This window comes from Bombina bombina, chromosome 2 (genome assembly GCF_027579735.1).
Source record: "Bombina bombina isolate aBomBom1 chromosome 2, aBomBom1.pri, whole genome shotgun sequence".
Classification (NCBI taxonomy): domain Eukaryota; kingdom Metazoa; phylum Chordata; class Amphibia; order Anura; family Bombinatoridae; genus Bombina; species Bombina bombina.
The window spans coordinates 337072508-337216686 of record NC_069500.1 but is presented as its reverse complement, the minus strand read 5'-3'; positions in this window follow the sequence as shown (position 1 = coordinate 337216686).

Genomic DNA, 144179 nt, shown 5'->3' with positions numbered 1-144179 from the left:
GTTCAGAGGAGAATTGCCTGGCATTTCATGGCTGGACCGACCTTACTTGGCAGGATCAGACTGATATACTACAGAAACGTTTTCCTCTGTGAAAAGCACACTGGTCTAAAAGAGACTGCTCCTGTGTGGTAAATCACCATAGAACTAACTGATGAGCTGTTGTTCATTCCTGGTAGAGCGCTTCTCTCTTCGTATGCAAATTAATATGATCCTAGGGAGGTCTCCCTATGGGTAATGGGGGAAACCAGATGTGGACTTCTTGCCCAGTGTGCTTAGAGGATTGTGGCTGCACCTCACTGATGAGGCCCATAGGAGGCTGAAATGATCGTCTCGGGTTATCATGTTCCTTGTTCAGAGGAGAATTGCCTGGTATTTCGGGCGGATCAGACTGATATTTTACAGGAAAGTTTTCCTCTGTTAAAAAAGCACAATGGTCTAAAAGAGGCTGCTCCTGGGTGGTAAATTGCCATAGAACTAGCTGATGAGCTGTTGTTCATTCCTGGTAGAGCGCTTCTCTCTTCGTATGCAAACTAATAAGACCCTAGGGAGATCTCGCTATGGGTGATGGGGAAACCAGATGTGGACTCCTTGCCCAGTCTACTTAGAGGATTGTGGCTGCACCTCACTGTTGAGGCCCATAGGAGGCCAAAACAATCATCTGGGGTTGTCATGTTCCTTGTTCAGAGGAGAATTGCCTGGTATTTCGTGGCTGGACTGGCCTTACTTGGCAGGATCAGACTGATATTCTACAGGAAAGTTTTCCTCTGTGAAATGCACACTGGTCTAAAAGAGGCTGCTCCTGGGTGGTAAATCTCCATAGAACTAGCTGATGAGCTGTTGTTTGTTCCTGGTAGAGTGCTTGTCTCTTTGTATGCAAATTAATATGACCCTAGGGAGGTCTCCCTATAAGTAATGGGGGAAACCAGACGTGGACTCCTTGCCCAGTGTGATTAGAGGGTTGTGGCTGCACCTTACTGACGAGGCCAAAAGATGGCTGAAATGATCATCTGGGGTTGTCATGTTCCATGTTCAGGGGAGAATTGCCTGGTATTTTGGGGCTGGACAGACCTTACTTGGCGGGATCAGACTGATATACTACAGGAGAGTTTTTCTCTGTGAAAAGCACACTGGCCTAAAAGAGGCTGCTCCTGGGTGGTAAAACGCCATAGAACTAGCTGATGAACTGTTGTTTGTTCCTGGTAGAGCACTTCTCTCTTTGTATGTATATATATATATATATATATATATATATATATATATATATATATATATATATATATATATATATATATATATATATATATAATTACATTGCAGTTAAGTAGCTGAAAATATGTTAAAACATACTTATACGATATTCAATATTCATAAAAAGTGTTATAGTGTGTATTTACTGTAAATACTGGTAGAGCGCTTCTCTCTTCGTATGCAAATAAATATGACCCTATTACTTCTGTTCTGTTTTCACAAAAGATTGTGAAGATAAAATGTCTACATAAAGGGATGCTATGAAAAATAGAAACAAGCTTAACAGTAATCTTTTTTACAGAGGATGAGGTTTTGTTAGCATTATCAAAAATAAATGTTAAAAAGGCAGTGGGTCCTGATAATATGTATCCAAGGGTTTTAAAAGAACTTCGATCAGTGCGAACTGTCCCATTAACTGATCTGTTTAATCAGTCACTATTAACAGGAACTGTCCCAGATGATTGGAGAATAGCAAATGTAATACCTCTTCATAAAAAGTGCAGTAGAAAAGAATCTGGTAACTACAGACCAGTTTAACTTCAGTAGTAGGGAAATTAATGGAAAGCCTCTTAAAAGAAAGAATTATGACTTACATAAAGACAAACAATTTAGAGGACCAAAATCAGCATGGTTTTACTTCAGGGAGATCATGTCAGACTAATCTAATTGACTTCTTTGATTATGTAACAAAAGTATTAGACAAGGGTGGAACAGTTGATGTAGCATATCTAGATTTCAACAAAGCATTTGACCCCGTTCCACAGAATAAACTAATTCTCAAACTGTATCTCCTTGGTCTAGATTTAAAAATTGTGAACTGGGGGGAATGCTGGCTTAAGGACAAAAAACAAAGTGTCTTAGTAAATGGAGTACGTTTAGCAGAGGGGGCTGTTACTAGTGGTGTTCCTCATGGGTCAGTTCTGGGGCCGGTTTTGTTTAACATATTTATCTGTGATATCAGCAAAGGGCTACAGGGGAAAGTATATCTGTTTGCAGATGATACAAAAAATTGTAACAGAGTGGATGTTCCAGGGGGGTAGACAAAATGAGAAGTGATATACAACAAGGGGAGGATTGGACAAACGACTGGGATCTAAAGTTTAACACAGCAAAGTGTAAAATAATGCAATTAGGGAAGAAAAATCCAAATTTTAATTACAGACTCAATGACACTTTACTGACTGTTACAGATGAGGAACAGGACTTGGGAATTATTATTTCAGATGATTTAAAACTTAGTAAACAATGTAGTAATGCAGCAAGTAAGGCTAGCAGAATGCTTGGATGTATTGGTAGAGGTGTTTGCAGCAGAAATAGTAAGGTTCTTATGCCACTTTATAAATCATTAGTTAGGCCTCATCTTGAGTATTGGGTGCAGTTCTGGAGGCCATATCTTCAGAAGGATATTAACAAACTTGAATCTGTGCAAAGGAGGGCTACCAAAATGGTACATGGTCTAAAAAATAAAACTTACCAGGATAGGTTCAATGACCTAAATATGTATAGCTTAGAGGAGAGAAGGGAAAGAGGTGATATGATGGCAACTTTCAAGTACGTTAAAGGGCTTAGTGAAACTGAGGCTGTGGGTATTTTATATAAAGAACAAGGGGTCATGATCTCAGGCTAAAGGGTAGTAGATTCAGGAGTAATTTGAGGAAGCACTTCTTTACAGAAAGAGTGATTGATTTATGGAATAAACTTCCTCAAGAGGTAGTAGCGACAAACACTGTGGGGGACTTTAAAAATGCATGGGACAAACATAAGGCTATCCTACAAACTAGATAAGTTTATACTATTAGGTAATATCGCGCAGACTTGCTGGGCCTATGGCTCTTATCTGCCGTCAATATGTATGTTTCTATGTTTCTATGGAGGTCTCCCTATGGGTGATGGGGGAAACCAAACGTGGACTCCTTGCCCAGTGTGATTAGAGGATTATGGCAGCACCTCACTGACGAGGCCCATAGGAGGCCAAAACAATTGTCTGGGTTGTCATGTCCCTTGTTCAGAGGAGAATCGCCTAGTATTTCGGGGCTGGACTGACCTTACTTAGTGGGATCAGATTGATATACTACAGGAAAGTTTTCCTCTGTGAAAAGCACACTGGTCTAATAGAGGCTGCTCCTGGATGGTAAATCGCCATAGAACTAGCTCATGAACTGTTGTTTGTTCCTGGTAGAGTGCTTGTCTCTTCATATGCAAATTAATATGACCCTAGGGAGGTCTCCCTATGGATGATGGGGGAACCTAGATGTGGACTCCTTACCCAGTGTGATTAGAGGATTGTGACTGCACCTCACTGACTAGACCCATAGGAGGCTGAAATGATCATCTGGGGTTGTCATGTTCCATGTTTAGAGAATTGCCTGGTATTTCGGGACTGGACGGACCTTACTTGGCAGGATCAGACTGAAATACTACAGGAAAGTTTTTCTCTATGAAAAGCACACTGGTCTAAAAGAGGCTGCTCCTGTGTGGTAAATGGCCATAGAACTAGCTGATGAACTGTTGTTCATTCCTGGTAGAGCGCTTCTCTCTTCGTACGCAAATTAATATGACCCTAGGGAGGTCTCCCTATAGGTGATGGGGGAAACCAGACGTGGACTCCTTGAACAGTGTGATTAGAGGATTGTGGCTGCACCTCACTGACAAGGCCCATAGGAGGCTGAAGCAATCATCTGGGGTTGTCATGTTCCATGTTCAGAGGAGAATTACCTGTTATTTTGGGGCTGGACAGACATTATTTGGCGGGATCAGACTGATATACTACAGGAAAGTTTTTCTCTGTGAAAAGCACACTTGTCTGAAAGAGGCTGCTCCTGGGTGGTAAATCGCCATAAAACTAGCTGATGAACTGTTGTTCATTCCTGATAGAGTGCTTATCTCTTCATATGCAAATTAATATGACCCTAGGGAGGTCTCCCTATGGATGATGGGGGAAACCAGACGTGGACTCCTTGCCCAGTTTGCTTAGAGGATTGTGGCTGCACCTCACTGACGAGGCCGAAATGATCATCTGGGGTTGTCATGTTCCTTGTTCAGAGGAGAATTGCCTGGCATTTCATGGCTGGACCGACCTTACTTGGCAGGATCAGACTGATATACTACAGAAAAGTTTTCCTCTGTGAAAAGCACACTGGTCTAAAAGAGACTGCTCCTGTGTGGTAAATCACCATAGAACTAACTGATGAGCTGTTGTTCATTCCTGGTAGAGCGCTTCTCTCTTCGTATGCAAATTAATATGATCCTAGGGAGGTCTCCCTATGGGTAATGGGGGAAACCAGATGTGGACTTCTTGCCCAGTGTGCTTAGAGGATTGTGGCTGCACCTCACTGATGAGGCCCATAGGAGGCTGAAATGATCGTCTCGGGTTATCATGTTCCTTGTTCAGAGGAGAATTGCCTGGTATTTCGGGCGGATCAGACTGATATTTTACAGGAAAGTTTTCCTCTGTTAAAAAAGCACAATGGTCTAAAAGAGGCTGCTCCTGGGTGGTAAATTGCCATAGAACTAGCTGATGAGCTGTTGTTCATTCCTGGTAGAGCGCTTCTCTCTTCGTATGCAAACTAATAAGACCCTAGGGAGATCTTGCTATGGGTGATGGGGAAACCAGATGTGGACTCCTTGCCCAGTCTACTTAGAGGATTGTGGCTGCACCTCACTGTTGAGGCCCATAGGAGGCCAAAACAATCATCTGGGGTTGTCATGTTCCTTGTTCAGAGGAGAATTGCCTGGTATTTCGTGGCTGGACTGGCCTTACTTGGCAGGATCAGACTGATATTCTACAGGAAAGTTTTCCTCTGTGAAATGCACACTGGTCTAAAAGAGGCTGCTCCTGGGTGGTAAATCTCCATAGAACTAGCTGATGAGCTGTTGTTTGTTCCTGGTAGAGTGCTTGTCTCTTTGTATGCAAATTAATATGACCCTAGGGAGGTCTCCCTATAAGTAATGGGGGAAACCAGACGTGGACTCCTTGCCCAGTGTGATTAGAGGGTTGTGGCTGCACCTTACTGACGAGGCCAAAAGATGGCTGAAATGATCATCTGGGGTTGTCATGTTCCATGTTCAGGGGAGAATTGCCTGGTATTTTGGGGCTGGACAGACCTTACTTGGCGGGATCAGACTGATATACTACAGGAGAGTTTTTCTCTGTGAAAAGCACACTGGCCTAAAAGAGGCTGCTCCTGGGTGGTAAAACGCCATAGAACTAGCTGATGAACTGTTGTTTGTTCCTGGTAGAGCACTTCTCTCTTTGTATGTATATATATATATATATATATATATATATATATATAATTACATTGCAGTTAAGTAGCTGAAAATATGTTAAAACATACTTATACGATATTCAATATTCATAAAAAGTGTTATAGTGTGTATTTACTGTAAATACTGGTAGAGCGCTTCTCTCTTCGTATGCAAATAAATATGACCCTATTACTTCTGTTCTGTTTTCACAAAAGATTGTGAAGATAAAATGTCTACATAAAGGGATGCTATGAAAAATAGAAACAAGCTTAACAGTAATCTTTTTTACAGAGGATGAGGTTTTGTTAGCATTATCAAAAATAAATGTTAAAAAGGCAGTGGGTCCTGATAATATGTATCCAAGGGTTTTAAAAGAACTTCGATCAGTGCGAACTGTCCCATTAACTGATCTGTTTAATCAGTCACTATTAACAGGAACTGTCCCAGATGATTGGAGAATAGCAAATGTAATACCTCTTCATAAAAAGTGCAGTAGAAAAGAATCTGGTAACTACAGACCAGTTTAACTTCAGTAGTAGGGAAATTAATGGAAAGCCTCTTAAAAGAAAGAATTATGACTTACATAAAGACAAACAATTTAGAGGACCAAAATCAGCATGGTTTTACTTCAGGGAGATCATGTCAGACTAATCTAATTGACTTCTTTGATTATGTAACAAAAGTATTAGACAAGGGTGGAACAGTTGATGTAGCATATCTAGATTTCAACAAAGCATTTGACCCCGTTCCACAGAATAAACTAATTCTCAAACTGTATCTCCTTGGTCTAGATTTAAAAATTGTGAACTGGGGGGAATGCTGGCTTAAGGACAAAAAACAAAGTGTCTTAGTAAATGGAGTACGTTTAGCAGAGGGGGCTGTTACTAGTGGTGTTCCTCATGGGTCAGTTCTGGGGCCGGTTTTGTTTAACATATTTATCTGTGATATCAGCAAAGGGCTACAGGGGAAAGTATATCTGTTTGCAGATGATACAAAAAATTGTAACAGAGTGGATGTTCCAGGGGGGTAGACAAAATGAGAAGTGATATACAACAAGGGGAGGATTGGACAAACGACTGGGATCTAAAGTTTAACACAGCAACGTGTAAAATAATGCAATTAGGGAAGAAAAATCCAAATTTTAATTACAGACTCAATGACACTTTACTGACTGTTACAGATGAGGAACAGGACTTGGGAATTATTATTTCAGATGATTTAAAACTTAGTAAACAATGTAGTAATGCAGCAAGTAAGGCTAGCAGAATGCTTGGATGTATTGGTAGAGGTGTTTGCAGCAGAAATAGTAAGGTTCTTATGCCACTTTATAAATCATTAGTTAGGCCTCATCTTGAGTATTGGGTGCAGTTCTGGAGGCCATATCTTCAGAAGGATATTAACAAACTTGAATCTGTGCAAAGGAGGGCTACCAAAATGGTACATGGTCTAAAAAATAAAACTTACCAGGATAGGTTCAATGACCTAAATATGTATAGCTTAGAGGAGAGAAGGGAAAGAGGTGATATGATGGCAACTTTCAAGTACGTTAAAGGGCTTAGTGAAACTGAGGCTGTGGGTATTTTATATAAAGAACAAGGGGTCATGATCTCAGGCTAAAGGGTAGTAGATTCAGGAGTAATTTGAGGAAGCACTTCTTTACAGAAAGAGTGATTGATTTATGGAATAAACTTCCTCAAGAGGTAGTAGCGACAAACACTGTGGGGGACTTTAAAAATGCATGGGACAAACATAAGGCTATCCTACAAACTAGATAAGTTTATACTATTAGGTAATATCGCGCAGACTTGCTGGGCCTATGGCTCTTATCTGCCGTCAATATGTATGTTTCTATGTTTCTATGGAGGTCTCCCTATGGGTGATGGGGGAAACCAAACGTGGACTCCTTGCCCAGTGTGATTAGAGGATTATGGCAGCACCTCACTGACGAGGCCCATAGGAGGCCAAAACAATTGTCTGGGTTGTCATGTCCCTTGTTCAGAGGAGAATCGCCTAGTATTTCGGGGCTGGACTGACCTTACTTAGTGGGATCAGATTGATATACTACAGGAAAGTTTTCCTCTGTGAAAAGCACACTGGTCTAATAGAGGCTGCTCCTGGATGGTAAATCGCCATAGAACTAGCTCATGAACTGTTGTTTGTTCCTGGTAGAGTGCTTGTCTCTTCATATGCAAATTAATATGACCCTAGGGAGGTCTCCCTATGGATGATGGGGGAACCTAGATGTGGACTCCTTACCCAGTGTGATTAGAGGATTGTGACTGCACCTCACTGACTAGACCCATAGGAGGCTGAAATGATCATCTGGGGTTGTCATGTTCCATGTTTAGAGAATTGCCTGGTATTTCGGGACTGGACGGACCTTACTTGGCAGGATCAGACTGAAATACTACAGGAAAGTTTTTCTCTATGAAAAGCACACTGGTCTAAAAGAGGCTGCTCCTGTGTGGTAAATGGCCATAGAACTAGCTGATGAACTGTTGTTCATTCCTGGTAGAGCGCTTCTCTCTTCGTACGCAAATTAATATGACCCTAGGGAGGTCTCCCTATAGGTGATGGGGGAAACCAGACGTGGACTCCTTGAACAGTGTGATTAGAGGATTGTGGCTGCACCTCACTGACAAGGCCCATAGGAGGCTGAAGCAATCATCTGGGGTTGTCATGTTCCATGTTCAGAGGAGAATTACCTGTTATTTTGGGGCTGGACAGACATTATTTGGCGGGATCAGACTGATATACTACAGGAAAGTTTTTCTCTGTGAAAAGCACACTTGTCTGAAAGAGGCTGCTCCTGGGTGGTAAATCGCCATAAAACTAGCTGATGAACTGTTGTTCATTCCTGATAGAGTGCTTATCTCTTCATATGCAAATTAATATGACCCTAGGGAGGTCTCCCTATGGATGATGGGGGAAACCAGACGTGGACTCCTTGCCCAGTTTGCTTAGAGGATTGTGGCTGCACCTCACTGACGAGGCCGAAATGATCATCTGGGGTTGTCATGTTCCTTGTTCAGAGGAGAATTGCCTGGCATTTCATGGCTGGACCGACCTTACTTGGCAGGATCAGACTGATATACTACAGAAAAGTTTTCCTCTGTGAAAAGCACACTGGTCTAAAAGAGACTGCTCCTGTGTGGTAAATCACCATAGAACTAACTGATGAGCTGTTGTTCATTCCTGGTAGAGCGCTTCTCTCTTCGTATGCAAATTAATATGATCCTAGGGAGGTCTCCCTATGGGTAATGGGGGAAACCAGATGTGGACTTCTTGCCCAGTGTGCTTAGAGGATTGTGGCTGCACCTCACTGATGAGGCCCATAGGAGGCTGAAATGATCGTCTCGGGTTATCATGTTCCTTGTTCAGAGGAGAATTGCCTGGTATTTCGGGCGGATCAGACTGATATTTTACAGGAAAGTTTTCCTCTGTTAAAAAAGCACAATGGTCTAAAAGAGGCTGCTCCTGGGTGGTAAATTGCCATAGAACTAGCTGATGAGCTGTTGTTCATTCCTGGTAGAGCGCTTCTCTCTTCGTATGCAAACTAATAAGACCCTAGGGAGATCTCGCTATGGGTGATGGGGAAACCAGATGTGGACTCCTTGCCCAGTCTACTTAGAGGATTGTGGCTGCACCTCACTGTTGAGGCCCATAGGAGGCCAAAACAATCATCTGGGGTTGTCATGTTCCTTGTTCAGAGGAGAATTGCCTGGTATTTCGTGGCTGGACTGGCCTTACTTGGCAGGATCAGACTGATATTCTACAGGAAAGTTTTCCTCTGTGAAATGCACACTGGTCTAAAAGAGGCTGCTCCTGGGTGGTAAATCTCCATAGAACTAGCTGATGAGCTGTTGTTTGTTCCTGGTAGAGTGCTTGTCTCTTTGTATGCAAATTAATATGACCCTAGGGAGGTCTCCCTATAAGTAATGGGGGAAACCAGACGTGGACTCCTTTCCCAGTGTGATTAGAGGGTTGTGGCTGCACCTTACTGACAAGGCCAAAAGATGGCTGAAATGATCATCTGGGGTTGTCATGTTCCATGTTCAGGGGAGAATTGCCTGGTATTTTGGGGCTGGACAGACCTTACTTGGCGGGATCAGACTGATATACTACAGGAGAGTTTTTCTCTGTGAAAAGCACACTGGCCTAAAAGAGGCTGCTCCTGGGTGGTAAAACGCCATAGAACTAGCTGATGAACTGTTGTTTGTTCCTGGTAGAGCACTTCTCTCTTTGTATGTATATATATATATATATATATATATATATAATTACATTGCAGTTAAGTAGCTTAAAATATGTTAAAACATACTTATACGATATTCAATATTCATAAAAAGTGTTATAGTGTGTATTTACTGTAAATACTGGTAGAGCGCTTCTCTCTTCGTATGCAAATAAATATGACCCTATTACTTCTGTTCTGTTTTCACAAAAGATTGTGAAGATAAAATGTCTACATAAAGGGATGCTATGAAAAATAGAAACAAGCTTAACAGTAATCTTTTTTACAGAGGATGAGGTTTTGTTAGCATTATCAAAAATAAATGTTAAAAAGGCAGTGGGTTCTGATAATATGTATCCAAGGGTTTTAAAAGAACTTCGATCAGTGCGAACTGTCCCATTAACTGATCTGTTTAATCAGTCACTATTAACAGGAACTGTCCCAGATGATTGGAGAATAGCAAATGTAATACCTCTTCATAAAAAGTGCAGTAGAAAAGAATCTGGTAACTACAGACCAGTTTAACTTCAGTAGTAGGGAAATTAATGGAAAGCCTCTTAAAAGAAAGAATTATGACTTACATAAAGACAAACAATTTAGAGGACCAAAATCAGCATGGTTTTACTTCAGGGAGATCATGTCAGACTAATCTAATTGACTTCTTTGATTATGTAACAAAAGTATTAGACAAGGGTGGAACAGTTGATGTAGCATATCTAGATTTCAACAAAGCATTTGACCCCGTTCCACAGAATAAACTAATTCTCAAACTGTATCTCCTTGGTCTAGATTTAAAAATTGTGAACTGGGGGGAATGCTGGCTTAAGGACAAAAAACAAAGTGTCTTAGTAAATGGAGTACGTTTAGCAGAGGGGGCTGTTACTAGTGGTGTTCCTCATGGGTCAGTTCTGGGGCCAGTTTTGTTTAACATATTTATCTGTGATATCAGCAAAGGGCTACAGGGGAAAGTATATCTGTTTGCAGATGATACAAAAAATTGTAACAGAGTGGATGTTCCAGGGGGGTAGACAAAATGAGAAGTGATATACAACAAGGGGAGGATTGGACAAACGACTGGGATCTAAAGTTTAACACAGCAAAGTGTAAAATAATGCAATTAGGGAAGAAAAATCCAAATTTTAATTACAGACTCAATGACACTTTACTGACTGTTACAGATGAGGAACAGGACTTGGGAATTATTATTTCAGATGATTTAAAACTTAGTAAACAATGTAGTAATGCAGCAAGTAAGGCTAGCAGAATGCTTGGATGTATTGGTAGAGGTGTTTGCAGCAGAAATAGTAAGGTTCTTATGCCACTTTATAAATCATTAGTTAGGCCTCATCTTGAGTATTGGGTGCAGTTCTGGAGGCCATATCTTCAGAAGGATATTAACAAACTTGAATCTGTGCAAAGGAGGGCTACCAAAATGGTACATGGTCTAAAAAATAAAACTTACCAGGATAGGTTCAATGACCTAAATATGTATAGCTTAGAGGAGAGAAGGGAAAGAGGTGATATGATGGCAACTTTCAAGTACGTTAAAGGGCTTAGTGAAACTGAGGCTGTGGGTATTTTATATAAAGAACAAGGGGTCATGATCTCAGGCTAAAGGGTAGTAGATTCAGGAGTAATTTGAGGAAGCACTTCTTTACAGAAAGAGTGATTGATTTATGGAATAAACTTCCTCAAGAGGTAGTAGCGACAAACACTGTGGGGGACTTTAAAAATGCACGGGACAAACATAAGGCTATCCTACAAACTAGATAAGTTTATACTATTAGGTAATATCGCGCAGACTTGCTGGGCCTATGGCTCTTATCTGCCGTCAATATGTATGTTTCTATGTTTCTATGGAGGTCTCCCTATGGGTGATGGGGGAAACCAAACGTGGACTCCTTGCCCAGTGTGATTAGAGAATTATGGCAGCACCTCACTGACGAGGCCCATAGGAGGCCAAAACAATTGTCTGGGTTGTCATGTCCCTTGTTCAGAGGAGAATCGCCTAGTATTTCGGCGCTGGACTGACCTTACTTAGCGGGATCAGATTGATATACTACAGGAAAGTTTTCCTCTGTGAAAAGCACACTGGTCTAATAGAGGCTGCTCCTGGATGGTAAATCGCCATAGAACTAGCTCATGAACTGTTGTTTGTTCCTGGTAGAGTGCTTGTCTCTTCATATGCAAATTAATATGACCCTAGGGAGGTCTCCCTATGGATGATGGGGGAACCTAGATGTGGACTCCTTACCCAGTGTGATTAGAGGATTGTGACTGCACCTCACTGACTAGACCCATAGGAGGCTGAAATGATCATCTGGGGTTGTCATGTTCCATGTTTAGAGAATTGCCTGGTATTTCGGGACTGGACGGACCTTACTTGGCAGGATCAGACTGAAATACTACAGGAAAGTTTTTCTCTATGAAAAGCACACTGGTCTAAAAGAGGCTGCTCCTGTGTGGTAAATGGCCATAGAACTAGCTGATGAACTGTTGTTCATTCCTGGTAGAGCGCTTCTCTCTTCGTACGCAAATTAATATGACCCTAGGGAGGTCTCCCTATAGGTGATGGGGGAAACCAGACGTGGACTCATTGAACAGTGTGATTAGAGGATTGTGGCTGCACCTCACTGACAAGGCCCATAGGAGGCTGAAGCAATCATCTGGGGTTGTCATGTTCCATGTTCAGAGGAGAATTACCTGTTATTTTGGGGCTGGACAGACATTATTTGGCGGGATCAGACTGATATACTACAGGAAAGTTTTTCTCTGTGAAAAGCACACTTGTCTGAAAGAGGCTGCTCCTGGGTGGTAAATCGCCATAAAACTAGCTGATGAACTGTTGTTCATTCCTGATAGAGTGCTTATCTCTTCATATGCAAATTAATATGACCCTAGGGAGGTCTCCCTATGGGTGATGGGGAAAACCAGACGTGGACTCCTTGCCCAGTGTGATTAGAGGATTGTGGCTGCACCTCACTGACGAGGCCCATAGGAGGCTGAAATGATCATCTGGGGTTGTCATGTTCCATGTTCAGAGGAGAATTTCCTGGTATTTCGGGGCTTGATGGACCTTACTTGGCGGGATCAGACTGATATACTACAGGAAAGTTTTTCTCTGTGAAAAACACACTTGTCTAAAAGAGGCTACTCCTGGGTGGTAAATCGCCATAGAACTAGCTGATGAACTGTTGTTTGTTCCTGATAGAGCACTTCTCTCTTCGTATGCATATATATATATATATATATATAGATTTATATATATTTATATATATATATATATATATATATATATATATATATATATATATAATTACATTGCAGTTAAGTAGCTGAAAATATGTTAAAACATACTTATACGATATTCAATATTCATAAAAAGTGTTATAGTGTGTATTTACTGTAAATATTTCACATTCCAATGTTCTGTACATAGCAGAATATGTTTAATGTATTTATAGATATTTATATATACTTCTTTTATACCATGAACACGTGACATTTCGGGGTGTTCTGAAGAAGGGGTGAACACCCCAAAACATCACTGGTTCATGGAATAAAATACGTTTTAACTACTACTTGTAATGTAAGTCCAGAGAGTGTTTTTCTGCTTGTTGAATATATATATACACATATATACACATTTATATATATATATATATATATATATATATATATTCAACAAGCAGCAAAACACTCTCTGGACTTACAAGCAGTAGTGAAAACTATTTTCATTCTATGAACAAGTGACATTTTGGGGTGTTCACCCCTTCATCAGAACACCCTGTAACGTCACTTGTTTATGGTATAAAATAAGTTTTCACTATTACTTGTAAATCTAGAGAGTTGCTTGTTGGATATTGAATTCTCCATAGCACCCTGGCCAAATATTGCATTGGTTTGTGAGAGTGCACTTATTCTGTTATAAATATGTATTGTACCAAAATACTATCAGATATTTCTAGATATATTTATTTCTGAATAAATAGAACATATTCTTCTATGTGAAGAATATTGGAATGTGAAATATTCATATTTTCATGTTGGATTAGCACACATGAGAATATGCGATCGGGTTTGCATGAGGGTGGGGTGTTAGTTTAATTTTCCTCTTTTTTCTTCTTTGACTTCTATGGGGGAATAAGTAAACACACATGCAATATTCTAACCAGGTTTTTATGCTAGTTGGTATAGTGCACGAGCGAAAACAGTTTACTTTCAACTCATTATACAAGTGCAACCCCATGCGCGCAAAAAGCTTACTTGTAGCAAAATTAACGCTCGAGCGGGAGCGTTAATTAGTGATCCACTTGTAATCTAGTCCTGGGTGTTTTTCCTCATATAAATAAGTTATATAACTCTGATGTGCACACAGGGGATTTATTGTAATTTATTTTAAAGACGCGGGTATCTAGGTCTTTTTCACGGCTTATTATAAGTGCCTAGAGATCCCCTAATTAAAAAGAGGTTATCCTCATATAAATTAGGGCCCCTGGGTATATTTATAAAACTTAGATCATCTGAGGATTAAAAGTTATATTGGGGCTTTATTTGAAAGTGGGGCTTAAGGTCTTTATAACAAGGGTTCAAGGGGTCTCTATCTTTTTGATTGAATATTATAATGGTAAATGTATTTAAATGTGTATTCTGTGTAATTGTTTATCAACTTATCCTCCGGCACCATCATCCCCAGATTCCCCTGGCAATATTAAACCACTGGGACACCTTGCATGCTGTAATGTCCTTACATAGCAAACATTAACTCTTATTATGAATGATGCACTTGCACCTTCTAAATGTAAACTGGCACTTTATTTACTGGATTGCATAACAAGGTGGCTCCTGTAGATTTGCACACGGTAATATGGATAGATACACTTATATAGTCCTTTATAATGATTGGCTGCTGCACTCCTTATATTAGCAGTCCTGTACACTGTGTATGCAGCACTATAGTAATCTTAGTATCAGGTAGTATGCAAGATGACAAGGGAACTACCTGACCAGCTGTATAAGTCTGTTTTGTAGACAGTAATACAGGGTAACATAACTGTATAACTGTTAACTGTATTACTGCGATATAATATAACTGTAATGTGTAACTGACAGTACTTACTCTTCCTGATTGGCTGATGCTGTATCCTGCTGCAGTGATCGGTAGCTGACATTACACATATTAGTAGCAGCACTTGTCATATCCTGAGGTTCAGTCCTTGTTACTTGTACTTTATAACTGCATCACAAACTGTCACAAGATGGCTTCTCTGAACTGTTCTGATTCTAAGCACAGCCCACTTGATGACATAATCTTTGTATGGAAGCCTCAATGTGCCATCTAACCAAACCAGGGAGTAAGCACAACACTAAATCTCCTTTTCTACTTTTTTTTTTTTATAAACTTAACTACACAACAACAATGGTAAGATAAATCAGTCTTCTCCAGAATCCTCCTGTATCGTGGATGTGAAAGCTGCTTCTTGTTTCTTCCATTGACGAAAGTTTCTCTGATATGTTGCATGTTGTCGACTGCAAGTGTCTCTGAGATTCACTTCAGGAGACCAAAGAACAACAGGTGTTCATTGCCTGGGAGTACGAGCATGACTATTGTTGTCCTGGATAGAATTTCCTGACTCATCATTACAAGGTTCTTCTATTGAGACTGGTATTTCTCAGTCATTTTCTGTAGTTGAGTCAGAGCCTGTGTTTGGATCATGCCAAACACCACCCCAGATATCAAAGTCATTGTCTGATTGCATTTGTATGTGATGGTCCCCACAAGCCTGTTCTCTCCTCTCTAGCTGTGGTCATATTTGGTTCACATGGCGGCGACACACACCTGATTTAGTGGTTATCACATACATATTTGGGCCCTTAACCTGGGCAACAACACCTGGTGCCCATTTTTCCTCTGTATGGTACACCCTACCATATGGTACACCCTCTCATTTTATCTTGCATGATGCAGACTTTTTCTGCTACATCTGGTATGATTAAACACAGCTTTGTATGGATCTTCCTGCCAAACAATAGTTGAGCTGGGGCAACTCCCGTGGTGGGGTTTTGAGTAACCCTATATTGTTGCAAAAATTGTAAAATGTTTTTAGTATTAACCTGTTTCTCTGCTTTTAAAACTTTCAGTGCCCTTTTAAAGGTCTGGACAAATCTCTGCTTGCCCGTTGGTGGCTGGGTGATATGGTGCCGTCTGATGATGGTGAATTTCATTTGTATGTAAAAAATTCTGGAAGTCTTGAGACACAAACTGCGGCCATTGTCTGTGACCAGTTTTCTTGGCAATCCAAATACTGAAAACAGTCTTTCTAATGCTTATATGACAGTAGCTGTAGTCCTTGTCATTGGAATTACTTCTGGCCACTTAGAGTGTGCATCAATTAGGATTAAGTATGAGATGCCATCAATAGGACCGGCAAAGTCCAAATGTAGTCTCTTCCAAGGAGTAGTAGGCCAGTCCCATGGTTGTACAGCTTCTTGTGGAAGCTGTCCTTGAGCTTGAACACATCCTTTGCATGCCATAACATAGTTCTCAATGTCCTTATGAATGGCCGCCCCCCAAACATGACCCCTAGCCTTATGTTATGCCTGGGTGCCTTCATGAAGGAGTTTTAACGTAGCTTGCCGTAGCCCGTTAGGAACCAGAACTCTCTAACCCCATAAAATACATCCATTTCTGAGTTTGCGTTCTTTCGCTCATAGCATGTATGCTCGTTGCACATCACAGCCAGTTCTTGGCCAGCCATCTTTCAAATACTTTGCCAAAAGTTGTAATTTAGTATCACAAGCTATCTCCTTTGCAATTTGTTTGGCATGTACTATACCCGTAAAACACAAACTTGTAAGGCTTTCTTGAACAACTGGTGAGGAATTCATTAGTGGAAGCCTGGACATGGCATCAGCATTGCCATGGGAATCATGAGCCCGGTATTTAATAGAGTAATGATATGCTCCCAAAGTTAGAGCATACCTTTGCAATCTAGCCTCTGTAGTGGTTGAGATTCCTTTCCTTGGATTAAAGATGGTCAGCAGTGGCTTATGGTCAGTTAAAAGAGTAAATTTTCTACCATAAATATAGTTATGGAACTTCTTAACAGCCCATACAATGGCCAATGCTTCCTTGACTAATTGGGAATAGTTCTTCTCTGCCATCATTAGAGAATGGGAAGCAAAGGCTACCGGTCGGTATGTCCCATCTGGCATTGTGTGTGACAAGACAGCCCTTAACCATAAGGTGAAGCATCACATGCTATCATGAGTACATTCTGAAGATCATAGTGAATTAACATGCGGGAACACAGGAGTAGGTTCATGGATTCCTGGAAGACTTGATTGCATTCACTGCTCCACAACCAGGGTGATTTGTCTCAAGAAGCTGATGTAGTGCGTGTAACATATGGGCTAGCTGTGGAAGAAAATGGTGGTAATAGTTAAGGAGACCAAGGTATTATCATAGTTGTGATGCATTTTGTGGTATAGGAGCTTCTTGCAAGGCCTTGACTTTGTCATCAGCAGTGTGTAGACCATGACAATCTATAACATGGCCACAAAATTCTAATTTGTCATACATGAAATCACACTTCTCCAAGTTGACCTTCAACCCGTAGGTCATTAGCCGCTGCAGTACCCTCTCTACATTGTGTCAATGTTCTTCCTTCATCCTACCTGTGATTAACATGCCATCTAAAAGGCATTGGACATGGGGTATCCATTTAACAGTTCTTCCATGTTGCGTTGCCAGGTGGCTGGTGCAGGAGAAATGCCAAAGACCATACGATTATATTGAAATAAACCATGGTGAGTATTGATGGTGAGTAACTTGTGGGAATCTGGATGTACTTCAAGTTGAAGGTAAGCATGTTTTAAATCAATCTTTGTGAAATGTTCTCCCCCAGCTAAGTTAAGGGACATAATACTCATATGCTAAATCACTTGAAACTGATGCAGTATAACTGTAAAAAGCTGACAGGAAAATATCACCTGAACATCTCTATGTAAAAAAGGAAGATATTTTACCTCACAATCTCCTCAGCTCAGCAGAGTAAGTTCTGTGTAAAAATCTCAGCTGCAGGTAAAAAAAATAAAAAAATGAAGAAATGAACAGTAGCCACTCAGCATCAACAGTGCTGAGGTCATGAACTCTTTTACTGTGATCTCATGAGATTTGACTTAACATCTCATGAGATTTCATAGTAAGCTTCCTTTACCTGATTGGTGAAATAATATGAGAGTTCACGAGGCTCATCCTTTCAGCTGTCCCAGGACAGACACACTAAAATGCTGCTTAGAAATCCTTTACAATGGGATGTGGCTACTGAGGAACATTTGAGGTAAAATATCTTTCTTTTTTACATAGAGATGTTCAGGTGATATTTTCCTGTTAGCTTTTTACAGCTATACTCCATCACTTTCAAGTGTTTAAACATTTGGGTATTATGGCCCTTTAGCAAAAATCTCTTCTATCCTGGGAAATGGATACTTATCCACTGCTAACTGTTCATTCAACACCATCCTAAAGTCTCCACATATTCGGATCTGTCCATCCATCTTTCTTACCGGTACAATAGGAGAAGCCCACTCAGTACAATGCACTGGGGTTATAATCTTTAACTCTTCTAACCTCGTCAGTTCAGCATCAACTCCAGCCCTTAAAGCAAATGGCACAGTTTGTGCTTTGAAAAACTTTGGCCTAGCTCCAGGTTTTAACTGTAACCGTACTCTTTTGTTCTTAACTTTTTCCAGATCATTTTTAAACACTGGGGCATATTTGGTCTTCATGTTCTCAATCCACTGGGCATGATCAACTCCAATATGATGAACTTCACTGTTTTTGAGGCTTTCAGGCATGCCAAGGGCCCATATCCAGTCCCTTCCATAAAGAGGTGGGCCACCTGATTTTAGTATATATAGTGTAAGATTGGCAGTTTTACTGTTTGAACACACAGATACAGATGCACACCCCAGTGGCATCAAGACTTCGCTGGAGTATGTTTGTAGCTTCAAGGTAGTGGGCTGCAGCAATACTGGAATTTTGAGCTGTTTCCAATCTTTAATCGTCATAACTAATACTGCAGCCCCAGTATCTAAGTCCATGGTCAAAACTTTTCCTTCAATATTAACATGAACGGTCAAAGGCTCAGACCCTGCTGCCATGGTGTATACAGTCAAACTCTGAACAATAATTTCCTCTTCTGAATCTGATGTTTCTCCACTATAAGCCATGTGGTAATTTCCCTTCTTATGTGTTTTGCTTGAGGCACTCTGCTGAGATCCTCTGCAAGCCTCCTTTAAGTGTCCTATTTTACCACAGCCATGACAACGAGCATTTTCAAATCTGCATTCATGAGCTACATGATTCTGTGCTCCACATCTGTAACAGTTAATAGGCAATGCTGCTTTTGATGAATATTTACTGGCTGGTTTAGTCTGTTGCTTCACATTTGAGAAAAATACCTGATCTTCCTTAGTGTGGGAATGTGTCTGCAGTAAACTAGTGTCTCATGTGGTCTTTTCCAAAACAGAAGCAATCTCTAGGGATTTATGGAAGGTCAGGCTCTTCTCTGTCAAAAGTCGCTTTTGAATAGATTCTGTACTGATGCCCATAACAAACTGATCTCTAAGGGCCATATTCAGATACTCCCCAAAAGCACAGGTGCTAGCCAATTTCTTTAAACTAATTGCAAATCTAGATACAGTCTCTTGTACCCCTTGGTGTCTGCTATAAAACTTGAACCACTCAGCAATCTCTAATGGCTGTGGTTGGAAATGTTGTGTTAAGATCTGTATTATTTCAGACAAAGACTTTGTGACTGGCTTTTCTTGGTGTAGCAGGTCTTTTAGAATCTCATTTATTTTAGCACCATTAGTTGTGAGACAGACAGCGACAGACTTATCTCCAATGTCATTAGCAAGTAAATACTGCTGTAGCCTCTCAGTCCAGGAAACTCAGTTATCTGTGTCAGTGTAAAAAATTTTCAATGCTCCAAATACAGCCATTATAGCGTGAGTTTGTGGTAGTATACTCGTCGCCAGATGTAATGTCCTTACATAGCAAACATTAACTCTTATTATGAATGACGCACTTGCAACTTCAAAATGTAAACTGGCACTTTATTTACTGGATTACATAACAGGGTGGCTCCTGTAGATTTGCACACGGTAATATGGATAGATACACATTTATAGTCCTTTATATTGATTGGCTGCTGCACTCCTTATATTAGCAGTCCTGTACACTGTGTATGCAGCACTATAGTAATCTTAGTATCAGGTAATATGCAAGATGACAAGGGAACTACCTGACCAGTTGCAAAAGTCTGTTCTGTAGACAGTAATCCAGGGTAACTTATAACTGTATAACTGTTAACTGTATAACTGCAACATAACTTATAACTGTAATGTGTAACTGACAGTACTTACTCTTCCTGACTGGCTGATGCTGTATCCTGCTGCAGTGATCTGTAGCTGACATTACACTTATTAGTAGCAGCACTTGTCAGATCCTGAGGTTCAGTCCTTGTTACGTGTACTTTATAATTGCATCACAAACTGTCACAAGATGGCTTCTCTGAACTGTTCTGATTCTAAGCACAGCCCACTTGATGACATCATCTTTGTATGGAAGCCTCAATGTGCCATCTAACCAAACCAGGAAGTAAGCACAACACTACCCATGTAGGGTTATCTGTGGGGGAGGGGTGTGATTTGCTCTTAGCACCACCATGACAAAACATGGCCATCATCCACTCATTGTGTAGATGAACACCATGTAACCCTAAGGATCACCTTACTAAAGAACCCCCACTAAAGACAAAATATTAAGAGGCTTTTTTAGCATTACATTGTAATGAATATGTATCTGTGTCTCAGCAAGAACCATGCATAGTGATAAACAGCTCTCAAGCTAAAATTTTCCTTTCTGAAATTGATTGAAAGATCTTGCAGTACTAACGCGCTTTATGTGTGTGTATGTATATATGTGTATTTATGTATGTATGTGTGCACATACATATTTACACATATAAACACATAAATACACATTTATACACATATATACACATAAATACATCTATATATACAATATGCACATACACTTGTCATTGGCTCACTGGATATGTTCAGCTAGCTCCCCATAGTTATAGGCAAGCAAAAGTTCAATTATAAAATGCTCCAACATTTTAAAGCTGTAAGTGAGGTCTGTGGTATTGTAGTTATAATCCATTATGTTTTCATCAGCATTAGATGTATAGAAGAGAATACAAGTGTAAAGAGGATTTAAAGGCAAAAAAAGGATGTCCAGTGAATCTCATTTGAATATTTTTACACAGAATTCCATGTGTGTGTGTGTATGTGTGTGTGTGTGTGTTTATGTGTATGTGTATGTGTTTGTGTGTGTATGTATGTGTATGTGTGTGTATGTGTGTGTGTGTGTGTATGTGTCTCTGTGTGTGTGTGTGTGTATGTGTCTGTGTGTGTGTGTGTGTATGTGTGTGTGCATATGTGTGTGTGTGTGTGTGTGTGTGTGTACCTAAATGTGTTCTGGTGTGTGAATGTACATTTTACACTATATATGGAAGGGCAATAATAATTCCCCAGTCCCAACCATAATAAAATCACTTTACATTAACAAATGCTGCATATATTTACAGTTTTAAAAAATTAAATCAAGTATCAAGCAAGCTAAATCATTTTCCTTTTTCAATGACCATACAATATCAAGGCCATGTAAACAACATTTTAAAGAAGAAATATATCATGTGCTTGTTGGTTTCTTTTTGGTAGAAAGGATGGCATAGGCCCCATACCAGATTAATTTTGATTAATAAAATTTGTTGTCTAGTGGATTTGGTATTTAGTAAAAGTAGTGCAGATCCAGGTCCCAAAACTGAGGGCTAGATTACAAGTGAGGCGCAAACGGTTTTGCACAAGCGATATCGTGTTTTTGCAACCCATTTTAATTGCACTGATATTACAAGTTGAGTGAAATCCCAATTGTGCTAGCACAATCGCGATTAATGCTTCAATCCTTACCACAATCTCAGAGCTGTGGTTCACTGTTTTCTGAAACAAAAAAGTTGCACAAAACACTTCAAAAATACATTACAGTTACATTCATAATAACACTGTCTAATAAAAATAGCATTAAAATGTTATAAGGGCTCAAAGATATGAGATCTCTGGTGTTAGAAAAAAAAAAGGTAGGCAAATGGCTTTAACATTGAGAAACATACATATACATGTCTAAATATGTATATATGTATGCATGTATATACTGTGTATATATATATATATATATATATATATATATATAAATATATATACACATATGTATTAAAGTATTTATATGTGTATTTATGTATTTACAGACATATATACACATATAAAACCATTATTATATATGTATACATATTTTTCATATTTTCATGTCGTGTATGGGTATATTACAGTATGCTATCATGTTTTCGAATATTACAGTTTGCGATCGGGTATGCACATGTTACAAACAAACATGTTAAGCAACATTGTAATATGAAATACTCATAATTACATGTCGGGTTTGCGCAAATGAGAATATGTCATGGTGTTTGCGCGAGAGAGTGTTTTTTTTTCCCAAAAAAAATTCTCCAATGACTTTTATGGGGGAATATGTGAACGCGCACATGATATTGTAAATTCAGATTTTTTCGCAAGTCAGGTTAACATTTGCGCAAAATACGTTTTTTTTAACTTGTAATACCAGCGCAACCTGACTAGCACAAAAAGAAAATACTGTGCCACTTGTTTTAGGAGATAGAAAATTCTTATTTTCAGCCATATGTTAAAAAGAGGAGCAGATGACCCACTTAGTGTCCTATTGCCCTCTCACTTAAAATGATGGGCTTAAAACACTGGTTTTAAAACCTGTCCTCGGGTCTCCCTAATAGGCCACATTTGTGGATATCTGAACTGGAGCACAGGTGAAATAATCAGCTGATTAGTAACCATGGTTATTTTACCTGCTCTCATCCAAGGTAATCCTGAAAACCTGGCCTGCTGGGGAGGCCTGAGGACAGGTCTGAAAACCAGTGGCTTAGAATGTTAAAGGGACACTAAACCCACATTATTTCTTTCAAAATTCAGGTAGAGAATACAATTTTAAACAATATTCCAATTTACTTCTATTGTCTAATTTGCTTCATTTTTTGATATCCTTCGTTAAAGAAATTGCAATGTACATGGGTGAGCCAATCATGGGAGGCGTCTATGTGCAGCCACCAATCAGCAGCTACTGAGCCTATCAAGATATGCTTTTCAGTAAAGAAGAGAATGAAGCAAATTAGCTAATAGAAGTAAATTAGAAAGTTGTTTAAAATTGCATGCTCTTTCTAAATCATGAAAGAAAAAATGTGGGTTTCATGCCCCTTTAAGACAACCGACTCTCTCTCCCTAGAAAGGCTAAAAAGTAAAGCAAAGTATTCAAGTGCTGCAAATTGCCTAAACCAGCTATTGATTTGAAGCATTTTCAAGAACTGAAGGATGGAACAAGCACTTGGTTTATGTTTACACAACAATATGAGGTAGTTAATGTTCCTTTACTTGTTCACAAAGGCAGATATCTTATCCAGTGGGATTATTTTGATCTAAAACACTTTTTTTCTACTTGTTTGCTACATTTGCTACGTATTTTAACTTGGCCTTAGCTGTACTTCTCTTTATATTTACTTCCTTACTTTTTTCTTAGGAATCTAAAAGCACTTTTTTTATTCATTCAATACCTTCTGACAAAACCATATTTATTTTGAAACTACCCTACACAGTATTTCTCATAAATATTTGTCGAAACAGTCTGTTCTTTTTTTCGTGAGCACCAAAATAAAGTGGTTGTGTTAAACTCCCATTCCAGACTTTACAATGAACACAGATTGGTTTCATGTTGCATTTTTTTTCTTCAGATAATTGTACTCAGGAGAAACATACATTTCAAACTGCAACTAACTTTTAGAGGTAATATGGCAGGAAACTGTACGGTTTTAGAGCTGGCAGATCAGACACAGGGGCACATTTATAGATGCTGGCATAGTCACAGTGCACAGTTATTCTGGTAAAATAAAAAAAAATAAAAAAATGGACTCTTTTAAGTTTGTGTAGCTCACAGTTTTATCCATAAAGAAATGTGTTTAGTGTAACCCTCTCCAGATTAGTAACCCGTCGATGCATTTATTGAACTGAAGGATGCTTCTAAACGTCAGTATCAATTGCACACTTATGTGTCACTATGTCTTTCCTTGGTGATTATGCAGTAGCAAATTTTAGCACCTAAGACATTTTGGTCACTGTCTGGAGGACAGATTTGTAATCAGAAATGACAGTAGGCAGCGTTTTCAGGCATGCTACCATAGTTATCTACTTTTTCCATAGTTATCTATGGCTGTCATTAACATCTTTCCTGTAGGACTCATATAGAATACATTTTGCTGAACTATTAGAGCTGATATTATATTCCTATGACAATGTTGCACATACTGAATAAAGGAGAAGAAAAAACACAGAGGCGCCAACATGGCCTAGTACCGTCAGGCAGATGAATATTTGGATAAAAGAAAATGGCTACTCACAAAAGCAGCGCACCCAATAGTGCTGGTGCGGCAGACTGGAACTTTGTAGTGGTCCAGCTCACTGTAGATAGGCACACTGGGCACATAGATGAGAACTTGAACACAGATACATCACAGGTGCCTATGTGGAGTTACAAAGAAGAGCTACCATAGCCTGGTACAGTACAAACAGGTGTAAAGATGATATAAGGTCACACTTACAATAGGTGCTGCACCTCCAGGTGCAGTAACAGCAAGCTGGGACCTCTCAGTCGCCCAGTAGCCCACTCTCTTAGCAAACAGGATCCTCACCAAACTCCACGTACCGGCGTGAAGATATCCCAGACAACAGCAAGTGTATCATAAAAACATATATCTTTATTTAAAAACAAAGCAATGCGTTTCTCAGGTTATTCAGTGTGATAATGATTGATACACTTGCTATTTAACATTGCTGTCCTAATCAGCAATTGGTAAGTTAGTAATTATCATCAGCTGTGTGTAAAATGCCATTGCAAGGGTCGCAATGGTAACTAATATAAACCACCATATCTAGGTAAACAACAAAATATTATAGATAACCAAAGCTATCATGTCAACCCTGAATCAGCAATAGTAATAACTATGCATATATGTATGAACAATATAAAAACACATGTTTTTTATGTTTTTTTTATGTTTTTTTTTTATTTTTTTTTTTTTTTATTTTTTTTTTCTATTTATTTTTTTATGTTTTTTATATTGTTCATACATATATGCATAGTTATTACTATTGCTGATGCGGGGTTGACATGATAGCTTTGGTTATCTATAATATTTTGTTGTTTACCTAGATATGGTGGTTTATATTAGTTACCATTGTGACCCTTGCAATGGCATTTTACACACAGCTGATGATAATTACTAATTAACCAATTGCTGATTAGGACAGCCGTGTTAAATAGCAAGTGTATCAATCATTATCACACTGAATAGTCTGAGGAAACAGCCCCTGAGAGCCTGAGAAACGCGTTGCTTTGTTTTTAAATAAAGATATATGTTTTATGATACACTTGCTGTTGTCTGGGATATCTTCACGCCGGTTCATGGAGTTTGGTAAGGATCCTGTTTTCTAAGAGAGTGGTCTACTGGGTGACTGAGAGGTCCCAGCTTGCTGTTACTGCACCTGGAGGTGCAGCACCTATTGTAAGTGTGACCTTATATCATCTTTACACCTGTTTGTACTGTACTAGGCTATGGTAGCTCTTCTTTGTAACTCCACATAGGCACCTGTGATGTATCTGTGTTCAAGTTCTCATCTATTTGCCCAGTGTGCCTATCTACAGTGAGCTGGACCACTACAAAGTTCCAGTCTGCCCCACCAGCACTATTGGGCGCGCTGCTTTTGTGAGTACCCATTTTCTTTTATCCAATATTCATCTGCCTGACGGTACTAGGCCACGTTGGCGCCTCTGTGTTTTTTCTTCTCCAGAATATCACACCCCAGGGATTGACCATCCTATGTCAGAGAGCGGCCCCACCATTGGAATCCAAAGACTTTCTTATTGTTTTGTTTTGTTAATATTTGTTTTGGGACATATTGTGTGTTTTTTTATTTATATTTTTATTTCATTTTTTCTTTTCTAATATTTTCTAATTTTTATTGATTCTACTATTATATATACTTAGGAAGCGCCCCCTATGGGATTGATGCCTAGTTGCATTTCTCCTTAATATATATTTTTTGACATACTGAATAAAGCAATAGGTATAGATTTAAAAAGACAAATTTAAATAATTCAGTGATTCTTTGATTCTGTAGGCTGAGTGGTAATACCAGCGATTAAGTGAGGATTCAACAATACTGGACTTTGTTAGAAGCTTCTATACTGGTCTCTAATGGACCTCACCCTCACTCTCCTTGACTATCTTTAACCCCTTAATGACCAAGGACGTACGCCACATGTCCTAAAAAAAATACAGTTAATGACCGAGGATGTGTGGCGTACGTCCTTGGTCTGGAAAGCAGCTGGAAGTGATCCTGCTCGCTTCCAGCTGCTTTCCAGTTATTGCAGGATGCCTCGATATCTCTGCACCGGAGATCGGTGGCTCCGTTCGTTGGTGGGTGGGAGCCGGCATGGGAGGCGGGTGGCGGCCATCAATGGCCCTTCTGATCTGGAGGGGGACGGGATCGTGGGCGGGGATGTCCGGGGGCACGCACGGACGTGCGCACGTGCATGGGGGGCGGGGGCGGGCACGTGCACGGGGAGGGAGCGGGTGGGAACCGCTACACTACAGAAAATAAGTGTAGATAAATGAAAAATAAGTAAAAATAAAACACATCAGTTAGGTGGTGGGGGTTGGTCTGTGGGGGGGGGGGAAGCTACACTACAGAAAAATCGGGCAAAAAATAAAAAAAAACATATTTTTTTGCAAACTGGGTACTGGCAGACAGCTGCCAGTACCCAAGATGGCCCCCAATAAGGCAGAGGAGGAGGGTTAGAGAGCGGTTTTGGGGGGATCAGGGAGGTTGGGGGCTAAGGGTGGATCCTACACAGTAGCATATGTAAATATGCTAAAAAAAAAAACTTTTATTTTAGTACTGGCAGACTTTTGCCAGTACTTAAGATGGCGGGGGCAATTGTGGGGTGGGGGAGGGAAGGCAGCTGTTTGGGAGGGATCAGGGGGTGGGATGTGTCAGGTGGGAGGCTGATCTCTACACTAAAGCTAAAATTAACCCTGCAAGCTCCCTACAAACTCCCTAATTAACCCCTTCACTGCTAGCCATAATACACGTGCGAGGCGCAGCAGCATTTAGCGGCCTTCTAATTACCAGAAAGCAACGCCAAAGTCATATATGTCTGCTATTTCTGAACAAAGGGGATCCCAGAGAAGCATTTACAACCATTTGTGCCATAATTGCACAAGCTGTTTGTAAATGATTTCAGTGAGAAACCTAAAATTGTGAAAAATTGAACGTTTTTTTTAATTTGATTGCATTTGGCGGTGAAATGGTGGCATGAAATATACCAAAATGGGCCTAGATCAATACTTGGGGTTGTCTACTACACTACACTTAAGCTAAAATTAACCCTACAAGCTCCCTAAAAGCTCCCTAATTAACCCCTCCACTGCTGGGCATAATACACGTGTGGTGGGCAGTGGCATTTAGCGGCCTTCTAATTACCAACAAAAAAATGCCAAAGCCATATATGTATGCTATTTATGAACAAAGGGGATCCCAGAGAAGCATTTACAACCATTTGTGCCACAATTGCACAAGTTGTTTGCAAATAATTTCAGTGAGAAACCTAAAGTTTGTGAAAAAATTTGTGAAAAAGTGAACAATTTTTTTTATTTGATCTCGTTTGGTGGTGAAATGGTGGCATGAAATATACCAAAATGGGCCTAGATCAATACTTTAGGATGTCTTCTAAAAATATATATATACATGTCAATGGATATTCAGGGATTCCTGAAAGATATCAGTGTCCCAATGTAACTAGCGCTAATTTTGAAAAAAGTGGTTTGGAAATAGCAATGTGCTACTTGTATTTATGGCCCTATAACTTGCAAAAAAAGCAAAAAACATGTAAACATTGGGTATTTCTAAACTCAGGACAAAATTTAGAAACTATTTAGCATGGTTGTTTTTTGGTGGTTGTAGATGTGTAACAGATTTTGGGGGTCAAAGTTAGAAAAAGTGTGTTTTTTTCCATTTTTTCCTCATATTTTATAAAAAATTTTTATAGTAAATTATAAGATATGATGAAAATAATGATATCTTTAGTCCATTTAATGGCAAGAAAAATGGTATATAATATGTGTGGGTACAGTAAATGAGTAAGAGGAAAATTACAGCTAAACACAAACACTGCAAAAATGTAAAAATAGCCTTGGTCCCAAACGGACAGAAAATGGAAAAGTGCTGTGGTCATTAAGGGGTTAAATAACCTGCCACTTAGATTCTTTATATTAACTTCTACTGCTCTTTGCTTGTTACTACTAATTATGCATCTTTATCAATTCCTTCTTTTGCATTACCTTTTAAAACTCCCTTCTCTACATATTATTTCTGTTCCAAATACTGCTTTCTTCAGGTACCATATACATTTTGATAGAAAGACAGTAGAACAGTTCCATTAGAGATTACTTTAGTTTAACCTCTGGAGATCTCTTCAGCTGAGGCCTCTTTGTTACCTAATGAATGGGCAATAATAACAAACATCTAGATTACAAGTTTTGCGTTATGAGCTAACTTGCAAGTTATTGTCACCGCTTACCACCCTATAGCGCTGCTATTACAGGTTTTCATAAACCCGGCGTTAGCAGGCAATAAGTGAGCGTTGAGCAAAATTGAGCTCCATACCGCACTCCAATACCAGCGCTGCTTTTAGCTGGTTTTATGTGCTCATGCACGATTTCCCTATAGACATCAATGGGGAGAGCCGGCTGAAAAAAAGTCTAACACCTGCAATAAAGGAGCATAAAGCTCCATAACACAGCCCCATTGATTCCTATGGGGAAAGAAAATTTATGTTTACACCTAACACCCTAACATAAATCCTGAGTATAAACACCCCTAATCTGCTGCCCCCGACATCGCCGGCACCTACATAACACTTATTAGCCCCTAATCTGCCACCCCCGACATTGCCCCCACCTACCTACCCCAATGTCGTGGCTACTATGATAAAGTTATTAACACCTAATCTGCTGCCCCCAACATCGCCGCCACTTACCTACACTTATTAACCCCTAATCTGCTGCCCCCAATCTCGTCGCTACTATGCTAAAGTTATTAACCCCTAATCTTCCGCCCCCGACATCGCCACCACCTACATTGCAGTTAGTAACCTCTAATCTGCTGCCTCCGACATTGCCGCCACTTACCAACATTTATTGACCCCTAATCTGCCATCCCTAACATCGCTGCCACCTACCTACATTTATTAACCTCTAATCTGCCGCCCCCAATGTCGCCACCACCTACATTACAGTTATTAACCCCTAATCTTCCGCCCCCACTATGCTATACTAAAGTTATTAACCCCCTAACCCTAAGTCTAACCCTAACCCTAACGTAACCCTAACCCTAACACCCCTAACTTTAATATAATTAAAATAATTCTAAATAACACTATTATTACCTAAATAAAAAAATAAAACCCTTAGCTAGCTATAATATAACTAATAGTTACATTGTAGCTAGCTTAGGTTTAATTTTTATTTCACAGCTAAGTTTGTATTTATTTTAACTAGGTAGACTAGTTAGTAAATAGTTAATAACTATTTACTAACTAGTCTACATAGCTAAAATAAATACACATTTACCTGTAAAATAAAAATAAAACTTAAGATAGCTACAATGTAACTATTAGCTACAATTAAATAAATTACATTTATTAAATACAATTAACTAATTTACAAAAACAAACAAACACTAAATTACAAAAAATAAAAAAAAATATCCAATATTTAAATAGTGATGTCGCGAACATAAAATTTTCCGTTCGCGAACGGCGAACTCGAACTTCCGCAAAAGTTTGCGAACGGGCGAACCGCCATAGACTTCAATAGGCAGGCAAATTTTAAAACCCACAGGGACTCTTTCTGGCCACAATAGTGATGGAAAAGTTGTTTCAAGGGGACTAACACCTGGACTGTGGCATGCTGGAGGGGTATCCATGGCAAAACTCCCATGGAAAATTACATAGTTGATGCAGAGTCTGGTTTGAATCCATAAAGGGCATAAATCACCTAACATTCCTAAATTGTTTGGAATAACGTGCTTTAAAACATCAGGTATGATGTTGTATCAATCAGGTAGTGTAAGGGTTACGCCCGCTTCACAGTGACAGACCAAACTCCCCGTTTAACTCACCGCAAACAACCGCAAACAGTCCATTTGTACAACCGCAAACTCCCCATTTGCACAAGGTTGGATACCAAGCTAGCCATGTCCCGTTCCTTGTCCTCACTGATGTAATTGAAGGTCTCTTCCTCCACCCAGCCACGTACAACACCAAGGGTCCCCGAAAGGTGACAACAAGCCCCCTGGGATGCCTGCTGTGTTTGGTATTCCACCTCCTCAACACCACCTTCCTCCTCTGACTCCTCTTCTTCAGAGTCCTCTCTCTGCGTTGCCTCTCTCTGCATTATTATAAGGTGTATTAAGTAGTACTATTCCTATCAGTTTAATCACTGTTACGTCCCCTATCAGGGGACGTGTATATGGCATCGATTTTAGGAGCCGGGAGATGGAAAAAGATGCTTGGTCGGACCTCCTACTTCAAATTTGGGGCACTGTGCGTGCAATCTAATGTGCCACCAGATAGGAGTGGTGTGTTAAGTAGTACTATTCCTATCAGTTTAATCCCTGTTATGTGCCTTTTTTTTGGTTTGGTTTTTGAAGCCACAGTGCAGCACCAGAGGCCAGAAAAAATAGGTATTGTTGCAGCCGCTGCTGTAGCAGCGGCCAGAAAAATTTATGTTTGTTTCCCAGGCAGAAAGTGCCCTAAAACATTGTGGCTTGAACCCTAGTTGGTGGTGGATAAGTCACGCAAGTCATCCGGCATTCAGAGATAAAATACAGCAGCGTGTGGACCATTTTTAGCCCAAGGCAGCTCATCTCATCAGGCCTTTTTTAGTCGAATGTATCGCCCACTGTCAGTCCCTTCGGGATCCATCCCTCATTCATATTAATAAAGGTGAGGTAATCTAGACTTTTTTGACCTAGGCGACTTCTCTTCTCAGTGACAATACCTCCTGCTGCACTGAAGGTCCTTTCTGACAGGACACTTGAAGCGGGGCAGGCCAGAAGTTCTATCGCAAATAGGGATAGCTCAGGCCACAGGTCAAGCCTGCACACCCAGTAGTCAAGGGGTTCATCGCTCCTCAGAGTGTCAATATCTGCAGTTAAGTCAAGGTAGTCTGCTACCTGTCGGTTGAGTCGTTATCTGAGGGTGGACCCCAAAGGGCTGTGGCGATGCGTAGGACTTAAAAAGCTCTGCATGTCCTCCATCAACAACACGTCTGTAAAGCATCCTGTCCTTGCCGGCGTGATCGTGGGAGGAGGAGGATTATTTTCACCTCTTCCCCTGTTAGATTCCCGTTGTGCCGTGACATCACCCTTATACGCTGTGTAAATCATACTTTTTAATTTATTTTGGAACTGCTGCATCCTTTCTGACCTGCAGTAATTCGGTAACATTTCAGGCACTTTCTGCTTATACCGGGGGTCTAGTAGCGTGGACACCCAGTACAGGTCGTTCTCCTTCAGACTTTTTATACGAGGGTCCCTCAACAGGCACGACACCACGGGTACCAGATAGGTGACAACGAGCACCCTGGGATGCCTGTGGTTGGTCTTCCTCCTTCTCCTCAAAGCCACATTCCTCCTCTGACTCCTCTTCCTCACAATCCTCTTCCAGCGTTGCCGCAGGTCCAGCAAGCGATGCTGATAAGGCTGTTTCTGGTGGTGATGGTGACCACAACTCTTCCTCTTCCTCTTCACGCTTGGCAGCCGTCAGCAGGTTTACCCAATGCGCAGTGTAGGTGATATACCTGCCCTGACCATGCTTTGTAGACCTGGTATCAGTGGTCCGATGGACCCTTGCCCCAACACTGTGTGCCAGACATGCCATTACTTCCTTTTGTACAATCGAGTACAGGTTGGGGATTGCCTTTTGTGCACTGAAATTTCGGCCGGGTACCTTCCACTGCGGTGTCCCAATAGCTACAAATTTTTGGAAACCCTCAGACTCCAACAGCTTGTATGGTAAAAGCTGGTGGGCTAAGAGTTCAGACAAGCCAGCTGTCAGATGCCGGGAAAGGGGGTGACTTTGTGACATTGGCTTCTTACGCTCAAACATTTCCTTGACAGACACCTGACTGTGGGTAGATGAGCAGGAACTGCTCAAGGCGAGAGACGGAGTGGCGGATGGTTGAGAGGGGGCAAGGAGGACAGCAGTGGTTGACATGGCTGAAGATGCTGGACCAGGAGGAGGATGGCGGCTTTGAGTTTGTGTGCTGCTTGTACTCATGTGTTGATCCCATAGGCGTGATGTGCGATCATGTGCCTTCACAAAGCAGTTGTACCTAGGTGGGTGTTGGACTTCCCACGACTCAGTTTCTTTTGGCACAGGTTGCAAATGGCATTGCTGTTGTCAGAGGCAGACACACAAAAAAAATGCCACACTGCTGAGCTCTGCAATGACGGCATTCTGGTGGTGGCAACAGCATGCGTTGATTGGCGTGCTGTCTGGCTGACCCCGGGTGCCGATGCATGCTGTCTGACTGTGCCACTAGCTCCTTGCGACGACCTCCCCCTGTTTCCAACTCGTCTCCTCCTCCTCCTCTCTGTCTCCCCATCTGAACTTTCCCCCTCTTCTTCTTCTCTTCTAGCGGGCACACACGTGACATCCACGGACGCATCGTCATCATCAGCCGCTTCACTTGTATCTGACAACTCAGCAAAGGAAGCAGCAGCGGGTACAACATCATCATCATCACACCATACGTCCATGTGTGTAATGCTGCCTGACTGAGACATATCCCTGTTATCTACATCCTCTGGCAAAAATGGTTGCGCATCACTCATTTCTTCAAACTGATGTGTAAATAACTCCTCTGACAGATCAAGTGAAGCGGCTGTGGTGCTAGTGTTGGTGGTGGCGGCAGGCGGGCGAGTGGTAAATTGAGAGGTGCCCGAAGCTAAGCTAGAGGAGGATGGTGCGTCAAGGTTCCGAGCGGAAGCTGTAGAAGATTGGGTGTCCTGTGTTAGCCACTCAACTATGTCCTCAGAACTTTTCGAGTTCAGGGTACGTGACCTCTGAACACTGGGCATTATTCTAGGGCCAAAGGGAATCACAGCACCACGACCACGATGGCCCCTGCGGGGTGGCCTGCCTCTACCTGTCATTTTTTTTTTCCGATTAGTGGTACTATGCGTGCAAGCTACTGTGACAACAGATATGAGTGGCACTGTGCACTGGCAGAAGTTGGCAGAGTAGACGCTGTAGGCCTGACACACACGCTTGCAGACAACTAACTGCTATTCAATCTATAACAGTTAAAAAAAAAAAAAATTTAAATATACACTACTGTTAAACCAGATATGAGTTGCACTGGTGTGACACTGTGCCCTGGCAGGCCCTGAAATGCACACGTGTGAAGGAAACTGACTGCTATTATTTCACAGTCAAAAAAGTGTTTTTTTTTTTAAATGTACACTACTGTTACACCAGATATAAGTTGCACTGGTGTGACACTGTGCTCTGGCAGGCAGGCACTAAACGCACACGTGTGAAGGAAACTGACTGCTATTATTTCACAGTCAAAAAAGTGTTGTTTTTTTTAAATGTACACTACTGTTACACCAGATATGAGTTGCACTGGTGTGACACTGTGCCCTGGCAGGCAGGCAGGCACTGAAACGCACACGTGTGAAGGAAACTGACTGCTATTATTTCACAGTCAAAAAAGTGTTGTTTTTTTAAAATGTACACTACTGTTACACCAGATATGAGTTGCACTGGTGTGACACTGTGCTCTGGCAGGCACTGAAACGCACACGTGTGAAGAAAACTGACTGCTATTATTTCACAGTCAAGAAAGTGTTTTTGTTTTTTTAAATGTACATTACTGTTACACCAGATATGAGTTGCACTGGTGTGACACTGTGCTCTGGCAGGCAGGCACTGAAACGCACACGTGTGAAGGAAACTGACTGCTATTATTTCACAGTCAAAAAAGTGTTGTTTTTTTTAATTGTACACTACTGTTACAACAGATATGAGTGGTGGCACTGGGCAAGTGGGCACAGTATACGCTGTGAGCCTGACACACACTCTGGCAGGCAGGCAACTGCATTTAGATTACACAGGAGAAAAAAAAAGCAGACTGATGTTCTAGCCCTAAAAAGGGCTTTTTGGGGTGCTGTCCTTACAGCAGAGATCAGATGAGTCCTTCAGGACTGTAGTGGACACTGAATACACTAGCCTAGCTATCGATTTCCCTATTAAATCAGCAGCAGCTACACTGTCCCTCCTCTCAATAAGAATGCTGCTTCCGAATGAATCTAAAATGGATGCTGTCCAGGAGGTGGGAGGGTCTGGGAGGGAGGGTCTGCTGCTGATTGGCTGGAATGTGTCTGCTGACTGTGAGGTACAGGGTCAAAGTTTACTCAATGATGACGAATAGGGGCGGACCGAACATCGCATATGTTCGCCCGCCGCGGTGAACGCGAACATGCTATGTTCGCCAGGAACTATTCGCCAGCAAACTATTTGAGACATCACTATATTTAAACTAATTACACCTAATCTAATTTATATCCATAGTCCTGTGTAGTTTTAACTAGTCACATTAATGCTAAATAATTTTAATTGCTAGATAAAGGTCTTTTGTATTTTATATCTTTAAGTCAGGCTTATTATTGTAAATAAATCTATCTGGCGTTTATTAAGTTATTTGCAGCTATTGTGAGATATTTCAAAATTGGTTATTGTATTTAAATCTCTGATTGTGGTAAATTAAACAGAGTAAGCTTGTAATCCATATTGGGCATTGAATTAGAGTTATTGGCTAATCATAGAAGATTCTGGTATTTTATTGTGATATTTTAATGTGATTCATTGTAAGTAAGGTTTATTTTAGAGATATATTTTTGGTTTACTTTATAAAGAATATTATAACAGCATAAGAATATATAGTTGTTTCATAATCTATTCTAGTCTCTACTTAAAGGATTACTTTCTGTTATAATTTTTAAGCTAAACAACTAACATATTAAAGTTAATAAACATTAATTAAAACCTACTGACCTATATTTTCTCCAAAACGAAGTTTCATAACGTTCTAAAAGTTATATCTTTTATTCGCCGATGATGTCACGTTATCCTGCCCACTATTTTCAGCACTGCATGTTCAAAATACTTAAACCAATAACTTTGTGTTTAAAGCGCCATTTTGAAACCTAGGTATTGTAAACGGATTGGTACAGAGCAAAGGATACCCACGGAGTGGGTTTGGAAAACAATTAAATTTGCAGACAAGATTTCTGATACACGGTAGAGATATGTTAATGAAATGCTATTGATAAAAAGCGTATTTGGGGTAGTTAGTTAGTAACAGGCATAGAAAATATTTACTTACAGTGGCCCTTTAAATATGATTCAATGTGTTTATAAATTTAACTAATCTCAATAATTTAAGATAAATATTAATTTCAATTGTTTCGTATATACATTTTAATTGAAGGTTATTTTAAAGAATAAAAATAAATAAATTACATTTGTAACCCTGTTATATACAAACAGTCTGCAATAGCCCTTGCTTGTTGTGTTCTTTACAATGCCTTCCTAACCATTCCCCTGTATTCCTCTTCTCTTGCTTTGCTCACAACTCACTTGGCACCACTTTTTTCCCTTGCTCATCGGTTTTTCCCCTTGATCTTTTTGCAACTAACTCCCTGTCACGAAGACCACATGATTTTAGGTTGTGAGGGGTTACATTTTTCTCTCTGTGTAAATTATTTTGTTTTCCAGATGAGTATTTCTCTGTGTTTATCCTTAAACCTCTTGTCATAAATTGTTTCTAATTTTCACTTGAGCATACTTTAATTACAATGTAGAAAAAAGAAGTAGATGGCAGCACTCCAGAATAAAAGATGTATATTTATTTACATCTACTCCAAACAAACATAGAACAACAATGTTTCGGGTGTTATCCCTTAATCATGTTGTGTGATTACATACACCCAGAGACCTGGTGCATCAAGTAAGCAAGCTGTCAATACAGAATGATGAGAGAAAGAACCACTCTTTAACACATAGCCCTGATGTCAATTAAGGGGAAGAGTTTAATCAAATTTGAATAAGATTTTTCTAAATATTTTTCATTTAACACATCTCTTATCATATTTGGTATCAAAATAATCCTCATGATATCACAATGGTATAGCTTATAAGGGCACATGTACTGTATATACATAACTAAAATTTGCAATGTGGTTTATGGTGTGCCATAAAAAAAAGGGGTTGCTACCTTTGTAGTGTCATTCTACATGGGAGTTTGCATGAAATAGTGTAAGTGACCATCTTTTCTTTGCCAAGCTCCCTTGGAACAGATATCTAAGCTAGTAGAGTATTAAGTTATGTTATGTTTTCCCCTTTTGTTTTAAAAACTGTTTCTGTTGTGTGTATTTGTTTTTGTTCATTCCTTTTTTATATATATAAATGCAATGTGAGCTTTTTTTTGTTCATAATAAATGTTCATTTATTTAGGTTTTGCCTTTGTCTGATATTTGAACCACATTACCAAAGTGACTAGTAATAACAGTTGTGTTTTTAGATTAATTGTTGCCAAATTGTGTTTTGATTTATAAATCTGTTAGTCTGGACTTTTCTTAGGATTTCCTATATAATAATCTTAAAGTGGATTTTGCAGAATTGCCTCCAGAGTTTGATCAGAACTGTGATGCACTTAAAGGGACAGTTTACTCAAACAAATTCTCCCCTTTAATTAGTTCCCAATGATCCACTTTAACTGCTGGAGTGTATTAAATTGCTTACAAGTATTTCCATTACCCTTATATTGGCAATTGAAATAGTTGATTTAGCCTGTGGTATACACACCTATCCTGTAGGTTGTTGGCCTTAAGGCTAAGCTGTGTAAACAAGAAATTACACTCCCAGTGGGGTATAGAAGAGATAAGGTAATAAAATGTTAATTTTCCATTGTTGTCTACAAGCATTGGTGATTGGTTTATGGACAGATATAAGATAAAGAAGCAGGTATATGTACACATTGTGATAAATTAAGGAGATCTGATTATACCTACAAGCTCAACCCATTTTATTAGGTTGTTGATTCAAAACACAAAATCAGCTAATTCATATACACAAATAAACCTTAAAAAGCAAATCTCATACATTGTATACTCTGCACTTGGTAAAAAAGTAATTGGAAACACATTAAGGGAAAAACAATGTTATAGTATACTATCCCTTTAAGGCTGCACTACAGGGGAGGTATAATCTCACTCCTGAGGGTTACAGGGAGAAATTCCAGACTCTGCAGAGGGGTACCTCAGAAAGGTACACTGCAGTTATGGGAAACCTGAAAACAGCATTTCTACAGGGGATCAGAGGATAGATATTACCACCATGGAGGACCTGGAGGATCTGATAATCAAGAAACAGTTCAGGCAGTTGTGCCCAGCAGAAGTGCAGGAGTGTTTGCTGGATCGGAAGCCCAAAACAGAATTGGAAGCATGTGAACTGGCAAGTTTTTATACAGCTAATAGATTAAATAGGAGAAAATCCTTTGCTATGGGGGCATCCAACTGGAAGGGTGTTACTGCATAACCCCCATCATCAATCCTGTTGGACCACTGCTGGGCAGGGAGATACCCACCGGTGATTTTTTTTTGCAACAAAGTGGGGCAGATCAGCTCTACTTACCCAGAGAAGATTAAACTGGCACATCAGCTGGTGGAAGTCCTCCCTCAGAATTACCAGCTTCTGTGTTGTTTTTCACCCAGTCAGATGCAAACATTAATAAAAATCTACAACATGTTACTGTGGAATAGTGATGTTGCAAACCAAAAAATTTCGGTTCGCGAACGGCGGACTCGAACTTCCGCAACTGTTGGCGAACCGGGCAAACCGCCATTGACTTCAATAGGCAGGCGAACTTTAAAACCAACAGGGACTCTTTCTGGCTACAATAGTGATGGAAAAGTTTTTTCAAGGGGACTAACACTTGGACTGTGGCATGCCAGAGAGGGATCCATGGCAAAACTCTCATGGAAAATTACATAGTTGATGCAGAGTCTGGTTTTAAGCCATAAAGGGCATAAATCACCTAACATTCCTAAATACTTTGGAATAACATGCTTTAAAACATCAGGTATGATGTTGTATTGATCATGTAGTGTAAGGGTTATGCCCGTTTCACAGTGACAGACCAAACTCCCCATTTAAAGGTACAGTCTACACCAGAATTTTTATTGTTTTAAAAGATAGATAATCCCTTTATTACCCATTTCCCAGTTTTGCATAACTAACACATTTATAATAATATACTTTTAACCTCTGTGATTATCTTGTATCTAAGCCTCTGCAAACTGCCCCTTTTTCAGTTCTTTTGACAGACTTGCAGTCTAGCCAATCAGTGCCTGCTCCCAGATAACTTCTCGTGCACAAGCACAGTGTTATCTATATGAAATACGTGAACTAACAGCCTCTAGTGGTGAAAAACTGTTAAAATGCAATCTGAAAGAGGTGGGCTTCAAGGTCTAAGAAATTAGCATATGAACCTCCTAGGTTAAGCTTTCAACTAAGAATACCAAGAGAACAAAGTAAAATTGGTGATAAAAGTAAATTGGAAAATTGTTTAAAATTACATGCTCTATCTGAATCCTGAAAGTTTATTTTGGCCTAGACTGTCCCTTTAACGCACCGCAAACAAACGCAAACAGTCCATTTGCACAACGGCAAACTCCCCATTTGCACAAGGTTGGATACCAAGCTAGCCATGTCCCGTTCCTTGTCCTCACTGATGTCATTGAAGGTCTCTTCCTCCACCCAGCCACTTACAACACCAAGGGTCCCCGAAAGGTGACAACAAGCCCCCTGGGACGCCTGCTGTGTTTGGTCTTCCACCTCCTCAAAGTCACTTTCCTCCTCTGACTCCTCTTCTTCAGACTCCTCTCTCTGCATTGCCTCTCTCTGCGTTATTATAAGGTGTGTTAAGTAGTACTATTCCTATCAGTTTAATCCCTGTGGTATCCCCTATCAGGGGACGTGTATATGGCATGGATTTTAGGAACCAGGAGATGGAAAAAGATGCTTGGTCGGTCCTCCCACTTTAAATTTGGGGCACTGCGCGTGCAATCTACTGTGCCACCAGATATGAGTGGTGTGTTAAGTAGTACTATTCTTATCAGTTTAATACCTGTTACGTCCCCTATCAGGGGACGTGTATATGGCATGGATTTTAGGAACCGGGAGATGGAAAAAGATGTTTGGTCGGTCCGGCCACGAGATAGATTTGATAGATAGATAGATAGATACATAGATTAGATAGATAGATCATTCTTTAGCTTTCTATCTTTTGGCCAAATGTCCGTCTGCCAAATGTCCATCTGCCAAATGTCCTTCTGCATTTTGTCAGAGCACCGCGTGCAATCTACTGTGCCAACAGATATGAGTGGTCTGTCAAGTAGTACTATTCTTATCAGTTTAATACCGGTTACGTCCCCTATCAGGGTACGTGTATATGGCATGGATTTTAGGAACCGGGAGATGGAAAAAGATGCTTGGTTGGTCCGGCCTAGGAGATAGATAGATAGATAGATAGATTTGATAGATCAATAGATAGATTTGATAGATAGATAATTTCCCAGACAGAGAATTACAAGACGTGCGGTCTGGGACCCATGGTAAGGTTACTTCCTTTTGCACAATCGAGTACAGGTTGGGGATTGCCTTTTGTGCATTGAAATTTCAGCCGGGTACCTTCCACTGTGGTGTCCCCTATCAGGGGACGTGTATATGGCATGGATTTTAGGAACCGGGAGATGGAAAAAGATGCTTGGTCGGTCCTCCTACTTCAAATTTGGGGCAATGCGCGTGCAATCTACTGTGCCACCAGATATGAGTGGTGTGTTAAGTAGTACTATTCCTATCACTTTAATCCCTGTTACGTGCCTTTTTTTTGTTTTGTTTTTTTAAGCCACAGTGCAGCACCAGAGGCTAGAAATATTTGGCATGTACACATGCCTGAAAAATTAGGTATTGTTGCAGCCGCTGCTGTAGCAGCGGCCAGAAAAATTGATGTTTGTTTCCCTGGCAGAAAGTCCCCTAAAACATTGCGGCTTGAACACTAGTTGGTGGCGGATAAGTCACGCAATTCATCCGGCATTCAAAGATAGCATACAGCAGCTTGTGGACCATTTATAGCCCAAGGCAGATCATCTCATTAGGACTTTTTTACTCGAATGTATCGCCCAATGTCAGTCCCTTCGGAATCCATCACTCATTCATCTTAATAACGGTGAGGTAATCTAGACTTTTTTGACCTAGCCGACTTCTCTTCTCAGTGACAATACCTCCTGCAGCACTGAAGGTCCTTCCTGACAGGACACTTGAAGCGGGACAGGCCAGAAGTTCTATAGCACATTGGGATAGCTCAGGCCACAGGTCAAGCCTGCACACCCAGTAGTCAAGGGGTTCATCACTCCTCAGAGTGTCGATATCTGCAGTTAAGGCGAGATAGTCTGCTACCTGTCGGTCGAGTCGTTCTCTGAGAGTGGACCCCGAAGGGCTGTGGCGATGCATAGGAGTTAAAAAGCTCTGCATGTCCTCCATCAGCAACACGTCTGTTAAGCGTCCTGTCCTTGCCGGCGTGGTCGTGGGAGTCGGAGGATTATTTTCACCTCTTCCCCTGTTAGATTCCCGTTGTGCTGTGACATCACCCTTATACGCTGTGTAAAGCATACTTTTTAATTTATTTTGGAGCTGCTGCATCCTTTCTGACTTGCGGGATTTGGTAACATTTCAGGCACTTTATGCTTATACCAGGGGTCTAGTAGCGGGGACACCCAGTACAGGTAGTTTTCCTTCAGTTTTTTTATATGAGGGTCACTCAACAGGCACGACAGCATGAAAGACCCCATTTGCACAAGTTTTGATGCCGAGCTACTCATGTCCCGTTCCTCATCCTCAGTGATCTCACTGAAGGTATGTTCTTCCCCCCAGCCACGTACAACACCACGGGTACCAGATAGGTGACAACGAGCACCCTGGGATGCCTGTTGTGGTTGGTCTTCCTCCTCCTCCTCCTCCTCCTCCTCCTCCTCCTCCTCAAAGCCACATTCCTCTTCTGACTCCTCTTCCTCACAATCCTCTTCCAGCGTTGCCGCTGGTCCAGCAAGCGATGCTGATAAGGCTGTTTCTGGTGGTGATGGTGACCACAACTCTTCCTCTTCACGCTCATCTACGGCCTGATCCAGCACTCTTCGCAGGGCACGCTCCAGGAAGAAAACAAATGGTATGATGTCGCTGATGGTGCCTTCGGTGTGACTGACTAGGTTTGTCACCTCCTCAAAAGGACGCATGAGCCTACAGGCATTGCGCATGAGCATCCAGTAACTTGGCAAAAAAATCCCCAGCTCTGCAGAGGCTGTCCTAGCACCCCGGTCATACAAATACTCGTTAATGGCTTTTCCTTGTTGGAGCAGGCGGTCGAACATTAGGAGTGTTGAATTCCAATGTGTCGGGCTGTCGCAAATCAAGCGCCTCACTGGCATGTTGTTTCGCCGCTGGATATCTGCAAAATTCGCCGTGGCCGTGTAGGAAAGCCTGAAATGGCCACACACCTTCCTGGCCTGCTTCAGGACGTCCTGTAAGCCTGGGTACTTATGCACAAAGCGTTGTACGATCAGATTACACACATGTGCCATGCACGGCACATGTGTCAACTTGCCCAATTTCAATGCCACCAACAAATTACTTCCGTTGTCAGAAACCACTTTGCTGATCTCCAGTTGGTGCAGTGTCAGCCGCTGATCCACCTGTGCGTTCAGGGTGGACAGGAGTGCTGTTCCGGTGTGACTTTCTGCTTTCAGGCAAGTCAACCCCAAGACGGCATGACACTGCCGTATCCGGGATGTGGAATAGTACCTGCGGAGCTGGGGGAGTGCCGTTGATGTGGAGCAAGACATAGCAGCAGAAGAGGACTCAGCCGAGGAAGAGGTTATGGAAGAGGATGGAGTAGTAGGAGTAGAGGAGGTAGCAGCAGGCCTGCCTGCAAGTCGTGGCGGTGTCACCAACTCCTCTGCAGAGCCATGCTTTCCATGCTTGGCAGCCATCAGCAGGTTTACCCAATGCGCAGTGTAGGTGATATACCTGCCCTGACTATGCTTTGCTGACCAGCTATCAGTGGTCAGATGGACCATTGCCCCAACACTGTGTGCCAGACATGCCATTACTTCCTTTCACACAATCGAGCACAGGTTGAAGATTGCCTTTTGTGCAAATAAATTTTGGCCTTTTACCTTTCACTGCAGTGTCCCAATAGCTACAAATTTTTTAAACGCCTCAGACTCCACCAGCTTGTATGGTAAAAGCTGGCGGGCTAAGAGTTCAGACAAGCCAGCTGTCAGACGCCGGGCAAGGCGGTGACTTTGGGACATTGGCTTCTTATGCTCAAACATGTCCTTGACAGACACCTGACTGTGGGCAGATGAGCAGGAACTGCTATGGAAGAGAGACAGAGTGGCGTATGGTTGAGAGGGGGAAAGGAGGACAGCAGTGATTGACGTGGCTGAAGATGCTGGACCAGGAGGAGGATGGCGGCTTTGAGTTTGTGTGCTGCTTCTACTCATGTGTTCATCCCATCGGCGTTTGTGATGTGAGATCATGTGCCTTCGCAAAGCAGTTGTACCTAGGTGGGTGTTGAACTTCCCACGACTCAGTTTCTTTTGGCACAGGTTGCAAATGGCATCGCTGTTGTCAGAGTCAGACACACAAAAAAAATTCCACACTGCTGAGCTCTGCGATGACGGCATTCTGGTGATGGCAACAGCATGTGTTGATTGGCGTGCTGTCTGGCTGACCCCGGGTGCCGATGCATGCTGTCTGACTGTGCCACTAGCTCCTTGAGACGACCTCCCCCTGCTTCCAACTTGTCTCCTCCTCCTCCTCTCTGTCTCCCCATCTGAACTTTCCCCCTCTTCTTCTTCTCTTCTAGCGGGCACTCACGTGACATCCATGGAGGCATCATCATCAACCGCTTCACTTGTATCTGACAAATCAACAAAGGTAGCAGCAGCGGGTACAACATCATCATCATCATCAAACCGTACGTCCATGTCTGTAATGCTGCCTGACTGAGACATATCACTGTTATCTACATCCTCTGTCAATGATGGTTGCGCATCACTCATTTCTTCAAACTGATGTGTCAATAACTCCTCTGACAGATCAAGTGAGGTGGCTGTGGTGCTAGTGTTGGTGGTGGCGGCAGGCGGGCGAGTGGTCACTTGAGAGGTGCCCGAAGCTAAGCTGGAGGTGGATGGTGCGTCAAGGTTCCGAGCGGAAGCTGTAGAAGATTGTCCTGTGTTAGCCAGTCAACTAGGTCCTCCTCAGAACTTTTCGCGTTCATGGTACGTGGCCGCTGAACACTGGGCATTATTGTAGGGTCAAAGGGAATCACAGCACCACGACCACGACGGCACCTGCGGGGTGGCCTGCCTCTGCCTGTCATTTTTTTTTTAAATGTACACTTACACTACTAGTAAACAAGATATGAGTGGTGGCACTGGGCAAGTGGGCACAGTATACGCTGTGAGCCTGACACAAAAAAGCAGACTGATGTTTCACAATCCAAAAAGTTTTTTTTTTAAATGTACACTTACATTACTATTAAACAAGATATGAGTGGTGGCACTGGGCAAGTGGGCAAAGTATATGCTGTGAGCCTGACACAAAAAAGCAGACTGATGTTTCACAGTCAAAAAAGTTTATTTTTTAAATACTTACACTACTGTTACAACAGATATGAGTGGTGGCACTAGTTGGCAAGTAGGCCTGGCACACACGCTGGCAGGCAGGCAACTGCAATTAGATTACACTAGCAGACTGATGTTTCACAGTCAAAAAAGTTTTTTTTTAAATATTTACACTACTGTTACAACAAATATTAGTGGTGGCACTAGTTGGCAAGTGGGCCTGGCACACACGCTGGCAGGCAGGCAACTGCAATTAGATTACACTAGCAGACTGATGTTTCAGTCAAAAAAGTTTTTTTTTTAAATATTTACACTACTGTTACAACAAATATGAGTGGTGGCACTAGTTGGCAAATGGGCCTTGCACACACGCTGGCAGGCAGGCAACTGAAATTAGATTACACTAGCAGACTGATGTTTCACAGTCAAAAAAGTTTTTTTTTAAATATTTACAGTACTGTTATCACAAATATGAGTGGTGGCACTAGTTGGCAAGTGGGCCTGGCACACACGCTGGCAGGCAACTGCAATTAGATTACACTAGCAGACTGATGTTTCACAGTCAAAAAAGTTTTTTTTTTTAAATATTTACACTACTGTTACAACAAATATGAGTGGTGGCACTAGTTGGCAAGTGGGCCTGGCACACACGCTGGCAGGCAGGCAACTGCAATTAGATTATACTAGCAGACTGATGTTTCACAGTCAAAAAAGTTTTTTTTTTTATATTTACACTACTGTTATAACAAATATGAGTGGTGGCACTAGTTGGCAAGTGGGCCTGGCACACACGCTGGCAGGCAACTGCAATTAGATTACACTAGCAGACTGATGTTTCACAGTCAAAAAAGTTTTTTTTTTTAAATATTTACACTACTGTTACAACAAATATGAGTGGTGGCACTAGTTGGCAAGTGGGCCTGGCACACATACTGGCAGGCAGGCAACTGCAATTAGATTACACTAGCAGACTAATGTTTCACAGTAAAAAAAGTTATTTTTAAAAAATATTTACACTGCTGTTACAACAGATATGAGTGGTGGCACTTAGCAAGTGGGCCTGGCACACACACTGGCAGGCAGGCAACTGCAATTAGATTACACTAGCAGACTGATGTTTCACAGTCAAAAAAGTTTTTTTTTAAATATTTACACTACTGTTACAAAAGATATGAGTGGTGGCACTAGTTGGCAAGTGGGCCTGGTACACACGCTGGCAGGCAGGCAACTGCTATTAGATTACACTAGCAGACTGATGTTTTACAGTCAAAAAAGTTTTTTTTTTTTTAATTTACACTACTGTTACAACAGATATGAGTGGTGGCACTGCAGGCAGGCAACTGCAATTAGATTACACTAGCAGACTGATGTTTCACAGTCAAAATAGTCAAAATCAACAGATATGAGTGGTGGCACTGGGCAAGTGGGCAAAGTATACGCTGTGAGCCTGACACAAAAAAGCAGACTGATGTTTCACAGTCAAAAAAGTTTATTTTTTAAATACTTACACTACTGTTACAACAGATATGAGTGGTGGCACTAGTTGGCAAGTAGGCCTGGCACACACGCTGGCAGGCAGGCAACTGCAATTAGATTACACTAGCAGACTGATGTTTCACAGTCAAAAAAGTTTTTTTTTTAAATATTTACACTACTGTTACAACAAATATTAGTGGTGGCACTAGTTGGCAAGTGGGCCTGGCACACACGCTGGCAGGCAGGCAACTGCAATTAGATTACACTAGCAGACTGATGTTTCAGTCAAAAAAGTTTTTTTTTAAAATATTTACACTACTGTTACAACAAATATGAGTGGTGGCACTAGTTGGCAAATGGGCCTTGCACACACGCTGGCAGGCAGGCAACTGCAATTAGATTACACTAGCAGACTGATGTTTCACAGTCAAAAAAGTTTTTTTTTAAATATTTACAGTACTGTTATAACAAATATGAGTGGTGGCACTAGTTGGCAAGTGGGCCTGGCACACACGCTGGCAGGCAACTGCAATTAGATTACACTAGCAGACTGATGTTTCACAGTCAAAAAAGTTTTTTTTTAAAATATTTACACTACTGTTACAACAAATATGAGTGGTGGCACTAGTTGGCAAGTGGGCCTGGCACACACGCTGGCAGGCAGGCAACTGCAATTAGATTATACTAGCAGACTGATGTTTCACAGTCAAAAAAGTTTTTTTTTTAAATATTTACACTACTGTTATAACAAATATGAGTGGTGGCACTAGTTGGCAAGTGGGCCTGGCACACACGCTGGCAGGCAACTGCAATTAGATTACACTAGCAGACTGATGTTTCACAGTCAAAAAAGTTTTTTTTTAAAATATTTACACTACTGTTACAACAAATATGAGTGGTGGCACTAGTTGGCAAGTGGGCCTGGCACACATGCTGGCAGGCAGGCAACTGCAATTAGATTACACTAGCAGACTAATGTTTCACAGTAAAAAAAAGTTATTTTTAAAAAATATTTACACTACTGTTACAACAGATATGAGTGGTGGCACTTAGCAAGTGGGCCTGGCACACACACTGGCAGGCAGGCAACTGCAATTAGATTACACTAGCAGACTGATGTTTCACAGTCAAAAAAGTTTTTTTTTAAAATATTTACACTACTGTTACAAAAGATATGAGTGGTGGCACTAGTTGGCAAGTGAGCCTGGCACACACGCTGGCAGGCAGGCAACTGCTATTAGATTACACTAGCAGACTGATGTTTTACAGTCAAAAAAGTTTTTTTTTTTTTTAATTTACACTACTGTTACAACAGATATGAGTGGTGGCACTGCAGGCAGGCAACTGCAATTAGATTACACTAGCAGACTGATGTTTCACAGTCAAAATAACACAGGCAAAAAAAACCCCAAAAAAAACGACTGATGTTCTAGCCCTAAAAAGGGCTTTTTGGGGTGCTGTCCAAACAGCAGAGATCAGATGAGTCCTTCAGGACTGTAGTGGACACTGAATACACTAGCCTAGCTATCAATTTCCCTAAAAAATCAGCAGCAGCTACACTGTCCCTCCTCTCACTAACAATGCAGGATCAGAATGAATCTAAAATGGCTGCTGCCCAGGAGCTGGGAGGGTCTGGGAGGGAGTGTCTGCTGCTGATTGGCTGTAATGTGTCTGCAGACTGTGAGATACAGGGTCAAAGTTTACTCAATGATGACGAATAGGGGGCGGATCGAACATCGCATATGTTCGCCCGCCGCTGCGAACGCGAACAAGCTATGTTCGCCGGGAACTATTCGCCGGCGAACAATTTGCAACATCACTACTGTGGAACACAAGGTAACACTAAGACTCAGGAACACTGGTGCAGATGTGACTCTTGTGCTTCTAGAACTGGTGAGCTCTAAGGACATCGTCCCTGGCAGGACTTTAGTAGTTAAAGAGACATGGTACACTAGATTTTTCTTTGCATAAATGTTTTGTAGATAATCCATTTTTATAACCCATCAGGGAATGTTGTTTTTTTTATAAAAATGTATAGTTTTGCTTATTTAACATTGTGCTAATTTTCAGACTTCTAACCAAGCCCTAAAGTTATAGATGTATGCTGATGTCTGCAGATTCCTGTACGTGTAATGGCTCTTTTCAGTTGCAGAGATGGGGGAGTGTCTGCTTTTCTTGCTTTCTCAGCCCATGTCAGTGGGTGTCCCAGACTAACCTCATCAACAGTGCTAAATTGGGAGCTTATAAATATGTTTTTAAAGGTTTTATATGGGATTTTAATATCGGTATCTGTGCATATTCTTCGTTATAATAGTGTCTATTACATGCAGTTATATAAAAATTAGTGTATACTGTCCCTTTAAGGAATTTGGGGAAGTACAACCTTCAATGGCTATCGCAAGGGTATATCTTCATTGGGGAGCAGGGAGATGTCTACTTAAAGGACCACTCAATGCAGTAGAACTGCATAATTAACAAGTGTGTCATAAAAGGACAATGCAATAAGACCTACTCTGAATTTCAAAAAAGCAGTAGATTTTTTTTCTGTCAATTTTTCCCCCCTATTTTCTGGCCCACAGTATCATGTGACAGTAAGATCTTGTTCCCCAGAAAGTGGGAATATTAAAAGACTGCAAAATTTGATAAGTGAAGTAAATTGGAAAGTATCTTAAAACTGCATGTTCTTTCTGAATCATAAAAGTTTATTTTGACGTGGGTGTCCCTTTAATGTGGGAATATCTTACAATATTCCTACTAATGTATTACTGGGTACTGATCTGGGCAGGTTATATCCCTGTATTTCCCTGACAAGGAGAGAAAATGACTGTGATATAGAGCAGATGGATGATGAGTTCCAGTCTTTGCCAGAGTCCCCTGTAGAGGGTGTAAAGGGACAGACTAACTGTGAGAAGGGGCACAAGGGAGATATGTGCCTGTCTGTACCAGAAAATCCAAAAAGAAGCAGCAACACTTTCATAATTGTGTCAAATCTTCATATCTTTATTGTACAGCAAACAAAACAAGCAACATTTTGGGTCACATATCCTTAATCATGCTCTGCATACATCATGTTCTATACACCTTTCAAGGATTGTTAAATAAGCATGTCTAATCACCAAACACATAATTATAGAAAATAAATAGCAAATTATAACAGAAGACATTGGAAAACCTCAAAGTATATTATAAAACCACAGAGAGATCATAATATTTATTCATACCTACCTGGCATTAAAAAATGAAAGGGACAGTCTATAACTTAGTTATCTTAAAGTCTTACCTTAGATTAAAGGGACAGTCTAGTCAAAATTAAACTTTCATGATTCAGATATGGGAATGCAATTTAAAACAATTTCCAATTCACTTTTATCATCAAATCTGCTTTGTTCTCTTGGTATTCTTTGTTAAAAGCTAAACCTAGGTAGGCTCATATGCTAATTTCTAAGCCCTTTAAGGCTGCCCCTTATTGCTATGCATTTGGCAGTTTTTCACAGCTAGAGGGTATTAGTTCATTTGTGCCATACAGATAACATTGTGACCATGTATATGGAGTTACAAATGACAGGGCACTAACTGGCTAAATGCAAGTCTGTCAAAAGAACTGAAACAAGGGGGCAGTCTGCAAAAGCTTAGATACAAGGTCATCACACAGGTAAAAAGTATATTAATATAACCGTGTTGGTTATGCAAAATAGGGGAACTGGTAATAAAGAACTGAAATAAGGGGGCAGTCTGCAAAAACTTAGCTACAAGGTGATCACAGAGGTAAAAAGTATATTAATATAACCATGTTGGTTATGCAAAACAGGGGAACGGGTAATAAAGGGATTATCTATCTTTTTAAACAATAAAAATTCTGGAGTAGACTATCCCTTTAAGCTGCAAATAGCGTCCTGCACCCCTTTCTATTTCATGCAGTAGGAACAGTAAAAAAGGTATTTTAAAATGAATATTGTATATGGTCACTTTGAAATGACTGCCAAACTCCCCCTACTGATGACACCATAATCTATGCTGCATTAAAGGCTCACTAGTTGGACAGACTGCCAATGCTATTCAGCAGTGCCTTGATGCAGCCCAAATTGTGATGTCATCAGTGGGCAGAGTTTGGCAGCCATTTCAAATTGGCCAGAAACAATATTCATTTTAATATAACTTTGTTACTGTTCCTGCTGCATGATATAGAAAGGGTGCATGTGGATATTTGCAGCTAAATCTAAGGTAAGACTTTAAGATGACTAAGGTGTAGACTGTCCATTTAAAGTGATGGTAAACTTGATCGATCTTCATCATATGCATGTAACCATCATCAAATTTAAACTTTACTTTCATTCATTAATTTTTTTTAAAAAATAAAAACAAAACATTCATTATACATAATCTCTCTATTTTTATTATACCGCTCCTCTACCCAACGCCGATGTCCTCTTTTTTTTTTTACTTTTTGGCTGACGTCATTCCTGCACCAGACTGAAGTGCAAGCAGTGGGCCAGAGAAATAGCGCAGTGATGTTTCGAAATTACACAAAATAAGTACATCAGCTGAGGACCACTACGCAGTTCTAATATTTATGAATAAATTTATAAAAAATAAAAGTTAGCAACTTTAATATATGTAACTATTGTTATCCAACTTCCTATTCCAGAGTGCACAACTTTACCATAACTTTAAGTTGAAATATTCAAAAGGACTCCCTTTGTTTAAGAAATTGCTCACTATTGTCCCCTCTGTGAGAAGAGAACACGTTCAATAATCTCAAATCTCAATTGACTAAATCGATGGCCTGCTTCTAGAAAATGCATAGCTACTGGGCACTTAACATAATTTCTTCTAATATTAGATTTGTGTTCAGTAACCCTCTCATAAACACTATAGGTAGTTTTCCCTACATAAGTCCTGCCAAACTTCAAACAGATAGCAAAGTCTGTATTGCAAGTGAAATACCCACATATTCCATATTTTTTCACAACTGGGGATGTACAAATGCAGACACTTTAATCATATTATTACAATGGAAATAACCTAGGTAGGGGTAGCAGCCCTAATTGTTCTCAGTAATGTAACCTTGGACCCTCTTTACTTGGGGACCTATATTAGCCTTAATCAATGAATCTCTGATATTAGTTCTTCTTTTATAGGCAGGCATTGGAAAATCCCAAAACTCAGAAATCTGTAGATTACAATTTTTCAAGATATACCAATATCTGCGTATAATCTTTTGAATTAGAGGACTCATATTGCTAATTTGCTATATCTAGAGACAAACACCTGACGTTGTTTATTTAAATTGTCCCCTCTCTCTCTCAGTTTAAGCAACTGATCTCGAGACATGTTCATAACTGAATTAATCTCCTTGTTTATCAACTCATTATCATATACTATAGCAGCTGTGCACTTGTGAGGATTAGTGTTAAACTTTATTTTTGATATTGCCTATCTGTACCAGAATGATCCCAAGCCCTGAGTGGTGATGTGAAGGGACAAACTGATTGTGAGGGAGAGTGTGGACCAATCTGTGCCAGAAGCTGCAGTGCCCCAGAATCCAGATTGTGTGGGGGAGGAGGGTACAGGACATTCCTTGAGGGACCACCAGAGTGATTGTGAAAGAGTGTGAGTGACAGAGACTCCAGTAATTTCAGTAGTGATCTGTAAGCAATCTGTACAAACTAAAGAACAGGGACTGACTCAGACTGTGGATCCTGAGAGAAGACTTACAAGGGAGCGTACTGATGAGACCAGAGGACCTCACACGTCACCACAGTCCTATTCAGCACACAAACTGACACTAGTGCAAAGTCAGAGTTGTCAGCAGAACTATTTGAACCACTTTACCGAAGAGACTAGTGATAACAGTATTGGGTTTTTAGTTTGATTTGTGTCAAATTGTATGCTGTGATTTTTTTAAATCTGTTAGTCTTGGGTTTTCTCACATAATAATCTTAAACTGGTGGCAGCATAGATAGTTTAGTGTGGGTGGAATTAAAGGGGAGTTTGGGCATTTTTCTGGGTCTAGTACAGACATGAGAGTGTGTTTTAACCCTTGCACTCACTGAACTAAGTCACAGGCTTGCCTGGAATAGCTAGACTGTGACAAACTGGTTAAAGTGGGAAGAGTTGGTTAACCCTTTCTGTGACAAACTGATGACTGCTGCAGGGATGGTAAAACTTTGTACATCACATTCCCCTTGCCATGTCTCTCATTGCCCCTCCCCCTGTCTGACATATAGTGCCTAAATTCATTACTCATGCCATGCCTGCCCTTTCACTTGCCCTGTCTGCATTTCACTCTGCCTTTGGTTGCTTTTCATGTATTGTCCTGTAATCATCACTGTAGTTGCATGCACCTTGTTTGAATGGTTTACCTTTCCTTAGATTGTCTGTATATTATTTCACTTCCCCTGTCCCCTACCCCCTCCAAATTCCCAGCTTGTTTCTCTCCATCTACCCCATGATCATTTTACATTGCAAAAAAATATATATATATATTGTGCCTTATTGGTTAGTAGTAATGTTTACACTCACTCCATATTTTTGTAATGTATTTAAAAACTTTTTAATTTGCTCTTTAGCCTTCAGATATAAAGCTAATGTTTATTTTAATATATATATATTTGTATATGCAATAAATTGCCTGTCGATGTCTCTGCAGTATCATCGTCCCCCTAAGCCACACGAAGCAATCAATGAGTTAAACAGTAGGCAGTGCTGTGGGCCTTTGAATGTAGTGCAGCTGAGTGGAGCTGCAGCAAGCAGATCTGGATAGAGATGTTAACTAAGGGAGATCAGAGAACCTAGCACAGCTACAATATATTGCATGCTGCAAAAGCATCCACTGGGGAAGTATTCGGTTCTGTCTCCTTGACTCACGGTGAAGGGTCTCAGCATCATTTCAGCAGAGCAGACGTGTCAGGATTGGACACAGATGCCCTGAAATTACCATCCTTGTGATTTCCACGAGATGTTTTTGCAGAGGACTTGCTGTTTCAACACTGCCATCCTTCTGTGACTTACTCTGAAGCACAAACCGAAGCTGCTACGTTATTTTTCCAGGATAAAACAGACCTTCTTACACTTTAACAAGACGTTTATATGGGGAGCAAAGCATAGGACAGCTCAGGGCATCTACCTAGCTTAGCATGTACTTCTTGGTGAACTGTCATCTGCATATGGCTAGTTGGGGACCAGTCTGTATAGCTGGACAGCAGCCCATCACCGGTAAGCAAAGAACCAGGAGAAAGAATGACATTTCATGTCAGTGGCTCTAATGTTAGTTTCTATGATAGCACAAGTAACTCAGTTAATGTTACTGACAAACTTTTATTGCTTTGTGCTAATCATTATTTCCTCTTTGTGGCTATAACGATAACTGTATATAAAGACTTGTTTTTTTTTGTTGTTTTTTTTTTGTAAATAGAGGAAATATCTGGCTTGCCCTCGGTAATATTCACACATGCTTATAAGGCGTCCTCAGAAAGATGCAATATTAAACATCTAGTGATTTCGAGTATGACACTGTTTACAAGACCCACTGCAGAGTTCTTGTCACTGGTTGTCATTTTGGAGAGAAAAAAATAAAATTCAAATTCAAATAAAGCAGATATTATATTTTTTTTAAAAAACCCAGTAAAAGCTAATCAGCTAGTTTCTTTCAAATGCTAGTTACTGTAGAAAAGAACTTAAGTGAGGCAGGAGCTAAATTCTGTATCCATGGAAGCTAAGCTGAGATACCTTCATTATTTAGTAAGGAATTTATTCAGATACTAGAGTTCTTAAGGTAAATCATCTTGCATGTGCTCAGATTGAGAAACCAAATTGTGCATGGCTTTTTGGCAACTAGTACACTGTAAGTAAGGCAGGTGAGTATTAAATTACTCACACTATGACTTTGTCTCATACACTTCGTCACACATTAGTGAAGGTTGTTGTTTAATGTACTCTTGGATTTCATAGATTTGGATTGGAGGTTGTATCTTCTTGCAAAAAAAGAATATGGCTAAAGCAAGTATGTGATCTATGTGTGAACAATTAATTTCATATGTTATTTAGATGAAATGAATCCCAGGTGTACTTATTTATTATACGCTAGCTAGCTTTCATGCAACATTTAAATAGTTATTGGAAAATTCTGTTTATATTTCTAAAAATGCTGTTAAGTTTAAGTGAAATAAAATTATAAGATGCTTCATGGAATATTAGGGACTTCTGTTTGTATCTTATATATTGATGTTTAATATATATGGAATACATTAAACATGTTAAGAATGTGTTCCTTTGTGAACGATTTTGATTAAAGATGGTACTGGCACAGCATTTTTTAATGTGAATATTGTTAAGAAATAGCATTGTGGCTAATACAATACCTAGATAGACGTTGTGTATTAATAATACTGTTGCCAATGGATATTACATGCTTCATATTACACGGGACTGGGCACGTCCATACAGGCAAATTAGAGAAATGTGAGGATGCTTGCATGGGAATTACATTGCCTACTAGAAGATTATATTTGTCACAGCACTGCTGACAGAGAACAAAAATACTATGAGGTTAGTAACCTGACATATGGTGGCTGTCAGCTCCCAGACTGTTCATAAGAGGCTCTGCAAAGCAACTCTTAACCTTTTTTTTACTTGCATTATTGTATTTTCAACTTCCAGCATTGGCTGAGTGCTGAAAGTACTATTACTTGGGAATATTGCAGAAAGAAATGCACCAGCAGTTAGAACCAGTGAAAAAAAAGGAATAATTCTAAAGGATAAAATATAGACTCCCAACTATTGCTGTAGTACTCTGATGCTGAAAAGTTGCCAAATGTCCTCACTTTGCCGTTGCATTTTCTTTTGCATGTCCAGGGCTCTACCCAGTGGACTGATTTATTTCTGCTGCCCGGAACAGCAAATTGGTAGCACATAGACTAGAAACAGCAGCAGATGATCAGAGCCTCGCAGATCAGGGCTACATTTGGAGAATGTGGATACTGTTAATACCTAAAATGGTAGAGAAAAATATCAAGATCAGAGGGAAAATGTCTGAAAGTAATAAAAGATAAGGAACTCTACCAGCACCACCCTCTACTTTATAGTTAGGGTCAGATTTGTTAGTACTGACAGCACATAATCTTGTAAGAACCTTTATTAAAGCATAGGGTATAAACCAGTCTATTGACCCTTATGTCAAATAAAGGTTCCTAAATTATAAACTAGCCTGTTGGGACTCTCTTACACCATATAGGTGAGTTGTTCAGCTACCTCCATACTTGCATGTTCGTTAGTACCCCAATATAAGCACCCTTAGATAAACATACACATACATTATTAAATCATATATACTAAGTGTGCAAACATAAACAGTCATAAATAAAGCTTCAGTCAGTAGCATAATACATGAATAGAATAAACAGCAATATTTTATGAGACATATATTGTAATTTCCTTAACTACATTTGTTTCTTACTCCCTTTTTTATAGTCATGGCTATATATATATATATATATATATATATATATATATATATATATATACCCATATATAATGGCTATATAATTATACCCACATCACAAATTAAGCATTTAAATTGCCTGCAAAAACCACCTCTTTGGTTGCAAGTGCCTCAGGGAACAGGATTTTCTAATCTTCTGACTGTTAGAACTTTATTTATCTTAAAAGGGCAATAAATAAATACATCTTGCCTTTGTGTTAAACAGCAAATGCTGCAAATCAAATAGCTAGTTTAAGAAATTTGCAGCACCTTCTAAACCTAGGTTACATATATTGCTCTGTGGTTTCTGTAGGGAGTGTGGTGCAAAACACATTTTTACACAAAACAAGATAAAGTATGTTTAATGTCCCTTTAATTTTACCCATTCAAAATATCTGCTGTATATAATGGTACATTAGAAATAAATATACAGTAAAGTAAAAAATGATAATCATCACTATCATTAGGCAATGATCTATGCAGCATGACACATGTAAATGCAAATAATGACTCATAAACTCATAATGGTGAACCAATCTCCCATTATTCAGTTTCAGAACCTCTTACCTGATCAAGAGATGAAAGGAAAAAAAAAAAATTCCATATCTAAATGAACAAGAGATCAGTAAGTTAGTAGCTGCAGTGCTGGGAAACTAAGTGGATTATTATTATGATATGACATAGACTATGGATGATTTGACATCATATGACAGGCTGTAAATGCTTTATTTTGGTGCTTCAGATTTAGTGATGATGTCAGATTTATTAAACTATTTTGAATCATTATGAAATTGTTTTAATTCACTTTCCCTTTTCCTATCAAATTGACATCTGTTATTTATTTTTTAAATGAATATACCGCTTGTTGATGCATTAAAATACATTTCCAATTCAAAGAGCTAATTAGTATAATGTTAAATCTAAAATGATGCACTGATTAAATAATTATATGATCATCGCTTGTTATGCATTCTGGATATCATTGAGACAATAAGGGGTTAAAGGACCATATACAGTAACATCACTCCTAGATCTAGCTAATCATAGATGAATTGTATTCTCTGAGTCAAAACCCAACTCATTAAAATGTGCTATTTAACTGACAGTTGTCAATGTGTCATAATGATTGGTGTTTTCCCTTACCTTGCCATCATCAATCATTACACTCTCTCAAGATAATGCTACAGAAAATGCTACACATTTCTTGGAGGTTACTAGTAAAAGTTACTTGTTTGAAACCATCATTGACACATTCATTCTGTAACATTTGTAACTTTGTTTGCACAATCTAGAAAGTGAACCATAATTCATACAAAGACCAACCCCCAAAATTCACTTTGATTCTGTAATTTATCTAAAATAAACATATTTTCTAAATTTGCACTCTGCATGAGCAAAGAATTAGTGCAATGATTAAAGACTATTTTAACTCAATGAGCAAAATCAACTATTTAAATCTGTGAATGCTGTACATCCACCAGTTAGGCAATCGCTAAATGCAACCTGCCTGGTTCAGCATCAAGATCTAAAAAGAAGCTAAATATACCTTCTTTGCCTCTAGAGGGAGTTAATATTTTCTGAAGAGAAAGCAGTAATTTAAGTGGCTAAGCATGTGATTACCTGCACTTACAAACTTCCTTCCTTTAGAATTTGATAAATACTGGCTTTGCACTGCAATTATAATAGTTTAGATGGGTAACCGTCACATACAAATTGTTTCTATGATATTAACCCTTTCAGTACTGTTAATTTCAGATGGAAAACTTGCCCAAAGTACAGGAGAATTTTTAGCCTTGCTTTTTGTTGTTGTTTTTTACCTATCAAAACTATATATATATATATATATATATATATATATATATATATATATATATATATATATATATATATTAAGTTGCCAACCAATTGTATTTATCTAGGCCCATATTTGAATACTAAAATATAATGGCATAGCTTCATGTAGTTATAGCAATTTGTATTTGGGTAGTACACCCTAGTATACTGTTTATTCCTGTGTTTATTCCCTTGTGTTCACCCTGTAAATTGTCTCCCTTTGTTTTTTCCTGATTTTTCCTTGTTTATTCCCTATGTTTTTCCCCCTGTTTTTCCTTACTCTTTCCCCACTCTACATTCTGCTCTTCCGTCTAAAATTCGTACTATGTCATTCTCTTTTGTCTAAGTGTCATACTATGTCATTCTCATTTGTTTTATTGCTCATTTTTTATTGCTCTTTATTCTGTGTTTCTACTTTGTGTTTTCCTTTTTCTTTTTTCTTCTCTTTTTTCCTTTTTTTTCTCTTTATTTCTTTTGTTTTCTTTTTCTTCATATTATGTTGATAGCAGTTATATCCCCTTTCAAACTTACGTAATTTGCCCACATAGATATATGACTGCATAGTGTTTTACCGTTAGTCATTATACTTTTGCTTATGGCCATAGAAGTTGCCGTCGTATTTATGAGTACCTCCGCAGTCCGCCCATATTAAGTTGTAGTTGTTGATTATGGATGTATAGTGTTAGCATAAGAGCAACATTGTTTTTATCTAATTAGCCACATTGTTTAGTTTAAATTTGTTTGGCTAATTTAAATTTGTTTGGTTACTAAGGCTATGGGCAACGCCCCTAGTGACTCATGCTATGCGCCTGATGCTTCCAGCTGATTCAAATCACTTGATTATGATTAGTAGGTGGTTTTATGTTCACACATGTGTATATATAGAGGTTGCTGTTATTCACTTTCTTGTTATGTCTGAGGAAGGAGGTAATACTCCGAAACGTCACACCTTGTGGGATTAAAAGATATCCTTTATTTAAATACCGGTGAGTGTCTGCTTCTTTTTGTTTTGTATGCTTTGCCTGCTGCAGCACCCCGGTCAAAGATTTGTGAGTGCCATACTCTGCCTGGAATTATATTTATATATAGCTTGAATTGCAGAAAGAAAAAGCCGGCACTTCTCCCAGGATGAATGATAAAAACGATCTTTATTCCATATACATTAAAATAAGTAAGAAAGAATGCAAAGCTAGAAAGTACGCCTGTATTGCTGTGGATCAGTTCACTCTATAGTGACACTTTGGGAGACGGATCACTGGAACGCTATTGGAGGATTGCAACACGTGATACCCGGAAGTGCATTGGAGCCCGGGTCTGGAGCGCATACTGAAGACTAACGCCGGCTGTTTTGTGCACGATCCTGCTTGTCAGACTGTCCCTTCTACCTGGGGTGGTGAGTAACCGTCCGTTGGTATTGTTATGGTCTCTCTGTGATTTCAGGATGCACTACATATATGGCTCAGTTCATGGAACATTGTAACTTATAGCGTTTTAGTGACAGTGTATGCGCTCCATCTCTTTTATTCACTAACTTGCATCTCCTACATTATAACTGTGGATTGGAGCTGGTTGTGTAACATTTTTTCTTTTTTTTCTCTGCAAAATATATATATATAATTGAGGAAATGCATGCACTCACTGGATTTGTGCAGAAAAAGGTGCTTTAATGGCACTTCAAACAGGTAACGTTTCGGGGATCAATCACCCCTTCATCAGACCAAGTCACTTGGTCTGATGAAAGGGTGATTGATCCCCGAAACATTACCTGTTTGAAGTGTCATTAAAGCACCTTTTTCTGCACAAATCCAGTGAGTGCACGCATTTCTTCAATTTTATGAATATGCTTGCCTGCACCCTGGTAGCAGCCCTTTAGGTGAGAGTGCGCTTTACATTGGAATTTAATATATATATATTTATTTTTTTTAAGTTGACAACAAATGGTATTTATCTAGGCCCATATTTCATATGACCATTTCACCACCAAAAGCGATCATATAAAAAAGAAAGTTAACTTTTTAACAAACTTTGGATTTCTCACTGAAATTATTTACACACTGCCCGTGTAGTTATAACATAAATGGTTGTAAAAATTTCTCTGGATCCTTTTTGTTCAGAAATAGCAGACATTATGGCTTTGCCATTGCTTTTTTGTAATTAGAAAGCTGCAAATTGCAGCTTCGCACCACATTTCTTAAATTCCCGTCAGTGTAGGCATTACCCTCCCAACTGACACTTCACACCTCTCTGATCCCTATCTGATCCCTCCCAAACAGCTCATGCCCCCACACACACTCCTCACCACCATATTAGGTACTGGGTAGTCTGCCAATAAGTAGTTTAGTTTTTTGTTTTTTTTTCATTTTTAAGTATTATTTGTTCTGCACTGTTATTGATCCCTCTTCATCCCTCTAGCTCAGCATATATTCAGATAATTATGTGAAAAATGAAAGGGACATAAAACAGGTTGAGATCTATGCATATCCTAAAAGGGCTAATTAATTAAAAATAGTTTGCATAAAAAAAACTGTTTAACAATTGCTGGCAAGTATTTTAAAATAATTTTTAAAAATAAGCAAAATGAATTACATAGATTAGCTGCCTGCAGCAGCCAACTCCACCCCCCTTATCAGTGTTTAGACACAGGCATTGTATTTCAACTGAATTCACAGCTTCTAGGCATGCTCCAGCAGATAATCCCTATTCACGTTTGCATTCCTTATGGAGCTCTATTAGAACCCCTCTCCCCCTTTTGGTAAACAGGACATTAGGTGCTGCAATAATCTGCATCTGGAAAAAGGGATATAATACCACTCATAAACTCTTTCAAATAGAGGCTGGTATCAATTTTCAAAGCCCCTTCCCAGCTGTAGGTTTAGTGAGCTTTTAAATTTATGAGGACAATTTGAAAAAATACATTAAAAAATGTGTGTATATATATATATATATATATATATATATACATATACACACACACATTTATATTATTTTTTTCTGCAAGCAAAAGAAGAATAAAACAGACATACATGTTAAAATATGGTAAAACAGCCTGTCTTTCAGTTTCTATCTGCTGTGGTATTTGCTAGGTTAATGTCCCTTATTTTCTTTTCTTTATTTGTAGAACAAACATTTCTTAATTTAATCAGATGTTGTATTACCATAAAATCTCACCACTGAGAAGCTAATTGTTAAATAATCTGTAAACAGACTTATTTTAGGTTAGTTACTTATCGTAATACAACGATTTTGCATCCCTCCTTTTCAGGAATGGGCACTGTGAGAATATTTATTCATTTTCCATAATCTGCTATATTTGCCACGTTAAACATCTGTATAATAACTTTAATTGAATAGAGTCTATTAAACAAGATATTCTGCAAGCTCAGACTTGCTCACTGGTTTCCTGGGAACATTTCTGGCTTTACAAATCCTAAAGGAATAATGCCAGAAGACCTGGTAAATACTTTGCACATTGTGTATATAAAGTAGTGTTTTCACATTACAAAATGTGTTTCTGTGCTTTGTAATTTGTATGAATAAACTGGCAGTGGTTATCGCATCTTGCAAAATGTAGCTCTTTGTAGCTGCTCTGGACCTAGCAGCAAATTTTAAAGTGACAGTCTACTTGAAATTTGTAATTGCTTAAAAAGATAGAATATCACTTTACTACACATTCCCCAGTTTTGCATAACCAACACTGTTATATTAATATCGTTTTTACCTCTATGATTACCTGTATCTAAGCCTTTACAGACTGCCCCTTACCTCAATGCTTGTTACAAACTTGCATTTTAGCCAATTAGTTCTGGTTCCTGCATAACTACATAGGAGTGGGCACAATGTTTATCTATATCGCACACATGAACTAGCACTGACTGGCTGTGAAAAGCTAATAAAAAGCACTGAGATAAGAGGGAAAGAAACAGGTGGAGATTAAAAAGGTTTAGAGGTTATAAAGGGGTCGATTTATTAAAAAAAAAGGCTTTTGCCAGCCTTTGAGCCCCTACGGCTGCAGGTTCTCACAAGAGAACCTGCTCACCATATTTAACAAGCAGCGGTCATCTGCTCCTGTGCAAGCGTTACTGGGCTATGTTGGTTTGCCTTTTTTGTCCACTCAGACACAAGTCAACAGGCCTTTCTAAGGAAATTTGATTTGATTTCTGCTGGGGGATATCAGTGAGCTGGACCACTGCAAAGTTCCAGTGTGCTCCATCAGCACCGTTGGGTGCTTACCGTTTGTGAGTATATACATCTACCTGCTTCTACATATATATGCTCTGATGGTACTAGGCCATGGTGGCACCTCTGTTCTTTTCTCTTCACAGATCATTTTACAAAACAAATAACTGAACCATTCGCACAAAAATACACAGGAAAAAATATCAAAATTCTTCACCAAAGGAAAAGGATACATAGGAAGGCTCAGTAGCTACTGATTGGTGGCTGCCTCATGTTATTGGCCCCCCAATACATTCAACTACCTACTAGTAGTGCATTGTTGCTTCTTCAACAAAGGATACCAAAAAAATTAAGCAAATTTGATAATAGAAGTGAATTGAAAGAAGTAAAATTGTGTGCTCTATCTGAATCATGAAATAAATAAAAAAAATGTGGAATTCAATATTTGAATATCCTTTTCCTAGCCTGAAGGATAACATTGTGGGTGAATATAAGACCTGTTTTGGGAATGTCCTGAAGGTCCAGGAACACTATCGTTTGTGGCGTGAGAGTCAGCGTTGTATGATGGGTAGTCTTCAATGTGCAAGCATACCCAAAATTTGTAAAGCTTGGGACAATCCCATATCATATTAATTAGGTCTGCTTTCGGCTTAGAGCATTTTGGGCATTTGCCCTCTGACTCTGGCTCCCAGATTTTATATAGTTTATGGGTGATGTATGCAGTCCCTAACAGTTTAGTATGTGCTTCTCTTATGTCTGCAGAAGGAGAGGCTCGTCTTACTCTTTGTATACTCTGCTGAACCAGTTTGGCTGATATCTCAGTTTCTAGCACGCATATAGAGGTTGTTGCATTAGAGGATACTGTGTGAGCATTTTATCCACTTTTTTTTTTTTTTTTATCCACTTTTTGCTACCTTAATGTGTGGTAGAGCTGCTAGAGACCATGGTTCTATAACTTGTCTTTCTAATGAGGGGATTGTGAAGAACTCTTTACCCAAGAGCCAGTCCATTACATACTTTACCTGGGCAGCCCAGCTATAGAATTTGATGTTTGGCACCGCCATACCCCCCGCATTGACTGAGCTTGTCATTGTTTGTTTCTTGTTTGCTCATATGAAGGAAAGGATTAATTTATTCTAGAACTTTAAGTCCGCTTTGTGCAGAACATAGGGAATCATTTGGAGGAGATACAACAGTTTTGGGAATAGGTTCATTTTAATTAGCCCTATTCTACCCGAGATGTTTAAAGGAAGCTTTGCCCAGTGTATGGTAAAGTCTTGTGCTTCCTTTTTTAGAGGGGTGTATTTGGCCTCATACCATTTGTTAGGGTCTACTGGGACTGTTATTCCTAGGTATTTGAATGTATTGTCCACTTCTTTGAAATCATACAGTATGCTTTCGGCATTGGCTTGCGGAGTCAGCCATATTTGTTCTGTTTTGTCAGTGTTAATTTTATATCCAGATATTGCAGCAGGGACTGCTCCTTTTTATGATAATTCCACAAGACCAGCTAATGCATTGAGAAAAACCATGTCTGTTCTGGCGAAGTTTAGGACATCGGGCTTTAAATGTTATAAACTACATCTGTTAAGCCAAGCTCACGTCCTAAATGCTAAAATCTCAGAAATCTCTCAGATAACTTAATCATTGGCATAATCATTTAATTGGAAACATCTTTTATGTTTTTAAATATTTTTATTAGTTAATTTTAATCACTTTTTCAAGACGAAGATTAACAAGCTTGGTTTCAAGACGCAGATTAACAAATTTTCCTTTGAAAATGTATAATCTATAACAGTCTGAAATGGTGAATTGTATGGGGAAGGAAAGGGAAAAAAATCCTGTTACAATTTTCTAAAAGAACAAAGTTTACCCTGGAGTTGGAAACTACAAAAACAATTCCATTATCGACAACCAATAAATAATCAAGTATAGGCTAGATTATTAGTGGAGCAGTAGTTTCCTCTCCTGCTTATGTGTTAATCCCGCTAGACTTTGTCTTTTTACATGTGTTGAGTTGCGCCCATATTACAAGTTAATAGTAAAAAGATTTTGCTTGGCCCCCAACCAGACACGCTCAAAAAGCCAAACTTTGAATATCATGACTGGGTTAATGTATTCCCATATTCAATAGAGCCAAAAAGTGAAAATAAAAAAAAACACCCTTACTCACGAGCAAGCACGATCACATTTTCTCAAGGGCACTAACCCAATATGAATATTTCACATTCTGATGTTCTTTACATAGAGGAATATGTTCTATTTATTCATAAATACATATTTCTATATGTATGTGATGTTTTTGCTGTATCTATACCCATATACAAACTAAATGCACATAACAAACTAAATGTATAGTACAAATTTAGCTAGAATACTCAACTCATTCATTAATTCACAAAACAAGAATCTTTTTTTTGTTGCTGAATTTTTGTTGTAAGTAAATTCAGAATGGCGGGAGAATCATCACCAAAACAACCATTGTTCTTTGTTTTGTGATCTAATGGTTTTGCCAAAACAGTCATTAGGCATCATCGGAATGTCATGGTGAACAATGTGAACATGGTTGTCTGCCACATCAATGTCTATGTTATACTGGACATGTTCATATCAAGGTCTTTGCAGTCCCTCTATATGCCAGGAGAGAAGACATCTGTGAGTTAACCTGCTTGTGCTAACATGGGTGACACTTGATATGATGATGTAGTTAAGGCATATGGCAGAAAGTGGCTGGATGTGCTGCTTTTTTTGCAGGGAAATACTTCTGACAGATTGAGCACAGGTGACATTTGGAGGAGATTATTGTAAGGCCTTGTATGACAATCAATGAATTCAAGCAACTTCATTTGTTAACATTATTTCAATTATTGCTTTCTATTATTCTCTATTTTGATGTACCTATTTTAATAAACACATTGACCTAGATTACAAGGGGAGAATAAAAATGGTAGCGCTTTAATGTCATTGCTAGAGTGCAATACATAGCACTTCCTGTTTCACTCTCATATTACAAGTTAAAAGCCTAGGGCAAGCTAATTACTGAGGGTCAATAGTGCATTATGTGCCCCAAAATAATTTGTAATACCAGATTTGCGCTATTCCTGCGCTATCCATACATCTCCACTTGTAACCCAGGCCATTATTTATAGCAATTTCTTTAGAAAACCATGTGGTCCACAAAAAGTAATTATTTTTGTTGCCATATGTAACTTTTTAAATCTTTTTAAGTTGGTTTAAGAATACCATGAACAATTTATAAATTTGTTTTCCCATCAGTTTAAATTTTACTGTTATCAACGTTACCTGTTTCCTTGTAAAAATGTAGGCAGATGTTTACAATTGTATGACAGTCCAAAGCTACTATTAAGCAATAAATTCTATTATCCAAAAATAATGTGCTTGTTCCAGACTGTAATGCGATAAGAATATTTCAGAGAAAAAAGTATTTCATTTATACCAAGACAATAATGGGATATCCAATGCTGTAGACACAGACAAAACATGATCTCAAAATCAATGTAAAAAGACTTGCATCTGTAACAGTTCATAGCGCTCAGTATTACAAATAAGTTCTAGCTCAGTAAATTCTAGACAAAACTAGTGCTTTGACTGAGACACCAGTCACACTGATTGTTGAAACGTCTGAAAGCAGATTCTATGAAAAAGATCTCCAAGCCAAAATGCACAGTGTATAATTATTCTATAATCCAGGAGTGATTCTGAATAAAATAAATAAATAACATACACACACACACATATATATATATATATATATATATATATATATATATATATACTTTATATAATTATATACACATCTGCTGTACATTTTTAAGATTCTAAAACTGACTAAGATGTTCTTCATTCCTTCTTTCCTAACAAGGGAATGTGCCAGAGCTGATTTAAAAAAATGCTTGTTTCTATGCTAATGTGTCACTGTCCAACAGGAAACTTGTGAAGATGTGAGTGTGACGAGTACACTTTCTGTAAAAAAATAAATAAATCTTAATTTCAATTTGATGTCACTTTGACATGTTAAATGTATTTATATCCCCTCCCCCCCCCTGTAATTTACAAGCCTAATCTTGCAACATATCTACTTATAATGGGCATCAACAAAAATGATAAGATAGCATATTGCATACAAATGCAAGTTTTTCTGGAAAAATGCAGTCTTTGTCCACCCCAGGGAGAAGGCCACATTGGTTCCTCCGAATAAGTGGTAGGTTGTGTTTTGCCACTGAAAAATATATCAGCGTATTAGTTAATTCTCAAAATCTTTGCACCTAGACAGTATGTTAATGTATTGCCAGACTACAGAAAATTATTGTAATTAGAAAGTGTTTTATGTCCCTTTTATTTGTTCCCACTAGTCTGTTTTACCTGCTGGGGTGTATTTAATTGTTTACAAATAGTTAATTAACCTTTATGTTGGTATTTGAAATATTTGATTTAGCCTGTGGTATTCCCACATATACTGAATAGTTCTTTACTTAGGTTGAGGCTATAGAAAAGTTGTGTATACATAGCCAGCCGATAAATTACACTCTCACTGGGGGTCAGGAGAGATAAGCAATAACATTAAATGTTTAATTGTTCTCATTAAAGGGATATTGTACACTAGATTTTTCTTTGCATAAATGTTTTGTAGACGATCCATTAATATAGTCCATCTGAGTGTTTTTTTAAAAATGTAAAGTTTTGCTTTTTTTAATAACATTGTGCTGATTTACAGACTCCTAACCAAGCCCCAAAGTTTTAGATGTATACTGATGTCTGCGGACTCCTGTTTGTGTTTGTGTTCCTGTTTTATATGCAGGAGATGGGTATGGAGGGGAGTGTCTGCTCGCCATGCTTTTTTAGCCCATTTCAATGGGTGTCCCAGCCTAACCTCATCACTAGTGCTAAACTGGGAGCTTCTAAGAATTTTTTTTACTGGGTTTTTATATCAGTATCTGTGCATATTATTCTTTATAGTAGAGTCATTACATGCAGTTATATGAAAATTGGTGTATACTGTCCCTTTATGTATTGGGCTTTGCTATTTAGACAGAGATAATATAAAGAAGCATGTGTGCGAGTACAGAAAGTGATAAAATAAGGAGACCTTATTTCCCTGTAAGATAATGGGTTGAGGTTTCAAAGAACAAAACCAGCTATTTCATATAAAGATAAAGCTAGAGAATCAATTTCGCATACAATTTATGCTCTGCAGCTGGTAAAAGTCGTCATTGGAAACACATTAAGGTGAAAACAACTTTACAGTACACCGTCCCTTTAATAATGAACGTAACAAATAATGATATGTTCACTCAGGAATGGGTTTTTTAATAAAAATGATACATTTGAGTATTAACATTGACTAAGAGCAATACAACTTATATTTGAATATATCCAAATACTATTCAGATAAATTTAATCAGCATTTATATTATATAATAATATGAATTATTATTATTATTATTATTATTATTATTATTATTATTATTATATTATGTTCCATACCATTAGGCGTTAACTATAAATATTTTATGAACTGTAATTTATTGGTGAATTGCATTGCAATGTATTGAGGTAAATAGCACTTGTTTGACTGTAATAAGAGAGTATACTGTATGATTAGATTTATTGTCACATATTTCATGTGGGACTAGATTGGTAACTCTGTTATTGAGAGAGCAGTTAAGAGAACACCAAGAAATGATGTGTTTTTGACATGTGAATGTGCTAAGAAGTATTTTACAATATTCTGCTTGGTAAAGTTGTTTTACCTAACTGCTGGGTCGTTATATTATTTATCCACTGAGTACATAACAGTTTGAAAATCAGAGCACACATACTGATGATACTTTGTCACTGAAAACTAGTTTATATCCACACGTTGTTAGCTTACAATGAGCACTATATATATATATATATATATATATATATATATATATATATATAACCATAGCACACAATTTAATTTACTTTCACTACAGTTAAAAAAGCAAAAGAGATTGTATTCTGCAATTGAAAAACAAGTGGTTAATAAAGGGACAGCCTACTTGAAAATTATTATTGTTTAAAAAGATAGATAATCCATTTATTACCCATTTCCCAGTTTTGCATAACCAACACTGTTATATTAATATACTTTTTACCTCTATGATTACCTGTAACTAAGCCACTATAGACTTCCCCTTATCTCAGTGCTTTATACAATCTTGAATTTTAGCCAATTAGTGCTGTTTTTTGCATAACCATTATCATTCGCCACAGGAGTGGGCACAATGTTATCTATTTGGCACTCGTGAATCAGCACTGTCTAGCTATCTGTGCAAGATTTATCTATTTGGCACTCGTGAACCAGCACTGTCTAGCTATCTGTGCAAGATTTAAAAAGCACTGAAATGAGATTGTATATTAATATAACAATTTTGGTTATGCAAAGCTAGAGAATGGACATTTAAAAGTGTTATCTATCTTTTTAAACAATAATAAAAAAACAACAACAAATAGACTGTCCCTTTAAGCAATCAGTTACAGGAGGTTGCTTTGACTGCTGTTCTTGTGTAAGTTTTGACACTAATACAGGTCAGGAAACCTAAATAAAAAAAATAAGATAATTATGCATGCATGGTTATTTGAAGTTTAAAAACAGGTAAGGAACCTGCTATAGGTAAGAATGCCAAAATTATATTGTTTCTAAAACCATTAGGGTAAAGTATGTTCATTCTTAAAGGGACAGCCTTCTTGATTTTTTATAGTTTAAAAAGATAATACCTTAACTACCCATTCCTCAACTTTGCACAACCAACATTGCATTATTCATTTACTTATTAACCATACAAACCTTTTAGGGGTCAATTTATCAATGTGCGAGTGCACATGATACGATGTAGAGTATCATGTCCGCTGCACATCAATAAATGCTGACAGCATACGCTGTCAGCATTTATCATTGCACCAGCAGTTCTTGTGAACTGCTGGTGCAATGCCGCCCCATGCAGATTCATTGCCAATCGGCCACTAGCAGGGGGTGTCAATCAACTCGATCTTATTCGATCAGGTTGATTTCTATCTGCTGCCTCAGAGCAGGCGGACAGGTTATCTTTAGACTGCTGCTTCATAACTTCTGTTTCTGGCGAGCCAAACACGGGGCATCAAGCTCCATACGGAGCTTGATAAATTGACCCCTTAATCTCTTCCTGTTTCTAAGCCCCTGCAGGCTACCTCTTATCTCAGTGTATTTTATTAGCTTTTTACTGCCAGTAGTGCTAGTTCATGCGTGTCATAAAGATAACATTGTGTTCACTCCAGTGGAGTTATGCAAGAACCAGCACTATTTGGCTAAAATGCAAGTTTCGCAAAAGCAATGAGATAAGGGAGCAAGTCTGCAGAGGCTTAGATTGAGGGTAATCACAGAGGTAAAAAGTATATTAATATAACAGTGCTGGATATGCAAAACTGGGGAAATAGTAATAAAGGTATGTTTTATCTTTTCAAATAAACATTTTTAAGTAGGCTGCCCCTTTAAATTAAAAGGCAATATTTTATATGACATTCATATAAGGAGTGTGGTATGATTTAAAATGTTTAAATATAATCCAAGATGCTGAATCATTTGACAGTAATGCAGTATATCTGTGTAAAAAGCTAGATAGAAAATATCCCATTAACATCTCTATATAAGAAAATAAGATATTTTAGTATAAAATTTCCTCAGTAGCCACACCTCATTGTAAAGGGAACTTATATATCCGATCAGGATGCTTGTTCTGGGACTTGCAAGACAGGGTGCAACTGGCATGTGCAGGTAAAGTCCCTCCTCAGTTTAAGGAATTTTGCTTGTTAAAGGGATAGTAAACAAAAAAATGTTGTTGTTTAAAAAGATAGAATCCCTTTATTTACCATTCCCCAGTTTTGCATAACCAACACTGTTTTATTGAAGAATACTTTTTACCTATGTAATTACCTTGTATTTAAGCTTCTGCAGACTGCCTCCTTATCTTAGATCTTTTGATAGACTTGCATTTCAGGCAATTAGTACTGACTCTTGAAGGGACATTAAACATAAGTTTATAAATATATAATTAAGCCAAAGCTTACCAGCAAAATTGTTTCTTTTTTAGCCCTCATTAACCCCTTTATTTCAGGCATATTTTTGTTTGTAGCAAGCTCCTCCCTGGACACTTCCATATATGGAAGGTGCTATACAGGCCATAACTATGGCAGAATGCACTCATGCATGGTAGGGGGCACAGTCACATGACACCTGACTAAATCAGTGCACAGTATAATGCTCAAGCTGTCCCTCCTCAACCCCTCTTACTTGCATAGGTAATTATCCTCACGTGTACACTTTGTTACATTATATCTCAAGGTTTGAAGTAAGACACTGATAAGGGGGGTGAAGCAAGTTGGGATTAATAAAGTGTAAGTAATTTTGCAGATTTTTGGAAATGTTATTAAAATACCTATAAGCTTTTTTTCTACTTTTTTTTCCATACACTGTTTTATCTTAGTTGACCCTTTAAGAATATGCACATAACTCAAAATGTTTTATGGCACTTTAAATAATTCCACGTGCGTGAGCACAATATTATTTATATGAAACACATGAATTAACACCCTCTAACTGTGAAAAACTGTCAAATGCATTCAGATAAGAACAAAGAATACCAAGAGAACAAAGCAATTTTTATGATAAAAGTAAATTAGATAGTTGTTTAAAAGTACATGCCTTATCTGAACCATAAAAGTTTAATTTGGACTTTACTATCCCTTTAAATTAAATCCCACACATCACAGTAAAGCAAACTGTGAACTCCGCACTGATAATGCTGAATGGTGATTGTTTTTATGTTTTTTTCACCAAGCAGATTACATTAAAAAGAGCTGAAGGAAAACTCTCGCGGCTAGATTACGAGTCTTGCGTTATGAGTAAAAAAGCAGCATTAAGGCCTATAACGCTGCTTTTTTACTACCGCTGGTATTACGAGTCTTGCAGATTTAGGGGCACTGCACACTTTTTTGGCCGTACCGCAAATCAACTTAAGCAATTTGTGTATAGTCTATTTTCAATGGGACTTCCATAGCGCCGGTATTACAAGCTTGTCCTGGGAGGCCAAAAAGTGTGCGGTACAGCCTATACCATCAAGATTCGTAACGCATTCTAAAGTCAGTAGTTATGAGTTTTACACTACAGAGCTGTAGCATAAAACTCATAACTAAAGTTCTAAAAAGTACACTAACACCCATAAACTACCTATTAACCCCTAAACCGAGGCCCTCCCGCATCTCAAACACTAAAATAAAATTAACCCCTAATCTGCCGCTCCGGACATCGCCGCCACTAGAATAAACATATTAACCCCTAAACCGCCGTACTCCCGCCTCGCAAACACTAGTTAAATATTATTAACCCCTAATCTGCTGTCCCTAACATCGCTGCCACCTACCTACATTTATTAACCCCTAATCTGCCGCTCCCAACGTCGCCACCACTATATTATATTTATTAACCCCTAAACCTAAGTCTAACCCTAACCCTAACACCCCCTAACTTAAATATAATTAAAATAAATATAAATAAAACCTACAATTATTACCTAAATTATTCCTATTTAAAACTAAATACTTACCTATAAAATAAACCCTAAGCTAGCTACAATATAACTAATAGTTATATTGTATCTAGATTAGGGGTTATTTTTATTTTACAGGCAAGTTTGTATTTATTTTAACTAGGTAGAGTAGTTACTAAATAGTTATTAACTATTAACTAACTACCTAGCTAAAATAAAAATAAATTTACCAGTAAAATAAAACCTAACCTAAGTTACTCTAACACCTAACACTACACTACAATTAAATAAATTACCTAAATTAAATACAATTAACCAAATTAAATACAATTAGCTAAATTACAGAAAAAAATCAATTACAAGATCTTTAAGCTAATTACAGCTAATCTAATAGCCCTATCAAAATAAAAAAGCCCCCCAAAATAAAAAAAACCCTAGCCTAAACTAAACTACCAATAGCCCTTAAAATGACCTTTTGCAGGGCATTGCCCCAAAGAAATCAGCTCTTTTATCGGAAAAAAATACAAACAACCCCCCCAACAGTAAAACCCACCACCCACACAACCAACCCCCCAAATAAAACCCTTACTAAACAAACCTAAGCTCCCCATTGCCTTGAAAAGGGCATTTGGATGGGCATTGCCCTTAAAAGGGCATTTAGCTCTATTGCAGCCCAAAGCCCTAACCTAAAAATAAAACCCACCCAATTAACCCTTAAAAAAACCTAACACTAACCCCCTTACGATCCACTTACAGTTTTGAAGATCCAACATCCATCCTCAACGAAGCCGGGAGAAGTCCTCATCGAAGCGGCAAGAAGTCCTCAATGAAGCCGGGAGAAGTCGTCCTCCAGACGGGCAGAAGTCTTCATCCAGATGGCACCTTCTATCTTCATCCATCCGGCGCGGAGCAAGTCCATCTTCAAGACATCCGGCGCGGACCATCCTCTTCCAACGACGGCTACCCGACGAATGAAGCTACCTTTAAGTGACGTCATCCAAGATGGCGTCCCTTAGATTCCGATTGGCTGATAGAATTCTGTCAGCCAATCAGAATTAAGGTTGAAAAAATCCTATTGGCTGATGCAATCAGCCAATAGGATTGAGCTCACATTCTATTGGCTGTTCCAATCAGCCAATAGAATGCGAGCTCAATCCTATTGGCTGATTGGATCAGCCAATAGGATTGAAGTTCAATCCTATTGGCTGATTGCATCAGCCAATAGGATTTTTTCAACCTTAATTCCACTTGGCTGATAGAATTCTATCAGCCAATCGGAATCTAAGGGATGCCATCTTGGATGATGTCACTTAAAGGTACCTTCATTTGTCGGGTAGTCGTCGTTGGAAGAGGATGCTCCGTGCCGGATGTCTTGAAGATGGAGCCGCTCCGCGTCGGAAGGATGAAGATAGAAGATGCCGTCTGGGTGAAGACTTCTGCCCGTCTGGAGGACCACTTCTGCCGGCTTCGTTGAGGACATCTTGCCGCTTGGATGAAGACTTCTCTCGGCTTCGTTGAGGATGGATGTCAGCTCTTCAAAACTGTAAGTGGATCTTCGGGGGTTAGTGTTAAGATTTTTTAAGGGTGTATTTGGTGGGTTTTATTTTTAGATTAGGGGTTTGGGCTGCAATAGAGCTAAATGCCCTTTTAAGGGCAATGCCCATCCAAATGCCCTTTTCACAGCAATGGGGAGCTTAGGTTTTTTTAGTTAGGGTTTTATTTGGAGGGTTGGTTGTGTGGGTGGTGGGTTTTACTGTTGGGGAGCTTGTTTGTATTTTTTTTTTACTGGTAAAAGAGCTTATTTATTTGGGGCAATGCCCCGCAAAAGGCCCTTTTAAGGGCTATTGGTAGTTTATTTTAGGCTAGGGTTTTTTTTATTTTGGGTGGTCTTTTCTATTTTAATAGGGCTATTAGATTAGGTGTAATTCGTTTAAAGATCTTGTAATTTGATTTTTATTTTCTGTAATTTAGTGTTTTTTTTGTTGTTGTAATTTAGCTAATTGTATTGAATTTAGTAAATTGTATTTAATTTAAGGAATTTATTTAATTGTAGGGTTAGGTTAGGTGTTAGTGTAAGACAGGTTAGGTGTTAGTGTAAGACAGGTAAGGTTTTATTTTACAGGTCAATTTGTATTTATTTTAGCTAGGTAGTTATTAAATATTTAATAACTAACTATTCTACATAGTTAAAATAAATACAAACTTGCCTGTAAAATAAAAATAAACCCTAAGATGGATACAGTGTAACTATATTAGTTATATTGTAGCTAGCTTAGGGTTTATTTTATTGGTAAGTATTTAGTTTTAAATAGAAATTATTTAGGTAATGATAGTAATTTTTATTTATATTTATTTTAATTATATTTAAGTTAGAGGGTGTTAGGGTTAGGGTTAGACTTAGATTTAGGGGTTAATACATTTAATATAGTGACGGCGACATTGGGGGCGGCAGATTAGGGGTTAATAAGTGTAGGTAGGTTGCGGCGACATTGGGGGCGGGAGATTAGGGGTTAATAAATATAATGTAGGTGTCAGCGATGTTGCGGGCAGCGGATTAGGGGTTAATAAGTATAATGTAGGTGTCGGAGTTGTCCGGAGCAGCAGATTAGGGGTTAATAAATATAATGTAGGTGTCGGCGATGTTGGGACAGCAGATTAGGGGTTAATAAGTGTAATATTAGGGGTGTTTAGATTCAGGGTTCATGTTAGGGTGTTAGGTGTAAACATAAAATTTGTTTCCACATAGGAATAAATGGGGCTGCGTTACTGAGCTTTACGTTGCTTTTTTGCAGGTGTTAGACTTTTTCTCAGCCGACCCTCCTCATTGATGTCTATGGGGAAATCGTGCACAAGCACGTACAACCAGCTCACCGCTGACTTATGCAGCGCTTGTATTGGTGTGCGGTATGGAGCACAATTTCGCTCTACGCTCACTTCTTGTCTTTTAACGGCGGGTTTAGAAAAACCTGTAATACCAGCGATGTAGGTAAGTGAGCGGTGACAATAACATGCACGTTTGTACCGCACCCCTCATAACGCAAAAAATTCGTAATATTTACGTCTGTAAAGATACAGAGTTAAAATATCCAACTTTTTTTGCATACAGTTGTTCATGTAATTTTTTTACAAAGGTTAAAAGGAATAAAGCCAAAAAAGACTGCCAACAGACAGTTTTATCCATTTTCAACTCATCAGAATGATGCTGGTGGCTTGACTGTTGCAGGAAGGCTACCTGACTTTACATGCCAGAAAATCCATTAAAGGGACACTGAACCCAATTTTTTTCTTTTGTGATTCATATAGGGCATGCAATTTTAAGCAACTTTCTAATTTACTCCTATTATCAATTTTTCTTCATTCTCTTGCTTTCTTTATTTGAAAAAGATGGCATCTAAGCTAAGGAGCCAGCCAATTTGTGGTTCAGAACCATGGACAGCACTTGTTTATTGGTGCTGTCCAATCAGCAAGGACAACCCAGGTTGTTCACCAAAAATGGGCTGGCATCTAAAATTAAATTCTTGCTTTTCAAATAAAGATACCAAGAGAATGAAGAATAAATGATAATAGGAGTAAATTAGAAAGTTGCTTAAAATTGCATGCTCTATCTGAATCATGAAAGAAAAAATTTGGGTACAGTGTCCCTTTAACAGTGATTGGACATATAAAACAAAGCCATATAAAACATAGTTAGTATTCAAAAACAATTACATAATCAAAATCAATGAAAAAATATTTAGGACCAGCTAGAGTTAAATGCAATACTAGTGTTCATTTTATTTTTTACTTTCTCAGCAAAATAAAGTTTCTTATGCCTTTAAAAAAAATGCTCTTATTTAAGATTTTAGAGTATAACCTAAAAATACATTATCATCAATGGTTGTCATTATAAAATGGCCCTTTCTTTTACTTGTTAACTAATAAATATTAATGTAATGTTTTAGCATTAAAGGGATAGTCTAGTCAAAAGTAAACTTTCATCATTCAGATAGAGCATGTAATTTTAAGCAACTTTCTAATTTACTCCTATTATCACATTTTCTTTGTTCTCTTGGTATCTTTATTTGAAAAAGCAAAAATGTAACTTTAGGAGCCAACCCGTTTTTTGTTCAGTACCTGGGTAGCGCTGGCTGATTGGTGTCTAAATGTAGCCACCAATCAGCAAGCGCTACCCAGGTCTGAACCAAAAATGGGCAGGCTATTAAGGTTATATTCTTGCTTTTTCAAATAACGATACCAAGAGAACAAATAAAAAATGATAATAGGAGTAAATTAGAAAGTTGCTTAAAATTGCATGCTCTATCTGAATCAGGAAATTTTAATTTTGACAAGACCATCCCTTTAATCAGATACAATATTGAAAACATTATCTCTGGAGATTATTTGTGAAATATACACATATTTCATCCATTGAAGGAAAACTTCATTTCAAGAAATAAATCAAAATTCCTCATGCTGGAAATGAAAAGAACAAATATGTACATATTTATACAGTAAGCTTAGAGTACATATGTAGCAGCTGAAAATACAGTTTGAAGGCAGCAGACAATGTATTGTAGTGTGAGTTTTTAGGTACCAATCTAAAAGTTCAATAATACACTGGATGGTAAGGGAGTCTGGTATAAAGAATGCCTCTCCACTTCATAAGAATAATCAGAGTTCCAGGTCTGAAGGAAGAGATGAGCATGAATATCACTGCCATTCTGCAGATAAAGGAATGCAATTGATTTTGAACATGTCAAATGTCCCCTTCACAATGCTCATTCAGTCACATTGTATGGTTTTTTTTTTAAATAAAGCGTGTTGCAAAAAAAACACACCATCCAATATTATCCCATGATCTATTCAATGAATAAACAAGTTCAATCATGTACTATTTTAATTCAACTAATAAACATAGGATGTTGGAAAGAGATGATTTACATTTAAAGGCACACTATTTCTTTCCTATAAATCCCTTATTTTGTCAGCATTGTCAATGTTTAAAGACGTAGTAAATAATTTTTACAATTAGAAAACTAGAAAAAAAGCTATATTTAGAAAATATATTTAATTTGTAGCACATATTTTTTACATTTTACCTCAAATCATAGTTTTAGCTTTAGTTAAAAAAAAACATTAAAGTACTTTTGTATATGCATGGTATATATCAAGCAATACACCTACATTGCAAAAGATTTATTCTGAGACAAAGGTGTTATACTTATCATTAAAAACTTTTGCATTTTTTTTTTTATGTATTTGTTTCCATTTCAGGTCAGGTGTAAATGATTTAAAGGGACAGTCTACACCAGAATTTTTATTGTTTTAAAAGATAGATAATCCCTTTATTACCCATTTCCCAGTTTTGCATAACCAACACAGTTATAATAATATACTTTTAACCTCTGTGATTATCTTGTATCTAAGCCTCTGCAAACTGCCCCTTTTTTCAGTTCTTTTGACAGACTTGCACTCTAGCCAATCAGTGCCTGCTCCCAGATTACTTCACGTGCACGAGCACAGTGTTATCTATATGAAATATGTGAACTAACACCCTCTAGTGGTGAAAAACTGTTAAAATGCAATCTGAAAGAGGTGGGCTTCAAGGTCTAAGGTCTAAGGTGATAAAAGTAAATTGGAAAATTGTTTAAAATTACATGCTCTATCTGAATCATGAAAGTTTATTTTGGCCTAGACTGTCCCTTTAAGCAGTATGTAGCATGTCGCTGAGTAACATTATATTCTCTGGGGTTGTGGAAAACAAAGAGCATTTTAAGATGTAAACTAATTAGAATGAGGAAAAATAACAACAAATGCACACAACAATCCCTAAAGCGAAAGGGACTTTCCTCAAATTACCACATATTTATATAGATTCTTTTCAGTAATTTCTGGAGAGATTCTTAGAAACTGAGACAAATCTATACAATAAGATAGGAAATAGAAACCCTTCTTTAGTGTAAATAAATGTTGTCTACTTTTATGTATCTAGATTAGACTCCCTACTGCAGTTCTAAACTAGCTGCTACCCTTATCTATTTGTATACACACAATGTGATTTATGGAATAACAGCATGTGAAACAATAAAGCAATCAATTGATTTAAAAGCAGACCATGATAACAAAATCTGCTTATCTCTGTACTTTTATTGCATTATGTTATCTCTGAATTCTGATTGCATTATATGTTTCCTGTATTGTAATATTGCGAAGGACCACAGATGTCATGGTTTCAAAAACATAATCACTAAGAAAACATTTTAGTTATGGGCACCACAAATATGTACATTTTTAAATATTGACAACCCTATGAACAAAACAAAAATAACAACAACAAAAAAAAGTAAATAAATAAGTAAAATTAGATACATTATTATTTGGAGTTCATTTTCTATATTTAGCTTCATATAACAGCACATACAAAATCAATATTGCCATTTTTTTAGGTTCAGGCAGTTGTAGCAGAGAATTAATGGTTGACCTCTGGATTGGTATATGACCTGAACATTAGTAACAGTTAAAGCACCAATCATACATATCCTAGAGGTCATTGACCATGTTGTTATGAATGGGATCATAGCTTCGTGGTTCCAGAATAGAAAATTAATATTACATTAAAAATGTCATTTTGAGTGTTTTATTATGTATAATACAAAATAATGGTTAAATAATTAACCATCGTCTGGGGTTGCTGTGTTCCTTGTTCAGAGAGGAATTGCCTAGTATTTCGGCGCTGTAATTGGCGGGATCAGACTGATATACTACAGGAAAGTTCTACTCTGTGAAAAGCATTATGGGCTAAAAGACGCTGCACCCAGGTCATTAATCACCATAGAACAGGCTAACAATGGTATTGAGCTGGTTGTTCGTTCCCGTGAGTGCGCTTCTCTCTGTATGTAAATAATTTATGTAACTAGCTTTTTCTTTAATTCAACTTTGAACATTGTGTAAAATTGGGTTTGCATTATACAAACAGGCTAGAGTGCACTCAACAGAATTATGTACCTGCAACTTTGTCCACTGATTGCTTGATTCTATGTAGTAGCTCATGTGTGTCTGCTACTATGTTTCCAAAGCAGATGATATAAGCTCAACCAAATTAAGTTATAAATACTAAAAATGCATAACCAATTTAATTTTATATTTTTCAGCTCAGTGCTTATTTTCTGATATATACTATGCATATATAATTAATTATTTAATGCCCCTTTAAAAGAGTTTGAGAGCAAATCAACATACCATCCTTTGGTGCACTTACTATCAGCACTGATATATGATTGTGGAAAACTGTTATGATTACTTCTACCCATTCCCTACCTACAAACGCTACCTTTACATTTTAGACCTATATTTATAATGCTGCAGAATCTGTTGGTGCTCTACAAATAAATAATAATAATTATTACTCATAAGCTTATGGCCAGAGAGACATTAAAGGGACACTAAAGTCAAAATTAAACTTTCATGATTCATATAGAGCATGCAATTTTCAGAGATTTTCAATTTAGTTACATTAGCAAATTCTGCACACTATTTTTATATGCACACCTTATAAGGCACCAACTTCTACTTAGCAGGTGCAAGAGTTCTCTGTATATAAGTACTATATAAGTCAGTGATTCATATATATTACTTTTCTGTTAGTAAAAATAAGACTATTGTGAATTTTGAGCAAACTTTATCTGCACACAGCTGGCGAGACAAATCAGTGAGACCAGCTTGTTTAAAATGCTTAGAAAATTTCACAGGACCTGTGAGAGAGCTTCAGACATGCCCTGGGAACTCCCCTGTTAAGCCCTGGGAACTCCCCTGTCCCTCCTACTTTCTGAAACTGTCAGTTTACAATAGAGAAAATACAAAGTGCAATGTAATTTTATACAAAAGTATTATCCTAAGTTATTAAAGGTAATATCAGACAGTGCTTGTTCGTGTGTGCCATATAGATAACATTGGGCTCAATCCCATGGAGTTATTTATTAGTCACCAATAATTGACTAAAATGCAAGTCTATCAAAAGAACTGAAATAAGGGGGCAGTCTGCAGAGGCTTAAATACAAGGTTATCACTCGGGGAATGATTAATAAAGCGATTATCTATCTTTTTAAAAAAATAACAATTCTGGAGTAGACTGTCCATTAAAAAGTTGTAGGTTACAAATTTTACCCAAACCATAATACACTCAATACTACAAATTTATTAGAGAACCATGGATATCCGAACGAATGCACCAAGAAATTTAAAGAAAACTAATAAATTCTGATGCATTAATTAATTTCCTTTAAATGACCTTAGGAGTTAAAAATACTAATGGGGAAGCTCCTTTAGTGCAGGTCCTGGGATTGGCTCTGCTAAGCCTCCTATTGGTGCATCCTTGGGCCGGGATTAGCACGTCTCTCCGTGCTAGAGGTGTCACACCGCCATGTCGCATTGCTCTGGCTGTTGCCAGGGATACGGCGGTTCCTCTGAGCGTGTCACAATGACGTCATCGTCGCACGTCTCCTTCCTGATGCCGGTACTGGAGCTGTGGCGCAAATCCTGCGCCTATGTAAGTCTCTCATTTTCCTGTTACCCCTGCCCAAGTATAAGTGTTACTTAGCGTTCTCCTGGGTGTTATTATTACTGTCTGCTGGATTGATCACTGCTACTGAACTCTGTTTGTCTGACCACTCTGCCTGTTTACCTCTAAACTGCTGGATTGATTTACTGCTGCTGATCTCTGCTTGTCTGACCACTCTGCCTGTTTACCCCTAAACTGCTGGATTAATTTACTATTGTTGAGCCCTGCCTGTCTGACTACTCTGCTTGTTTAACCCCTATTGCTCTGGATTGCCTCTCTGTTGCCCAACCCTGCCTGCCTGACCATTCTATTGGTTTACCTCTGGACTGCTTTACCATTGCCAAAACCTGCCTGCCTGACCATCCTAGTGGTTTAACCCTGAACTGCCTTCCCTGCCTGTTGCTGCCAAAGACTATCCTCCCTGTGGTGAGTGCCGCTTACCTCATCTTGCGAACGTTCTCTGCTCTGGAATATTCCCTATCATTCCGGCACGACGCCGGGATAAAAAGACAACTGGCCGAGTTCAGTCTGATAGTGGAATATCCCACAAGCATTACAAGAGGTAAGTATATAATGCTACAGGTGAACTTTATCAACTATAGCAAAAGAAACTTTACATTTGTTTAGCAAAAATAAATTCAAAACAAATACAGAATAGCATGGATGCTGAATAGTCGGAAAACTAATTTTGCCAAATATTCAGTCCAAAAGATTCCGCTGAACCAAATTTTTCATCCATGCACACCTCTACTTTTATTGCCTGTGCAAAATCCAAAATACCACTTTCTACTTTAATTCTTTTGAAAAAACAGCTATTAACTATTATTGCTTGCTATTGCGCAGCCAAAAACATGGAAGGTGTATTAGCAAAGAGCTCAATCCAAACATTTCGTTACTTGCAATGTAAATATCAACCATGCACTTATAATACTAATGCCAAAATGCACACTGAGAAATGTATGTTTTCTAAAATTTAAATGGTACCTGGTTTGTGTTTCTCTTGCATGCAGATGCTCTATTCTCCTCACTGACAGCCAAAGGCAACATTGTGCTTGGTATGTGATATTATGAGCAAGAAGCATTTCAAGGGCACTGAAACACCGCTAGTGTTATTTAAGAAATGTTATGTAAGGCACTAGTTTTAATAGGGTATGAAAAAGAAAACAAGGGTAACTCCTCTTGCTAAAAATCCCAACATTTTTTTATTAGAACAGGATCAGACACAGAACACCACAACGTTTCGGGGTCAGTATCCCTTAGTCATGTGATAACAAACACACACACCACACCTGTTTAAATAGGCTGGACCAGGTAATTGCTTCAACATATTAACTCTTTCAATCCTTTATAATGACAATGGCCCATTAGTATTGCTGCTATATTGACCCCTACTGGTCAAGGGTGGCGTGACATGTAAAATAAAATAAAACAAACTTGAAATATAAGGATGCCTCAAGAAAATATTTACATATTTACAATATCCAATTAGGATGATATACAGATATAAAAGAAATTGCATCATGTTATAAAGTGCATGTTTGCATTATATTTCATTCTGCAAAGCTGGAAAACATTTAAAGTTTAAAGCTCTACTTTAAATGAGAAAATGTCTATACGGGAAGAGGAACATAGAGTGATAACTCATTGCACCTCAAAATGAAGGATATACACACCTATGTATAGAAATACACATACATATAAATGCAAATATGTATATACTATACATCCATATAGGAAGAAGCAAGGAGGACATCAATAGAAAATAGACCAATCAATTTCACGGTTCATTCCCTTCGGTTCCAAGGTATCCAATTTGAAAATCCAATAGGATTCCCGTTGTTTTAGTAACAGAGTCCTGTTACCGCCCCGCCTTGGGGTCTTAACATGATCGATAACTTGGAAGCAAAGTTGGCTCACATGATGCCCTGCTTGCAAAAAATGATATGCTACTGGGGCAGTCAATACCTTGCACCTGATATTGCTTTTATGCTCCGTGATGCGGTCACCTACCCGTCTAGTGGACTCGCCCACATAGGCACACCCACACGGACACTTTATCAGGTAGATTACAAAGTTAGTATTGCAGGTGTAATAATCCTTAAATTTTAATTTATACCCAGTTTGAGGATGTACAAAGTGTGGACTTTTGATGATAGAGCCACAGTTAACACAGCCCAAACAGGGAAAACAGCCCAAATTCTTTTTAGTAATGTATCCTTGTTGGGGTGATCTGCCAGAGCCCACATCAGCCTTAACAAGTGAATCCTTCAAACTCTTATTGCGTTTGTATGCTGGCATTGGGCAATGGCAGAACTCCTCAACATTGGGTATACAATTTTGTAGAATAGACCAATGTTTACGGATTATGTGAGTAATTTGCTGACTTTGTCTGCAATAGCTAGAGACAAAAACCAATCTCTTTTCTTTATCATGAGAGGATTTGGCTTTGAATAGCGTGTCTCTATCAATGGCAGCCACTGTCTGTATGGTATCTTGGCCCAACTTCATTGGATAGCCTCTTTGAATAAATTTGTCCCCCATTTCAGACAATCTAATCATAGATTTGTCAGGATCATCCACTATCCTTTTGACCCGAAGCATTTGGCTACGTGGGAGTGATTTTACAAGGGGTAGTGGATGAGCACTGTCATAGTGAAGAAGGCTATTTCTGTCAGTTGTTTTTCTGAACAGGTCAGTTTTAAAACCAATACCTTGTTTAGTCACAGTGACATCCAAGAAGTCAATGCTGAGTTCACTCCACACAAGCTTAAACTGTATATTGTTAGTAGAGTGATTTAAGTCAATCACAAATGATTCCAGGGCCCCAACGTCTCCCAGCCAAACCCCAAAAATATCATCGATGTAGCGCCACCAAGTGGCGCCACACCAACGATATTCCGGGTGTTCAAAAACAAATTTCTCCTCAAAGAGATTCATAAAAATATTGGCATAGTTGGGGGCGACGTTGGAGCCCATGGCTGTTCCCTGTTGTTGCATGTAAAACTGATCCTCAAATAAGAAGTAGTTGTTGTACAAAATAATTTCCAGCAATTGCAGAATGAAAGAAATCTCAGGGATAGAATATGAACCACTTGAGTGTAAAGCACTACTTACAGTTCCGACACCACCAGCATGTGATATAGATGTATAGAGGCTGGTGACGTCGAGGCTGAAGATTATCGCCTTATCTGTGGGTAATATCACATTATGAATTTTAGTCAGAAAGTCATTGGTATCCTTTAAAAAAGTGCATGACTGCTCCACCATTGGTCTCAAAATTTTATCAAGATAGATGGCTATATTCGAAAAAATTGAATTGGTACCTGCCACAATGGGGCGACCAGGTGGAGCAGTCATGGACTTATGAGTCTTGGGGAGGATATACATCACAGGAGTAACAGGATCCTTTACCTGTAAAAATTGATTAGTTTTCTTATCAATGATATTCAACTTGAGAGCAGTGTCAATCACAACCTGTATCTCTTGTTTTAATTTAAAAACAGGGTTGTATGGGATAGCACTGTATACAGATTGATCACTCAGCTGGCAGTAAATCTCCTGCTTATAGTCAGACTTATTAAGAACAACAGTAGCCCCGCCCTTGTCGGCCGACTTCAAAATTATGTTGTTGTTCTTCCTAAGGCTGTTTTAGAAAAATTACCCATTTGTGCATGTCCCTTTAATTTCTGTTTATGCATATGTTGCTGCAATTTATTAAAATCTGATAAAACCAATTGCTCAAACGTTTCTATGCCATGGTGAGTGTGTTGTGGATAAAACACACTTTTATTTCTCAAGCCCAAATCACCTATTTTTAGTGAGTGATTAAATACAAGATTAGCAATCTTTTGAGCTGTTACAGGAGTTGCAATATTGTTAACACTATTAGATATAAAAGTGGCATTTGATTTCCCTTCCCCCAGTCCAGAATATACCCCCTGGGGTTTAGTGTGCCAATATTTTAACCTAATGTTTCTGAAAAAACGGAAAATGTCCTTATAGGTTTCAAAAACGTTACAGTCACTGGAAGGACAAAAAGACAGACCCCATTGTAATACAGCTGCTTCATTAGTGTCCAGGTTATAATCTGAACAGTTAATCACTATATCTTGCGGGACCTCGTAGCTCTTACCGCTTGAGACTTTATCCCCTGCTTAATTTTCTTGGTTTGAGCACCGCCTGTGCTTACGGCCCCCATGCTTCCTGGAATGTCTTCGCTCTCGCTCATGGTGAAATCCGACGAGTCTGAGCCGCTGTTACTCATTCCTCCTGGTTGATTCTGTTGCCGTCTGCGTGAACCGGAAGTGATGCGTCGCGTCTTGCCCTGAGGGTCAAAGATCCACCGGTATACTCTATTGGATGAGTAGTCCTGCTCATCACGCTGGAATTTCAGCCGCTTCCGTTCTTCAATACTTTTCCTCATCTCAGCAAGTAAATTGCGACTGTCAGACATCAACTTATCAAAGTTATCAGCCGGAGTTGTCTGCGTCAGTTCATCCTCCAGTTGCGAGATGTTTCCCTTGATTACCTCAATCTCCAATTGTAAGTACTCCACTGTGAGAACAATGATATCAAAAGAGCACTTATTAAGAATGAGTTCAAATTTGCGGCAATATTCAGAGTTGTCCTTAAGCAAAGTAGGACGTGTGTTCATGCGCAGCCCCCGTGGGATGCGCTTCACTCTGAAGTATTGAGCGAGAGTTACTGCATGGAGATCATAAGCTAACAGGCATTTAGAGAGTTTCTCATGTTGAGTGCCTGCTGCATCAGCAGGTGCTGTATGTAGAAAATTTTGTGACCCACGTACTAGGGTAGTTATTCTTGAGGCCTCCAAATCAGAGTAAACAAAAGTCTGAGAGCCTGTAATATCATCTTTAGTAGACATTGTAGGGTATTGCAGTGCACGGACTAGGCAGAGAAGACAATATGTAGAAATGAGAATAATCCAGCACCAGCTTATAACCCCAAGGTAGAGGGTACTCCTTTGGAGTGACTGCCACACTCCCAGCAATAGAGTATGAAAAAGAAAACAAGGGTAACTCCTCTTGCTAAAAATCCCAAAATCACAAAATAAGGCAATACTCTTCAGCCTCGACGTCACCAGCCTCTATACATCTATATCACATGCTGGTGGTGTCGGAGCTGTAAGTAGTGCTTTACACTCAAGTGGTTCATATTCTATCCCTGAGATTTCTTTCATTCTGCAATTGCTGGAAATTATTTTGTACTACTTCTTATTTGAGGATCAGTTTTACATGCAACAACAGGGAACAGCCATGGGCTCCAACATCGCCCCCAACTATGCCAATATTTTTATGAATCTCTTTGAGGAGAAATTTGTTTTTGAACACCCGGAATATCGTTGGTGTGGCGCCACTTGGTGGCGCTACATCGATGATATTTTTGGGGTTTGGCTGGGAGACGTTGGGGCCCTGGAATCATTTGTGATTGACTTAAATCACTCTACTAACAATATACAGTTTAAGCTTGTGTGGAGTGAACTCAGCATTGACTTCTTGGATGTCACTGTGACTAAACAAGGTATTGGTTTTAAAACTGACCTGTTCAGAAAAACAACTGACAGAAATAGCCTTCTTCACTATGACAGTGCTCATCCACTACCCCTTGTAAAATCACTCCCACGTAGCCAAATGCTTCGGGTCAAAAGGATAGTGGATGATCCTGACAAATCTATGATTAGATTGTCTGAAATGGGGGACAAATTTATTCAAAGAGGCTATCCAATGAAGTTGGTCCAAGATACCATACAGACAGTGGCTGCCATTGATAGAGACACGCTATTCAAAGCCAAATCCTCTCATGATAAAGAAAAGAGATTGGTTTTTGTCTCTAGCTATTGCAGACAAAGTCAGCAAATTACTCGCATAATCCGTAAACATTGGTCTATTCTACAAAATTGTATACCCAATGTTGAGGAGTTCTGCCATTGCCCAATGCCAGCATACAAACGCAATAAGAGTTTGAAGGATTCACTTGTTAAGGCTGATGTGGGCTCTGGCAGATCACCCCAACAAGGATACATTACTAAAAAGAATTTGGGCTGTTTTCCCTGTTTGGGCTGTGTTAACTGTGGCTCTATCATCAAAAGTCCACACTTTGTACATCCTCAAACTGGGTATAAATTAAAATTTAAGGATTATTACACCTGCAATACTAACTTTGTAATCTACCTGATAAAGTGTCCGTGTGGGCGTGCCTATGTGGGCGAGTCCACTAGACGGGTAGGTGACCGCATCACGGAGCATAAAAGCAATATCAGGTGCAAGGTATTGACTGCCCCAGTAGCATATCATTTTTTGCAAGCAGGGCATCATGTGAGCCAACTTTGCTTCCAAGTTATCGATCATGTTAAGACCCCAAGGCGGGGCGGTAACAGGACTCTGTTACTAAAACAACGGGAATCCTATTGGATTTTCAAATTGGATACCTTGGAACCGAAGGGAATGAACCGTGAAATTGATTGGTCTATTTTCTATTGATGTCCTGCTTGCTTCTTCCTATATGGATGTATAGTATATACATATTTGCATTTATATGTATGTGTATTTCTATACAGAGGTGTGTATATCCTTCATTTTGAGGTGCAATGAGTTATCACTCTATGTTCCTCTTCCCGTATAGACATTTTCTCATTTAAAGTAGAGCTTTAAACTTTAAATGTTTTCCAGCTTTGCAGAATGAAATATAATGCAAACATGCACTTTATAACATGATGCAATTTCTTTTATATCTGTATATCATCCTAATTGGATATTGTAAATATGTAAATATTTTCTTGAGGCATCCTTATATTTCAAGTTTGTTTTATTTTATTTTACATGTCACGCCACCCTTGACCAGTAGGGGTCAATATAGCAGCAATACTAATGGGCCATTGTCATTATAAAGGATTGAAAGAGTTAATATGTTGAAGCAATTACCTGGTCCAGCCTATTTAAACAGGTGTGGTGTGTGTGTTTGTTATCACATGACTAAGGGGTACTGACCCCGAAACGTTGTGGTGTTCTGTGTCTGATCCTGTTCTAATAAAAAAATGTTGGGATTTTTAGCAAGAGGAGTTACCCTTGTTTTCTTTTTCATACTCTATTGCTGGGAGTGTGGCAGTCACTCCAAAGGAGTACCCTCTACCTTGGGGTTATAAGCTGGTGCTGGATTATTCTCATTTCTACTAGTTTTAATAGGAACATAAATTCTTTAAACCCACCCTTTTTACTATTCACTGCACATTTTATCTTTTATACCACAGCACACTTATTATTGCACTCATGCCATATACCACCCTAAGGGAATTCATCGTCATCAATATTTGTTGAAATAAGTAGGTGAGGTTTTTGCAAGGGTTAAACACAGAGTATGCCTGAGTCAGTAATGGAAAAATGACATGCTGTTATGAATTAGGTATGTCACATTTCTATGTCTCTTTAAAATTTAGAGAAATACCAGATGTGGCAGAATATTACATTTTTAGGTGGTCCACATTAAAGGGACATTAAACTGCTGGGTATAAGTAAAGTAGAATGGTTATAACTCACCATGCTATTGTTTTTTCATCCTGTGCTTAAACCTCTCATTAAAGCTATTTTCTTATTTTAACCCTTCAAATATGTTCTGCATCTTCAAACTGGGCACCACCATCTTGGATTTGAAGTATTCTTGTACCCTGTGAAAGAAGGGTTGCATATTTATAGATCAGTCATATTGTTTTCTTCTTGACAAGCCGTATCCTTCACTTCAGTTTAGCAGGCACAGTACTAAGTGGGAGCTGTACATTTTTGCAATGGCTGTGTTTCTTTATATGATTCCTGTTGGCTTTTTATATTTGTTATGTAATATTAAATTGTATTAATTGTATATAAAAAAAACCCTGCAAAAATGTAACTCCTCTGCTCTCTATTGTGGAAACAAATTCAAATTGCAATCAACAGCTGCCAAAAAGCTAGCAAGGTCACTGATCTGTGAAAGTGAACTGTTTTTGTCACAGTAAACAATACATGCGCAACAAGGTGGCGGTGCCCAGTATAAAGATGCAGAGATTTACCAACATGGCTTCTTTAATAGGTTAAAATAAGATTAACAGCTGTACAGAGAACTGCAGGAGGAAAAAACAATATCATCATGAGTATTAACTATTCTACTGTAGTTAAATATCCCTTTAAAGTCTAGATTACAAGTGGAGATCAAGAATATCAGCATTATTGTGCACTCACAGCTCTCAAGTTAAATCAAAAGAGCTTTTTATGAGATCCTGTTACAAGTTGAAAATAATATATTACCACTCAAGCAAAAGTGTAGGGTTGCTAATATCTGGATTCAGGGTATTGAGGACATGCTAAATACCTCACACAACCAAATTCTACGGGGGGCATGATGAAACTCATGTCGGCTATTTTCAACAGGTACGCTAAGCTGAAGGTCACATAGCAGAGTTCTTCAATAACTTTAAAACGATGATTTTTTTTGTTGAACTCTATGTTGAAAACACTGCAAACCTAGAGACATATGTGCACACACACATACATTCATACATACAAACATTTATTTAAATAATAAACCTTTATTTTACATTTAATGCATATGGATATAAGTAAAATTCTGTATTTTAATAAAGTATCAGTGTGTTTTGCTATACATACTGTATATTCAAGCAGTTTACTTCAGGTTTCCAAAATCGTTACATTTAGCAACGTTATTTTGTGTTGTATTGATCACAATACTTAATCGAGATGTGCACTTGTTTTGTTATGAATGCATATTTGTAATAAAAATCAGAAATGTGTTCCTTTTAATGAAAGAAATATCCGAATGGATGCACCAATTAAATTTTTATAAAATTAAAAATAACTGACAGAATTTGTCAGTATTAATTTGTTTTCATTAAATCACTTTTAAGGGGTTAATACTTTATTTTTATGGAGAGCTGCACTAACCCGGTCTCCTACTTTACAGAGCTTTGGTCGCACTAACAGGAGGCTTAGGGGCCAATTTATCAATGTCTGTAGAGTATCATGTCCGCCAGACATCGCTGAATGCAGACAGCATACTCTGTCGTCATTTAACATTGCACAAGCAGTTCTAGTGAACTGCTTGAGCAATGCCCCCCTGCAGATTGTCCGCTAGCAGGGGTCTGCAGCCTCAGAGGTGGCGGACGAGTTAAGGAGCTGCGGACTTAAGACCGCTGCTTCTTAACTCCTATTTCCTGCGAGCCTAAAGGCTAACATGGAAACAGGGGTATTTGGCACCATTCAAGCCATGATAAATTGGCCTCTTAGTGTGGTGTCTCCCAGGGCCAGCACTAAAGCAGAAGGCTGCGCTAAGCCTTCTATTAGTGTACATGGGTTCTGTGAAGAAGGGGAGCGGGTAAGCTTGGCTCTCCAGTGCGTAAAAGTTGAGTATTAAGCTACATGTGAACTTTTTTTTACTTGTAGCTTTTAAACATTTACATTTGTTTAACGAAAATGAATATAAATGTTTAACGAGCACTCAGTATTCATTAAGTTGTGAACAAAATGAATAGCGAATAGTGCAGCCAAACAAATTTCCATGAATATTCATTACGAGAGATATTGACTAACTGGATTTTTTGTGGCTGCACATCTCTAATACTTAACTCTCCACTTGTAATATGAGTGATAACAACAAACCCTGCGCCATCCATTCAAAGTGTAGGACATGCAAAAAAATGTCGGCCTCATAAAGATTCTCTTGTAAACATATTTTAGCATTCACTTTGTAAAATTAAATCGTGCTCTTGCTTTAACGCACGGTTGTGCTAAGGATAATGCACCCTGCTCTATCAGTTGTGCTCCACTTGTAATCTAGACCTCAGTGGGCAGTAAACACAGAGATTTTGATATAAATGGTTTAATTATGTGTAGTCAAACACCTTTAGAGTATATGTTATTGTTTATTTATTTTAAGAGTTTTCACACTGCTAGAAGTGCACATGACAAGCTTAACATGCCAAGCCCTGCCACATATGTGTCCCTAGTTAGTATCAGCTGAGATCATCTGAGAGGAAAATGCTAATGAATAGTGATCTTACTAACATAATGACTGTGGATATCTGTGTCAACTCCGGTAACAGGATCGGAATAGCTCCTCTGAAAAAGTTGTTGGTGGAGTTTGGCTGTTAAAAACAATTGCAGCAAGCAAGGTGATAACGTTTCCAAAACACTTTAAAACTCACCCACTACAGAAAATCATTTCATTATAAGGTGTTTACTGTACCTTGAACTACAGGGACTATGATTATGAAATTATTGGCCAAGACATAAAAAATAGTAGAGATGTGCAGGGAAGAAAATTGAATTTCCTCGAATCATTGTTTCCTGAACTATTCTATTTGAATTTTCATTAAACATTTACATTTATTTTCATTAATAAAAGGTACATTTTCAAAAGCTACAGGTGAAAATTTCACCTGTAGCTACATACCTACCCTAACACGCTCTGGAGAGAGCGTTAACCCAATCCTCTACTTGCCAGAGCCCTGGCTGCAGTAACAGGAAGCTTAGCCGTTCGGCTCCCAGGACTTGCACTAAAGTTACTGCAGGTCCTAGGTGCCGAGTGCACTAAGCTTCCTGTTAACGCTTATGGGACTCTGGTAAGAAGCGGATCGGTTTAACGCACTCTCCAGACCACTTTAAGGTAAGTAATAAACCTTTTAAATTAATTTTAAAGGAAACTAATAAATACTGACGAATTTGTCAGTATTTTTTAGTTTTCTGTAAATTTTGATTCGGATATTCGTTTTCGTTTTCAAAAATGAAAAAACAATTTTCGGTACAAATGTCATTCGTCCAAAAATGAATGTAGATCTATAACAAATAGTGGTAGTGTGGGAGCCCTTGGTTTATCATCACCCATCTCCTACACCAAACTGAGAGTAAAGACTTACATGTTGTATTCATGGACACCCTAAGGGACACGTTTAAAAGAAATGTTCCTAAGTATGATATCTTTGTACATACAGGATTATGATCTACTTTTCAACATATCTAAAATGACACACTACACTACATACACACAGAATCTGTAAAGAAATGCCGTCTTGGAAGAGAAGGAAACTTAATGAAATGTTACAACTATAAGCACACACAGTATTATGCTTTCTTGATTGACAGTTCTGTTAATTGATGTACTTTCCCATCTTGGTGCTATTCTTTAGGGATCACAAGTGACAGAAATGCACTTTAAAATCCTGAAAATGGCTGATTTTCATTTGATTGAACTTAATGGTGCAGTGGCTGAGAAATGGCAGCTTGTCTGGCAGCCCAGTTAAAGACGTAAAAGCACAATATGTGTTCGTCTTGTGAGTGGGTGCGTATCTAGGCATTTATGTGTATGTAATTCTATTTCTGTGGTTTTAATATTTCACTTACATTTTTTTAGAATGTTGCAGAAATCTGTGATACTACAAGATCTCCATTTATTTATTTTTAAATCACATTTTTATTAGTTTTTATAAATCACATTTTTATTAGTTTTTACAAATTGTCCAAAACATAATTAAAGGAAAAGATACAGTTTGAAAAAGATTACACAAAAATATATCTTGCAGCATATGCCTTAATTGCTAAGAAAACATAGTACATTATTTTCCTTGAGGCAGCTGTAGTTAGGTAAGCTAAAACAATACATCATACATTGGATGTTTGCCTCTTTAACATAGAAACAAAATATTTTAAAGTAAACAAATTTAACTAAACCATATCAGAGAGGGGGGTAGGGGGTAGAAAAGAAAAAGGGAGGGGGGGGGGAAGGAACCATATTCATTCAAATCCCCAACAGAACTATTTCAGTGTTTCTAAATGGGTATATCAGCTGTTCTACATTACTGGGGGGAAAACTTTTAATAAATGAGCACCATTTCTTTAAAAATTGCAAATGTCGCTGTCATGATTATGTCTAAATTATATTGTTCCAAAATATATTGTTTTTTAAAATAATTTTTAATTTCTGATATTTTGGGGCCTATTTATCATATGTCTGTTGGACCTGATCCGACACTGCGGATCAGGTCCAACAGACATTGCTAAATGCGGAGAGCAATACGCTCTCCGTATTCAGCATTGCACCAGCAGTTCTTGTGAGCTGCTGGTGCAATGCCGCCCCCTGCAGACTCGCGGACAATCAGCCGCCAGCAGGGTGTGTCAATCAACCCGATCATACTCGATCGGGTTGATTTCCGGCGATTCCTGTCCTCCTCATCAAGGCAGACGGACAGGGTTATGGAGCAGCGGTCTTTAGACTCACCAAAAACACGTGCCCACAAGCTCAGTTCGGAGCTTGATAGATAGGCCCCATTGGGTATAGTTGCATCTTTCCATTTCCTGAAAATCAAGTATCAGTCTGCTAAAATAATTATGTTGAGCATTTTTTTATATTGTTGATTTTGAGTTTCTTCCCAAAGGAAGATTATTTGTACAGGGTGAATAAATTGCCAGGGTAATTTTAGGGTGTTAAAAGCCCAGTAGACTATTTTCTGCCATAGCTGATAAATTCTGGGGCAGTCCCACAGCATGTGCATCAGATTCGCATTAGATAGGAACATTTCGGACAGAGATTCCCCCACCTAAATCCCTTATCAGGTGTACAGTAAACCCTGTATAGTAACTTAAAGGGACATTATATACTCATTTTTTCTTTGCATAAATGTTTTGTAGATGATCTATTTATATAGCCCATAAAGTTTTGTTTTTTTAAATGTATTGTTTTGCTTATTTTTAAATAACATTGCTCTGATTTTCAGTCTCCTAACCAAGAGCACCCTCCCCTGGTATTACTAGTCTATACTTCATTATATCAGATATTAGTATTATTGTCCCCAATTTGGGTGACTACTTTTATTGGTTAAATTGTGGTAAGCTAATACTTGACGGGGAATCATTAAATACAACTTCCATTACCACTATCCCTATCTTTATTATATAATCCTAACCAAGACCCAAAGTTTTAGGAGAATACCATCAGATACCTACTCCAGCTTGCTCCTGTTTGTGTAAATTGTCTTTTCATATGCATATGCAAAAGAAGGGGAAGGGGGGAGTGTCTTATTTCCCACTTGCAGTGGACTTTCCAGCTACCTTTTCAACAGAGCTAAATTGAGAGCTTCTAAGTAATTTTTAAACAGTTTTATACTGGATTTTTATATTGGTATCTATGCATCTTATTCTTTATAGTAGTGTTTATTACATGCAGTTATATGAAAATTGGTGTATACTGTCCCTTTAACATGAGACCTCTCTCTAGGTTGAGGACACTGTAGTCTGGGAAACCATGCATAAAGATCTTTGAACAAGGCTCATATTTATATCTTCCAATGTTGAGATATTTCTCTCAAGTTAGGTTCACCCTTTTGGGAGATAAGCAGTTGGTACCCAGGTGAAATAGATAAGAGACCAATTTTAGCTAGCGAGTCCCATTTCTCAAATTTGCCCCACAACCATCTCCAGCCATATTCCCATACCACCTTTGAAACATAATGTCTGACTTTTAGGTAAGCAAAAAAGTCTTTGTTTGGAAGGTTGAATTTGCAACTCAGTGTATTGAAAGTCTTAATTGCTTGTATTTCCATATCCCACAACTGCGAAATTCTATATATGCCAGAATTGTTATACCTCTGAAATATGGCTTACTGTATACCTTCTTGGAATTCTGGGTTCCCAAGAATAGTTTGGAATTTAGGTATATTGACATTAATCCTTAGAGTTGAGAATAGCCTCTGCCAGGTTATTATGATCGTATATATAGAGTTACGTTTTTTACATTCTTAGGTATTATCTTAGGGTCGCAATGTATCAGGAAAACCATAAACAATGGATAAATCATATTACTTTCAAGAGCATTATTAGTTAAGTAGTCTAAATTCAGGATCTAGTCTATTGCTATCCGAGCTAAAAACACCAAATTATAAATACGAATATCAGGTAACGTCATACCTCCAAAAATTTTTAATTACAAGAAGTTTGTTAAATGAGCTTCTCGGTTTCTTGTTTTGCCAAATAAACCTTTGAAGGGAGGCATTTAAATCTCTTATGTCTTTCCTCTTCAATAAAACTGGAATATTTTGCAAGATACAAGATCTTTGGCCGAAGAACTATTTTAAATAAGGCTATCCTACCTGAGATGAAAAGTGGGAAATTCTGTTAGTTTTTCATGTAGTCTTTCACTTTATCAAGAACAGGAAGAATATTCAAATTATACCAGAGTTCGGGTTGAAGAGATATATGGATACCTAAGTATCTGAAAGACTTGCTTACAGTTTTAAAAGGAATGACATCTCCAGATTCCCTGTTTTTCCTAATCCAAATAATTTCTGATTTTGAGGCATTAAACATAACCAGAAAAAGACCCAAATGACTCAATTAATGATTAAATTTTAGGGATATTTATCTTGGTGTTAGACATATAAAGAAGGATATCATCCGCGTATAATGCAATCTTTAGTTCTTTATGTCCTACTTTAATACTGTCCTGATATTGTCTAATCATGATCGCTAGGGGTTCAATTGAAATATTAAACAGGAACGGAGATAGAGGACATCCTTGGCGTGTGCCTCTATTCAGGGTTATTTCCGAAGACAGGTTATTATTCACTATTAATTTTGTGCGAGGAGCATTATATAAATTGTTGATAAAGCTTACAAAGTTCTCTTTAAAACCAAATTTACATAAGGAGAATGTCAAATGGTCATAATGGACAGAGTCAAAAGCTTTTTCTGCATCAATCGATATAAACGCAATGTCTGAAGAGTTAGCTCTTTCCTGTTCTGGGATTCCCACTTGAAAATTTTAAATAATCAATTGTTAAAAAAACTTCCCTGATTTTAGCAGCAGAATTTATTTTATGCCTAAATCCTGCCTGATCTTTATGAATAATATAGTAGTGACTTGGAGAGAGATTGGAGCATGGTCTGAGAGGCAAATGGGATGTAATCTGCTTTTATTTGTAGTTTTTTTTTTTTTTTTTAGTGGATGATAAAACAGCCAATTTTCGAAAGAGTTTCATGTGTTTTAGATAAGCACATATATTCTCTGATATCAGGGTTCTGTCTCCTCCATATGTCCCTAATTACCAAGATTTGAAAAATCTTTTTAAGCATTTTACTTTCTATACCATCCTTTTTAGTTTTAGTTGATAAGGCTTTTTTCCCTGTGTCTATCCAGAGGATATATGGATGCCATGTTGAAATTTCCACCTATTATAAGGTGTCCCTCAGAACATTGCATTATCCGCACCTGGAAAGAGTCCCAAAAGTCAGAACTAATACAGTGAGTGCAGAATTATTAGGCAAGTTGTATTTTTGAGGATTAATTTTATTATATAACAACAACCATGTTCTCAATGAACCCAAAAAACTCATTAATATCAAAGCTGAATAGTTTTGGAAGTAGTTTTTAGTTTGTTTTTAGTTATAGCTATTTTAGGGGGATATCTGTGTGTGCAGGTGACTATTACTGTGCATAATTATTAGGCAACTTAACAAAAAACAAATATATACCCATTTCAATTATTTATTTTTACCAGTGAAACCAATATAACATCTCAACATTCACAAATATACATTTCTGACATTCAAAAACAAAACAAAAACAAATCAGTGACCAATATAGCCACCTTTCTTTGCAAGGACACTCAAAAGCCTGCCATCCATGGATTCTGTCAGTGTTTTGATCTGTTCACCATCAACATTGCGTGCAGCAGCAACCACAGCCTCCCAGACACTGTTCAGAGAGGTGTACTGTTTTCCCTCCTTGTAAATCTCACATTTGATGATGGACCACAGGTTCTCAATGGGGTTCAGATCAGGTGAACAAGGAGGCCATGTCATTAGATTTTCTTCTTTTATACCCTTTCTTGCCAGCCACGCTGTGGAGTACTTGGACGCGTGTGATGGAGCATTGTCCTGCATGAAAATCATGTTTTTCTTGAAGGATGCAGACTTCTTCCTGTACCACTGCTTGAAGAAGGTGTCTTCCAGAAACTGGCAGTAGGACTGGGAGTTGAGCTTGACTCCATCCTCAACCCGAAAAGGCCCCACAAGCTCATCTTTGATGATACCAGCCCAAACCAGTACTCCACCTCCACCTTGCTGGCGTCTGAGTCGGACTGGAGCTCTCTGCCCTTTACCAATCCAGCCACGGGCCCATCCATCTGGCCCATCAAGACTCACTCTCATTTCATCAGTCCATAAAACCTTAGAAAAATCAGTCTTGAGATATTTCTTGGCCCAGTCTTGACGTTTCAGCTTGTGTGTCTTGTTCAGTGGTGGTCGTCTTTCAGCCTTTCTTACCTTGGCCATGCCTCTGAGTATTGCACACCTTGTGCTTTTGGGCACTCCAGTGATGTTGCAGCTCTGAAATATGGCCAAACTGGTGGCAAGTGGCATCTTGGCAGCTGCACGCTTGACTTTTCTCAGTTCATGGGCAGTTATTTTGTGCCTTGGTTTTTCCACACGCTTCTTGCTACCCTGTTGACTATTTTGAATGAAACGCTTGATTGCTCGATGATCACGCTTCAGAAGCTTTGCAATTTTAAGAGTGCTGCATCCCTCTGCAAGATATCTCACTATTTTTGACTTTTCTGAGCCTGTCAAGTCCTTCTTTTGACCCATTTTGCCAAAGGAAAGGAAGTTGCCTAATAATTATGCACACCTGATATAGGGTGTTGATGTCATTAGACCACACCCCTTCTCATTACAGAGATGCACATCACCTAATATGCTTAATTGGTAGTAGGCTTTCAAGCCTATACAGCTTGGAGTAAGACAACATGCATAAAGAGGAGGATGTGGTCAAAATACTCATTTGCCTAATAATTCTGCACTCCCTGTAAAGTTTGGTGCATAAATATTACAGAATGTGTAGATAGTGTTAGCAATTTTTATTTTTAGGAGGAAATATCTTCCCTCTTGGTCCCAAAATGTGTATAAGGTCTTATAATTGATCTTTTTCCCTAATAATATGTCCACCCCCTCTTCCTGCCAACAGAGGGGGAAGCAACTACCTCTCCAACCCAGGAGAATTTTAATTTAGCTACTTCCGCTGTCTAAGTGAGTTTCTTGTAAGAAGGCTATGTCACTAAAAAGCACAAAAAGGACAAATGAAGAAGCTCAACCAATCTTATAATAACTAATATAGGGATATGCTACTTGGTGGAATTTACTGCAATAAAACTATGAAAAGAGAGAAGGCTGTACCGGTATAAGGTGCAGCCACAAAGACCAGGACAACAAGCAATCACCTTAAATAAATAAAATACCAATGGATATCATAAAGTTGCAATTTAATCAAAAGTTCATAAAGCAGAAAACATCCAAGATAAATTTAAATTAAACACATAACATTAAGACACACATAGAACAGACAAACAAATCACATGGGCCCCTCATTCAGCTCCTAAACAATGACCTAAGCCGGCAAAACAGTCCAGTTTCAAAGTAATATTAAGCACCATTCAAAGCCACAACAGTTGTAAATCCACATCTGAATGTAAATGAGTGAGATGAACACATGAAGTATATCAGTTATGATGAATGATACTGATGGTAAATGAAGGTGATGACTGTATGGAGCGGCACAGCAGTGATAATAGCAAAGCAATCAGCAATGGAGATGATAAATGAATCACTTAGGCCAGTTTAGAGCATTCAACATATACAGCATTCTTGTAATCATAGAAATCTAGACGCCTAGTGTGGGGTATCCACATGAGAGAGTTCATACGGGGCGAGTAAAAAGGGTATTCAGACATCCATATAAAATGATAGGCAGTTAGTACCAAACTCTAAAACCCCCAGATAGTGATCACACAGGTGACCAGTCCCAATACTACTCCCTACTCCTCCACACTTCGGCCCTCTGTACATCAAGTACGTGAGATGACACAGATAATGCTGATCCAGAAAGGTGGGGGGATCCCATGGACAAAAACGCTGCACACCGACGCATCCTTCTGCGTGTTTCACTCCTTACTCGCAGCACAGAGCTTTTTCCGGGTTGTGAAGTAATGTGTGCGAATGTCTCTCTTATTCATAGTAGGGAGAACATGTGACCATTAGGTTATAGATCCTTAAAACGGCACTTCATGTTTTGCTTACAGCAGCCATCAAAAGAAGATAGTTTCATCCTTAAAGCGGCAATGTGTTTGAAATGCCAAACGGGATACTTAAACTAACCTACTATACCTAATATATAGCACAATCGTAACTTAACAAAACAAACAAAAATATAAGGACAACATAAATACAAAAAACAATATTAACATATTTAATTATATTTACAAAAAATTAATTACATATTGAAACATAGGCATTAAACAATGATTTTAGAAAAGCACTAACTCAATGTTTAAAATGTGTACAAACATTCTATGTATGTCTATGTGATAGAATATGTATTTAATATCATATTTCTGCTACAAAACTATTTGAAAATCTGCCAATTCAAATTGTAAGTAAAGAGCTAGATTGGTGTCCCTAGGAAGGTCCAAGCCACTGAGAGAAGGGAAGATGTATAACTCATATACATATTTTAAACACAGGCACTAATTCTTTGGGAGAAATGAGGCAAACTCTATTTTTTCATTTAATCCTATAGGGAACAGAGTTCTTAGATGGTAAATCCATCTTGTTTCTTTTTGAAGAAGGATGGTATCAACATTACCACCTCTTCTGTGCTGTTTTACCTGCTCAATTCCAATGAATTCCAAACCATCCAGCTTGGAGTCATGGAATTGGGCAAAATGTCTAGCAATTGGACTGTCTACATTTACTTGTTTGATATCATCACAATGTTCATAAATGCGTGCCCTGAATTCCCTATATGTTTTACCTATATAAAACAAGGGCACGCACAGGATAGCAAATAGATAATGCCTGTACTGGAGCAGTTAATGAAAGATTTAATGCGGTAACTTCTACCGGTAGTGGTTTCAAAAGTTTTAGCTCGCTTAAAGGGACACTCAAGTCAAAATTAAACTTTATGATTCAGATACAGCATGCAATTTTAGTCAACTTTCCAATTTACTTCCATTAATAAAATGTGCACAGTCTTTTTATATTTACACTTTTTGAGTCACCAGCTCCTACTGAGCATGTGCAAGAATTCACAGCATATACATATATGCATTTGTGATTGGCTGATGGCTGTCACATGATACAGGGGGAGTGGAAATAAACATAACTTTGCAATTTATTTAACAAAAGTCTTCTTATCATGCATTTGTTGATTATGCAAATGTACAGTGTTGACTGGTCCTTTAATAAAGGATCAAGCAACACAATGACCACAGGGAGAGCACCCCACAATGTTTTGTGAATGGTTAGATAGCCAATCCTTTTGGGTTACTTTCACAAATTTACTTTTCACAAGTAAGTCTTTAAGGTTACTAGCTCTCCGTGCTGTCATTGACGGATATTCGCCTATACATTCAGAAAGATCTTCATCCTGGGAAAGTAAATGCCAATTATTTTGGAGATTCATTCTCAACTTTTGCTAATGTGAATTATATTTAGTTATGAAACGTACTTTGTTATCTTCAGTAGGCTGTTCTCTCTGACCATACAAAAGGTTACATCTTTCTTGTTTTAAAGCTCAAAATTTAGCTCTCTTTTTGAGTACCCTCTCTTCTGAAATCTATCAGCCATTTCCATACAGAGGTTTACAGAAAGCCTACTGCCTCTAATAGCATACTGCTAGGTACCAGCCACCATCCTGAAATTTTGAAAAAAGGAATCCCTTATGGCCAATTTCTTCGCTTACGTAGGGCATGTTCTGAAGAGAGGGTACTCAAAAAGAGCAATAAAGAGAGCTAAATTTCAAGCTTTAAAACAAGAAAGATGTAACCTTTTGTATGGTCAGAGAGAACAGTCTACTGAAGATAACAAAGTACGTTTCATAACTAAATATAATTCACATTGGCAAAAGTTGAGAATGATTCTCCAAAATAATTGACATTTACTTTCCGAGGATGAAGATCTTTCTGAATGTATAGGTGAATACCCGTCAATGACAGCACGGAGAGCTAGTAACCTTAAAGACTTACTTGGGAAAGTGAATTTGTGAAAGTAACCCAAAAGGATTGGCTATCTAACCATTCACAAAACATTGTGGGGTGCTCTCCCTGTGGTCATTGTGTGGCTTGTTCCTTTATTAAGCGAGCTAAAACTTTTGAAACCACTACCGGTAAAAGTTACCGTATTAAATCTTTCATTAACTGCTCCAGTACAGGCATTATCTATTTGCTATCCTGTGCGTGCCCTTGTTTTATATATGTAAAACATATAGGGAATTCAGGGCACGCATTTATGAACATCGTGATGATATCAAACAAGTAAATGTAGACAGTCCAATTGCTAGACATTTTGCCCAATTCCATGACTCCAAGCTGGATGGTTTAAAATTCATTGGAATTGAGCAGGTAAAACAGCACAGAAGAGGTGGTAATGTTGATACCATCCTTCTTCAAAAAGAAACAAGATGGATTTACCATCTAAGAACTCTGTTCCCTATAGGATTAAATGAAAAAATAGAGTTTGCCTAATTTCTCCCAAAGAATTAGTGTCTGTATTTAAAATATGTATACAGGGAGTGCAGAATTATTAGGCAAATTAGTATTTTGACCACATCATCCTCTTTATGCATGTTGTCTTACTCCAAGCTGTATAGGCTCGAAAGCCTACTACCAATTAAGCATATTAGGTGATGTGCATCTCTGTAATGAGAAGGGGTGTGGTCTAATGACATCAACACCCTATATCAGGTGTGCATAATTATTAGGCAACTTCCTTTCCTTTGGCAAAATGGGTCAAAAGAAGGACTTGACAGGCTCAGAAAAGTCAAAAATAGTGAGATATCTTGCAGAGGGATGCAGCACTCTTAAAATTGCAAAGCTTCTGAAGCGTGATCATCGAACAATCAAGCGTTTCATTCAAAATAGTCAACAGGGTCGCAAGAAGCGTGTGGAAAAACCAAGGCGCAAAATAACTGCCCATGAACTGAGAAAAGTCAAGCGTGCAGCTGCCAAGATGCCACTTGCCACCAGTTTGGCCATATTTCAGAGCTGCAACATCACTGGAGTGCCCAAAAGCACAAGGTGTGCAATACTCAGAGACATGGCCAAGGTAAGAAAGGCTGAAAGACGACCACCACTGAACAAGACACACAAGCTGAAACGTCAAGACTGGGCCAAGAAATATCTCAAGACTGATTTTTCTAAGGTTTTATGGACTGATGAAATGAGAGTGAATCTTGATGGGCCAGATGGATGGGCCCGTGGCTGGATTGGTAAAGGGCAGAGAGCTCCAGTCCGACTCAGACGCCAGCAAGGTGGAGGTGGAGTACTGGTTTGGGCTGGTATCATCAAAGATGAGCTTGTGGGGCCTTTTCGGGTTGAGGATGGAGTCAAGCTGAACTCCCAGTCCTGCTGCCAGTTTCTGGAAGACACCTTCTTCAAGCAGTGGTACAGGAAGAAGTCTGCATCCTTCAAGAAAAACATGATTTTCATGCAGGACAATGATCCATCACACGCGTCCAAGTACTCCACAGCGTGGCTGGCAAGAAAGGGTATAAAAGAAGAAAATCTAATGACATGGCCTCCTTGTTCACCTGATCTGAACCCCATTGAGAACCTGTGGTCCATCATCAAATGTGAGATTTACAAGGAGGGAAAACAGTACACCTCTCTGAACAGTGTCTGGGAGGCTGTGGTTGCTGCTGCACGCAATGTTGATGGTGAACAGATCAAAACACTGACAGAATCCATGGATGGCAGGCTTTTGAGTGTCCTTGCAAAGAAAGGTGGCTATATTGGTCACTGATTTGTTTTTGAATGTCAGAAATGTATATTTGTGAATGTTGAGATGTTATATTGGTTTCACTGGTAAAAATAAATAATTGAAATGGGTATATATTTGTTTTTTGTTAAGTTGCCTAATAATTATGCACAGTAATAGTCACCTGCACACACAGATATCCCCCTAAAATAGCTATAACTAAAAACAAACTAAAAACTTCTTCCAAAACTATTCAGCTTTGATATTAATGAGTTTTTTGGGTTCATTGAGAACATGGTTGTTGTTCAATAATAAAATGAATCCTCAAAAATACAACTTGCCTAATAATTCTGCACTCCCTTTATGAGTTATACATCTTCCCTTCTCTCAGTGGCTTGGACCTTACTAGGGCACCAATCTAGCTCTTTACTTACAATTTGAATTTGCAGATTTTCAAATAGTGTTGTAGCAGAAATTTGATATTAACTACGGAGAAGGGGTGGGCATTACACACTTATTGAAATGTGAAATTATGCATACGGCCAGCAGACGAACAGATCTGCTACCCTTATGCAGCAGAGTAATGCGGACAACTTCTTGACATTTAAAGGGACAGTCAAGTCCAAAAAAACCTTTCATGATTTAAATAGGGCATGCAATTTTAAACAACTTCCCAATTTACTTTTATCACCAATGTTGCTTTGTTCTCTTGGTATTCTTAGTTGAAAGCTAAAACTAGGAGATTTATATGCTAATTTCTTAGACTTTGAAGACTGCCTCTAATCTGAATGCATTTTGACCACTAGAGGGCATTAGTTCACGTTCCATATAGATAACATTGAGCTCATGCACGTAAAGTGACCTAGGACTGAGCACTGATTGGCTAAACTGCATGTCTGTCAAAAGAACTGAAATAAGGGGGCAGTCAGCAGAAGCTTAGATACAAGATAATTACAGAGGTAAAAAGTATATTAATATAACTGTGTTGGTTGTGCAAAACTGGGGAACGGGTAATAAAGGGATTATCTTTCTTTTTAAACAACAAAAATTCTGGTGTTGACTGTCCCTTTAATTAAGTTTTCCTTCAGAACTAATTTTAACATTGAATATTTAATGTAACATTTTGGTATTCCAATGTAACATTCAAATATTAAATGTTAATGTTGGTTCCCCATGGCATATATTTAAATAGCAATCCACTCCACAGCATTAGTGTCTTAAAAACTAATTCTGTATTCAGAACATAGGTACTAAAACAGGTATGTTTCGGGCATGCTCAGACTTATATTGAAGTCTACAAGTATCAACATTCAAATGTTTTCATTGGAGTAATTGTATGTTATGTTTGAGATAGATAAAGTAAATACTTCTTTGTTACAATAACTATTTTTGAGCGTAATAATCTGTACAATAACGTTGGTATATCTATGTAAAGATGAAAATCTATGTTTCAGATGCCACCATTTCATCATCTATTATGAGTGAAGAATATCTAAGTGTTTATTGCTAGTTATTTATATAAAGCTGGTACATTGTTTTTACCATCCTTTATTGCTGCATAATCTGTATGAAGTAATATGAACATCATGTGGACATTTTCATCTTTATATACACAATATTATCCAATTCAGATATAGGTATGGCCTTCTAATTCAGCTCTCCAACAGAAAATCCTTTAATAAAGAGACAGTGTACTATAAAATAGTTTTTACCCTTAATGTGTTTCCTATTACTTTTTTTTTACCAGCTGCAGAGTATACAATGTATGAGATTTGCTTTTTTAAAGCTTATTTGTGTATATGAATGAGCTGATTTTGTGTATTGAAGCCACAACCTAATAAAATGGGTTGAGCGTGTAGGTATAATCAGATCTCATTAATTTATCACATTGGGGTATATTTATTAATGTGCGAGTGGACATTATATGATGTAGCGTATCATGTCCACTGCACATCGCCAATCGGCCACTAGCAGGGGGTGTCAATCAATCCAATCATAATCGAGTTGATTTCTGTCCACGGCCTCAGGCGGGCAGAATTCTGTCTGCGGCCTTAGGCGGACAAGTTATGGAGCAGCGGTCTTTAGACCGCTGCTTCATAGCTTCTGTTTTCTGCAAGCCTGAAGGCTCCATAAATCAGTTCCATTGTGTAAATATACCTGCTTCTTTATCTTATATCTGTCCATAAACCAATCACCAATACTTGGAGAGAACAATGAAAATTTAACATTTTATTACCTTATCTCTTCTATAACCCACTGGGAGTGTCATTTCTTCCACTGGATGTGTTAATACAGCTTGGTCTCGGGGCCAAAAACTTTCAGGATGGGTGGGGATACCACAGGCTAAATAAACTAATTCAAATGCCAATATAAGGTTAATGGAAATACTTGTAAACAATTTAATACACTCCAGCAGGTAAAGTGGATCATTAGGAACAAATTAAAGGGGAGACCATTTTTAAGTAAACTGTCCCTTTAAGGCTTGTTGTAACTTGTTTTGTTGAGCAAAGCTCTGAAATTGTGCTAGCCACTGATCGGACATCAGATATTCAATAAAGTTAAATTGCAGTAAAGTCTCAGCTGCTTGAATGTAGATTATTACATTGCCTGCAGTGTCTCATTTGATTGTTGTTGGAACCAGAGCTGCCAAGATGAGAAATCAGCAGTAAAGTATCCATGGCAGTAACTTGCAGGTCAAATTATGATTGTCATTCTTCAGCTGTAGCTTCATACATAGTACATGTTTAAAAGCCCCCAACAGATGATTTAGATAAGCTGTCCTGTGTCCACTGTTTAGAAATATGCCAAATACTATGTTAGTATAAAAATATACCAAGTAATATATATGTTTTCTGAGACGTTTTACATATTTTCAGAGAATTAGACAGAATTAACAAGTAACTGATTGGTCTAGCTCAGGTACATCCATTCTTTTTTCCCCAGCACAAGATGTATACCAGACTTAAACAAGACTATACTAAAAAAATAAAGGTCCAATTCTCTAAATCTCTCTGGTCTGGCAAGATTCTATAAAATGCCTCGTTATTATAACGGGGTCCCTCGGGAATTTTTTAAAGGCAATTTTTTACCTTAGGAACCTTGTGTATCTTATAAAGGGGATTTCACCAGTATACTTTATATTAAGCAAAGATGCTTACATTACAATATGATGCTTAGTTAATTACGTTGATGATTTATATCCATGACAGTGAGTTTTGAGAATGAATCCCTTCGTTTTTCTCAAGCCCTCTTTGTAGACTTTGTAGATCTTACCAACCTCACAAGCCTCTGTTGTATCTATATATTTTCATTATCCTGGGCCTCATCTAGCATAATGATGTAACCAATAAAAGAAAGTTGTCAGTCTCAATTATAAATGCTTTTTGTTAAGTACTAGATTAACTTCTCTTGACAAGTCTCACAGTCTAGCACGATTATCAAAATCAAGTAAAAGTTGCAGATATAGTATACAGTCATTTTGATAATTTACATGTTAGAACCTATTATTGCTGGAAAATATCAAAAACACACTGATTTTAGCCAGGATCTGGGCATTGATGTGAGCATTTAATGATGCATTTAGTTTTTTTGCATCAGTGTCCTTCCACAGCTGCCTGGTTTCTTCACAATAACCACAACATCCGAGTAGCTAAGGTTGTGCTTAGTATACAAATCAGACTGTGACATTGCTACTTGCCAACACTTAGGAAAAAAATATATATTTTACAGCCAATGGTCCCTATTTAAGAAAGTCTGGTGGACCTGATCCGACAGTGCGGATCAGGTCCGCCAGACCTCGCTGAATTTGGCGAGCAATACGTTCGCTGTATTCAGCATTGCACCAGCAGCTCACAAGAGCTGCTGGTGCAACGCCACCCCTGCACACTCGCGGCCAATGGGTGTCGTATTATGAGTTCAAAGTAAACTGTTTTTGATTGCAGCTAACCTGACGTGCGTAAAATGCCAAACTTAGAATATTGCGTGCGCAATAACCTATTCCCCTGTAGAAGTCAAAGGAGAAAAAAAGTGGAAAAATCCTAACACCCCACTCGCAAGCAAACCCAATCCCATATTCTCAATTACTTTAACCCGACATGAAAATATGAATATTTCACATTCCATTGTTCTTTACATAGCACAATATATTATTTTTACTTATAAATACACACACACATATATATATATATATATATATATATATATATATATATATATATATATATATATATATAAGGATTTTGGTAAAACATATTTATACCTATATATACATGATTATATATAGATATATACATATATATATATATATATATATATAATGGTAATGAAGACTTATGTTGTTACTATCTGTCATAGAGCATATAGTACAGTTTCAGTTAATTATAATCAGTACTACAAGAGAATATGGCTTTGTGGTGTCTTTCCTTTATTTTAGTCATGATAATTTTATAACTTATTTTATTTTTTAAATTAAATACTGTATATATCACATTACTATGGGATATTATATTTAGGTTACAGCTTGTGTCATGTGACAGACCACTGTGACTGGCTGCTTAATCTTTCATAAATTATGTTACATTCAGTAAATGTAGATCTGAAAAGTATGTGGAGGCCAGTTGATGAAAATGAGGGTTAAAGGGAGAGTCAACACAAAAATTGTTATTGTTTAAAAAGATAAACAATGGCCTCTATTTATCAAGCTGTCAACCGCAAATACGCTGGAATTCTGTAGCGTATTTGTGGCGAGCTTGATTTGCCGTAGTTATCAAACCCTACAGACCGGCAAAAGTAGAATATAGTGACGTAACATACGATCCACCGGACTGAGTCCGACACAGATCGATGGTTATGTCACTACAGATGTTCCGAACGCAATCTGACTACTTTTGGAAGTTATCAAAAAACTTCCAGGTACGCTCGCCACTATTCCGGCCCAGTGTACCTGGTTTTCAATCCGCCTCCCTGGAGGCGGCGGATGCCATAGGAATCAATAGGAGTCTGACAGCAGTGAAAGCTTATGTTCGCTGCTTCCCAATATCCCATTGATTTCTATGGGAATGTCTACACCTAACACCCTAACATGTACCACGAGTCTAAACACCCCTAATCTGCCCCCCTACACCGCCGCAACTGAATAAAGTGTTTAACCCCTAAACCGTCGTTCCCGGAGCCCGCCGTCACCTTCATTATACTTATTGACCCCTAATCTGCCCCCCTATACCACCGCAACTCTAATAAATGTATTAACCCCTAAACCGCCGCTCCTGGAGCCCACCACAACTCTAATAAAGTGTTTAACCCCTAATCTGTCCCCCCCTACACCGCCACCACCTACATTATACTTATTAACCCCTAAATCATCGCTGCCGGACCCCGCCGCCACCTACATTAAATTTATTAACCTCTAAACCTAAGTCTAACCCTAACCCTAACACCCCCTAACTTAAAGATAATTTAAATTAATCTAAATAAATATTACTATCATGAAATAAATTATTCCTATTTAAAACTAAATACTTACCTGTAAAATAAACCCTAAGATAGCTACAATATAACTAATAGTTACATTGTAGCTAGTTTAGGGTTTATTTTTATTTTACAGGCAAGTTTGTATTTATTTTAACTAGGTACAATAGTTATTAAATAGTTATTAACTATTTAATAACTACCTAGATAAAATTAATACAAATATACCTGTAAAACAAATCCTAACCTAAGTTACAATTACACCTAACACTACACTTTAATTAAATTAATTACTTAAATTAAAATAAATTAATTACAATTAAATAAAATTAACTAAAGTACAAAAAAACCCACTAAATTACAGAAAATAATAAAATAATTACAAGAATTTTAAACTAATTACACCTAATCTAATCCCCCTAAAAAAAAAAAAAAAAACCCAAAGAAAAAAAAGTCCTACCCTATAGTAAATTACAAATAGCCCTTAAAAGGGCCTTTTGTGGGGCACTGCCCCAAAGTAATCAGCTCTATTACCTGTAAAAAAAAAGACAATACCCCCCAACATTATAACCCACCACCCACACACCCAACCCTACTCTAAAACCCACCCAATCCCCCCTTAATAAAGCCTATCACTACCCCCTTGAAGATCACCCTACCTTGAGACGTCTTCACCCAGCCAGGCACAAGTGGTCCTCCAGAGGGGCAGAAGTCTTCATCTGATCCGGGCAGAAGAGGACCTCCAGATGGACAGAAGTCTTCATCCAGGTGGCATCTTCTATCTTCATCCATCCGGCGAGGAGCGGCTCTATCTTGAAGACATCTGACGCGGAGCATCCAACCAGACCGACGAATACCCGACAAATGAATATTCCTTTAAATGACGTCATCCAAGATGGTGTCCCTTGAATTCCGATTGGCTGATAGAATTCTATCAGCCAATCGGAATTAAGGTAGGAAAAATCCTATTGGCTGATGCAATCAGCCAATAGGATTGAAGTTCAATCCTATTGGCTGATCTAATCAGCCAATAGGATTGAGCTCACATTCTATTGGCTGATTGATCAGCCAATAGGATTTTTCCTACCTTAATTCCGATTGGCTGATAGAATTCCATTGGAATTCAAGGGACGCAATCTTGGATGACGTCATTTAAAGGAATATTCATTCGTCAGGTAGTCGTTGTCTGGATGGATGCTCCGACTCGGATGTCTTCAAGATGGAGCCGCTCCTCGTCGGATGGATGAAGATAGAAGATGCCGCCTGGATGAAGACTTCTGCTCGTCTGGAGGTCCTCTTCTGCCCGGATCGGATGAAGACTTCTGCCCCTCTGGAGGACCACTTGTGCCCGGCTGGGTGAAGATGTCTCAAGGTAGGGTGATCTTCAAGGGGGTAGTGTTAGGTTTTATTAAGGGGGGATTGGGTGGGTTTTAGAGTAGGGTTTGGGTGTGAGGGTGGTGGGTTGTAATGTTGGGGGGTATTGTCTTTTTTGTTACAGGTAATAGAGCTGACTACTTTGGGGCAATGCCCGGCAAAGGGCCATTTTAAGGGCTATTTGTAATTTAGTGTAGGGTAGGGCTTTTTTTATTTTGAGGGGCTTTTTTATTTTATTAGGGGGATTAGATTAGGTGTAATTAGTTTAAAATTATTGTAATTATTTTATTATTTTCTGTAATTTTTTTGTACTTTAGTTAATTTTATTTAATTGTAATTTATCTGTTTTAATTTAGGTAATTAATTTAATGATAGTGTAGTGTTAGGTGTAATTGTAACTTAGGTTAGGATTTATTTTACAGGTAGTTTTGTATTTATTTTAGCTAGGTAGTAATTAAATAGTTAATAACTATTTAATAACTATTGTACCTAGTTAAATAAATACAAACTTGCCTGTAAAATATAAATAAACCCTAAACTAGCTACAATGTAACTATTAGTTATATTGTAGCTAGCTTAGCGTTTATTTTATAGGTAAGTATTTAGTTTTAAATAGGAATAATTTATTTCATTATAGGAATATTTATTTAGATTAATTTCAATTATCTTTAAGTTAGGGGGTGTTAGGGTTAGACTTAGGTTTAGGGGTTAATAAATTTAATATAGTGGCGGCGACATTGGGGGCGAGAGATTTGGGGTTAATAAATTTAATGTAGGTGTAGGGGGGGTCAGATTAGTGGTTAATAAATTTAATGTAGGTGGCGGTGGGCTCCGGGAGCGGCGGTTTAGGGGTTAAACACTTTATTAGAGTTGTGGTGGGCTCCGGGAGCGGCGGTTTAGGGGTTAATAACTTTATTCAGTTGCGGGGGGGGGGGGGTCCGGGAGCGGCGGTATAGGGGGTAAACAGTATAGTTTAGTGTGGGTGCTTAGTGACAGGGTACCAATAAAGCTGTAAATAAGCCGATGAGCAGCGAGATCGATGACTGTTAGTTAACAACAGTCTGCTGCTCATCGCACCGTACTTGGTGCGTGGCTTTTTGACGGGTTTCTTGATAATTTTGGTGAACGTACTAAGGTCCACGGCAGCGATGTTAGGCGATCTTAGGCGAGCGTATTGTTGCCGGCGAATGCTAGAAAGTCGACAGCTTGATAACTAGAGGCCAATGCCTTTACTACCCATTCCCCAGCTTTGCACATAAAGCATGGTTATATTAACATTAAACCTCAAAATGTCTGTTTCTAAGTCCCTAAAGACAGCCCCATGATCACATGCTTTTGTATTTGCTTTTCACATCAGGGGAAACTAGTTCATGTGATCTATATAGATAACATTGTGCTGACACCCGTGAATTCTAACAACACAGCACTAATTGGCTTAAATGCAAGTCAATAGATAATACATTTAAAGTCATGTGATCAGGGGGCCGTCAGAAGATGCTTAGAAACAAGGTAATCACAGAGGTAAAATGTGTGTTAATATAACCATGTTTTCTGTGCAAAACTAGGGAATGGGTAATAAAGGGATTATCTATTTTTTTTAAACAATAAAAAAAATTGAGTTGACTGTCCCTTTAAATAAAGCCTTTTATGATGCACACCATCCACAACAAACTGTTAACAATACAGACAGGTTTCAAGTATCAGAGTATAAAAGGCCTGGGCCCCTCAACAGGTGAAGCCAGCTTTTTGCGTTTTGCCACTGTTTGCATTGTAATGTTATGGTGCCCGACACAGAGCAATTTACACAAGGTCACGGGAGGAACAAGCCTGGGATTTATGCTGGTTTGACTTCCTTCAAAAGGACATTTCAGAAACCCTTCTTTAAACACTCTACAAAGCACATAAGGATTTTTAAGGCTGGAACAGGATCACTTGAATGTCCTTAGTCTTTCTAGCATGCCGCAGAAAATAAAGCTTTTGTCATTTTTTTATCTACTATAAGACTATTATGTTTGAAAATAACTGTCCTTTCTAATAATTAATAGACTGCTGAAATACTACATTCATTTTTATGTGCCTAGCTTTTTTTAGGTGATTATCCTCTATTCACAGGTGCTCAATGTGAGAGCATCTAGAGTGATAGAAAAGAATAAGTAAGCACTTGGCAAGCTGCTCTCATTACATTTAACTTTTCCAAACAAGAGGGCTTATTTGTAGAGATAATATTACCCAATCAGAAAACCTGTCTTCCATATTTATTTTCACAATAATACATTTTTAATTTAACCCTTTGACTTCCTGATGACAAGCCATTAAGGGACAGATTACGAGTGTAGGGCTGCTAACAGTTACGCGCAAGCAAAAAAGTGGTTTATCGTGGATGTTTACGCATGTCTGGTTTTTCGCTTGTATTACAAGTTGAAAGTAAACATGATTGCTTGAGCGCAATTTAACTTAATCCTCATCGGGATAGCTCAATTTCAGAGCTTTGGTTAACTGTTTTGCAAAACAAAAAAGTGTCACAAAAACAAATCAAAAATACATTACAAAATACACTTACATTCATAATAGCAATAATGTGTATGTGCATATATATATATATACCGGTATGTATATATATATATATATATATATATATGTGTGTGTTTATATGTGTGTACAAATGTATTTATGCATTTATATGTGTATATATGTATTTGCAGACATATATACACATATAAACACATAAATACATATATGTATATATATATATATATATATATATATATATATATATATATATATATGCATTGGACCCCTTTGCAGTTAAGTAGATAAAAACATGTAAAATCATATTTATGCAATATTCTTATTTAATAAAGGCTTTAACTATGTATTTCCTGTAAATATTTCACATTCCAATGCTCTGCACATAGGGGAACATGTTCTATGTATTTTTAAATAGATATTCCTATATATATATATATACATATATATATATATATATATATATATATATATATATATAATACAAACAAAGACTATAATAGCGCTCACTCAGCCGCCTAATACAAATATTACTTATACACCAAATGCAATATGCCAAAATTATCTACAACAAATTAAAGAGATTATATCTTATTAGATCTTCTAAATATGGATCGTACTTGTTATTAATATAGCACACATAAGCACATAAACATATAAAGAGTATACATGAAAAATATAATTTAATTTAAATAAATTTAGTTTAAAATGTGCTATCCATTGAGCCTATTACCTATTGAAATACATAGAAAATATTAGTGACAATATTGAGTCTCTTGTTGATTAAAAGATTGTCATTTCAATATGAACACGAATAGTCTCTCACAATAAATGGTATTTTAGAAAAAACACAATGGTCTATACTTAACAAGGTCTGGTGGACCTGATCCGACAGTGCGGATTAGGTCCGCCAGACCTCGCTGAATACGGAGAGCAATACGCTCTCCGTATTCAGCATTGCCCAGCAGCTAGTTATTGTAAGTTATTGTATTTGAATTTACAAATCCTGAGAGTGCCCTTCTTCTTGATACGGAACTACATAATTACTCTTTGAGGATTGCACCCAGGTCTACTACACACCACCTAGGATGGAGTGCTGGGCCACAGGCTAATTGTTATACTATATATATATATATATATATATATATATATATATATATATTTATACCTTTGGAATAGATATATTTATATATATATATATATATATATATATATATATATATATATATATATATGTACACACACACACACACAGTATATATATATATATTTCTTTCATGTAATTAGCAAGAGTCCATGAGCTAGTGACGTATGGGATATACATTCCTACCAGGAGGGGCAAAATTTCCCAAACCTCAAAATGCCTATAAATACACCCCTCACCACACCCGCAAATCAGTTTTACAAACGTTGCCTCATATGGAGGTGGTGAAGTAAGTTTGTGCTAGATTCTACGTTGATATGCGCTCCGCAGCAGGTTGGAGCCCGGTTTTCCTCTCAGCGTGCAGTGAATGTCAGAGGGATGTGAGGAGAGTATTGCCTATTTGAATTCAATGATCTCCTTCTACGGGGTCTATTTCATAGGTTCTCTGTTATCGGTCGTAGAGATTCATCTCTTACCTCCCTTTTCAGATCGACGATATACTCTTATATATACCATTACCTCTACTGATTCTCGTTTCAGTACTGGTTTGGCTTTCTACTACATGTAGATGAGTGTCCTGGGGTAAGTAAGTCTTATTTTCTGTGACACTCTAAGCTATGGTTGGGCACTTTTATATAAAGTTCTAAATATATGTATTCAAACATTTATTTGCCTTGACTCAGAATGTTCAACGTTCCTTATTTCAGACAGTCAGTTTCATATTTGGGATAATGCATATGAATAAATCATTTTTTTTTTACCTTAAAATTTGACTTTTTTCCCTGTGGGCTGTTAGGCTCGCGGGGGCTGAAAATGCTTCATTTTATTGCGTCATTCTTGGCGCGGACTTTTTTGGCGCAAATTTTTTTTTCTGTTTCTGAAGTTGCGTCATTTTTGACGTTTTTTTGCGCCAAAAGTGTCGACGTTCCGGATGTGGCGTCATTTTTTGCGCCAAAAGCATTTAGGCACCAAATAATGTGGGCGTCTTTTTTGGCGCTAAAAAATATGGACGTCACTATTGTCTCCACATTATTTAAGTCTCATTATTTATTGCTTCTGGTTGCTAGAAGCTTGTTCACTGGCATTTTTTCCCATTCCTGAAACTGTCATTTAAGGAATTTGATCAATTTTGTTTATATGTTGTTTTTTCTATTACATATTGCAAGTTGTCCCAGATTGAAACTGAGTCAGAAGATACTTCTGGAAAAACGCTGCCTGGTGCTGGATCGACCAAAGTTAAGTGTATCTGCTGTAAACTTGTGGTCAACATCTAATACTCAGAGTGTTCCTGTTAACATAAGAGATTTTGTTTCTAAATCCATTAAGAAGGCCATGTCTGTTATTCCTCCTTCTAGTAAACGTAAAAGGTCTTTTAAAACTTCTCATTTTTCAGATGAATTTTTAAATGAACATCATCATTCTGATTCTGATAATGGTTCCTCTGGTTCAGAGGATTCTGTCTCAGAGGTTGATGCTGATAAATCTTCATATTTATTCAAAATGGAATTTATTCGTTCTTTACTTAAAGAAGTCTTAATTGCATTAGAAATAGAGGATTCTGGTCCTCTTGATACTAAATCTCAACGTTTAAATAAGGTTTTTAAATCTCCTGTAGTTATTCCAGAAGTTTTTCCTGTCCCTGATGCTATTTCTGAAGTAATCTCCAGGGAATGGAATAATTTGGGTAATTCATTTACTCCTTCTAAACATTTTAAGCAATTATATCCTGTGCCATTTGACAGATTAGAGTTTTGGGACAAAATCCCTAAAGTTGATGGGGCTATCTCTACTCTTGCTAAACGTACTACTATTCCTACGGCATATAGTACTTCCTTTAAGGATCCTTTAGATAGGAAGATTGAATCCTTTCTAAGAAAAGCTTACTTATGTTCAGGTAATCTTCTTAGACCAGCTATATCTTTAGCGGATGTTGCTGCAGCTTCAACTTTTTGGTTAGAAGCTTTAGCGCAACAAGTAACAGATCATAATTCTCATAGCATTGTTAATCTTCTTCAACATGCTAATAACTTTATTTGTGATGCCATCTTTGATATCATTAGAGTCGATGTCAGGTATATGTCTCTAGCTATTTTAGCTAGAAGAGCTTTATGGCTTAAAACTTGGAATGCTGATATGTCTTCTAAGTCAACTTTGCTTTCCCTTTCTTTCCAGGGTAATACATTATTTGGTTCTCAGTTGGATTCTATTATCTCAACTGTTACTGGAGGGAAAGGAACTTTTTTACCACAGGATAAAAAATCTAAAGGTAAATTTAGGTCTAATTATCGTTTTCGTTCCTTTCATCACATTAAGGAACAAAAGCCTGATCCTTCACCCACAGGAGCGGTATCAGTTTGGAAACCATCTCCAGTCTGGAATAAATCCAAGCCTTTTAGAAAACCAAAGCCAGCTCCTAAGTCCACATGAAGGTACGGCCCTCATTCCAGCCCAGCTGGTAGGGGGCAGATTACGTTTTTTCAAAGAAATTTGGATCAATTCAATTCACAATCTTTGGATTCAGAACATTGTTTCAGAAGGGTACAGAATTGGCTTCAAGATAAGGCCTCCTGCAAAGAGATTTTTTCTTTGCCGTGTCCCAGTAAATCCAGCGAAAGCTCAAGCATTTCTGAAATGTGTTTCAGATCTAGAGTTGGCTGGAGTAATTATGCCAGTTCCAGTTCTGGAACAGGGGCTGGGGTTTTATTCAAATCTCTTCATTGTACCAAAGAAGGAGAATTCCTTCAGACCAGTTCTGGATGTAAAAATATTGAATCGTTATTTAAGGATACCAACATTCAAAATGGTAACTATAAGGACTATCCTGCCTTTTGTTCAGCAAGGGCATTATATGTCCACAATAGATTTACAGGATGCATATCTGCATATTCCGATTCATCCAGATCACTATCAGTTTCTGAGATTCTCTTTCCTAGACAAGCATTACCAGTTTGTGGCTCTGCCGTTTGGCCTAGCAACAGCTCCAAGAATTTTTACAAAGGTTCTCGGTGCCCTTCTGTCTGTAATCAGAGAACAGGGTATTGTGGTATTTCCTTATTTGGACGATATCTTGGTACTTGCTCAGTCTTCACATTTAGCAGAATCTCATACGAATCGACTTGTGTTGTTTCTTCAAGATCATGGTTGGAGGATCAATTTACCGAAAAGTTCATTGATTCCTCAGACAAGGGTAACCTTTTTAGGTTTCCAGATAGATTCAGTGTCCATGACTCTGTCTCTGACAGACAAGAGACGTCTAAAATTGATCTCAGCTTGTCGAAACCTTCAATCACAATCATTCCCTTCAGTAGCCTTATGCATGGAAATTCTAGGTCTTATGACTGCTGCATCGGACGCGATCCCCTTTGCTCGTTTTCACATGCAACCTTTTCAGCTCTGTATGCTGAACCAGTGGTGCAGGGATTACACAAAGATATCTCAATTAATATCTTTAAAACCGATTGTACGACACTCTCTGACGTGGTGGACAGATCACCATCGTTTAGTTCAGGGGGCTTCTTTTGTTCTTCCGACCTGGACTGTAATTTCAACAGATGCAAGTCTGACAGGTTGGGGAGCTGTTTGGGGGTCTCTGACAGCACAAGGGGTTTGGGAATCTCAGGAGGTGAGATTAACAATCAATATTTTGGAACTCCGTGCAATTTTCAGAGCTCTTTAGTCATGGCCTCTTCTAAAGAGAGAATCGTTCATTTGTTTTCAGACAGACAATGTCACAACTGTGGCATACATCAGTCATCAAGGAGGGACTCACAGTCCTCTGGCTATGAAAGAAGTATCTCGAATACTGGTATGGGCGGAATCCAGCTCCTGTCTAGTTTCTGCGGTTCATATCCCAGGTATAGACAATTGGGAAGCGGATTATCTCAGTTGCCAAACGTTACATCCGGGCGAATGGTCTCTTCACCCAGAGGTATTTCTTCAGATTGTTCAAATGTGGGGACTTGCAGAAATAGATCTGATGGCTTCTCATCTAAAGAAGAAACTTCCCAGGTATCTGTCCAGATCCAGGGATCCTCAGGCGGAAGCAGTGGATGCATTGTCACTTCCTTGGAAGTATCATCCTGCCTATCTCTTTCCGGCTCTAGTTCTTCTTCCAAGAGTAATCTCCAAGATTCTGAAGGAATGCTCGTTTGTTATGCTGGTGGCTCCAGCATGGCCTCACAGGTTTTGGTATGCGGATCTTGTCCGGATGGCCTCTTGCCAACCGTGGACTCTTCCGTTAAGACCAGACCTTCTGTCGCAAGGTCATTTTTTCCATCAGGATCTCAAATCCTTAAATTTAAAGGTATGGAGATTGAACGCTTGATTCTTAGTCAAAGAGGTTTCTCTGACTCTGTGATTAATACTATGTTACAGGCTCGTAAATCTGTATCTAGGAAGATATATTATAGAGTCTGGAAGACTTACATTTCTTGGTGTCTTTCTCATCATTTTTCCTGGCATTCTTTTAGAAGTCCGAGAATTTTACAGTTTCTTCAGGATGGTTTGGATAAAGGTTTGTCTGCAAGTTCCTTGAAAGGACAAATCTCTGCTCTTTCTGTTCTTTTTCACAGAAAGATTGCTAATCTTCCTGATATTCATTGTTTTGTACAAGCTTTGGTTCGTATAAAACCTGTCATTAAGTCAATTTCTCCTCCTTGGAGTTTGAATTTGGTTCTGGGGGCTCTTCAAGCTCCTCCGTTTGAACCTATGCATTCATTGGACATTAAATTACTTTCTTGGAAAGTTTTGTTTCTTTTGGCCATCTCTTCTGCTAGAAGAGTTTCTGAATTATCTGCTCTTTCTTGTGAGTCTCCTTTTCTGATTTTTCATCAGGATAAGGCGGTGTTGCAAACTTCTTTTAAATTTTTACCTAAGGTTCTGAATTCTAACAATATTAGTAGAGAAATTGTGGTTCCTTCATTATGTCCTAATCCTAAGAATTCTAAGGAGAAATCATTGCATTCTTTGGATGTAGTTAGAGCTTTGAAATATTATGTTGAAGCTACTAAGAATTTCCGAAAGACTTCTAGTCTATTTGTTATCTTTTTCGGTTCTAGGAAAGGTCAGAAGGCCTCTGCCATTTCTTTGTCATCTTGGTTAAAATCTTTAATTCATCATGCCTATGTCGAGTCAGGTAAAACTCCGCCTCAAAGGATTACAGCTCATTCTACTAGGTCAGTTTCTACTTCCTGGGCGTTTAGGAATGAAGCTTCGGTTGATCAGATTTGCAAAGCAGCAACTTGGTCTTCTTTGCATACTTTTACTAAATTCTACCATTTTGATGTGTTTTCTTCTTCTGAAGCAGTTTTTGGTAGAAAAGTACTTCAGGCAGCTGTTTCAGTTTGATTCTTCTGCTTATAATTTCAGTTTTTTTCATTATAAGATTTAAACTTTATTTTGGGTGTGGATTATTTTCAGCGGAATTGGCTGTCTTTATTTTATCCCTCCCTCTCTAGTGACTCTTGCGTGGAAGATCCACATCTTGGGTAGTCATTATCCCATACGTCACTAGCTCATGGACTCTTGCTAATTACATGAAAGAAAACATAATTTATGTAAGAACTTACCTGATAAATTCATTTCTTTCATATTAGCAAGAGTCCATGAGGCCCACCCTTTTTGTGTTGGTTATGATTTTTTTGTATAAAGCACAATTATTCCAATTCCTTATTTTTTATGCTTTCGCACTTTTTTCTTCTCACCCAACTTCTTGGCTATGCGTTAAACTGATTTGTGGGTGTGGTGAGGGGTGTATTTATAGGCATTTTGAGGTTTGGGAAACTTTGCCCCTCCTGGTAGGAATGTATATCCCATACGTCACTAGCTCATGGACTCTTGCTAATATGAAAGAAATTAATTTATCAGGTAAGTTCTTACATAAATTATGTAATTTATATATATATATATATATATATATATATATATATATATATGAAAAACAAGATGGGAAGCGCAAAAGAAATTCAAGTGTAGTTTTATTAATGGTATATAACACACAGAAAATAATATATATCTACTCACACTGAGTAAACATAATTCATGCCCATCTGTTGGTCGAAACTGACATGCTGCTCATACGCCGAATAAGACTCATGTACTCTGTCTCACGCATCTGTCACTCTGTTAGAATCCGGATATCTCAGAGTGTTAACAGGAAGCGTGAGACAGAGTACACCAGTCTTATTCAGCAGTTGCAGTTAATTAGCTAATCACATGTGAAATTATTTTATGCAATATTCTTATTTAATAAAGTGTTTAACTGTGTTTGTTCTTTAAATATTTCACATTCCAATGTTCTTCACATAGGGGAATACTTTCTATGTATTTTTAAATAGACATTCCTATATATATGAACATCAAAGAAAAGAAATCCAGCGAACCAACTTGAAAACATAAACTTCTTCTTTATTTATCTAAAAATCCACACTTCAACATAAAATAGAAATAGCTTGTGTCATCAGATTAAGCCGTAGCCGGTCTTACGCGTTTCGGCTTAGAAATGCCTTAATCATAGACCATATATATAATCATCTATACATATACGTATCGATATATATTTTACTAAAAATACATCAGATGTATATAGAAATATGTATTTCAGAATAAATAGAAGATATGTGTCTACATGAAGAACATTGGAATGTGAAAAATTAATATTTAATGTCAGGTTAGTACACTTGAGAAAATGCGATCGGGTTTGTGTGACTTATTTGGTGTTAGTTTTCCCCCACTTTTCTCGCTCCATTGAAGTCTACGGGGGAATACATTAATACAGTTGCGATATTGTAACTTCATCTCTTTGCGCACATTGGGTTAGTAAGCCCAGTATCCAACATGCACAAAAAGCCAAAGTTGAACACAGTTAGCGCTCCATTTATAATCTAGTTGTTTTTTAAGGAGGTAACAATTCTGAACTTCAGAGGAATTAATGGCAGAAACATTTTGGAATTGTGATCACTGAAATTTTTTTTCAGAAATGTAGAATTATATTTTATGTCAGTGCTGACTAATTTAAAGATGGAAATTATATATAAAGTCTTAGTGGGATTAAAGGGACATATGTGTCAAAATTAACCTTTTATGGTTCAGACAGAGCAATTAGGACTCGATTTATCAAGCGTCGGCGGACAGGGGCTTACATATGCGCCCCTGTCTGCCGCAGCTCGCCTCTGGTGGGAATAATTACATTGGCGGAATTCAGCATTGCACAAGAGAGCTATTTTGCGCTCTTGTGCAATGCCGCCCCCTGCCCACAGGAGCTGTCAATCTCCCCGATCAGACGAAACCGGGGAGATTGAATTTCTCCACCTAAGAGGTAGAGAAGAGTTAGAGAAGCAGTGGTGTGATGACCACTGCTTGATAAATACAAACTGCAGGTTCTCTTGTGAGAATCTGTAGTCATAGACAGGCGAAACCTTTGATAAATCGAGCCCTTAAATGTTGAAGGACGATTTTACTGCTATTATTAAAAAAACATGAAACCCAATTTTTTTCTTTCATGTTACAGATAGAGCATGACATTTTAAATAACTTTCCAATTTATTTCTGTTTTCTAATATATTTAGTTTTCTTTGTATCCCTTGTTGATAAGTATACCTAGGTAGACTAAGAAGCTGCTAATTGGTGGTATGCATCTTGCCATTGACTTTCAGATCAATCCCAGTAGTACATTGCTGCTCCTTCAACAAAGGAATGAAGCAAATTAGATAATAAAAGTCAAATGGAAAGTTGCTTAAAATTGTATGATCTATCTAAATTATGAAATAAATATTTTGGGTTTCACATCCCTTTAAATTTAGTTTGTTCTCTTGTTATTCTTAGTTGAAGCATACCTAAGTTTGCTCAGGAGCAGAAAAGCACTACTGGGAGATACAGTAGGTGATGATTGGTGATTGCACTTACTGCATGCCTTTGACCAACCAGATGTGTTCATCTTAGATCCCAGTAATTAATTTCTGCTCAGGAACTGACTTTAATGTTAACTATGAAGTAACCGCTTTGCAAGAGTTAAACAAATTTTATGGTAAGTGTGTGTGTGAAGCGCTAGGCTTAACCCACCTAGCCAATCTACGTTAACTGTCTCCTTCCCTGACAGTAGAAAAAGTGCAAATAGTCAAAAGTAAAAATATGTAGATGGCGCTTTAAGCTATGGGAGATATAGGATATATTAATATTTATAACATAAATTAAAACAGATTTTGATAATCTTTACTACTAAATTAATTTTAAACAATTCGCTAAACAATGAGAATTCAAAGCAATTTTATTAAGGTTCATATAATCTTAAAATTGATACAGACACAACTTCAAAGAATTCTAAAAAATCTAATTATATTTCATCACACCTCATTCATAACTCTCATTCATTCAAAAATTCAAAAACTTATTTAAAACAATTAATACCAATTCTTGATTTTATACAAAGACCCTGATCTTGAGAAAACCCGTTTGAAAGGGGTGAAACGCGTAGAAGTACTGTGGATTGACATAGAACCAACACCTGGTGACATTGAAAGATTTAAGCCCGGACGATTTTCCACTCTGCGTACGAAGTACTAAAGTGCAGAGAGTGAACAGAGGGCGGTCGAGGAGGAACAAGTCTATTTGATATTACTTGCGCAAGTATTCAACTTTTCCTACAGGAGATCACAGCTGATAGTAACCGGTGACTTTTGCTAGCAGCGCGAGGACTCCCGGGGAACTACACGCTGCAAGCTGTAATACCAAACAGTGCTGCAGGTGAGAGCGTTGTACCTGGAAACAAGTGCTACACCAAGGCGGTAAGATTATAACAATCCAGCGAAACTACAAGCCACAAGAAATTATATGTGCACACACGTCTAACTACTTACATGTGATTTAAACACAACTGCTTAGACTGTAGTCAGTTCAACTGCAACATTTCATTGACTGTGGAAACCTCTTTTAAGAAGGAATTTTTGTGAACAAAGTATCGATATAAGGAACACTACTTATATATAAATCAAGTCAAAAGGAACTTTAAAAGGATATTAATTTTAGGAAACGATCCTTTACTCTTAGTTTCATTTGGAGACGTATTTGCTTCAAAAGACTATGGGGGGTAGTTATCAAGCCGTCAACCTCAAATACGCTGGAATTCCGCAGCGTATTTGTTTGGCGAGGCTGATTCGCCTTAGTTATCAAAGGCTTGAGACTGGCAAAAGTAGAATTTTGTGACGTAAGCTTCGATCCGCCGGACTCAGTCCGACACAGATCGATTCTTACGTCACTCCAGATGTTCCGCACACAAGGGCGGCACATTCTCACTACTTTTGCTAGTTATCAAATGACTAGCAGGTACGCTCGGCACTTTTACGGCCCAGCGTACCTGGTTTTCAATCCGCCGCCCCTGGAGGCGGCGGATCCCATAGGAATCAATGGGAGTCTGAACATAGCGAAAGTACAAGTTCGCTGCTGACAGACATCCCATTGATTTCTATGGCAGCTGTCTGCACCTAACACCCTAACATGTACCCCGAGTCTAAACACCACTAATCTGTCCCCCCTACAATGCCGCAACTAAATAAAGTTATTACCCCCTAAACCGCCGCTCCCGGAGCCCACCGCAACTATAATAAATGTATTAACCCCTAAACCGCCGCTCCCTGTACCCGCCGCAACCTATATTAAATGTATTAACCCCTATCCTGCCCCCCCTACACCGTCGCCACCTATAATAAATTTATTAACCCCTAATCTGCCCCCCCTACACCGTCGCCACCTATAATAAATGTATTAACCCCTAATCTGCCCCCCCTACACCGTCGCCACCTATAATAAATGTATTAACCCCTAATCTGTCCCCCTACACCGTCGCCACCTATAATAAATTTATTAACCCCTATCCTGCCCCCCACTACGCCGCCGCCACTGTAATAAAATTATTAACCCCTAAACCTAAGTCTAACACTAACCCTAACGCCCCCCTAACTTAAATATTAATTAAATGAATCTAAATAATATTTTTATTATTAACTAAATTAATCCTATTTAAAACTAAATACTTACCTATAAAATAAACCCTAAGATAGCTACAATATAAATAATAATTATATTCTAGCTATCTTAGGATTTATTTTTATTTTACAGGCAAATTTCAATTTATTTTAACTAGGTACAATAGCTATTAAATAGTTATTAACTATTTAATAGCTTACCTAGCTAAAATAAACTGAAATTTACCTGTAAAATAAATCCTAACCTAAGTTATAATTACACCTAACACTACCCTATACTTTAATAAATTATTCCTATTTAAAACTAAATACTTACCTGTAAAATAAACCCTAATATAGCTACAATATAAATAATAATTATATTGTAGCTATCTTAGGATTTATATTTATTTTACAGGTAACTTTGTATTTAGCTAGTTAGAATAGTTATTAAATAGTTATTAACTATTTAATAGCTACCTAGCTAAAAGAAATACAAAATTACCTGTAAAATAAATCCTAACCTAAGTTACAATTAAACCTAATACTACACTATCATTAAATTAATTAAATAAACTACCTACAAATAACTACAATTAAATACAATTACATAAACTAACTAAAGTACAAAAAATAAAAAAAAGCTAAGTTACAAAAAATAAAAAAATAAGTTACAAATATTACAACAATTTTAAGCTACTTACACCTAATCTAAGCCCCCTAATAAAATAACAAACCCCCCCAAAATAAAAAAATGCCCTACCCTATTCTAAATTAAATAAAGTTCAAAGTTCTTTTACCTTTCTTTTAAAAGAAAAATACAACCCCCCCAACATTAAAACCCACCACCCACATACCCCTAATCTAACCCAAACCCCCCTTAAAATAACCTAACACTAATCCCCTGAAGATCATCCTACCTTTAGTTGTCTTCACTCAGCCGAGCCACCGATGGAACTGAAGAGGACATCCGGACCGGCAGAAGTTATCCTCCAAGGGGCGCTGAAGAAATCTTCCATCCGATGAAGTGATCCTCCAATCGGCGCTGAAGAAATCTTCCATCCGTGCGAGGTCATCTTCCAAGGGGCGCTGAAGAAGTCTTCTATCCGGGCGAGGTCATCATCGAAGCCGGGTCTTGAATCTTCATCCCGCCGATGCAGAACATCCTCCTTTCCCGACGAACTACCGATGAATGAAGGCTCCTTTAAGGGACGTCATCCAAGATGGCGTCCCTTCAATTCTGATTGGCTGATAGGATTCTATCAGTCAATCGGAATTAAGGTAGGAAAAATCTGATTGGCTGATAGAATCAGCCAATCAGATTCAAGTTCAATCCGATTGGCTGATCCAATCAGCCAATCAGATTGAGCTCGCATTCTATTGGCTGTTCCGATCAGCCAATAGAATGCAAGCTCAATCTGATTGGCTGATTGGATCAGCCAATCGGATTGAACTTGAATCTGATTGGCTGATTTCATCAGCCAATCAGATTTTTCCTACCTTAATTCCGATTGGCTGATAGAATCCTATCAGCCAATTGGAATTGAAGGGACGCCATCTTGGATGACGTCCCTTAAAGGAGCCTTCATTCGTCGGTAGTTCATCGGGAAAGGAGGATGTTCCGCGTCGGCGGGATGAAGATTCAAGACCCGGCTTCGACGATGACCTCGCCCGGATAGAAGACTTCTTCAGCGCCTCTTGGAAGATGACCTCGCCCGGATGGAAGATTTCTTCAGCGCCACTTGGAGGATCACTTCATCGGATGGAAGATTTCTTCAGCGCCCCTTGGAGGATAACTTCTGCCGGTCCGGATGTCCTCTTCAGTTCCATCGGTGGCTCGGCTGAGTGAAGACAACAAAAGGTAGGATGATCTTCAGGGGATTAGTGTTAGGTTATTTTAAGGGGGTTTGGGTTAGATTAGGGGTATGTGGGTGGTGGGTTTTAATGTTGGGGGGGATGTATTTTTCTTTTACAGGCAAAAGAGCTGAACTTTGGGGCATGCCCCCACAAAAGGCCCTTTTAAGGGCTGGTAAGGTAAAAGAGCTTTGAACTTTATTTAATTTAGAATAGGGTAGGGCATTTTTTTATTTTGGGGGGGTTTGTTATTTTATTAGGGGGCTTAGATTAGGTGTAAGTAGCTTAAAATTGTTGTAATATTTGTAAAATGTTTGTAACTTATTTTTTTATTTTTTGTAACTTAGCTTTTTTTATTTTTTGTACTTTAGTTAGTTTATGTAATTGTATTTAATTGTAGTTATTTGTAGGTAGTTTATTTAATTAATTTAATGATAGTGTAGTATTAGGTTTAATTGTAACTTAGGTTAGGATTTATTTTACAGGTAATTTTGTATTTCTTTTAGCTAGGTAGTTATTAAATAGTTAATAAATATTTAATAACTATTCTAACTAGCTAAAATAAATACAAAGTTACCTGTAAAATAAATATAAATCCTAAGATAGCTACAATATAATTATTATTTATATTGTAGCTATCTTATGGTTTATTTTACAGGTAAGTATTTAGTTTTAAATAGGAATAATTTATTAAAGTATAGTGTAGTGTTAGGTGTAATTATAACTTAGGTTAGTTTTTATTTTACAGGTAAATTTCAGTTTATTTTAGCTAGGTAAGCTATTAAATAGTTAATAACTATTTAATAGCTATTGTACCTAGTTAAAATAAATTGAAAGTTGCCTGTAAAATAAAAATAAATCCTAAGATAGCTAGAATATAATTATTAGGTAAGTATTTAGTTTTAAATAGGATTCATTTAGTTAATAATAGAAATATTATTTAGATTTATTTAATTAATATTTAAGTTAGGGGGGTGTTAGGGTTAGTGTTAGACTTAAGTTTAGGGGTTAATAATTTTATTACAGTGGCGGCGGTGTAGGGGGGGCAGGATAGGGATTAATACATTTATTATAGGTGGCGACGGTGTTGGGGGGGCAGGATAGGGGTTAATAAATTTATTATAGGTGGTGACGGTGTAGGGGGGCAGGATAGGGGTTAATAAATTTAATATAGGTTGCGGCGGGTTCAGGGAGCGGCGGTTTAGGGGTTAAACTATTTATTTATTTGCGGCGAGGTGCGGGATCAGCAGGATAGGGGTTAATAACTTTATTATAGAGGGCGACGGTATGGGGGGGCAGGATAGGGGTTACTAGGTATAATGTAGGTGGCAGCGGTGTCCGGGAGCGGCGGTTTAGGGGTTAATACATTTATAAGAGTTGCGGCGGGGTCTAGGAGCGGCGGTTTAGGGGTTAATACATTTATAAGACTTGCGGCGGGGTCTAGGAGCGGCGGTTTAGGGGTTAGTAACTTTATTTAGTTGCGGGGGGCTCCGGGGGGTGCCGGTATAGGGGTTAGAGCAGTGTAGTTTAGTGTGAGTGCTTAGTGACAGGCTAGCAAGAAAGCTGTCAAACAGCCGAAGAGCAGCGAGATCGGATGAGTGATAACTCTCACAGTCCGCTGCTCATCGCCCCGCAGCTTTTTGACAGCTTTTTATGATAACTTAGGCGTATTTTTTCAGGTCCGCGGCGGCGAAGGTAGGCGAGCTTAGGCGGGCGTATTGGGCCGGCGAAGGCAGGAAAGTTTACACGATGATAACTACCCCCCATTCTATTGATTGATTTATTTATCTATCTACTTTATTGATTTGAAAAACAAAGGGTCTTTGTATAAAATCAAGAATTGGTATTAATTGTTTTAAATAAGTTTTTGAATTTTTTAATGAATGAGAGTTATGAATGAGGTGTGATGAAATATAATTAGATTTTTTAGAATTCTTTGAAGTTGTGTCTGTATCAATTTTAAGATTATATGAACCTTAATAAAATTGCTTTGAATTCTCATTGTTTAGCAAATTTTTTAAAATTAATTTAGTAGTAAAGATTATCAAAATCTGTTTTAATTTATGTTATAAATATTAATATATCCTATCTCTCCCATAGCTTAAAGCACCATCTACATATTTTTACTTTTGACTAAGAGTTAAACAAATAGGGGTAAATTCCAATCATGTAGATAAACTTATCTAATGATTTTCTATGGAAAATCACTATTAAAGTCGATGGTTATTTTTTTCAGATAAATCAGTTGATACATTTTTAAAGAGGTGGGATTAACCGCAGTTATTTTTGCAAGCAGTAGAATAATAATACAATCCCATAACACATTAGAGCATTTAAGTTTTCTAAATTTATGCCTCTTTAAATGCAAAATATTAGATATAATCATATCCTTATAAAATGCAATTATTGTTTGTCCTGAAAGATAGTTAATGTTCACAAGTGGGCTCCTTAGTTTTCAATGGGATTTTTTTTCTACATGAATTTTGCAGAGGATCTCACAGACCTGGCGAGATAGCTCATTTTTCAATACGAGCATTATTGAATCAGCTTGTCTCCTGCTCCCACTAGATAGGAGTTAATGAGGCAGAATGGCACGGAATAATCAACTGAATTGGTGCTTGCCGACCCAGATTTGACACTTAATCTCATGGGACAAATGTGATGTGCCTATTAATAGAAAATATGGATTTGTTAATTGAAATAGAATCCTATAGTTTCTTAACAATGGCCTAAACGCTATTTCTTACATATTGTATTGATGAAGAACATGCTGGTTAACTAGGTATACTCTTTTAAACTGCTAAATTGTTTTATTGTTTAAATGTAATACAATTGTAAATATGTAGTAAATATTGAATTCTGATCACAATCACAATCCAATAGTATTTTTTGTGGCTATTCATTATACATGTGAAAACTCCTTTATATTTTATTTGCCTTGAGGTAGGGTTAAGCACTGACCAGAAGGCACTGACCCCAGTCATAAGACAGGGATCCAAACTCAATGTGTTGCTTCAATGTAAATTAATTTTTTAACACTGTGTTCCACATATATGTCCTATGTACAACCCCCTCGCTGCAATTTACCATATTCACCATTACCACATTAACTTCTCCATGCTTGGACCCTCCCAACTCAATCAGAATAACCCATTTCCTTGCTAACAATTATGCTAACAATTATGAATAATTACCATGTAGCCAGATGGGTTATGGTGGTGCAATACACCCCCTTACTCATTACTGTAGAATCCCTAAACCTCAAAATTAACTACTGTGCTTAATCTATAAGTAGTGAGTTTTGCATGGCCAAATTGAAAGTAAATGCGTTCACTCACGAGCAATTGAATTTAACGTGCGTAGGGTTAACACGACCACAAAAATCATTAAAAATAGTGCCCTACATGGAAAAAATGGATGAAGAAGGGGAATGTTTAATTTTATAGTTCACCACAACCCCCATCTGTAGCAACAATAACCTAATTAACCATAACTGTGACCTCTCTCTTCTGTATTACCATAACCATAACTTATATATAGATTGCAGCACTTTCAATTATTGCTCCTATCCACACACCCATCTTGGAAAAGCTTTAACCACACAGGACAAATCCCAATCCAAGGATAACCTTCACCAATAGTAATCATCCAAGTACAACCCCACCTGTAAATTAGCCTCCAATCAATCTCATAACCCATAACTGCCCCTTACCGTACAATTAGGTCTCCACGTAGGGACCTTGCACCACACATATTTGTCTCCCCAAAGAATTATAACCTAAACCTCATGCAAACTTTGTGAATATTTGAATTTGCCTATAATTTGCCATCTTACTTTATAGCCTAATTTAATATTAAAGGGACAAGGAACCCAATTTTTTTCTTTCATGATTCAGATAGAGCATGACATTTTAAGTAACTTTCTAATTTACTCCTATTATCAATTTTTCTTCATTATTTTGCTATCTTTATTTTAAAAGCAGGAATATAAATCTTAGCAGCCAGCCTATTTTAGGTTCAGCACCATGAATAGCGCTTGCTTATTGGAAGCTTACAATTACCCACCAATAAGCAAGCTTTTAATCCGGAGTGAATACAGAGGTAATTCCTATAAGTTTGTCTTAATTCCAAGAACAAAATAGTTCAGAGTAAGAGCTTTCAGCATTGGTTACCGGTAACGATTCGCCTTAGAAGTTAGGTCTGTCTGGCTTGAAAGTAGTCAGCAAATGTGATTCAATAAACAAGCAACTACAGGTGTTCTGATCAAGCTATTTAAGGGGAGTGAACTTAGAGCAGGTAATGGATCTTCTTAAAGAGACAGTATCGTGACAGATCCCCCCTTTCAGGAAGGGGCATACCGTTGTTTCGGAGCCGGTTTGGAAGGATAAGTACTATGAAATTCAGTAAGTAAACGGGGAGCATGTATATCTTTCAGTGGTATCCAAGAATCTTCCTCAACTCCGTACCCAGTCCAATGAAAATATTCCAATTTATTATGTCTCAGACGAGAGTCAAGAATCTTTCAACCTCGTATTCAATTTGATCATCAACTATTGAGTGGTATCAGTTTGAGATAAGGAATCTGTTGATCCAAGATAAGGTTTTAGCAGGGAAACGTGGAAGGAGGGATGGATTCTTAATGTTGATGGTAAACGTAAAGTTAAAGCATTACTATTTATGATCTTTATAACCTTAAATGGTCCAATGTATTGGTTTGCTAATTTCTTTGCTGGCACTTTGAGTTTGAGATTTTTCGTAGAGAGCCAGACTAGATCTCCTAATTTATAGGAAGGAGGTGCTTTATGTTTTTTATCAAAATACAGTTTCTGGTGATCTTTTGCGTCTTGGAGATGTTTTCTCAATGTCAACATGGATGTCTTGATATTGGTAAGATGATCCTCTACATAAGGAGTAGATGATGTAGTAGAAGTTTTGGGTAATGTCAAAGGATGGAATCCATACGTGGCAAAAAAGGGAGACATTTTAATGGATGAATTGTAGGTGTTATTATATGAGAACTCAGCCATGGGTAACCAGTCTACCCAGTCATCCTGAATATGTATACATAACAACGTAAGTATTGTTCCAAGGTCTGATTAAGACGTTCCGTTAGGCCATTTGACTGAGGGTGAAAAGCTGTTGACATTCTAGAGTTATCTTGAGTAGGTGACAGAGTTCTTTCCAAAACCTGGAAGTAAACTGTGTTCCTCGGTCGGTTACAATGGATGAGGGTAAACCGTGTAGTTTAACGATATTTGAGAAAAACACATTTGCAGTTGTTATAGCATTAGGGGTCTTTTTCAGAGGTATGAAATGTGCCAAACGAGTTAAATGATCAACCACTACCAAGATGGTTGTGAAATTTTGTGAGTTAGGTAAATCTACGATAAAATCCATGCCAATCATGGACCATGGAACTTCTGGTACAGGTAGAGGGTTTAATAAGCCAAAAGGTTTATGATGTGCCTTTTTGTTTCTTGCGCAAACATTGCAATTTCGTATGTAAGAAATTACATCTTCCTTCATGTGAGGCCACCAGTATTGTCTATTAATAAGTCGTGGGTTTTATTCATTCCTGGATGTCCAGACATCGGGAGTCATGAATATGTTGAAGAAGTTCCTTGCGTAAAGATGAGGGTATGTATATGAGTTCTTTAAAGCAGAACAATCCAGAAACAGGATCTTTCGAGCATGAAGTTGGTATGGAGTTGTCCATATCTTGGGCAGTGTGTAGGTCTGATAGAAAGGTGCTTGCTGTTGCTAGGATCTTGTGTGAAGGGATGATAGATCTGACTTCCTCTGACTCATAGTGTGGAATTAAGGATCTTGATAGAGCATCGGCCTGGATGTTTCTGGACCCGGGTCTGTAACTTAGCTGAAAGTTAAAGCGGTCAAAAAACAGTGACCAGCGTACTTGTCTTGAAGAAAGTGTCTTGTTTCTTTTTAGATATTGTAAGTTCTGTGGTCAGTTAATACCTGGAAAGGTTCTTCAGTTCCTTCTAGTAGGTGCCTCCAATGCTCAAGGGCACTCTTTATTGCTAATAACTCCAGATCTCCAATAGAATAATTCTTTCAGCAGTGGTAAGTAATCGAGAATAGTAGGCAACAGGATGACGGTCTTGAGTTCCTTTGCGTTGTTGAGACAGAATGGCACCAAGACCTATATTTGAAGCATCTACTTCCAAGGTGAACTGGAGTCCGGGTTTGGTAACTGCAAAACTGGTGCTGTAGAAAAACTTTTCTTTAATAGGTCAAATGCTTCCTGAGCTGAGTCTGTCCATTTGAATTTTTGTTTGCCAGTGAGCTTAGTTAATGGTTGAACTATTGTTGAAAATCCTTGTATGAATTTTCTATAGAAATTCGAGAAGCCTAAAAATCTTTGTAAAGATTTAAGCGTTGTGGGTGTTGGCCAATTAAGTACGGCTTCCACTTTGTCAGGATCCATAAGGATTCCAGTTGGGGAGATGATGTATCCAAGAAATTTTATTGTTTTTGCGTGGAATTCACATTTCTCAGCCTTGGCATATAAACAATGTTCTCTTAATCTTGTAAGGACCCAACGTACGTGCTTAACATGTTCAGTGATATTTTTAGAAAAAATCAATATATCATCTAGATATAAACTACGCACACATCCATAAGATCTTTGAATATATCGTTGATAAAGAATTGGAATGTGGCGGGGGCATTTGTTAAGCCAAAAGGCATGACGTTATACTGGAATAGGCCATAACGGGTCCTGAAGGCTGTTTTCCATTCATCCCCTTTTCGCATTCTAATAAATTATACGCCCCCTTGAGGTCTAATTTGGTAAAAACAGTAGCGTCTGTGAGCCTTTCCAGCAATTCAGGGATAAGAGGCAGGGGATACCTGTTTTTAATTGTAATTGCATTTAGACCTCTATAGTCAATAATAGGCCTAAGGGTGCCATCTTTGTTAGTTACAAAAAATATCCCCGCAGCAGCGGTGAGGTTGAGGTAGAGATAAATCCCTTTCTTAAATTATCGTCAAGATAATCTCTGAGATATTTTAATTCCTTTTGGGACAAAGGGAAAATACGACCAAAAGGGATAGTGGTACCTGGTTTAGTCTCAATAGGACAGTCGTATGGACGGTGAGGGGGCAAATTTTCTGCTTCCTTGAGATTAAACACATCTGAAAAATCAGAATATTCCAAGGGTATCTGTTTTTGAACATGATTAATTTCTACATATGGGTAACAGGTATTGGAACAAAAGGATGAGTTAAAGATGAAAGAGTTTTTGCACCAATCTATCATAGGGTTGTGTTTTTGCAACCATGGGAATCCCAATATAATGGGATGTAGAGAACTAGGAATTACATCAAAGGTGATGTATTCCTTGTGATTTTTGTCAGTTGTAACTAAGAGGGGTATTGTATGGTGTGTAATAGGCCCTTTTAAATAAGTGGAACCATCAATTACCTTCACATACACAGGATTTTGCTTGAGCACACAAGGTATTTTATTTTTATTTACAAGATTATTATCAATGAACATTCCATAAGCACCGGAGTCAATCATAGCCACGTTCTTGAGAAGATGTTTGATCCCACTGCAAAGACAACGGTATTGTTATGCATGTATCACAACTAAATACAGTCTTAGGGTTAACTGATAAAATCTTACCCCGTTTTTGTCGATTCAAGATAGGACAATTAGAAACTGTATGATCCTTTTGACCACAATACATGCACAAATTTGCTTGTCTTCGTCTAAACTTTTCCTCTTGGGAAAGTGGACCTTTGATAGTGCCGATCTCCATAGGGACTGATGTAATGTTCCCTCTGTCAAGATGATTAGTTGTATATTTCTTTGGATAAGGTTCAGTGTTTTGTTTCTCAGAGCGTCGTTCTCTGTATCTGCGGTCCATCTGAATACATATTTTAATAAGAACATCTAAGGACTCTGGAAAATCAATTCGAGACAATTCATCTTTTAAATGTTCTGAGAGTCCCAATCTAAATTGGTTTCTTAGACTCACAGAATTCCACTGTGAGTCTGTGGCCCATAATTGGAACTCTGCTACATAATCTTCTACTGGTCTTTTTCCTTGTCTCAGAGTCCTTAGATTGTTCTCGCAGTGATTTGAGTATTACTGTCTTCATATAGAACAGACATTGCCTTAAAGAAATCATCTAAAGACTCCAAGATAGGATCAGAGGTTTCGAAAAACCTGTCTGCCCATGATCTGGGCTCTCCATTGAGAAACGAAATAACAGTACATACTCTTATTCTGTCAGTATGATATGTTTTTGGTTTCATGGTGAACATTAATATACAAGCGTTTTTAAACTCACGGAAACGTGAACGTATACCAGAGAAAATAGGAGGAGGGTTAATATGAGGTTCTGGATGCTCTGTTGTTTTCTGTGAAAAATAGTCATTCATTAACCTCTTGAGTGTGTTGTTTTCATTTTTAACTCATTTAGACCTTGTGCCAGAATTTCTACTTTTTGATTTAAAGTAGTTATTTCGGTAGCCATAGTAGCTGGATCCATCTTTATTTTAGGCTTGTTTATTCTATCATATGCTGAGAATCATTAATAAAGTAAATAAACTATTCTCATAAAAATGAGGTTTTGTAGCTTGAGTAGGAATTTCCAGCATATATTCATTTGCTTGATATGTGGATATTCAAACTAGTAAGCAATTCAATGAATAATGAAAATAAATGTATCCTTCTTTCACAACTGAATGATGTTCAATTGCAGGAGTCTTAATAAATAGAAAACAATTTTAGGCTATAACAGAATTTAGATCCAGGTATGAGGATATTCAGATAAGTAACATCCTGGTAATTAGTACTGTGTTGCATTAAATCAGTACACAGGTTAGTGAGGATTTTGATTAGTATACAAGTAGAAACTGAGAGTCAATATTCTAGCATCAAGTAACAGTTCAAACTCAATCAGGTCATGTGTTATTGTAGCAAGTGATATTAAGAAAGTAACATAATATAAAGTGACTTTGTTACAAATACTTGCGGATATGAATAGGCTCTTCTGAGGCAAACCGAAGGTGCTGATTGCCTGTCAGCTGTTCAGTGAGGAGCTGTTACCCAGGTTCTCAACCAAAAATAGTCCGGCTCCTATGCATCACATTTTTGCTTTTTAAATAAAAATAGGAAGAGAACAAAGAAAAATGGATAATAGTAGTAAATTAGAAAGTTGCTTAAAATTGCATGCTCTATTTGAATCATGAAAGAAAAAAAAATTCGGTTTAGTGTTCCTTTAACTTTGTGTTACAATTGAATACAATAGAAACACAATCTGGATACATCTAAACAGCTTAAAGAGAATGGTGCTGAAAAAAGTATTTTATCTGTGAATGTAATCATCAGATAACTATGTGGCCCAGACAGTCATTTCTATAAACTGAAACATTCTGCTCTTTTCGTGATAAGTTAACTGCAAATCCAATTTATGGATACAAAAGAACAGCAAATTCTGGGGTCCTTTGTGCTTCTTTTTTGACAAACTTATTAAAAAGGAGTGAGGCTATGTCCAATCATCTGGTTTGACATTTGCTCAGTTTCTGTTGGAGCTGAAACAAAAATACTTTATATTTTTAAATGATTGGAAATGTGAATTAGACAGGTATGGAACATAGAGTCTGATCTGTGCCTTTTACTGAAATGAACAGAAGACTAAATGCCAATCTTGTTCCAAAAAATTGAGCTGCTATATTAAACAGTTTGTAATGTGATCCAAATTTGTTTGTGCCTTCCATTATAAGTAAAGGGAAGTACAGTTTTAATCCTGTTTGCCCACTGTTTGATATCCAAATTCCCATTTTTGGTTAAAGTGAAGGTCGATGTAGATGAATCAGTGCCCGGTTTTTAATAATACTTTTAAAAACAAGGGCACTTTAATTCATCAAAATTGACATTTTACTTGTTTTCTACCAAAAAAAACAACTTACCTTTTAATCCTGAAAGCCGCTCCAGCGATTCCCCCGGCCGTCGGAAGCCTCTTCATTCGTCATAAATTACGAATCCGGCTTCCTCCAAACACGCTTTCCCCCCAGGGAAATCATGACCTGAGGCAACGCAGTGATTGGAGGAAGCCGGACTCGTCATTCGTGAAGAGGGCTTGCGATGGGCGGAGGAAGCGCTGCATCGGCTGTCACGATTAAAAAGGTACGTTTTTGAAGAAAACAAAATGTCAAATTTGATGAATTAAAGTGCCCTTGTTTTTTATAGTATTATTAAAAAACGGGCACCAATTCATCTAAATTGACTTTCACTTTAAGCTACTGATATTGGAAAAGTTCTCTCAATCCTATATTGAAATGCAACGTATCAATGTGTTTATGTATAACTAGGTTTTATTGTAGGAAAAAGCATATAACAACATTAAAACATTCCTTAAAATGGTTCCTTTTGTGTTAAAGGACATTAAACTCATTTGTTTAATCCCCATAAAATATTTAATTAATGGAAACAAATAACATTTTATTGCACATATCCATTTTGGCTACTTTTGCTCTAAAGTACCTTTGAAAATTGTGCTTGTTTCATTAATCTCAGAGATGCTGTTTATACTCCACCATACAGAAGTATGCTTCAGTTTGCCTGTCTGACACTGCTATTTTTTACACATCTGTTCTTAATTAGCCATAGCAAAGGAAAAATAATTAAAATACACAAGATGACATTCAAGTGGTGTATCCCTAGACTGCTCTTGATGTGCAACAAAATCCTATTTTTTTTTTTTTTTGCACTGTACCACAATAGATTTACATGCAAAATAAATGTTTAAAAGACATTTAAAACAGTTGATTTGTCAAATTTGATTACATTTGCATTTACTTTTAGTTTGCCTAGAGGGATAAGGATACACCTCACTGATGAGGCTCTAAGAAGGCTGAAACGATTGTCTGGGGTTGCTGTGTTCCTTGTTCAGAGAGGAATTGGCTGGTATTTCGGCGCTGGGCTGACCGTAATAGGTAGGATCAGACGGATATAATACAGGAAAGTTCTACTCTGGGAAAAGCATTACTGGGCTAAAAGAAGCTGCACCCAGGTGGTAAATCGCCATGGAACAGGCTAACAATCGGCTAGATTACGAGTTTTGTGGTAAGAGGGATGATGCGGTGTTAACTTGCACGTTATCGTCACCACTCACTTACCTACAGTTCTGGTATTACAGGTTTTCCTAAACCCGGCGTTATTAGGCAAAAAGTGAGCGTAGAGCAAAATTGTGCTCCATACCGCACTCCAATACCAGCGCTGCTTACGTCAGCGGTGAGCTGGTTTTACATGCTCGTGCATGATTTCCCCATAGACATAGCCGGCTGAAAAAACACCTGCAATAAAGCAGCGTAAATCTCCGTAATGCAGCCCCATTAATTCCTATGGGGAAACTACATTTATGTTTACACCTAACACCCTAACATGAACCCCGAGTCTAAACACTCCTAATCTTACACTTATTAACCCCTAATCTGCTGCCCCCGACATCACAGACACCTACATTATACTTAATAACCCCTAATCTGCTGCCCCCAACATTGCCGACACCTACATTATATTTATTAACCCCTAATCTCCTGCCCCTTATGTCTCCACAACCTACCTACACTTATTAACCCCTAATCTGCCGCCCCCAACGTCGGCACCACTATAATAAACATATTAACCCCTAACCGATGCACTCCCGCATCGCAAAAACTAGTTAAATATTATTAACCCTTAATCTGCCATCCCTAACATCACCGCCACCTACCTACATTTATTAACCCCTAATCTGCCGCCCCCAATGTCGCCGCCACTATAACTAAATTTATTAACCCTTAAACCTAAGTCTAACCCTAACCCTAACATCCCCTAACTTAAATATAATTAAAAGAAATCTAAATAAAAATTCCTATCATTACCTAAATAATTCCTATTTAAAACTAAATACTTACCTGTAAAATAAACCGTAAGCTAGCTACAATATAACTAATAGTTACATTGTAGCTAGCTTAGGTATATTTTTATTTTACAGGCAAGTTTGTATTTATTTTAACTAGGTAGAATAGTTACTAAATAGTTATTAACTATTTACTTACTACCTAGCTAAAATAAATACAAATTTACCTGTAAAATAAAACCTAACCTGAGTTACACTAAAACCTAACCTTACACTACAATTAAATAAATGACCTAAATTAAATACAATTACCTAAATTACAAAAAAACAAACACTAAATTACACAAAATAAAAAACTAATTATCAGACATTTAACTAATTACACCTAATCTAATAGCCCTATCAAAATAAAAAAGACGCCCAAAATAAAAAAAAAACCCTAGCCTAAACTAAACTAAACTACCAATTGCTCTTAAAAGGGCCTTTTGTGAGGCATTGCCCCAAACAAATCAGCTCTTTTTCCTGTAAAAAAAACAACAACTCCCCAACAGTAAAACCCACCACCCACCATATAAAAAGCTAACTAAAAAAACCTAAGCTTCCCATTGTCCTGAAAAGGGTATTTGGATGGGCATTGCCATTAAAATGGCATTTAGCTCTATTGCTGCCAAAACCCTAACCTAAAAATAAAACCCACCCAATAAATCCTTAAAAAAACCTAACACTAACCCCTGAAGATCCACTTACAGTTTTGAAGAGCCGACATTCATCCTCAATGAAGCCAGGAGAAGTCCTCAATGAAGCAGCAAGAAGTCCTCAACGAAGCCGGGAGAAGTCTTCATCCAAGTCGGCAGAAGTGGTCTTCCAGACGGGCAGAAGTCTTCATCCAGACGGCATCTTCTATCTTCATCCATCCGGCGAGGAGTGGGTCCATCTTCAAGACATCCGGCGCGGAGCATCCTCTTCAAACGAAGTCTTCTTCCCGAATTAATGTTTCATTAAGTGACGTCATCCAAGATAGCGTCCCTTGAATTCCGATTGGCTGATAGAATTCTATCAGCAAATCAGAATTAAAGGTGAAAAAATCCTATTGGCTGATGCAATCAGCCAATAGGATTGAGCTTCAATCCTATTGGCTGATTGGAACATAAAATTTGGGTTCAGTGTCCCTTTAAACATTTTGCCCTAGATTATGAGTGAAACTCAAAATTGCGCTTTCGCAAGTGCAATATTTGTGCTCCACTCAGTGCCCTGGTATTACAAGTTAAGCGCAATGTGAACACAACCTCATGTTTGCATTGCCTGGAAGCCTTGCACTCACTAGAATGATCTTCTATAGGCTCCAATGGAGCCTCATTCTCATGGCATGAGACACAGCAAAGCAAAGCAAAGCGCAAGGGGTAAATCATGCAGAATTGGGCAGCAAATTAAAAATATATATGAATATCAATGGGAGATTCAGACCAAGGTGATGAAGAAACTATATGTGTCTTAGATGAACTTGAAAATTAAACTTTATCAACTGAACCCTTTGAAATTGTATATAGTACTTTGAAACCCAAATAATTTTTTTATCCCTCACACTCGAAAGGCAAATGTATAACAATGTTTGAGAATCTAGTACTAAGAGACTTAGATAATAGTGTAATTCATTCAAATTGAAAACACAAATCTTAACAGAAAAGAGAAACAAGCATTAAAAAATCTAAGCGAAGGTTCAAACATAATCTTCAGGGAAGCAGACAAAGGTGGAGCAATTGCGATACAAGACAGGAAAGACTATCTCACAGAAGCAATGAGAATTTTAGAATATCAAACTACATACTGGGGCCTTGATCCGATATAAATCGTCGCCCGCAAAAGCCGGCGACGCCAAATTTGGCGCTGGTTTGGTATCACATATACGGCGTAACATAGAAGTTACACTCGTATATTTCTGCCTTTGGCCATAGATTTTTGGCCCATAGATAGGTATACCAAACCAGCGGAGTTTGGTATCCAATATACAGCGTAAGGACTTACGTGGCGGAAATGGAGAAATCTTACTCCATTTTCACCTCGCCACAAATTGTAGGCGTAGCAAGCCTTACTCTGTGTATTAGAGCCCTGTAACTCCCTAAACTGCCTGCAAAATAAAACCTAACACCTAACGCATGCACAATGTCTATCTACCTGTCAACCGCGAACTGCAAAATAAAACCTAACACCTAACGCATGCGCAATGTCTATCTACCTGTCAACTGTAATCCCCTGCCGCATCCCTAATAAAGTGTTTAACCCCTAAACCGCCGCTCCCGAACCCCGCCGCCACCTACATTAAATGTCTAACCCCCTAATGTGATCCCCCTACAACGTCGCCACCTATATTAAAATTATTACCCCCTAATGTGAGCCCCCTACCCCGACGCCACCTATTTTAACTATATTACCCCTTAATCTAATCCCCCTACACCGCCGCCACCTATATTAAATGTATTAACCCCTAATCTAATCCCCCTACACCGCCGTCACCTATAATAAATGTATTACCCCCTAAAATACTAAAATGTCCCTACCCTAAACTAAATTAAAAATAGCCCTGAAAAGGGCTTTTTGCGTGTCATTGCCCCAAAGTAACCAGCTCTATTACCAGCCCTTAAAAGGGCCTTTTGCGGGGCATTGCCCCAAAGTAATCAGCTCTTTTACTAGCCCTTAAAAGGGCTTTTTGCGGGGCATTGTCACAAAGTAATCAGCTCTTTTGCCTGTAATCTAATCCCCCTACACCGCCGCCACCTATAATAAATGTATTACCCCCCTAATCTAATCCCCCTACACCGCCGCCACCTATATTAAATTTATTAACCCCTAATCTAATCCCCCTATACCGCCGCCACCTATATTAAATTTATTAACCCCTAAAATACTAAAATTTCCCTACCACTAAACCTAAGTCTAACCCTACAAATAGCACTGAAAAGGGCCTTTTGCGTGGCATTGCCCCAAAGTAACCAGCTCTATTACCAGCCCTTAAAAGGGCCTTTTGCCGGGCATTGCCCCAAAGTAACCAGCTCTTTTTCCAGCCCTTAAAAGGTCTTTTTGCGGGGAATTGTCACAAATTAATCAGCTCTTTTGCCTGTAATTTAATCCCTCTACACCGCCGCCGCCTATAATAAATGTATTACCCCCTAATCTAATCCCCCTACACCGCCGCCACCTATATTAAATATATTAACCCCTAATCTAATCCCCCTACACCGCCGTCACCTATAATAAATGTATTACCCCCTAAAATACTAAAATGTCCCTACCCTAAACTAAATTAAAAATAGCCCTGAAAAGGGCTTTTTGCGTGTCATTGCCCCAAAGTAACCAGCTCTATTACCAGCCCTTAAAAGGGCCTTTTGCGGGGCATTGCCCCAAAGTAATCAGCTCTTTTACTAGCCCTTAAAAGGGCTTTTTGAGGGGCATTGTCACAAAGTAATCAGCTCTTTTGCCTGTAATCTAATCCCCCTACACCGCCGCCACCTATAATAAATGTATTACCCCCTAATCTAATCCCCCTACACCGCCGCCACCTATATTAAAATTATTAACCCCTAATCTAATCCCCCTATACCGCCGCCACCTATATTAAATTTATTAACCCCTAATCTAATCCCCCTATACCGCCGCCACCTATATTAAATTTATTAACCCCTAAAATACTAAAATTTCCCTACCACTAAACCTAAGTCTAACCCTACAAATAGCACTGAAAAGGGCCTTTTGCGTGGCATTGCCCCAAAGTAACCAGCTCTATTACCAGCCCTTAAAAGGGCCTTTTGCCGGGCATTGCCCCAAAGTAACCAGCTCTTTTTCTAGCCCTTAAAATGTCTTTTTGCGGGGAATTGTCACAAATTAATCAGCTCTTTTGCCTGTAATTTAATCCCCCTACACCGCCGCCCCTATAATAAATGTATTACCCCCTAATCTAATCCCCCTACACCGCCGACACCTATATTAAATATATTAACCCCTAATCTAATCCCCCTACACCGCTGCCACCTATATTAACCCTAATTATATTATATTATATAATATTAACTAAATTATGCCTATAGCTATTTTAGGGTTTATATTTATTTTACAGGTAACTTGGTATTTATTTTAACTAGGTACAATAGCTATTAAATAGTTAATAACTATTTAATAGCTACCTAGTTAAAATAATTACCAATTTACCTGTAAAATAAATCCTACACCATCAATAAATTAGCTAAATAAACTACAAATATATAAACTAAAATACATTTAAATACAGAAAAAATATATATCAAAGCGCCAGCTTATACGGCAGGGTTCAGAATAAAAACCATAAGCACTTTACAGCGAGTTCGGGTATATTATAACTTTGATATTAGCCTTAACTTGTGATGATTCCTTAAGTACTAAGAGCTGGAACAAGAGGCTAATATCAAAGTTATAATATACCCGAACTCGCTCAACACAATACACACACGAAATACCAGGGAAACCGGAAAGGGATAATCGCATCAGAGTTAGAAGACAGTACCTATTAATCAGCTATCACTCTGGTTTTACTTTATATTTTATTATTTGTATTGGAAACTGTTTAAGGAGTTTTTGATTTTTTGTTCTTGTTTATGATTTTATATTGTTAATACGTGGATCCATGTAAGATGATTTGCTGTATGTCATAAATTATTTTTATTGTATGCGTACCAGATATTGTATGGTATCTGTATAAGATAGCATCACCAGATGTTTTTAGAAGATTGTTTTAAAAGATTGTTTTTAATAAAACTTTTTACCTTCATAAAGCTGTAAAGTGCTTACGGTTTTATTCTGAACCCTGCCGTATAAGCTGGCGCTTTGATATATATATATATATATATATATATATATATATATATATATATATATATACTGTAATTCTATTGGCTGATTAGAATAGCCAATAGAATTACAGTAGCTCTTATTCTATTGGCTATTCAAATCAGCCAATAGAATTAAAGTAGCTCGCATCCGATTGGCTGATTTGAATTTGAAGGCTCAAATCAGCCAATAGGAATTCAAGGGACGCCATTTTTAATCACATACCTTGAATTCCTATTCAGTGTACGGCAGCGATCGTATGAAGAGGATCCTCCACACTCCGGCTCCGGTTTTCAGTTCCAGTGGTGTTCAGTTCCAGCATCGCCGGTCTTCAGTTCCAGATGGACGGTCTTCAGTTCCGCGGTCATCAGTCTTCAACTCCTCCGCTCCGCGCCGGCTGGATCCTGGAAGAAGAAGAGGTCGCCGCCTGGAAGAAGACTACTCCACCTGGAACAGGACCTTCTCCGCCGGTCTTCAGGACAGGTAAGCAGCACTTGGGGGTTAGACTTAGGTTTTTTTAAGGGGGTATTGGGTGGGTTAGAGTAGGGGTATATGGGTGGTGGGTTGTAATGGGGGGGTTGTTGGGTTTTTTTTTACAGGTAAAAGAGCTGATTACTTTGGGGCAATGCCCCACAAAAGGCCCTTTTAAGGGCTGGTAATAGAGCTGATTACTTTTGTAATTTATGTGGAATTGAAGTGTATAGGGTAGAGACATCAAGTGTTGCAAATGAGAAATCACTTTGCCATTTTTTTTATAGGGGTATTAGATTAGGTTTAAATTTTTCATTTTGGATCTTTTTTTCCTTAATTTTTTTTTGTAATTTTAGACTCTTATTTTTGTAATATAGATTTTGTTGGCGAATTAGGGGCTAATAGTCGGCTAGATTACGAGTTTTGTGGTATGAGAGAAAAAGCAGAGTTAAGGCTCTTTTTCACTACCACTGGTATTATGAGTCTTGCAGGTTTAGCTGCACCGCACACTTTTTTGGCCGTAACGCAACGTAAATGCCGCAGCTTTCCAAAAGTCCTTTTTCAATGGGACTTCCTTTGCGCCGGTATTACAAGTCTGCCTGGGAGGCCAAAAAGTGAGCGGTACAGCCTATAACCACAAGATCCATACCGTAAACTGAAAGTCAGTAGTTATGGGTTTTATGCTACAACGCCGTAACATAAAACTCATAACTAAAGTGCTAAAAAGTACACTAACACCCATAAACTACCTATTAACCCCTAAACCGAGGCCCTCCCACATCGCAAACACTAAAATAAAATTATTAACCCCTAATCTGCAGCTTCGGACATCGCTGCCACTAGAATAAACATATTAACCCCTAAACCGCCACACTCCCGCATCGTAAACACTAGTTAAATATTATTAACCCCTAATCTGCTGTCCCTAACATCGCTGCAACCTACATTACTGTTATTAACCCCTACTCTGCTGCCCCCAAAATCGCTGCCACTATACTAAAGTTATTAACCCCTAAACCTAACTTATTTCATAATTAAAATAAATCTAAATAAAAATTACTATCTTTAACTAAATAATTCCTATTTAAAACTAAATACTTACCTATAAAATAAACCCTAATCTAGCTACATTGTAGTTATCTTAGGTTTTATTTTTTTTCCAAGGTAAATTTGTATTACTTTGAACTAGGTAAAATAGTTCGTAAATAGTTATTAACTATTTTCTAGCTACCTATTTAAAATAAATACAAATTTACCTGTAAAATAAAACCTAACCTAAGTTACAAATACACCTACACTATCAATAAATTAATTAAACTACAAATATATAAACTAAAATACAATTAAATACAGAAAAAATATATAGTTACACTAAAACCTATCCTTACACTACAATTAAATAAATAAATAAATTACATTTATTAAATACAATTAACCAAAATTACAAAAAAAACCCCACTAAATTACACAAAATAAAAAAGAAATGATCAAATATTTAAACTAATTACACCTAATCTAATAGCCCTTTCAAAATAAAAAAGCCCCTAAGCTAAAAATAAAACCCACCCAATAAACCCTTAAAAAAAACCTAACACTAACCCCCGAAGATCCACTTATAGTTTTTGAAGACCCGACATCCATCCTCAACAAAGCGGCAGAAGTCCTCATCGAAGCCGGCAGAAGTCCTCATCGAAGCCGGCAGAAGTCATCATCCAAGCGGGCCGAAGTCTTCATCCAAGAGGGCCGAAGTCTTCATCCAGACGGCATCTATCTTCATCCATCCGGCGCGGAGTGGCTCCATATTCAAGACATCCGGCGCAGAGCATCCTCTTCTTTCGATGGTTGCTGAAGAATGAAGGTTCCTTTAAATGACGTCATGAACAGGAACAGCCAATAGAATGCGAGCTCAATCCTATTGACTGATTGGATCAGCTAATAGGATTGAAGCTCAATCCTATTGGCTGATTGCATCAGCCAATAGGATTTTTTCACCTTTAATTCCGATTGGCTGATAGAATTCTATCAGCCAATTAGAATTCAAGGGACGCTATCTTGGATCATGTCACTTAAAGGAACCTTCATTCAAGAAGAGCCATCAGAAGAAGAGGATGCTCCGCGCCGGATGTCTTGAAGATAAAGCCGCTCCACGCTGGATGGATGAAGATAGAAGATGCTGTCTGGATGAAGACTTCGGCCCGCTTCGATGAAGACTTCTGCCGGCTTCGATGAGGACTTCTGCCGCTTCGTTGAGGATGGATGTCGGGTCTTCAAAAACTCTAAGTGGATCTTCGGGGGTTAGTGTTTTTTTTAAGGGTTTATTGGGTGGGTTTTATTTTTAGCTTAGGGTTTGGGCTGAAAAAGAGCTAAATGCCCATCCAAATGCCCTTTTCAGGGCAATGGGGAGCTTAGGTTTTTTAGATAGGTTTTTATTTTGGTGGTTGGTTGTGTGGGTGGTGGGTTTTACTATTGGGGGGTGTTTGTATTTTTTTTTTTACAGGTAAAGAGCTGATTTCTTTGGGGCAATGCCCCGCAAAAGGCCCTTTTAAGGGCCATTGGTAGTTTATTGTAGGCTTGTTTTTTTTATTTGGGGGGGGGGGGCTTTTTTGTTTTGATAGGGCTATTAGATTAGGTGTAATTAGTTTAAATATTTGATCATTTCTTTTTTATTTTGTTTAATTTAGTGTTTGTTTGTTTGTTTTTTGTAATTTAGTTTATTGTATTTAATAAATGTAATTTATTTAATTGTAGTGTAAGGTTAGGTTTTAGTGTAACTCAGGTTAGGTTTTATTTTACAGGTAAATTTTTATTTATTTTAGCTATGTAGTTAGTAAATAGTTAATAACTATTTACTAACTAGTCTACCTAGTTAAAATAAATATTAACTTAGCTGTGAAATAAAAATAAAACCTAAGATAGCTACAATGTAACTATTAGTTATAGTGTAGCTAGCTTAGGGTTTATTTTACAGGTATTTAGTTTTAAATAGGAATTATTTAGTTATTAATAGTAGGTTTTATTTAGATTTATTTTAATTACATTAAAGTTAGTGGGTGTTAGGGTTAGGGTTACGTTAGGGTTAGAGTTAGACTTAGGGGTTAATAAATGTAGGTAGGTGGCGGCGATGTTAGGAGCGGCAGATTAGGGGTTAATAAGTGTATGTATGTGGCGGAGATGTTGGGGGCAGCAGATTAGAGGTTAATAAGTGTAATGTAGGTGGCGGCAACATTGGGGTGGCAAATTAGGGGTTAATAAGTGTAATGTAGATGTCGGGGGCGGCAGTTTAGTGGTGTTTAGACAGGTTTTATGTTAGGGTGTTTGGTGTAAACATACATTTTCTTTCCCCATAGGAATCAATGGGGCTGCGTTAAGGAGCTTTATGCCCCTTTATTGCAGGTGTTAAGCTTTTTTTCAGCTGGCTCTCCCCATTGATGTCTATGAGGAAATCGTGCACGAGCACGTAAAACCAGCTCAAAGCAGCGCTGGTATTGGAGTGCGGTATTTAGCTCAATTTTGCTCTACGCTCACTTATTGCCTGCTAACACCGTGTTTTTGAAAACCTGTAATAGCAGCACTATAGGGAGGTGAGCGGTGACAATAACTTGCAAGTTAGCACCGAGCAGCTCTTACCGCAAAACTTGTAATCTAGCCGAGTGTTAATAGGTATAGTGTGTTGTGGGGGTTGGCAGATTAGGGGTTAATAGTGTAATTAGATACTTTGCGATGTGAGGGGATGATAGATTAGAGGTTAATACATTTATTAGGTATTGTGGGGGGATGGTGGTTTTGGGGTTAATCGCTTTTATTATATAGGGGTTTTGACGTGTAGGGTTTAATTTTGGAAGGCGTTTTAAACTTTTATGGGTGATGTAAAAAAAAATTGTTTTAAACTTATGTGCCGGCAGATCGTAAACTGCTGTAAGTCACTGGCGACTCTAGAAATGTGTATTTTCACACATTTATGAACATCGCCAGTTTATCC